We start from the raw sequence: 144,179 nt of genomic DNA, 5'->3' as shown, positions 1-144,179 counted from the left end.
CAATGCCTCCGCGGCCGCCGCGCTCGCCGCGAGCGCACCACGCGCCGCCTCCACGTCCGCCATGGCAGCCGCAGCGCCGTGGACCTCCATAGACCGACACACAGCCCGGAGCTTCGCGCAGCCGCCGACGAGCACCGCCACCGCCGGCTCGCCTCCGGCATGGCGAACCACGCTCAAGCCAACCAAGCTCATGATACCAAATGTTGGGACAAACTCACCGGCGACCCAAACGCCGGACGAAGGTGGACGAAGGAGACACCACAATTTCTCCGGCGACGAACGCCCCGGCCGACGAACGCCCCGGCCGACGAACGGCCTGTATGTTGGGTTTATTTCTCACAACGACTCAAACACATATACATGGAGGCACACACGCACGCACGGAGCACAACCCCGGAAGACCTCTCACGTCGACCGGACACACATCACGGCTCCGACGGAGACTACATCTTCTAGGCCCCTCAAACTTGGCTCGGCACACTCCGTTGCTCGGCAACACACCGGAGCACGGCTACACACACCGACACACCTGAAGACTACATCTCTCCTCTGGCTACCCTCATGGCCGCAACTCCATCTGCTAGCACTGCTAGCTGCTTATATACACGGGCGCACACACCAGAGCCACCACGCACGCCCACTACCACATGACCCGGCCGCTAAGCAACTAACCTCTCCTTGATTCGCTCCAACGTCCAAGAATCAGGCCTATCATTCGGCCAACAACCATACGCAGCCACGATCTCACCTGGTGATCCGGCCTTCCCTCCAACGTGAGCAGCCCGCTCCTCCGCAAGACCTCGTGACCATCACATCCAGGCACACATGCACGTACGTGACCCTGGCTAACATGGCATGACCCACTTGTGGTTTAGTTCCTACCAATCTCCCCTTAAACCACGAACTTGCCGTTGCCGGAGTTGTTGCCATGGCCTGTCGTTGTCGTCATCTTGGCCGCCGCTACAGCCTCTCGCTCTTCCTCGGCGACACACGCCAAACACCTTCTCAGCCGGCGACACACGCCTGACATTCCGGGGACATATGTCGTCGCGCTTGAACGCGAGCCTTCTCGGACGCCGCTTCTTGGCGTCGCACCGCTCTGTTGCGGCCTCTGCCTCCCTGCAGCACCTCCATGCCGCCATGCCGCACGCAGTGCCTCCGCGGCCGCCGCGCTCGCCGCGAGCGCACCACGCGCCGCCTCCACGTCCGCCATGGCAGCCGCAGCGCCGTGGACCTCCATAGACCGACACACAGCCCGGAGCTTCGCGCAGCCGCCGACGAGCACCGCCACCGCCGGCTCGCCTCCGGCATGGCGAACCACGCTCAAGCCAACCAAGCTCATGATACCAAATGTTGGGACAAACTCACCGGCGACCCAAACGCCGGACGAAGGTGGACGAAGGAGACACCACAATTTTTCCGGCGACGAACGCCCCGGCCGACGAACGGCCTGGATGTTGGGTTTATTTCTCACAACGACTCAAACACATATACATGGAGGCACACACGCACGCACGCAGCACAACCCCGGAAGACCTCTCACGTCGACCGGACACACATCACGGCTCCGACGGAGACTACATCTTCTAGGCCCCTCAAACTTGGCTCGGCACACTCCGTTGCTCGGCAACACACCGGAGCACGGCTACACACACCGACACACCTGAAGACTACATCTCTCCTCTGGCTACCCTCATGGCCGCAACTCCATCTGCTAGCACTGCTAGCTGCTTATATACACGGGCGCACACACCAGAGCCACCACGCACGCCCACTACCACATGACCCGGCCGCTAAGCAACTAACCTCTCCTTGATTCGCTCCAACGTCCAAGGATCAGGCCTATCATTCGGCCAACAACCATACGCAGCCACGATCTCACCTGGTGATCCGGCCTTCCCTCCAACGTGAGCAGCCCGCTCCTCCGCAAGACCTCGTGACCATCACATCCAGGCACACATGCACGTACGTGACCCTGGCTAACATGGCATGACCCACTTGTGGTTTAGTTCCTACCAATCTCCCCTTAAACCACGAACTTGCCGTTGCCGGAGTTGTTGCCATGGCCTGTCGTTGTCGTCATCTTAGCTGCCGCTACAGCCTCTCGCTCTTCCTCGGCGACACACGCCAAACACCTTCTCAGTCGGCGACACACGCCTGACATTCCGGGGACATATGTCGTCGCGCTTGAACGCGAGCCTTCTCGGACGCCGCTTCTTGGCGTCGCACCGCTCTGTTGCGGCCTCTGCCGCCCTGCAGCACCTCCATGCCGCCATGCCGCACGCAGTGCCTCCGCGGCCGCCGCGCTCGCCGCGAGCGCACCACGCGCCGCCTCCACGTCCGCCATGGCAGCCGCAGCGCCGTGGACCTCCATAGACCGACACACAGCCCGAAGCTTCGCGCAGCCGCCGACGAGCACCGCCACCGCCGGCTCGCCTCCGGCATGGCGAACCACGCTCAAGCCAACCAAGCTCATGAAACCAAATGTTGGGACAAACTCACCGGCGACCCAAACGCCGGACGAAGGTGGACGAAGGAGACACCACAATTTTTCCGGCGACGAACGCCCCGACCGACGAACGGCCTGTATGTTGGGTTTATTTCTCACAACGACTCAAACACATATACATGGAGGCACACACGCACGCACGCAGCACAACCCCGGAAGACCTCTCACGTCGACCGGACACACATCACGGCTCCGACGGAGACTACATCTTCTAGGCCCCTCAAACTTGGCTCGGCACACTCCGTTGCTCGGCAACACACCGGAGCACGGCTACACACACCGACACACCTGAAGACTACATCTCTCCTCTGGCTACCCTCATGGCCGCAACTCCATCTGCTAGCACTGCTAGCTGCTTATATACACGGGCGCACACACCAGAGCCACCACGCACGCCCACTACCACATGACCCGGCCGCTAAGCAACTAACTTCTCCTTGATTCGCTCCAACGTCCAAGGATCAGGCCTATCATTCGGCCAACAACCATACGCAGCCACGATCTCACCTGGTGATCCGGCCTTCCCTCCAACGTGAGCAGCCCGCTCCTCCGCAAGACCTGGTGACCATCACATCCAGGCACACATGCACTTACGTGATCCTGGCTAACATGGCATGACCCACTCGTGGTTTAGTTCCTACCAATCTCCCCTTAAACCACGAACTTGCCGTTGCCGGAGTTGTTGCCCTGGCCTGTCGTTGTCGTCATCTTAGCTGCCGCTACAGCCTCTCGCTCTTCCTCGGCGACACACGCCAAACACCTTCTCAGCCGGCGACACACGCCTGACATTCCGGGGACATATGTCGTCGCGCTTGAACGCGAGCCTTCTCGGACGCCGCTTCTTGGCGTCGCACCGCTCTGTTGCGGCCTCTGCCGCCCTGCAGCACCTCCATGCCGCCATGCCGCACGCAGTGCCTCCGCGGCCGCCGAGCTCGCCGCGAGCGCACCACGAGCCGCCTCCACGTCCGCCATGGCAGCCGCAGCGCCGTGGACCTCCATAGACCGACACACAGCCCGAAGCTTCGCGCAGCCGCCGACGAGCACCGCGCCGACGAGCACCGCCACCGCCGGCTCGCCTCCGGCATGGCGAACCACGCTCAAGCCAACCAAGCTCATGAAACCAAATGTTGGGACAAACTCACCGGCGACCCAAACGCCGGACGAAGGTGGACGAAGGAGACACCACAATTTTTCCGGCGACGAACGCCCCGGCCGACGAACGGCCTGTATGTTGGGTTTATTTCTCACAACGACTCAAACACATATACATGGAGGCACACACGCACGCACGCAGCACAACCCCGGAAGACCTCTCACGTCGACCGGACACACATCACGGCTCCGACGGAGACTACATCTTCTAGGCCCCTCAAACTTGGCTCGGCACACTCCGTTGCTCGGCAACACACCGGAGCACGGCTACACACACCGACACACCTGAAGACTACATCTCTCCTCTGGCTACCCTCATGGCCGCAACTCCATCTGCTAGCACTGCTAGCTGCTTATATACACGGGCGCACACACCAGAGCCACCACGCACGCCCACTACCACATGACCCGGCCGCTAAGCAACTAACCTCTCCTTGAATCGCTCTAACGTCCAAAGATCAGGCCTATCATTCGGCCAACAACCATACGCAGCCACGATCTCACCTGGTGATCCGGCCTTCCCTCCAACGTGAGCAGCCCGCTCCTCCGCAAGACCTGGTGACCATCACATCCAGGCACACATGCACGTACGTGACCCTGGCTAACATGGCATGACCCACTGGTGGTTTAGTTCCTACCAATCTCCCCTTAAACCATGAACTTGCCGTTGCCGGAGTTGTTGCCATGGCCTGTCGTTGTCGTCATCTTGGCCGCCGCTACAGCCTCTCGCTCTTCCTCGGCGACACACGCCAAACACCTTCTCAGCCGGCGACACACGCCTGACGTTCCAGGGACATATGTCGTCGCGCTTGAACGCGAGCCTTCTCGGACGCCGCTTCTTGGCGTCGCACCGCTCTGTTGCGGCCTCTGCCGCCACGCCGCAAGCAGTGCCTCCGCGGCCGCCGCGCTCGCCGCGAGCGCACCACGCGCCGCCTCCACGTCCGCCATTGCAACCGCAGCGCCGTGGACCTCCATAGACCGACACACAGCCCGGAGCTTCGCGCAGCCGCCGACGAACACCGCCACCGCCGGCTCGCCTCCGGCATGGCGAACCACGCTTAAGCCAACCAAGCTCATGATACCAAATGTTGGGACAAACTCACCGGCGACCCAAACGCCGGACGAAGGTGGACGAAGGAGACACCACAATTTTTCCGGCGACGAACGCCCCGGCCGACGAACGGCCTATATGTTGGCTTTATTTCTCACAACGACTCAAACACATATACATGGAGGCACACACGCACGCACGCAGCACAACCCCGGAAGACCTCTCACGTCGACCGGACACACATCACGGCTCCGACGGAGACTACATCTTCTAGGCCCCTCAAACTTGGCTCGGCACACTCCGTTGCTCGGCAACACACCGGAGCACGGCTACACACACCGACACACGTGAAGACTAGATATCTCCTCTGGCTACCCTCATGGCCGCAACTCCATCTGCTAGCACTGCTAGCTGCTTATATACACGGGCGCACACACCAGAGCCACCACGCACGCCCACTACCACATGACCCGGCCGCTAAGCAACTAACCTCTCCTTGATTCGCTCCAACGTCCAAGGATCAGGCCTATCATTCGGCCAACAACCATACGCAGCCACGATCTCACCTGGTGATCCGGCCTTCCCTCCAACGTGAGCAGCCCGCTCCTCCGCAAGACCTGGTGACCATCACATCCAGGCACACATGCACGTACGTGACCCTGGCTAACATGGCATGACCCACTCGTGGTTTAGTTCCTACCATATCACACTCACCTTGACATCCTAAGGCATGGCTATATATATAAGACATCTACATAGGTTAAGTAGTGGTTAAATGGTCTAAGGATGGAGACTCGGGAGGCGACTACCGCGACGCGGGAGACGACTCCAGAGGAGATCGCCGTCCTGGCGGGGGGGGGGGGGGGAACCCGGGTTATGCATCTGAAGGTGAAAGCCAGGAGATCTTGCCTCGCGGGACTACTGCTAGAGGCCCGGGAGATTGCTGCTCCGCCGGCGGCGGCTCTGTTCAGATCGGGGAGGGGTCTAGAACATGTGCTGCTCACCGCCGGTGGGAGGTTGTTTTCCTCACTCTGTCATCGGAGTTTCAGGGAGATCGACAGGGATTCATCATTCTCCACCTCTCATCTTTGTGGATCACCATTAGAGATGCACAAGGAGATATTTTGGCGGGTCGATATCTGCAAAATGCTGAATACCCCGCGGCAGGTCAGATTCTTGAGATTGATGGCTTCCGTTTCTTAGTGCAGGAGCAGTCGGGCATAGGAAATTTACGCAAGGAATCGGTAAGTGAGCTATCGTCCCCTGTCCGGTTCGGTGGTCGATTTTGGGTTCTTGCCGAGCAGGATGATACGCTAGATGATGAGCATGATGATGGGAGGCCGGAGGTGCAAACGTCGGAAGCCCCATCCCCATCCACCCCTCCACCGTTGACGGAGCTGCTCCAGGAACGCAAGGTGCGGCAAGATCCAGTTCTTGCGAGGAAGAAGATGGAGATTGCACCCCGAAAGCCATGGATCGGGCCTATTCCTAAGGTAACTCGCCAGCCCATTTTGTTATCAGATTTTTTCAAACCAGACTGTTGGATCAAGCGCACAAAGAGTAAACGGAAGGCGACGCCATTAGGGTCGACGTTAATCGCGGCTTCCGCGCGTGATTCCAGGGAGGCTTTTTTAAATTCTGTAGTCGCGACGGGTGGGCCTGGTGTGTTTCCGAGTTACACAGTTTCACAAGGGATAAAGGCTGGGTGTATGGCCCAGCTCCCTGTGCAGCCTGAATCAGAGTTGGACTCCAACTCGCCTGGGTGTATGGCCCAGGATATAAACGACAGGGCTGCTACGATCGAGACCGTGAGTTATCTTGCCGGAGCCTCCTCGACGAAACACCTCCCACGTCAACCTTCATGTTCGCGGCCGCCAGAGCCTAGGGTTCGACGGCTAGCGGTTGGTTTCCCACGGCTTGGACCGGGGAGGGCGCGCAGGGTACCGCCTCATACTGGCTCTGCTCTCAGCATGGCGGGACGGGGAGCCAAGCAGCCGGCGTTGCAGCGCCAGTCGGGGCAGCAGTTGGGGCAGGGGATTCCGCCTGTAGATAAGGCTACGGCGACCGCCCCAGCACCAGCGGGCAAGTCCCACGCCCCTCACGCTGGCAAACCGCTCCCTGCTGCTGCCGGGCAAGCGAAAGATAACGCTCAGGATAACCGCACTCAACATCGCGGCCGCTGGGGCGATGATGGATACTCCGGGTATGGCGATGGGCAGAATCGTGGAGGATCGTCATCTAGAGGTGGTCGTGGGTATGCTTGGAATAACAATGGTGCTGCTGGTAATGGTTTTCATGCACCTCCGGGACAGTTTGTTCCGGGGCCTTCTGGTCCTCCGAAGAGAGGAGGTTATCGGCAGCATTGGTTTGGCAGAGGAGGCGGGAGGAAGCCTAGACCTCCTGTTCTAACTCCGGAGCAGCCAGCCGATTCTACTATGGTGGCTATGACGGAACCAGTTCAGGAAGTGACTGAGTCGTCTCTTCCTGACCAGAGCCTGGTGAGCGCCAAGGGTGACAGAGCAGAGAGACCATCTAAGTGGGCACGTAAGAAGGAGAAAATGGTGTGCTACCGTTGCAGTGAGGCAGGGCATTTTGTCTCTGAGTGCAAGGCTGAGCTATGCGTGTATTGCTTGAAGCCTACACATGGCGCTGATAAGTGTCCTCTTACGACTGGGTCTTTACCAGTCGTTACGATCTATGGTGTTTCAAGTCAAGATTTGATGTTTTTTGAGTCACCGGCTGCTACGGCATCTTTTCATGCTCCTGATGCTGGCTACACAGGTACGGTCACGGTGACTCGGGGGTGCTGACTGTGGAACAGATAGTGCAGCAACTTAAGGAGCTAGTGTCCTCAACTTTCAGATGGGATCCGGTATTGATAGCGGATAATGTTTTCAAGGTCGTTTTCCCTACCAAGGAAGATTTAGCCCGTCTGCTTAAGTTTAGGATGTGCAGGGTTGCTAGCACTAGTATTGTGCTTGAGTTCGACGCCTGGAAATGCGAAGAACCTAAGGGGAGACCCTTACCCCAGATTTGGGTGCATTTTGCAGGAGCTCCATCCAGAGCGATCAATGATTTTCTGGTTACATGAAGTTTGGGCTCGCTTATCGGGAAGACTGAGGAGGTAGACATGGTTTATACTAGAGCCAAAGGTGTTGCGAGAATGTTGGTTAGTGTTCTTGATATTGATCTTGTTCCAGATGAGGTTATTTGGACCTTTGAGGGGTTGAGGTATACTCTCCAGCTGGAAATTGAGAGTCCTACACTTTTTGATGTTAATGACACTGATAAGGATACACACATGACTGATGGTGATGATGCGAGTGGTTCCAAAGATAATGCAGAGGGGCCAAACGACACAGGTATTAATGGATACCCTAAGCAGACGACTGCTTCGCAGCAAAAGCAGCCCAGCCTTGGCGCTGGTAATGGCTCAAGCAACTTTGCTACGCACCAGGATTTGCGGTTTGGTGCTTTTGAACCGACTTCCGCGCCGACAATTTTGGGATCTCGGGCGACGTCTATTCAGTCTAGTTTGTCAAGAATTTTGGGAAAGTCTCCCAGGAGCAACAAAGGAAGTGAGCAGTCTATATCCGTGTTGAAACCGTTGTCATTGGAGGAGTTTTTGAGGGGAGCTAAGTCTGAGTCTAAGATGCTCAATCCTGTGCATGGTACGCCTGAGCTCTCTACTGCCATACCCGTTTCTTGTATGGAAGGAGGGAGTGCAGTGGGTCTAAGCTCCCCTAACTGCCAGCCGCCGGATGCCATCCCGCCGCACATGCAGATGCATGACGGTGCTGCTTTGCCCTTGCATGCGCATGCAACTACTACTTCCATGATTGATCATGCTGAAGCTACTGTAATGATTGGCAGCGATCCTGGTACACCAATGTCTGACAATCTGCGTGAGGATGACGCAGCGGCAGCGACAGAAAGTGTCGGGAAGTCGATCCTCTGCGCCGCGACCATATGCGCCGTTGACCAGAAGGACAATTGCGATGTTGCTGTCACGGCTGAACCAGTTTTTATACACAAGGTGGATACGGAGGCTGCTCCTATTGTTGCTTCACCCCAGTCTGTAGCATTCTCGGTTGATGAGGTCATTGCTTTCGGAGGTGTGCCCAACCCGATGGGTCCGGATAGACGTGCTAGTCTACGGGTACAATCCCAGCCTGACGCGGACGACCTGCAGATTGGACGGGCTATGCGTGCTGCTAAAATGAAGGAGATGCAGAATTCAACAGGTATGAATTTTAATATAGAGCATTCTATTCTTCATTTTACTCCGCAAGAGATTTTAGATAATGCTACGGCAGTGGGGGTGACGTTGGGTGAGTCTAGCAAACAAGTTTCAAAATCTATCAATGATCTATTGGACTTAGAAGTTGATAGGGCTTTGGATATTATACGTAATTTAGCAGCGACTAAGCCCATGAATGATAAGGAGATATCGGATATGGGTAGTCTGAATTTACTATGTGAAAATTTAGTCCCACCTGACGATATTGAGCAGTCACAAGTAGCTCGGGAGGAGGATCAACTTCCTAATGATCATCTTAATGATAGTGCCAAAGATACTCATGGTTATATGGACCAGGAGTATGCTTTGGACAAGCCAAAGCGCACCTCGAAACGAAGAGTATATACAGTATCCGCTATTCGTCGGAGTGCTCGATTCAGGACTGCTAAAAAAATTTATGATGAAATATGAAAGGGCTGTTTTGGAATAGCAGAGGTCTGAGAGACTTGGCTAAAATTAGGTTCCTTGCAGAAACAACGATACATCATAGTCTTGACTTCATCGCGTTGATGGAGACGGGGCGGGAGAACTTCACATCACAATTTCTTAATTCACTTTGTGGAGGTGTCGATTTTGAATGGCATTGCTTACTCCCAAGAGGAAGGTCCGGAGGGATCTTACTTGGTGTCCGATGCAATACCATTCAAGTACGAGAAGTAATCTTAGGCGACTTCTCGGTAAAATTTCGAATTAGAAATAAGGACGACGGGTTCCAATGGGCCCTAGTTGCAGTATACGGTGCCGCTCAAAGTGAGCAGAAGCCAGCCTTTCTGGCTGATCTGGTTAGAATTTGTGATGACAATCTACCAATAGTGGTAGGTGGGGATTTCAATATTATCAGACGAGCTGATGAGAAAAGCAACGATAATTTTGATAGCAGATGGCCCTTCATGTTCAATACAATAATAGAAAGCCTAAACCTCCGGGAAATTGATCTCTGAGGTAGGAAATATACTTGGGCTAACGCTTTACATAATCAGACTTTTGAAAAATTGGACAGGGTACTTACTAGTGTTGACTGGGAGCAGAAGTTCCCGTTAGTCACAGTTTGTGCTATGCAGAGGGCTATATCTGACCACACTCCTTTGCTGCTAGACTCTGGTAATGCCATTCATAAAGGAAAAAAAGATGCTTTCTCCTTTGAATCAAGTTGGTTCACGCGTGAGGGCTTTATAGACATCGTTGCTAGAGAATGGAGCAAGTGTACAGAGGGGACATCTAGTGTGGACATATGGCAGAACAAAATCCGACACCTTAGACAATTCTTGAGAGGTTGGGCTAAGAATGTGTCAGGAAACTATAGAGATGAGCAAGATCGACTCCTCCATTTCATAGATGACCTGGATCGTAAGGCTGAGACCGGCATGTTGGATGAACATGAACGGTCCTCAAAGTTTGAGGCAGAACAAAGAGTACGCGTCCTCCTTCGAGAGGAGGAAATGAAATGGGCTGTCAGAGCCAAGGTTAGGGAAATTGTCCACGGGGATAACAACACAAAGTTTTTCCACTTGATTGCAAATGGCAAACATAGGAAAAAGAAAATCATACAGCTTGAGCAAGACGAGGGTACCATAATAGGTCATGAGAATCTTAAACTGTATATCTCAAACTATTACAAACGTTTGTTCGGGGCTCCAGAACATAGCTTTGTGTCTATGGACGAGCATCATACTGCGGACATTCCTCAAGTCGGACAAGCCGACAATGAGAGTCTATCCGCTCCATTCCTAGAGAAAGAGGTGTTAAAGGCGATTGAGGGTATGAAAAATGGTAAAGCTCCTGGGCCTGACGGGTTCCCAGCCGAGTTTTATAAGAAATGTTGGCATATTATTAAAGCCGATCTTATGTCTATGTTCCATGATTTGTTCTCTGGGCATCTACCACTTTTTCATCTGAATTTCGGTACGATTACATTACTACCGAAGAAAGAGGGTGCATCCAGAATTGAACAATTTCGTCCTATTTGTCTGTTTAATGTCAGTTTTAAAATCTTCACAAAGGTGGGAACTGACAGGCTAACTAAGATGGCACATTCGGTCGTGCAATCTTCGCAGACGGCGTTTATGCCTGGTAGGAATATTCTTGAAGGGGTTGTCGTACTACACGAGATCCTTCATGAATTGCACTCCAAGAAACTCAATGGAGTTTTATTTAAAGTCGATTTCGAAAAGGCATATGACAAGGTCAAATGGTCTTTCCTGCAACAAACTCTACGTATGAAAGGGTTTGGCGAAATTTGGCGCAAACATGTAGATTGTTTTATAAAAAAAGGTAGTGTCGGTATTAAAGTAAATGATGACGTGGGTCATTTCTTTCAGACACTTAAGGGACTTAGGCAAGGAGATCCCATGTCACCTATTTTATTTAACATTGTTGCGGATATGTTGGCGCTAATGATCAGGAGGGCAAATGACAAAGAATTGGTAGGGGGACTAGTACCTCATTTAGTTGATGGGGGTGTCTCGATCTTACAATATGCGGACGACACGATTCTTTTCATGGAACATGATCTCAAAAAAGCCAGAAATTTGAAACTCATATTATGTTTATTTGAACAGCTATCTGGGTTGAAGATTAATTTTCATAAAAGTGAGCTTTTCTGCTTTGGGGATGCACAAGCTGAACAACTCACATATTGTCAACTTTTTGGGTGTGAGGGTGGTACGTTACCGTTCACTTACTTAGGAATCCCCATTCATCACCGCAAGTTGACGATTAAGGAGTGGAGATGTATAGAGGATCGTTTTGAGAAAATACTAAGCTGCTGGAAGGGCAATCTATTATCCTACGGAGGACGATTGGTTCTTGTCAACTCGGTGTTGACAAGTATGCCAATGTTTCTTCTATCCTTTTTCCAAGTGCCTGTTGGGGTGCGGAAAAGGTTGGATTTCTATAGATCTCGATTCTTCTGGCAAAGCGATGAGGTCAAAACTAAGTATAGACTGGCTAGATGGGACATTATTTGTAGACCCAAGGATCAGGGAGGTTTGGGGATTGAAAATCTCGAGGTTAAGAACAAATGTTTGCTTAGCAAGTGGCTATTCAGACTGTCTGTCGAATCTCAAGGTATGTGGGTACAAATTCTAAAGAATAAGTATCTACAGCATAAGTTCTTAGCCCAGGTCAATGTGCGACCGGGCGATTCACCCTTTTGGAAAGGTCTCATGAGGACAAAGGCTGCTTTCTTTAACAGGACTAGATTCATCATTGGTAATTGTGAAAATACTAGATTCTGGGAAGATACTTGGTTAGGAGCGCAACCTTTGGCTCTCCAGTATCCGCTTCTCTATAATATTGCACAGCGAAAACAGACAACCGTTGCGGCAGTGTTACGATAGACTCCCCTAAACATTCAATTCGTAGAGCCTTGATCGGTGATAGATGGGTTAGATGGTTACATCTCGTCAGAAGGCTAATGGATATTTCCCTGTCGGATTCTCCTGACAGTATCCGTTGGAGGTTGACCACCAATGGTACTTTCTCAGTGAAATCGATGTATGACCATATTATTGATACATCACCTATTCCAAAATCCATGAATATATGGAAGGTCAAGGTTCCCCTTAAGATAAAAATCTTTATGTGGTTTGTTCACAAAGGAGTTGTTTTAACTAAGGATAACTTGGCTAAAAGACAATGGAAGGGAAATAAAAGATGTAGCTTCTGTCAGACACTTGAGACGATTAAACACCTCTTTCTGGACTGCCCGATGGCTAAACTATTACGGCGTTCAATCCAAATTACTTTTAATATTACACCGCCTACTAGCATTCACATCTTATTTGGGACGTGGCTGGATGGGGTTAATGTACTTTACGCCAAACTAATTCGAGTTGGAACTTGTGCTATTCTGTGGGCTATATGGAACTGCAGAAATGATCTGGTTTTTAACAGAATGAATTATATTAACTTTTTGCAGATTATCTTCAGGGCTACCGCCTTGATCCGCATGTGGTCCTTACTCACTCCTGCGGCAACCAGGGAGCCCTTGGTTACTGGGTGTGTCCGATGGGAGATGGTAGCTCAGGTTATCTTCAACCGATATGGATGGCGGCATGCTAATAGGATTGGACCATAGTACTTGTTTGCTGATGGATATCGTCGGTAGAGGCGTTGATCGCCGTGTAACTCCTTTTCTTGTTTTCTTCTTTCTTTATCTTCTTGGACTGCTTTGTATTTCACTCAGACTACCTCTTTCTATTAATAATATGGCTGCATGCATCATTCGATGCAGAGGCCGGGGCGATGCCTCCTTTTCGAAAAAAAATCTACATATCCCTAGTCTTCGTTAGCTCTCTCTAGAAAGACAAAAAGTGGTCTGGACATGGTATATGTGTGGAGTAAACTGCAGAATGATGTGATATAGCTAGGCTATACATGAAGGTTGGTTACTCTAGACCATTCTACATGCATGTTTAGTTTCCAATCTTGTGCCGGTAATGAAGGAATCACCACCGGAATCAGGTTAGTTGCCGACGGCCTAAGATATGCCTACGCCCCCGTCAGCATACATACCCCTATGCCGACGCCCTACGGTAAACCGTCGGCGTACAATAGCCGACGGCGTAGATCCCTATTTGCCTATGGCAACCGTCGGCGTAGAAAGGCCGTCGGCATAGATTGATCTATGCCTACGGTGGCCGTCGGCATAGCCGCCCCGTCGGCACATATGCGAGCCCGAGCACCAGCCCGTTTACATTCATTTGATGCCGTCCAAACATATGTCGTCGGCGTAGCTATTAGTCAGGACGCACCAGAAGTAGCCACATGGCAGATATACGGTTGGGTGCCTTCCGACGACGGCGCCGTCATCTGCCGTCATGTGAGTAAAGTTGCCGACGGCTATGCGGCGGCCGTCGGCATAGGCGCCTATGCCGACGACATTTCTATGCCGATGAATCCGGTTGGATAAGCCGACGTTCGCGATCCCGGCGGGATTATGCCGACGGTGGCCATCGGCATACCCCTACGCCGACGAGATATGGATCTTCGCCGACGGCCTTCTACCGTCGGCATAGCCTTTCATTCATGTAGTGAATGGAGATAAGTTCCTGAATGAGTGACTACTTGAATGAAAATTGTCTCATCGTCAAATGGTGGTGGATGATTATGTTGTCCTCCCCTGGTACCTTGTAGTTCGATCTTCTGAAAGCTAAATATTGCTAAATATTTCCCCTCTAGCAGCCCCATGTTTGCTTCGTCAGCCCGAGTGCTTTCAGTTCTGTAAAGAGAAAATCAAAGTTAGAGATGTGTTCTGTGCTTTATATATATAACTGGGCAGAAGCCGTTTTTGGTAAGTTAGAGATGTGTTTCGTGAGCATCTCAAATTCGTAGTTGGGAACGGTGGTTCTACCCGTTTTTGGTTGGCCTGGTGATCTGGTGATACTACCCTTGGCTCCTCCTTTCATGTTTATATTTTAAATGTTCCAACCCTCAGATCTCAATCTCTGAGCTCTCTCGGAATAATTGGGATTTGGGTCTCCGGAGGACTCTTTCTCCTGAAAAGTTAGGAGACTGGCACCGTCTCGCCGCGTTGTTCCCTACCCTCTTAGAGGAGGGGGACCCCTTTATGCTAGGATCTTTTCTGGTTCCCCTACTTCTGAGTTCACGAAGATTTGGGCGGCCAAGATCCCCTCAATGTTAAAATCTTCCTTTGGCGGGCCTTGAGGGGCCGGTTGCCCTCGGCTGACCAGATTCGAAACCGGAATTGCACTAGTTCAGCTTATTGCAACCTTTGTTCTGCTTGAGCCTTCGCCACCGTCACGCCTTCCTTTGCTACTTGGGGCCTCCCAATCTACGTGCGAGTACATGAGTTGGTCACTACCTCCTCCTTTGCCTTTCTGAAAGCCACGAGCATTCTCTTCCCATGTCCGCAAGCGTCTGATCGCCGCCGCTATGGTCATGTCGTCGATATCGTAAAGCTGCTCGAGCGTGACGATGATGTACATAAATTTATCAGTCACCAAACTGAAAACTTTCTCCACAATCTCGATCTCATCGAGCTTGGCACCAAGCGCGCGGCTCTCTCCCACCAAAGTAGTAAGACGCATGGCATAGTCGTTCACCGATTCACACTACAACAAAACATACTTTAAGTAACACAATCATGTAACACGTAGAAAAGTATGTTACAAGTAAAATTACAGTAACACATCTTTTGTGTGGACCAAAGACAGTAACACCTAATATATGTGTTGACAACAATATGTTACATGATATTGACAGAGTAACATATAAATATGTGTTGATGAAAGGTGTTGCAAAATTTAGCGTTAGTAACACATAACCATGTGTTTATTCATAGTGTTATGACCTCTATTATATGGGGAAATAGAAAAATGAAAATGAAATGCGTATGTAGATCACCAATACGTTGACACATAGGACCCATATGTCAACATGATATTTGTAAACATAAGTTATTGTTGTAAATATGGTTTCCATTCTTTGGTTAATATGGTATGGAAAAACAATACACTTTGGTTGGTCTACGACACAATTTCGGTATGGTTGTAGTGAATATCATATTAACCATATATTTTGTGAGCAATTTTTAGGATGATTTGATGACCATACGTGCCAAATGCACAAACTTTAAAATGGTCATATAGAATCAAGTATTTTACGTCCATACTCATGAAGGAGGGGAAGACCACCAACAAACAAGACCTTAACTTTTGAACTGTGTCAATCAAAAACTAATCTACGGTCTAGTACACCAGAGTTCTACTAGCATGAAACCTAGAATAGAAAGTTGTTCGTGTGCTAGTAATGTTTTTGTTAAGAACAACCCACTCTCACTGGTATATCACAAGAATTGACCCCCACTCTCACTGGTACATCACATAAACTGTCCAAAGCAGTAGCAGTAACAAAAGTCACTCAAACGGCAACAACATTACTGCAAGAGCGGCAAAAATCAAACAAGCAGTAGATTCACAACATACATCACCTATGTGACTAGGCGGCAAGGTGGTTGGCTCCCAGCTACAAGCAACACAAGTCACGCACACACAACGACTATCCCCACTAGTGCAGAAGACGCTAGCGATGGCGATCTAAGAACCACATTGCCACTAATATGAAGACACTGTTAACCAAATACAGATGGTGCACGTCATCGGTATTTTTGTTACCGGTGGCGTGGCATGTTCACTCACGCCAGCACTAACCAAAATAGCAATGGCATGAGTCCAGATCCACCACCGCGTGTAGATTTTGTTGTTTGATGTTGTCGTTGCTACAACCTCGTGTGGATGTCGTCGCCATCGTTGTTGCCGCCACAGCCCCATGTCGATTGCACCATCCTTGTGGCGGCCTCAACCCTATGTTGATGTCGTAGTCCTCGACACCACCGCAGCAACTTACTTCCAATGGATGACGTCGCACCAATTGATTGCAAGCAAGCAATATTATCTAGAAAGAAAGCAAGCAAGCCAAAACAATTCAACAGAGATGCTTAGTTAACAATTCAATCGGAGATATATTTGTATGACTAGCTGCACTGCATCACACAGATGAACTATACCAAACATACAACAAATCTGAATTATTTCATTGGTTATTTCAAGAACACTTTTATTAAGGAAATTCATGGAAGTAGCAACAATGAAGTACTGGTCTATAGAGATCATATATAGTTGAAACTGCTAACTATAGCATTAGCCTTTCTTTTGCACAACCAAGATTGGAACACATCAGAAATTAATTTAGAAATGTACTTATAAGACCATGAAGATAAACACTCAATACTATCATAAACTGGAATACTTCAGTACTTGTCGGTCTATTTATAGTAGTACCACTGCCACAAACCGACTACAGAGTAGGCAACCAATTCACATCCATATGACATTGTACTACATTCATATTCGGAGGAGTAATCGTCTATACGCAGATATGCATGTCTCTTTCCTACGATTCAGAGGAGTACATATTTGCTAATTCAACATATCAAAACAAGGGGAACGTTGCATATGCTACTATTTGGAGTACTGATCCAGCAACTACGACTGATGGTAATGAGGAGTTAGTAAGGTAGGGAAGTTCATGATTATAACACAATTGGTTATGCATTTACTTCAGGTTGCATGTTAAATACTTCTGTGACACATTCTAAAATCATATTTGTGTGCATTTAATGACATATCTGTAAGGTTCATTTTTCTTTTACAGATTCGAAAGAAGGATAATTCAGTTGTAGTTGAATTCTCTGGTTGGATCCAGAAGCAAATAAGATTGAAGATTTTAGTTATCAATAGCCCTAGTTTACATTGATAGATTTAAAAATGTAATATCATTCATAATATATTTTTCTTTGGTTGATTTCATGGAAATGTTATTGTGTAATATTCTCCATAGACAAGTTTTTCTATAGTCAAATTGATACGAATGATATGTTGTTGCACCCATAATATTGCTATTTATTTATTGCAATCTATGTTTATCATATATTCTTGTCTATTCGTAATACGATATTTCCAATTTGTGTATGTGACTTGCTACAGTTTCTTAGTCAATTTAATGATGCCAAGCATCATAATAAAATTATTAACTATTTGAGCAATTGTAACAATTTACCGAATAAATGTATATTCCATAAAATGGGTCTGGAATTTTGTGGTTAGTAATTTCAGAAAATATGTTAATTATACTGACATACTAATATAGTAGTGTTGTTACTATAGTTATAAAATATGTTACTATGGTAGTTGACAATTCTAGATTATAGTGTTACGCTATTTGGATATTATGTTACTACTTGTGTTACGAAGTTAAAAGAATGAGTTACTAGTGGTGTTACAATAGTTACAGAAACATGTTACCATCAATGTTCTGCGTCTACGAAATATGTTACTATGCGTGTTACTGTAGTTATAAAAATGTGTTACCAGCGTAATTTGTAACACATAACATGCATGTTACTGGAGCGGTAACATAATTTCTAGCATATGGGAACAATTATTATATGTGACAGTGGACACCACTTAGTAATACGGTCTAATGGAACACATTTCAAAACATGCTACTATTTAGTCTAGTAACACTCTTTTGCGCCTATAGTAACATAACACCGTGTTACCAGAGCTCTGTTCTGTTGTAGTGTCAGTTTCCTCCATCTACAACTTGTGAAATTGGCACTTCAGCACTTGTACCCGAGCCTTCATGACGCGATCTTCTCCGAACCACATCTCTTTGAGTGTGTTCCAAGCCTCTCTTTGTTGGAATTATGCCCTAGAGGCAATAATAAATATAGTTATTATTATAATTCCTGTATCAAGATAATTGTTTATTATCCATGCTATAATTGTATTGAATGAAGACTCATTTACATGTGTGGATACATAGACAAAACACTGTCCCTAGCAAGCCTCTAGTTGGCTAGCCAGTTGATCAAAGATAGTCAGTGTCTTCTGATTATGAACAAGGTGTTGTTGCTTGATAACTGGATCACGTCATTAGGAGAATCACGTGATGGACTAGACCCAAACTAATAGACGTAGCATGTTGATTGTGTCATTTTGTTGCTACTGTTTTCTGCGTGTCAAGTATTTGTTCCTATGACCATGAGATCATATAACTCACTAACACCGGAGGAATACTTTGTGTGTATCAAACGTCGCAACGTAACTAGGTGACTATAAAGATGCTCTACAGGTATCTCCGAAGGTGTTCGTTGAGTTAGTATGGATCAAGACTGGGATTTGTCACTCCATGTGACGGAGAGGTATCTCGGAGCCCACTCGGTAATACAACATCACACACAAGCCTTGCAAGCAATGTAACATAGTGTAAGTTGCGGGATCTTGTATTACGGAACGAGTAAAGAGACTTGCCGGTAAACGAGATTGAAATAGGTATGCGGATACTCACGATCGAATCTCGGGCAAGTAACATACCGAAGGACAAAGGGAATGACATACGGGATTATATGAATCCTTGACACTGAGGTTCAAACGATAAGATCTTCGTAGAATATGTAGGATCCAATATGGGCATCCAGGTCCCGCTATTGGATATTGACCGAGGAGTCTCTCGGGTCATGTCTACATAGTTCTCGAACCTGCAGGGTCTGCACACTTAAGGTTCGACGTTGTTTTATGCGTATTTGAGTTATATGGTTGGTTACCGAATGTTGTTCGGAGTCCCGGATGAGATCACGGACGTCACGAGGGTTTCCGGAATGGTCCGGAAACGAAGATTGATATATAGGATGACCTCATTTGATTACCAGAAGGTTTTCGGAGTTACCGGGAATGTACCGGGAATGACGAATGGGTTCGCCGGGGGGGGGCAACCCACCCCGGGGAAGCCCATAGGCCTTGGGGGTGGCACACCAGCCCTTAGTGGGCTGGTGGGACAGCCCAAGAAGGCCCTATGCGCCATAAGAAGAAAATCAAAGAGAAAAGAAAAGAAAAAAGGAGGAGGTGGGAAAGGGAAGAAGGACTCCACCCACCAAACCAAGTTGGACTCGGTTTGGGGGGGGAGACCTTCCCCCCTTGGCTCGGCCGACCCCCTTGGGGCTCCTTGAGCCCCAAGGCAAGGCTCCCCCTCTTCCCCCTATATATACGGAGGTTTTAGGGCTGATTAGAGACGACTTTTCCACGACAGCCCGACCACATACCTCCACGGTTTTTCCTCTAGATCGCGTTTCTGCGGAGCTCGGGCGAAGCCCTGCTGAGACAAGATCATCACCAACCTCCGGAGCGCCGTCACGCTGCCGGAGAACTCTTCTACCTCTCCGTCTCTCTTGCTGGATCAAGAAGGCCGAGATCATCGTCGAGCTGTACGTGTGCTGAACGCGGAGGTGCCGTCCGTTCGGCACTAGATCGTGGGACTGATCGCGGGACGGTTCGCGGGGCGGATCGAGGGACGTGAGGACGTTCCACTACATCAACCGCGTTCACTAACGCTTCTGCTGTACGGTCTACAAGGGTACGTAGATCACACATCCCCTCTCGTAGATGGACATCACCATGATAGGTCTTCGTGCGCGTAGGAATTTTTTCGTTTCCCATGCGACGTTCCCCTACAGTGGCATCATGAGCTAGGTTCATGCGTAGAAGTCTTCTCGAGTAGAACACAAAAGTTTTTGTGGGCGGTGATGTGCGTTTTGCTGCCCTCCTTAGTCTTTTCTTGATTCTGCGGTATTGTTGGATTGAAGCGGCTTGGACCGACATTACTCGTGCGCTTACGAGAGACTGGTTTCATCGCTACGAGTAACCCCGTTGCTCAAAGATGACTGGCAAGTGTCGGTTTCCCCAACTTTAGTTGAATCGGATTTGACCGAGGAGGTCCTTGGATGAGGTTAAATAGCAACTCATATATCTCCGTTGTGGTGTTTGCGTAAGTAAGATGCGATCCTACTAGATACCCATGGTCACCACGTAAAACATGCAACAACAAAATTAGAGGACGTCTAACTTGTTTTTGCAGGGTATGCTTGTGATGTGATATGGCAAACGATGTGATTTGATATATTGGATGTATGAGATGATCATGTTGTAATAGATAATATCGACTTGCACGTCGATGGTACGGCAACCGGCAGGAGCCATAGGGTTGTCTTTATACTAATGTTTGTGCTTGCAGATGCGTTTACTATTTTGCTAGGATGTAGCTTTAGTAGTAATAGCATGAGTAGCACGACAACCCCGATGGTGACACGTTGATGGAGATCATGGTGTGGCGCCGGTGACAAGAAGATCGTGCCGGTGCTTTGGTGATGAAGATCAAGGAGCACGTGATGATGGCCATATCATGTCACTTATGAATTGCATGTGATGTTAATCCTTTTATGCACCTTATTTTGCTTAGAACGACGGTAGCATTATGAGGTGATCTCTCACTAAAATTTCAAGACAAAATTGTGTTCTCCCCGACTGTGCACCGTTGCTACAGTTCGTCGTTTCGAGACACCACGTGATGATCGGGTGTGATAAACTCAACGTTCACATACAACGGGTGCAAAACAGTTGCGCACACGGAACACTCGGGTTAAGCTTGACGAGCCTAGCATGTGCTGACATGGCCTCGGAACACATGAGACCGAAAGGTCGATCATGAATCATATAGATGATATGATTAGCATGGGGATTCTTACCACTGAAACTATGCTCAACTCACGTGATGATCGGACTTGAGCTAGTGGAAGTGGATCATGAACCACTCAAATGACTAGAGAGACGTACTTTTTGAGTGGGAGTTTAGCGAGTAATTTGATTAAGTTAAACTCTAATTATCTTGAACATAGTCTAAGTCCACTTTGAATATATTTGTGTTGTAGATCATGGCTCACGCGACAGTCACCCTGAATTTTAATACGTTCTAGAGAAAGCTAAGTTGAAAGATGATGGAAGCAACTTTGTAGACTGGGCTCGTAATCTTAAGCTAATCTTACAAGCTGGGAAGAAGGATTATGTCCTTAATGCTACGCTAGGAGATGAACCACCCGCTACGGCTGATCAGGATGTTAAGAACGCTTGGTTAACACGTAAGGAGGACTACTTAGTAGTTCAATGTGCAGTCTTGTATGGCTTAGAACCGGGACTTCAACGTCGCGTTGAGCGTCATGGAGCATTTGAGATGTTCCAGGAATTGAAGTTTATCTTTCAGAAGAACGTCCGGATCGATAGGTATGAGACCTCCGATAAATTCTATGCTTGCAAGATGGAGGAGAACTCGTCTGTCAGCGAACATGTGCTCAAAATGTCTGGGTACTCAAACCGTCTAGGTGAGCTGGGGATTGAACTCCCGCAAGAGGCTATCACTGACAGAATCCTTCAATCACTGCCGCCAAGCTATAAAGGCTTTGTGTTGAACTACAACATGCAAGGGATGAACAAGTCTCCCGGCGAGTTGTTTGCGATGCTGAAAGTCGCAGAGTCTGAACTCCGTAAAGAGCATCAAGTGTTGATGGTGAATAAGACCACTAGTTTCAAGAGAAACGGCAAAGGCAAAAAGGGTAATTCAAAGAAGAGCGGCAAGCCTGTTGCCAATCCGACGAAGAAACCCAAAGCTGGACCTAAGCCTGAAACAGAGTGTTACTATTGCAAGGGTATGGGTCACTCGAAGCGCAATTGCCCCAAGTATCTGGCAGATAAGAAGGCGGCCAAAAAAAATCAGGTATATTTTATATACATGTTATTGATGTGTACTTAACCGACTCTCGTAGTAGTGCCTGGGTATACGATACCGGTTCTGTTGCTCATATTTGCAACTCGAAACAGGAACTGCGGAATAGACGAAGGCTGACGAAAGATGAAGTGACGATGCGCGTAGGAAATGGTTCCAAGGTTGATGCAATCGCCGTCGGCACAGTTTCACTTCAGTTACCATCAGGATTAGTTATGAACTTGAATCATTGTTATTTAGTGCCTGCGTTGAGCATGAACATTATATCTGGATCTTGTTTATTGCGAGACGGTTACTCTTTTAAGTCAGAGAATAATGGTTGTTCTATTTCTATGAGTAACATCTTTTATGGTCATGCACCCAATGTGAGAGGATTGTTCATATTGAATCTTGATAGCGATACACACATACATAACATTGAGATCAAAAGAGTTAGAGTTAACAATGATAGCGCCATATTTTTGTGGCACTGCCGCTTAGGTCATATTGGTGTAAAGCGCATGAAGAAACTCCATGCCGATGGACTTTTGGAGTCACTTGACTTTGATTCACTTGACACGTGCGAACCATGCCTGATGGGCAAGATGACTAAAATTCCGTTCTCCGGAACAATGGAGCATGCAAGTGACTTGTTGGAAATCATATATACCGATGTGTGTGGTCCGATGAGCCTAGAGGCACGCGGCGGATATCGTTATTTTCTCACCTTCACTGACGATTTGAGTAGATATGGTTATGTCTACTTAATAAAGCACAAGTCTGAAACATTTGAAAAGTTCAAGCAATTTCAGAGTGAAGTTGAAAATCATCGTAACAAGAAGATCAAGTTCCCACGGTCTGATCGTGGGGGTGAATATCTGAGTTTCGAGTTTGGTGCTCACTTAAGACAATGTGGAATTGTTTCACAGTTGACACCGCCTGGAACACCACAGCGTAATGGTGTGTCCGAACGTCGTAATCGTACTTTATTAGAGATGGTGCGATCTATGATGTCTCTTACCGATTTGTCGTTATCGTTTTGGGGTTATGCATTAGAAACAGCTGCATTCAATTTAAATAGGGCACCATCAAAATCCGTTGAGACGACACCATACGAACTGTGGTATGGCAAAAGGCCAAAGTTGTCGTTTCTTAAAGTTTGGGGATGTGATGCTTATGTCAAAAAGCTTCAGCCTGAAAAGCTGGAACCCAAAGCGGAAAAGTGCGTCTTCATAGGTTACCCAAAAGAGACAGTTGGGTACACCTTCTATCTCAAATCCGAGGGCAAAGTGTTTGTTGCTAAAAACGGAGCTTTTCTCGAGAAGGAGTTTCTCTCGAGAGAATTGAGTGGGAGGAAGATAGAACTTGACGAGGTTGTCAAACCTCTCATCCCTCTGGATGGTGGCGCAGGGCAAGGGGAAACCTCTGTCGTTGCGACGCCGGTTGAGGAGGAAGTTAATGATGATGATCATGAAACTCCGGTTCAAGTTTCTGTCGAACCACGCAGGTCGACGAGACCACGTGCTGCTCCAGAGTGGTACGGTAATCCCGTCTTATCAATCATGTTGTTGGACAACAATGAACCTGCAAATTATGAAGAAGCAATGGTGGGCCCAGATTCCAACAAATGGCTAGAAGCCATGAAGTCCGAGATAGGATCCATGTATGAGAACAAAGTGTGGACTTTGAAAGTACTGCCTGAGGGCCGCAAGGCTATTCAGAACAAATGGATCTTTAAGAGGAAGACGGACGCTGACGACAATGTGACCGTTTATAAAGCTCGACTTGTGGCAAAGGGTTTTTCACAAGTTCAAGGAGTTGACTACGATGAGACATTCTCACCCGTAGCGATGCTTAAGTCCGTCAGAATCATGTTAGCAATAGCTGCATTTTTCGATTATGAAATCTGGCAGATGGATGTCAAAACGGCGTTCCTTAACGGTTTCCTTAAGGAAGAATTGTATCTGATGCAACCCGAAGGTTTTGTCGATCCTAAGAATGCTAACAAGGTGTGCAAGCTCCAGCGATCCATTTATGGACTGGTGCAAGCATCTCGGAGTTGGAACAAACGCTTTGATGAGGTGATCAAAGCATTTGGGTTTATACAAGTGGTTGGAGAATCTTGTATTTACAAGAAAGTGAGTGGGAGCTCTGTGGCGTTTCTAATATTATATGTCGATGACATATTGTTGATTGGAAACAACGTAGAGTTTTTGGAGAGCATAAAGGATTACTTGAATAAAAGTTTCTCTATGAAGGACCTAGGAGAAGCTGCTTACATTCTAGGCATTAAGATCTATAGGAATGGATCAAAACGCCTGATAGGACTTTCACAAAGCACATACCTTGATAAAGTTTTGAAGAGGTTCAAAATGGAACAGTCAAGAAGGGGTTCTTGCCAGTTTTACAAGGTACGAGATTGAGTAAGACTCAGTGCCCAGCAACTGATGAGGATAGAGAGCATATGCGCTCCGTCCCCTATGCTTCAGCCATAGGCTCTATCATGTATGCAATGTTGTGCACTAGACCGGACGTTAGCTGGCCATAAGTATGGCAGGTAGGTTCCAGAGTAATCCAGGAGTGGATCACTGGAGGGCGGTCAAGAATATCCTGAAGTACCTGAAAAGGACTAAGGAGATGTTTCTCGTGTATGGAGGTGACGAAGAGCTCGCCGTAAAAGGTTACGTCGATGCAAGCTTTGACACAGATCCGGACGACTCTAAGTCGCAAACCGGATATGTATTTATTCTTAATGGGGGTGCGGTAAGCTGGTGCAGTTCCAAGCAAAGCGTCGTAGCAGATTCTACATGTGAAGCGGAGTACATGGCTGCCTCGGAGGTGGCGAAGGAGGGTGTCTGGATGAAGCAGTTCATGACGGATCTTGGAGTGGTGCCAAGCGCACTGAATCCAATAACCTTGTTCTGTGACAACACGGGTGCCATTGCCTTAGCAAAGGAACCACGGTTTCACAAGAAGTCCAGACACATCAAATGACGCTTCAACCTCATCCGCGACTACGTCGAAGGGGAGGACGTAAATATATGCAAAGTGCACACGAATCTGAATGTAGCAGTCCCGCTGACTAAACCTCTTCCACGGGCAAAGCATGATCAACATCAGAACTGTATGGGTGTTAGATTTATTACAATGTAATTCGCATGATGATGTGAGGGCTAGATTATTGACTCTAGTGCAAGTGGGAGACTGTTGGAATTATGCCCTAGAGGCAATAATAAATATAGTTATTATTATAATTCCTGTATCAAGATAATCGTTTATTATCCATGCTATAATTGTATTGAATGAAGACTCATTTACATGTGTGGATACATAGACAAAACACTGTCCCTAGCAAGCCTCTAGTTGGCTAGCCAGTTGATCAAAGATAGTCAGTGTCTTCTGATTATGAACAAGGTGTTGTTGCTTGATCAAAGATCGAATCTCGGGCAAGTAACATACCGAAGGACAAAGGGAATGACATACGGGATTATATGAATCCTTGGCACTGAGGTTCAAACGATAAGATCTTCGTAGAATATGTAGGATCCAATATGGGCATCCAGGTCCCGCTATTGGATATTGACCGAGGAGTCTCTCGGGTCATGTCTACATAGTTCTCGAACCCGCAGGGTCTGCACACTTAAGGTTCGACGTTGTTTTATGCGTATTTGAGTTATATGGTTGGTTACCGAATGTTGTTTGGAGTCCCGGATGAGATCACGGACGTCACGAGGGTTTCCGGAATGGTCCGGAAACGAAGATTGATATATAGGATGACCTCATTTGATTACCGGAAGGTTTTCGGAGTTACCGGGAATGTACCGGGAATGACGAATGGGTTCCTGGAGTTCACCGGGGGGCAACCCACCCCGGGGAAGCCCATAGGCCTTGGGGGTGGCACACCAGCCCTTAGTGGGCTGGTGGGGCAGCCCAAGAAGGCCCTATGCGCCATAAGAAGAAAATCAAAGAGAAAAAAAAAGGAGGAGGTGGGAAAGGGAAGAAGGACTCCACCCACCAAACCAAGTTGGACTCGGTTTGGGGGGGAGACCTTCCCCCCTTGGCTCGGCCGACCCCCTTGGGGCTCCTTGAGCCCCAAGGCAAGGCTCCCCCTCTTCGCCCTATATATACGGAGGTTTTAGGGCTGATTTGGGACGACTTTTCCACGGCAGCCCGACCACATACCTCCACGGTTTTTCCTCTAGATCGTGTTTCTGCGGAGCTCGGGCGGAGCCTTGCTGAGACAAGATCATCACCAACCTCCGGAGCGCCGTCACGCTGCCGGAGAACTCTTCTACCTCTCCGTCTCTCTTGCTGGATCAAGAAGGCCGAGATCGTCGTCGAGCTGTACGTGTGCTGAACGCGGAGGTGCCGTCCGTTCGGCACTAGATCGTGGGACTGATCGCGGGACGGTTCGCGGGGCGGATCGAGGGACGTGAGGACGTTCCACTACATCAACCACCTTCACTAACGCTTCTGATGTATGGTCTACAAGGGTACGTAGATCACATATCCCCTCTCGTAGATGGACATCACCATGATAGGTCTTCGTGCGCGTAGGAAAATTTTTGTTTCCCATGCGACGTTCCCCTACACTCTTGCCATCTCGAACTTCGCCAATGTCATTAGCACGGAATCCAGGACGGACTGTGCTATGGCGGCCATGGAAGCTTCGTCGTGCTGCTCGTCGACGCCGTCGTCCGTGACGGCCTCCCACACTCGAAGAGATCGGAGAATAATCTTCATCTTCACCGCCCACACACCGTAGTTGGTGTCGGTGAGCATCGGATACTGGATGGGGATGTTGCGATGCGCCTGGACGTTGGTGCCGCTCGTTCCCCCACCACTGGTTGCTGACTTGCCGTCCTTCTTCACCTTGCCACCGTTTTTGTTCGCCTTGGAACTGCCTTTGCCGGACTTGATCGACTCAGCGTCGCTGTCCGTCATCGTAGATCGTAGATCGTCAAGGCTCTAGATAATTGTTGGCTTTTGGACCCTCAAAATCCTCCCGAAGCTTCACATACGTGCAACGAGGCAGCTAGATGGATCCTATAGCTAGCTTGCGGTGATACGTCCTTGCTTCGGCTGACTACGAACGAGTCGATCGACTCGACGGAACCTTTGCGTAACAAAACAAACAAACAAAGTGAAACTGTTATTTGATGGTGCGTATAGCTTGCACCGTTTTCATATTTTGGTTTGGTATATAAAGAGATACAACATCGTCGCGTCCAACGTGTTGCCGAGTCGACAACCAATACGACGCGACACAGGCTCGTTTGCAACTCGTACAAGACACTGGTTTAGACTTAAACTCGGACACGCACGTAGCGTTGTCTAGGACACTTTGATCTAGCTACCTAATATTACTATAGACTACAACTAGGTTAATTACTACATAACGTAGCAGAGTTGCCAGTCTTGCAAAATGTTGTGCAAGCATTTGGTATGATGACAAACCATAAAACTGTAAGTAGGCAATGGGAAAGGGTAGCCATTAACTTGTGAATTATCCGCTCTCCAGATTGGCGACACACAACCATCAGCGTTGGGGTCTGGAATTAAGAAAAGCTTTTCGACGTTAGTATCTAAGAGGACAGTAGCTCGAACCACCGACAACACTTGATCTATCTTGAGTATCAAGAGTCAATACAGATTTACAGTAAGTAAACATTACCTTGTCATTTTTGTTTTCCTCCAATATTTCACATGATTTGAAGCTGGATAAAGATATAAACAGATTATAGTATGCATATCCTACCCACCTAATTTTGTATCCCAAGGAAGAAGCCCCAGAAGGTATATATAAGACTACCATACATCTCTTGTTATGAAAACGAAGTGCACTACAGAATCATGTGATAGGTGTGAGCAAGTCATGCATCTAGGAAACATTTATCACGTGATTTGTATTGTACCAGTCCACTACACTAGAGAATCATGCATGTGACCATTTAACATGCATGTTTTTAGTCATCGATCTCTTTCCTTTTAAGAAGTAGATATGAACAGGGTGAATAGAAACAATGCGTTTCGTTCGAAGAGAATGCGACAAATGTTCCCAAAATATCTTTTTAGCATTATGCACCCCCAAATACACATGTTTTACCCTTGCCCCCCCCCCCCCCCCACACACACACACACACAACATTTTCTACCTTGGTCCGCCAGTAGCGGGCAGACATGCATTTTGTGAAAGCAAGAGTGAACATCACTAGATTAGAATCATGCCCCTATATACAAATCTCTCCAACATTCAGCACATCAGTATGATACGAGAGGTGGAATACCGAAGGTTCGGCCTTCCTAAACACATATCTATCTATGTTATTCTGATCCTCTCTTTCTTTTTTAATTCTCTGTTACATCAACGTGTTTGCTTTTTCCAAGTGAATGATACTAGCTAACATACCACTATTATGGCTGGGCCAGAACAACCCCGAGCTCGCCGACCTCCCTTGCTATGATGCACTATCTCCGCCACCACCTGATCCACCCCAAATCTCTGCAATGTCTACAAGTGCTCCAGGCAGCCAGTGCACCGACCCGCACATGCAATGCTTGGTTTGTTTAATTTCATTGAGCGTATCTCTATCACTCGATCTATCCGTTTCTTACAATAAGTCTTTTTAAAGGTTTTACTACAAACTACATACGAATGCATATAGACATATTATAGAATATACATTTGTTCATAGATAAGATTACTATGATTCCCAATCTTGCCCAACAATATGAGTTTTCAATCTGATTTCAAATTTCCATGCTTTCATCCAAATTTAGATCCGTTATGTAACACCTCGGACACACCCGTCGGCGGTCATTACTCCTGACGGGATCTCCAAATTTAGATCCGTTATGTAACACTCCGGACACACCTGACGACGGTCGTTACTCCTGGCGGGATCTAGACTGACCCCACATATCAATAATAGTCTTTTATGCATGCTTTGTCCTCACTCATACGCACCCGGGATCAACTTTCCGGCCGGTCACCCCATCCGGGAATTACTCCAAGCCAAGCACGCTTAACCCGGAAGTTGTGTTCGAATGGGCTCCCGGAAAAGAAGAATTCCTTATTGATATAGGTAGTCTATCATCCCTAATAAGCCAGACTATCACATACACCACCACTTAGAGGAACTAACGTCCTCGTCGGGCCATATGAGCGTTCCCTCTTGGCACAAACGTCTGTGCATTCAGTCCAGTACATGTGTCATGCCATGTGCCACGACGTGTCACAAATGTCATGAACAACATGACCGCACAGCTGTCCGCAAACATGCATGTAACCGCGAGGGTCGGCTCTGATACCAACTTGTAACGCTTCGGACACACCCACCAACGATCGTTACTCCTTGCGGGATCTAGACTGGCCCCACATATCAATACTAGTCTTTTCTGCGCACTTTGTACTCACTCATGCGCACCCGGGATCAACTTCCCGGTCGGTCACCCATCCTACAACTACTCCAAGCCGAACACGCTTAACCTGAAAGTTCTATTCGAATGGGCTTATTGATATGAGTAGTCTATCATCCCTAATAAACCAGACTATCACACGTTCCCAACTATTATGTTGGTGCTTCTTAGTTCTGTAACATCTAAATTGCTATACAAATGCCTCTGAAACCTATATATTTTTCTTCCAAATGCAAAAAACAATTCAATATTTTGATCAGTCAAAAACATCCACCCCGTTGGTGTCCCAACATTTATAGTGTTGCTTCAACATTCATTTTTTGTGCTTTAATTTCAACCCACGTGTATAGCATATCTTTTATGCGGAAATACACTTTGTTTCCTGGTTGTATATATGCATCCTGTATGAAGAGTTTTTCAATAATCAATTAAAAAAACAAAATAATTTCAAAGTATTTTTAGATTAAACTTGACTTTATTTTGCCTCAGTATATAAATTTTCAAGAAAAAAAGCCAACATTGACTTCTGGGAAAAAAAGATAAAATTTATTTTGTATTATAGGTCACTATTCGCATTATTTTAACTGAGAATTTGTCTTTTCAAAAAAGAAATCAAAGTGTAATTTTCTTTTTGTGGAATTTTTCTCACGAGTGCAATGGGATGTTAAGTTTATTTCATATTTTCAGATTTTTTTTCTTTTTGTTGCATTGCTATTTTTTTACGTATAAGTTGTATATACACCCAGGTTTCAAAAGTTCTCGTCCATCTTCTGTGTATCTTGTACATATCATATTTAAATCGAACCGGTAAGGGTAACTTCAAACATGACACTACATCTACTTCTAAGGTCTCTTCGGTCTAGGTAGAATCCTCCCATGGACGGAGCCCGTGGCTCATGTGCTGCCTGGTGGCCATGGCCCATGTGAGTAGCATGGTGGTAATGGTCATGTGGGCAGCCTGGTGGCCAGGGTGTGACATACGATGGCAGTGGCCAGGGTGAAAACTTCTTCTGTCTTCGGGCAGACCGGCGGCGACAATATTTTGTTCCCTTCTTGAAGGCGTCATCATGGTTTTAATTGTCTGTCGCGTTGCTCCTAGGGAAACATTGATCCCTGGATCCTGGCGGTGACGGCACTATGGTGTTGTAACCTTTCTGGAGGCACCTCTTTGAGGTTCGTCGCGTGCGCCTGAGTCTTTTCGTACTGGTGTTTCATGATTGAGGACCCTGGTAGATTATCGTGCTAGGGGAGATGTTGCTGTGCTCAGCTCCTATGTATGGTGCTTTGTGATGTCGTGCATTTGTATGTTAATGTGCGTGTGTTGTGATGTCGTGCATTTGTATCAGGCTGTTATTGATCATTGCTTTAGATATAAAACAGGATGAAAGCATGTTTTGAGACTTTGCTAGATTTATGAGTATCAATATTCGATCGCTGGCGATAGCTGTCGTGGGTATAAGTCTGACAGTAGAAGTATGGGGTACGAAAGAATGGGCAGAGCCTTAGCTACGGCGAGGATGTATGAGTTCAGGCCCCTCTACGGTGGAGGTAAAAGCCCTACGTCTCAGTGCTCTTGGGAGCTTAGCGTCGAGTGGATTATAGGATTACAGCAAGTGCCAACCCTTGCACCAGTGGGGAAGGGTGGCTTATATAGAGTGCGATGCCCTTCATAATGGCCCGGTGGACAAGGGTGGAATAGTGGCGAATAAATGCCTAGGTTACAGGTAACGTAAGCCTTAAATGCTAATAATGGTGTATGAAAACGTATGACCGTTGCCCTCCTGGGAGGTTACGATGTACATAGTGGATTCTAGTCGGTACGTTAAATATGCTCCGAGTGGATCGTCGCCGATTGGATGATGGGGGCGTCCTTAGTTCAGTCGGAACTGTCTAAGGGCCTTGTCTTCTATGAAGGGTAGTCCTTGGGCAGGACCTATAGGGCAGACCTATAACCCTACCCTGGGACTATAACCCCATCATTAGTCCCCGAATGGACCGGGGTTGGAACGATGAAGTGATGTCTGGAGTATGGAACCGACCGGTATGGAGGTGACTTTAGCGTTGTTTGCCTCGGTCCATTTTATCCTTTCAACCAGTGATCCGAGTGAATATACCAGTGAAACGAACCATCAGGGACCGAGTGATTCCGCGGAATCCTTCGACGTGACTGGTCAAACTGACAGCGCCGGATTTTCCGGGATCCTCAAATTTCGGTTGCCGCGCGCTCAGCGGGGATGACGACATCGCCATCGAGTAGGTTTTGCCTCCTCGATTACCGCGTTGTTATCTTCTCCACTAATCTTGCAGCGGCTGGTTTGGGGGATAAGATCTTGGGTCCACCTGTTAGTGACCCAGTCGGAAGCCTATTTAAGCCTCCCCGGCGGGATTTCCTGTTGCGCTGCTCATCCTTCTCTCATTAATCTCGCTCCTCCCGCAGCTCTCTGCACACCTCAATCCACCTCCTTCCCCTCCTCCTCTGCGGAACCGTCGCCCTCGCCATGACGAAGGGGCAGACCAGCAAGCTCGAGTCGCAGAAGAAGAAGAAGGGGGCGGCCCCTACTCAGCGGCGGCAGCGGGCGCTGCCGGCGGGTTGGATCCAAGGGGATTTCCTCCCCTCCTCGGTGACGGAGAACGACGTGCTAGAGCTCGTGGAGCATGGCATGGTCGTCAACAAATCCTGGAGGCTGCCGGAAGGCGAGACGGAGCAGGCGCCGAAGGAGGGGGAGCGCGTTCTGCTGCTCAGCCATGTGGCTAGAGGTTTCTCCTTGCCTCCCAATCCCTTCTTCCGAGGTATCATGAATTACTTCGGGGCGCAGCTCCATCACTTTCCTCCGAACGCAATAGCTCACCTTTCTGCATGCGTCACCCTCTGCGAGTGCTTCATTGGATGTCCTCCCCACTGGGGGCTCTTTAAGTATGTCTTCTCCGCTAGATCCCAAACTGTTAAAAAGCTTAGCCAGTCGAATGATAAGACGCACATCCTCCAGCTCTGCGGGGGTTTAGGCTTCCAGAAGAAATCAAAGAGTAGCTATCCCCCTCTCCAGCTATCCGAGTCAGTTAGGAACTGGCAATCGTCCTGGTTCTATTGCTAGGAAATTGCTTGTCCGAATGCTTCGAGTGGGCTGCCTCCTTTCAGTTTAGACTGTCCGGGCCCTCCCAGGAAGCCTGCGCTCTCTAAGGGAGAAAGAACCCAGATCCAGCCTTTGGTCGACGCGCTGATAGCCGTCCTCCGGAGGGGAGTCACCGGCATGGACCTGCTGGAGACTTTTCTGGGTCGGCGCGTCCAGCCGCTGCAGGCTCGAGACCATGCCATGTGGCATTACGCGGGGCCTTCGGATTCCACTCGGTCTCATCCAGAGGACGTGAGCGGGGAGACTGTGAGTGCGTGGGTCCGCAGCATCACAGGCGCGTGTGATAACCCCGTGGGAACCCGGCGGGTGAAGCCCTTCCGCGCCGAAAATCCTCCACCGAATGAGGTGAGTACATGTTGTCGAGTGCTTTTAACCTTCTCAGCTTTATTGCTTTTCTTGTCTCACTGACTGACGTTACCGACTATGTTTTGTGCAGGAGTGGACAAACTGGCATTCTGCGGTCTCGAACGGGAATCCGGCCGAGGAAGAGGAGGGCATCCAGGAGGGCAGCGCGGATAGCGCCGAGTACGTCTCCGACAGTGGGGAGATGGAGGAGGAGACGGAAGAGGAGGGGGAGGAGAGTGGAGAGGAGAGCTCGCCACCCTCACCACCAGAGCACCGAACCAAGCACCGTCATGACCCCGCTGCTCCGCCGGCTCCTCCTTCGGCCCCGAGTGCTCCACCAGCTCCTCCCGTGGCTCCGAGTGCTCGGAGCGTGAAGAGAACCACGGGTGCTTCTGCCGAGCCCGCGAACCAGCCGTCCAAGGTGGCCAAACCTAGTGGGCCTAAACCTCGGAAAGCCTTGCCTCGGATGAGGATCGTTGTTCCGGTCGCCTCAGCGTAAGTATCTTTACTCTTTCATCTTCCTTCAGTATCCGATTGAACTCCTCTTTTTGGGAACTCATGTTTATCCTACGAGTGGATTTCACTCAACAGAGTTGCTACCTCGGCCACCTCTCTACCGCGCCAGGACGATGATCCCATGGACACGGATAACGCCGCCACGTCCCAGCAAGGTATGTTGTCACGACTCCGAGAGCTGTATTACTGTTTCGCGAGTGATGTCTTTGATCTTGACCTTTTTCTATAATTTTATTTTGTTCAGTCGGGCTCCCTTCGGAGGTGATCCGTCTGGAATACGGCGAGCAAAGGAGGTCGGAGCCAGCTTTGGCGCCTGTCCCTGGGGTTATCTCATCTGCTGCCAATCCCACCATGAACGTGCCACCTACTGAGACGGTGGCCCTCACGGCGGAACCAACTGGAGCAGAGCTCGGGATGCCCAGGGAGTCTTCTGCCATGCCGGGTCCGTCGGCTGTTCAATATGAAGCTCGACGCCTCCCCGGAGACCAGGTAGGAGCCGCCAAGGACGCCATGGTGCAGGTGGAGCTGATGGTGGGCGACGCCAAGGGAGCGTATGACTCCATCGCATCTCTGTACAAGAAGAGCTTGGAGCTTCGGGACGATATCTGAGTAAGTGCGCTAGTAAGTGTTTACATTCCTCTTGGTACCCACTGGGGGTTTCAGCGATATACTCGGATACAGTAGGATGATTTTGCAGTGGGTTCACTCTGAGTGAACCCAGTGGGTGTAGTCCCCGAGACTTCTGCCGAGTGCTTGCACCGGCAGTTGTCTTTATATGTATTTTCCGTAATCTAAAAAGATGAAAGCTGATCTCCCTGAATGGTACCAGTGGGGGCACTCTGAGTGCACCAACTGGGGTGTAGTCCCCGAGAGTAGTGTTACTCGGGTCGAGTAATAGTAATCTCATAGTGTTGTTGGTTTGCTACGGAGCTCAATAGGGCCGACCTGTTCGAGCTTCATACCAGTGGGGTCACTCTCAGTGAACCCACTAGGTGTAGTCCCCGAGACCGCTGTCAATTGCTTGCATCGGCAGGGGTCTGAAGAATTTTGAGCTTTGATTGTTTTGCCATATCTGTGGAGACTTTTTCCTTGTTGAATGTGGCTGATCATCCCTTTGTGTCTCTTTGACAGAAGACTTGTCAAATGGGATCGGCTTATAATGCTCTGAAGGCTGAGAAGACCCAACTTGCTGCGGACTTGGAGGTAGCTGTGAATGACCTGGCTGGCATGAAGAAGGCTCTCGCTGAACGAGAAAAATCTTTGCAGGAGTCTCGGGAGACCAACAAGGCATTGCTAGCCGAAGTAGAAAAAATGAAGAGGGAGAGATCCGAATGGATGGGCCAGCTGAAGGTGATGAACACTCGGTGCATAGCGCAGGAGAACTACGTCGGTGACTGGGCGAGGAAGATGGTCGCACTGCTTGGTGGAAAGTTGTTGCCAAGTGCTTATTGACTTTGGAGTTCACTCCGCGCTGATTTTCTTCTAGTCTTTTCTTTGCAGACTTCTGTCGGGACGTTGAGGCTGAAACAGCCGAAATTGAACGGTCGCTTGTTCTGAATGTTCCACTCGGCGATGAAGCTAACAGGGACATGTTCCGAGTGCATTCTCGCCTTAACAGGGTGGGCCCTTTCATTGGTCGCCTGAGAAGAGTTGTCAGCCGAACCGACAAGGAGCTGTGGCCTGAAGATGACTCCCGGAACGAGATAGAGGGGTTGATGACGCGACTGGAGGACGTCCCAAGCAGAGTGCAGGCATGGAAGAAGTCTGCCGCTCGGTGTGGTGCGGACGTGACGCTGTGTCTGGTCCGAGTGCACTGCAAGGAAGCCCGCGAAGACAAGCTGAAGACGTTGCAGGTCGCCAACACCAAGAAGCTTCGATTCGAAGATTTCATGGAGACCTTCCTCGACACAGCCACTCGCATTACAGACGGAATCGACCTCGACACCTTTGTGCAGCCTGCCAGTCCCGGGGACGCTTGAAAAAACTTTATGGTGAACGCAGATTTACCTCGGTATGCCGAGTGGAACCTGTATTAAACTTTGGCCACTGCTGTTGGCCGTTACATTCGTGGTTCGGTGTGGATAAACTTGATTCACACCAAGCCGACTGATCGCAGATCCAACTTGAATTCGAATCGGATCTTTTGCTCTTCTTTCGCTGAGTTTTTTTTTGACATGATTTTGGCTCGTGGTTTTTGTTTGGCATCTCTTGGTGAAGCCAATGGCAAACATGCGGAGCATGTAGTTGTTAGTTGTCTTCACATCCACATGAGCCTCAATGAGGGTCTGCTAAGCCTCCGAGTGTATCTTGAGTGCCCACTCGAAGGAAGCTTTTTACTTAGGCGACTCTGGTTTGCAGCTAAGTCTCCGAGTGTGACTTTTGGTGCACACTCGGAGCGATTTTTTACTTAGGCGACTCTGGTCGTGGCTAAATCCCCGAGTGTGACTGTTAGTGCGCACTCGGAGCGAGTTGTTACTCATGTAGTTGTCAATTCTCTTCACATCCACATGAGCCTTAATGAGGGTCTGCTAAGCCTCCGAGTGTATCTCGAGTATACACTCGGAGGAAGCTTTTTACTTAGGCGACTCTGGTTCGCAGCTAAGTCTCCGAGTGTGACTTTTGGTGCACACTCGGAGCGAGTTTTTACTTAGGCGACTCCCGGTCGCGGCTAAGTCCCCGAGTGTCACTGTTAGTGCGCACTCGGAGCGAGTTGTTACTCATGTAGTTGTCAGTTGTCTTCACATCCACATGAGCCTCAATGAGGATCTGCTAAGCCTCCGAGTGTATCTCAAGTATACACTCAGAGGAAGCTTTTTACTTAGGCGACTCTGAGTCGCAACTAAGTTCCCGAGTGTGACTTTTCGTGCACACTCGCAGTGAGTTTGTACTTAGACGACTTTGGGTCGCAGCTAAGTCCCCGAGTGTGACTTTTAGTGCACACTCGGAGCGAGTTCGTACTTAGGCGACTCTGGGTCGCAGCTAAGTCTCCGAGTGTGACTTTTAGTGCACACTCGGAGCGAGTTTATACTTAGGCGACTTTGGGTCGCAGCTAAGTACCCGAGTGTGACTTTTAGTGCACACTCGGAGCGAGTTTTTACTTAGGCGACTCTGGGTCGCAGCTAAGTCTCCGAGTGTGACTTTTAGTGCACACTCGGAGCGAGTTTTTACTTAGGCGACTCTGGGTCGCAGCTAAGTCCCCGAGTGTGACTTTTAGTGCACACTCGGAGCAAGTTTTTACTTAGGCGACTCTGGGTCACAGCTAAGTCCCCGAGTGTGACTTTTAGTGCACACTCGGAGCGAGTTTTTACTTAGGCGACTCTAGGTCGCAGCTAAGTCCCCGAGTGTGACTTTTAGTGCACACTCGGAGCGAGTTTGTACTTAGGCGATTCTGGGTCGCACTAAATCCCCGAGTGTGACTTTCAGTGCACACTCGGAGCGAGTTTTTACTTAGGCGACTCTGGGTCACAGCTAAGTCCCCGAGTGTGACTTTTAGTGCACACTCGGAGCGAGTTTGTACTTAGGCGATTCTGGGTCGCAGCTAAGTCCCCGAGTGTGACTTTTAGTGCACAGTCAGAGTTAGTTTTTTAGACCGGAGTCTGCAAACGCGGAAGAATTTTGAATCGGCAGGAAATCAATCTGCTTTGTATTACTTCAATGATACTTGTTCTTTACATTGTCTCCGTCGGCGGTTATGTGTAGAAGCGCTTCAGTAGATCTCCATTCCATGCTCGCGGTTCGTCCATTTCCCCGTCGAGGATGTAGAGTCGATATGCTCCGTTGTTCAGCACCTTAGAGATGATGAACGGTCCTTCCCAGGCGGGAGCCAACTTGTGTGGTCTCTACTGATCTACTCGGAGCACCAGGTCGCCTGCTCGGAATGTGCGGCTCCTGACGTGCCGCGTGTGGAATCGCCGCAGATCTTGTTGATAAATTGTTGAACGGATCAGTGCCATCTCGCGCTCTTCTTCTAGAATATCCACTCCGTCTTGCCTGGCTTGCTCTGCTTCGGCTTCGGAGAAGAGTTCAACTCGTGGAGAGTTGTGAAGCAAGTCACTCGGAAGGACTGCCTCTGCTCCATAAACGAGGAAAAATGGGGATCGCCCTGTCGATCTATTCGGAGTTGTGCGGAGGCCCCACAGCACCGAAGGCAGCTCGGTGACCCATGCGCCGGTGGCATGTCCAACTTCTCGCAGGAGTCGAGGCTTCAACCCTTGAAGAATAAGTCAATTCGCCCGCTCTGCTTGCCCGTTTGTTTGGGGGTGCGCCACGGATGCGAAATCCACTCGGATACCTTGGCCTGTGCAAAAACCCTTGAACATGTCCGAGTCAAAGTTCGTGCCATTGTCGGTGATTATGTTGTGCGGAACCCCGTATCTGGCGATGATGTCTCTGATAAATTTGATGGCCGTAAGGGCATCAAGCTTCTTGATGGGCTTGGCTTCAATCCACTTGGTAAACTTGTCGACTTCTACCAGCAGATGAGTGAATCCTCCTTGGCCTGTTCTGAATGGTCTGACTGTATCTAATCCCCACACGGCGAATGGCCAAGCAAGAGGAATTGTCTTCAGCGCAGACGTTGGCTTGTGGGACTTGTTTGAATAGAACTGACAACCTTCGCAACGGTCGACCATATCTTTTGCCATTTCATTCGCCTGCAACCAGAAGAAACCAGCTCTGAATGCTTTGGCGACGATTGCCCTTGAGGAGGCATGATGGCCGCAGGTTCCCGAGTGGATTTCTTCCAAGATTAACTACCCCTCCCCAGGAGAGATACACCGCTGAAGGACGCCTGAAACACTTTCCCTGTACAACTGGTCGTCAATGACGGTGAAGGACTTCGACCTGCGAACGATCTGCCTAGCTTGGACTTCGTCTTCTGGTAACTCTTGCCTCAGGATCTACGCAATGAACGACACAGTCCATTCGGGAATGACAGCTAGAATCTCCATGATCAAATCAACCACAGCGGGGACTTCGAATTCAGTCTGATCTGTTGAGCTCTTCGGTTGTACTGGTTCCTCTGTAAAAGGGTCTTCTTTTACTGAGGGAAGGTGTAGGTGCTCGAGGCAGACATCACTCGAGATCAGTCTCCGAGTGGATCCAAGTTTTGCCAATTCATCTGTTGCTTGGTTTTTCAGTCGGGGAACATGGTGAAGTTCCAGACCTTCGAACTTCTTCTAGAGCTTCCTTACTGTGTTGCAGTATGCAGTCATGGTGGGGTTCCTTACATCCCATTCCTTCATTACTTGATGAACCACCAGATCTGAGTCGCCATAGACCATCAGGCGACGGATGCCGAGTGTGATGGCCATGCGCAACCCGTAAAGGAAAGCTTCGTACTCTGCTTCGTTGTTGGAAGAATCAAAATGTATCTACAACACATACTTGAGTTTATCACCTTTTGGGGATATGATCACTACGTCGGCGCCAGAGCCATTCAACATCTTGGACCCATCAAAGAACATGGTCCAATGAGCCGAGTAGATGCGAGTCGGTTGCTGTTGTTCTACCCATTCTGCTATGAAGTCAGCTAGAGCTTGAGACTTTATAGCTTTCTTGGCTTCGAACGTGATGTCGCAGTATAGCATCTCCATTGCCCACTTTGCCACTCGGCCTGATGCGTCCCGATTGTGGAGAATTTCCGACAACGGAGCATCAGATATGACAGACACCGAGTGGTCTTGGAAATAATGAGCCACCTTCTTTGCATTCATGTAGATCCCACAAATAAGCTTCTGATAATGGGGATACCTCTGCTTGGAAGGAGTCAGAACTTCGGAAACATAATATACTGGCCGTTGAACCTTGTACGATTTGCCTTCTTCTTCGCGTTCGACTGTCAGAACGGTGCTGGCGACTTGATTTGTAGCCGCGATGTACAGAAGAAGGGGTTCTTTACTGAGCGGGGCAGTAAGAACCGGCTGGGTGGAAAGCAGGGTTTTGAGGTCGTCGAATGTGATTTGGGCTTCGTCTGTCCACTCGAAGGTATCTGACTTCTTCATGAGTCGGTACAGAGGTAACGCCTTCTCGCCGAGTCGAGCGATAAACCTGCTCAAAGCCGCTAGGCAACCTGTGAGCCTTTGAACATCATGTATTCTTACCGGCCGCTCCATTCGGACAATGGTCCCGATCTTTTCGGGGTTGACATCGATCCCTCGTTTGGAAACGAAGAAACCGAGTAACTTCCCGCTGGGAACGCCGAATGAACACTTGGCTGGGTTGAGTTTGATATCGTACCTACGTAGGTTGGCGAATGTTTCTGCCAAGTCAATCAGCAGGTCGGAACCTTTGCGTGACTTGACTATGATATCGTCCATATATGCCTCCACATTTCGACCGATCTGGTCTAGGAGGCATTTTTGGATCATGCGCATAAAAGTTGCTCCTGCATTCTTCAAACTGAATGGCATAGTGATGTAACAGAAACACCCAAATGGGGTGATGAAGGCTGTTTTTAATTCATCCGGACCATACAGACGGATCTGATGATAGCCCGAATAGGCATCAAGGAAGGATAAACGCTCGCAGCCCACGCTCGAATCAACAATTTGATCAATGCGGGGGAGCGGGAAGTGATCTTTCGGACAGACCTTATTGAGATGCTTGAAATCGATGCACATACGGAAAGACTTGTCCTTCTTGGGCACCATGACAACATTAGCGAGCCACTCGGAGTGGTGTACCTCGCGAATGAAGTTGGCTGCCAAAAGTTTAGCCACCTCCTCTCCGATTGCCTTTATCTTGTGCGCGGCGGAACGACGCAGGCGTTCTCGGACGGGCCGAGCAGCAGGATCCACATGCAGTCGGTGCTCAGCCAACTCCCTGGGTACACCTGGCATGTCAGCAGGCTTCCATGCAAAAATGTCCCAGTTCTCACGGAGGAATTGGATGAGCTCGGCTTCCTATTTTGGATCAAGGGTGGTGGAGATGTTTGTCGGGGCAGCGGCGTCGTCCGTCGGGTGGATGCTGACTTTCTTCGTGTCTCCCGCTGACTGGAATAAGGACTCGGAAGCTGGCTTCTTTGAACGCAGCAGGTCAGCGGGGTCGGCGGTCTTCTTGTACTCATCCAGCTCGAGAATGGCCATCTGCTGATCAGCAATCCTCGACCCCTGCTGCAGACACTCCTCGGCCCGCTGCCGATTGCCTGTGACCGTAATCATACCTTTGGGACCTGGCATCTTGAGCTTTAAATAGATGTAACATGGACGGGCCATGAAACCCGCATATGCCGGACGGCCCAGAATTGCATGGTATGCACACTGGAAGTCCACCACCTGGAATGTCAGCTTCTCCTTACGGAAGTTCTTGTAAGAGCCGAAGACGACATCCAACACAATCTGGCCGAGTGATTTGGCCTTTCTTCCTCGGACGACTCCATGGAACTGCATACTGCTCTCGCTAAGTTTGGACATCGGAATGCCCATTCCCTTGAGAGTGTCGGCGTACATGATGTTCAAGCCGTTGTCGCCGTCCATGAGGACTTTGCGCAGCCTGACTCCTTCCACCACCGGGTCGACGACCAGAGCTTGCCTCCCTGGGGTGGGTACGTGTGCTCGATGGTCCGACTGATCAAAGGTGATCGCGGTCTGTGACCACTTGAGGAATGTGGGAGTGGATGGGGTTGCAATGTTTATCTCCATGTTAACCAGCTTCAGTCGACTTTTGCTTTCCACATCAGTAAAAATCATCAATGTTGCATGGACTTGGGGGGGAAGGGATCCTCCTTATCCTCATCATCCTGTTCGGTGTCCTTCTCACTCGGCTGTCCATCACCGAATCCTTGGATCAGGAGGCGACACTGCCGAGTGGTATGCTTCGGCAATATGACATTGCCTTCTTCATCTGTCTTCGTGTGGATTGGACACGGTTGATCTAGGATGAAGTTTCCTGAGTGCCTCTTCTTGGGGGTGTACTGTGCCTTCCCCTTTCCTTTGAACTTGGCATTTGTAACGGCTGCTGCCTCTGCCTGTGGAGTGGATTGAGCTTTCTACTTCTGCTTCCGATTGATGTTCCCATCTCCATCGGCGACTGACTTATGCTTGCCGCTACGTATGCGGTCCTCCTCTTCGCCATTTGCATAGCGCGCGGCTATCTCCGTCATCTTGCTCATGGAGATGTCGCCTGTCCAACCGAACTTCAAGTACAGATCTCCATACCGCACGCCTACCTTGAAAGCGCAGACTGCTTGGTGCTCTGTGACGCTCTCCACCGTGTGGTAGAGGGTCGTCCAGCGCTGGATGAAATCGCGCAAGGGCTCGTTCTGCTTCTGGACACAGTGCTGGAGCTCTACGAGACCAGCAGGGCGCTTGCACGTACCCTCGAAGGTCCTGATGAAGACTCGGGACAGATCTGCCCAGCTGTAGATGCTTGACGGAGCTAACTGGTTTAGCCAAGCTCGCGCCGAACCGTCGAGCATCAGGGGGAGATGTTTCTGTTGGAATTATGCCCTAGAGGCAATAATAAATGTATAGTTATTATTATAATTCCTGTATCAAGATAATGGTTTATTATCCATGCTATAATTGTATTGAATGAAGACTCATTTACATGTGTGGATACATAGACGAAACACCGTCCCTAGCATGCCTCTAGTTGGCTAGCCAGTTGATCGATGATAGTCAGTGTCTTCTGATTATGAACAAGGTGTTGTTGCTTGATAACTGGATCACGTCATTGGGAGAATCACGTGATGGACTAGACCCAAACTAATAGACGTAGCATGTTGATCGTGTCATTTTGTTGCTACTGTTTTCTGCGTGTCAAGTATTTATTCCTATGACCATGAGATCATATAACTCACTGACACCGGAGGAATGCTTTGTGTGTATCAAACGTCACAACGTAACTGGGTGACTATAAAGATGCTCTACAGGTATCTCCGAAGGTGTTAGTTGAGTTAGTATGGATCAAGACTGGGATTTGTCACTCCGTGTGACGGAGAGGTATCTCGGGGCCCACTCGGTAATACAGCATCACACATAAGCCTTGCAAGAAAATGTAACTTAGTGTAAGTTGCGGGATCTTGTATTACGGAACGAGTAAAGAGACTTGCCGGTAAACGAGATTGAAATAGGTATGCGGATACTGACGATCGAATCTCGGGCAAGTAACATACCGAAGGACAAAGGGAATGACATACGGGATTATACGAATCCTTGGCACTGAGGTTCAAACGATAAGATCTTCGTAGAATATGTAGGATCCAATATGGGCATCCAGGTCCCGCTATTGGATATTGACCGAGGAGTCTCTCGGGTCATGTCTACATAGTTCTCGAACCCGCAGGGTCTGCACACTTAAGGTTCGAGGTTGTTTTATGCGTATTTGAGTTATATGGTTGGTTACCGAATGTTGTTCGGAGTCCCGGATGAGATCACGGACGTCACGAGGGTTTCCGGAATGGTCCGGAAACGAAGATTGATATATAGGATGACCTCATTTGATTACCGGAAGGTTTTCGGAGTTACCGGGAATGTACCGGGAATGACGAATGGGTTCCGGGAGTTCACCGGGGGGGGCCACACACCCCGGGGAAGCCCATAGGCTTGGGGGAGACACACCAGCCCTTAGTGGGCTGGTGGGATAGCCCCAAGTGGGCCTATGCGCCAAGAAAAAGAAATCAAAGGAAAAGGAAAAAAAAAGAGGGAGGAAGTGGGAAGGGAGGGGGACTCCTCCCACCTAACCAAGTCCAACTCGGTTTGGGGGGGGAGTCCTCCCCCCCTTGGCTCGGCCGACCCCTTGAGGGTCCCTTGGACCCCAAGGCAAGGTCCCCCTCCCTCCTCCTATATATATGGAGCTTTTAGGGCAGATTTGAGACGACTTTCTCACGGCTGCCCGACCACATACCTCCATAGTTTTTCCTCTAGATCGCGTTTCTGCGGAGCTCGGGCGGAGCCCTGCTAAGACAAGATCATCACCAACCTCCGGAGCGCTGTCACGCTGCCGGAGAACTCTTCTACCTCTCCGTCTCTCTTGCTGGATCAAGAAGACCGAGATCATCGTCGAGTTGTACGTGTGGTGAACGCGGAGGTGCCGTCCGTTCGGTACTAGATCGTGGGACTGATCGCGGGATTGTTCGCGGGGCGGATCGAGGGACGTGAGGACGTTCCACTACATCAACCGCGTTCTCTAATGCTTCTGCTGTACGATCTACAAGGGTACGTAGATCACTCATCCCCTCTCGTAGATGGACATCACCATGATAGGTCTTCGTGCGCGTAGGAAAATTTTTGTTTCCCATGCGACGTTCCCCAACAGTGGCATCATGAGCTAGGTTCATGCGTAGATGTCTTCTCGAGTAGAACACAAAAGTTTTTGTGGGCGGTGATGTGCGTTTTGCTGCCCTCCTTAGTCTTTTCTTGATTCCGCGGTATTGTTGGATTGAAGCGGCTTGGACCGACATTACTCGTACGCTTACGAGAGACTGGTTTGATCGTTACGAGTAACCCCCTTTGCTCAAAGATGACTGGCAAGTGACGGTTTCTCCAACTTTAGTTGAATCGGATTTGACCGAGGAGGTCCTTGAATGAGGTTAAATAGCAACTCATATATCTCTGTTGTGGTGTTTGCGTAAGTAAGATGCGATCCTACTAGATACCCTTGGTCACCACGTAAAACATGCAACAACAAAATTAGAGGACGTCTAACTTGTTTTTGCAGGGTATGATTGTGATGTGATATGGCCAATGATGTGATGTGATATATTGGATGTATGAGATGATCATGTTGTAATAGAAATATCGACTTGCACGTCGATGGTACGGCAACCGGCAGGAGCCATAGCGTTGTCTTTATACTAACGTTTGTGCTTGCAGATGCGTTTACTATTTTGCTAGGATGTAGCTTTAGTAGTAATAGCATAAGTAGCACGACAACCCCGATGGCAACACGTTGATGGATGATCATGGTGTGGCGCCGGTGACAAGAAGATCGTGCCGGTGCTTTGGTGATGGAGATCAAGAAGCACATGATGATGGCCATATCATGTCACTTATGAATTGCATGTGATGTTAATCCTTTTATGCACCTTATTTTGCTTAGAACGACGGTAGCATTATGAGGTGATCTCTCACTAAAATTTCAAGACGAAATTGTGTTCTCCCCGACTGTGCACTGTTGCTACAGTTCGTCGTTTCGAGACACCACGTGATGATCGGGTGTGATAGACTCAACGTTCACATACAACGGGTGCAAAACAGTTGCGCACGCGGAACACTCGGGTTAAGCTTGACGAGCCTAGCATGTGCAGACATGGCCTCGGAACACATGAGACCGAAAGGTCGATCATGAATCATATAGTTGATATGATTAGCATAGGGATGCTTACCACTGAAACTATACTCAACTCACGTGATGATCGGACTTGGGATAGTGTAAATGGATCATGAACCACTCAAATGACTAGAGAGATGTACTTTTTGAGTGGGAGTTTAGCATATAATTTGATTAAGTTGAACTCTAATTATCTTGAACATAGTCTAAGTCCACTTTGAATATATTTGTGTTGTAGATCATGGCTCACGCAAGTGTCATCCTGAATTTTAATACGCTCCTAGAGAAAGCTAAGTTGAAAGATGATGGAAGCAACTTTGTAGACTGGGCTCGTAATCTTAAGCTAATCTTACAAGCTGGGAAGAAGGATTATGTCCTTAATGCTGCGCTAGGAGATGAACCACCCGCTACGGCTGATCAAGATGTTAAGAACGCTTGGTTAGCGCGTAAGGAGGACTACTCAATAGTTCAATGTGCAGTCTCGTATGGCTTAGAACCGGGACTTCAACGTCGCTTTGAGCGTCATGGAGCATTTGAGATGTTCCAGGAGTTGAAGTTTATCTTTCAGAAGAACGCCCGGATCGAGAGGTATGAGACCTTCGATATATTCTATGCTTGCAAGATGGAGGAAAACTCGTCTGTCAGTGAACATGTGCTCAAAATGTCTGGGTACTCAAACCGTCTAGCTGAACTAGGGATTGAACTCCCGCAAGAAGCTATCACTGACAGAATCCTTCAATCACTGCCGCCAAGCTATAAAGGCTTTGTGTTGAACTACAACATGCAAGGGATGAACAAGTCTCCCGGCGAGTTGTTTGCGATGCTGAAAGTCGCAGAGTCTGAACTCCGTAAAGAACATCAAGTGTTGATGGTGAGCAAGACCACTAGTTTCAAGAGAAACGACAAAGGCAAGAAGGGCAATTCGAAGAAGAGCGGCAAGCCTGTTGCCAATCCTCCGAAGAAACCCAAGGCTGGACCTAAGCCTGAAACAGAGTGCTTCTATTGCAAGGGTATGGGTCACTGGAAGCGCAATTGCCCCAAGTATCTGGCAGATAAGAAGGCGGGCAAAGAAAAATCAGGTATATTTGATATACATGTTATTGATGTGTACTTAACTAGCTCTCGTAGTAGTGCCTGGGTATTTGATACTGGTTCTGTTGCTCATATTTGCAACTCGAAACAGGAACTGCGGAATAGGCGAAGGCTGGCGAAAGACGAAGTGACGATGCGCGTAGGAAATGGTTCCAAGGTTGATGCAATCGCCGTCGGCACAGTGTCACTTCAGCTACCATCAGGATTAGTGATGAACTTAAATCATTGTTACTTACTGCCTGCATTGAGCATGAACATTATATCTGGATCTTGTTTATTGCGAGACGGTTACTCTTTTAAGTCCGAGAATAATGGTTGTCTATTTCTATGAGTAACATCTTTTATGGTCATGCACCGAATGTGAGAGGATTGTTCATATTGAATCTTGATAGCGATACGCATATACATAACATTGAGACCAAAAGAGTTAGAGTAAACAATGATAGCGCCATATTTTTGTGGCACTGCCGTTTAGGTCATATTGGTGTAAAGCACATGAAGAAACTCCATGCTGATGGACTTTTGGAGTCACTTGACTTCGATTCACTTGACACGTGCGAACCATGCCTTATGGGCAAGATGACTAAAACTCCGTTCTCCGGAACAATGGAGCGTGCAAGTGACTTGTTGGAAATCATACATACCGATGTGTGTGGTCCAATGAGCGTAGAGGCACGCGGCGGATATCGTTATTTCCTCACCTTCACTGACGATTTAAGTAGATATGGTTATGTCTACTTGATGAAGCACAAGTCTGAAACATTTGAAAAGTTCAAGCAATTTCAGAGTGAAGTGGAAAATCATCGTAACAAGAAGATCAAGTTCCTACGGTCTGATCGTGGGGGTGAATATCTGAGTTTCGAGTTTGGTGCTCACTTAAGACAATGTGGAATTGTTTCGCAGTTAACACCGCGTGGAACACCACAGCGTAATGGTGTGTCCGAACGTCGTAATCGTACTTTGTTAGAGATGGTGTGATCTATGATGTCTCTTACTGATTTGCCGTTATCATTTTGGGGTTATGCATTAGAAACAGCTGCATTCACTTTAAATAGGGCACCATAAAAATCCGTTGAGACGACGGCATACGAACTGTGGTATGGCAAAAGACCAAAGTTGTCGTTTCTTAAAGTTAGGGGATGTGATGCTTATGTCAAAAAGCTTCAGCCTGAAAAGCTGGAACCCAAAGCGGAAAAATGCGTCTTCATAGGTTACCCAAAAGAGACAGTTGGGTACACCTTCTATCTCAAATCCGAGGGCAAAGTGTTTGTTGCTAAAAACGGAACTTTTCTCGAGAAGGAGTTTCTCTCGAGAGAATTGAGTGGGAGGAAGATAGAACTTGACGAGGTTGTCGAACCTCTCATCCCTCTGGATGGTGGCGCAGGGCAAGGGGAAACCTCTGTCATTGCGACGCCGGTTGAGGAGGAAGTTAATGATGATGATCATGAAACTCCAGTTCAAGTTTTTGTGGAACCACGCAGGTCGACGAGATCACGCGTTGCTCCAGAGTGGTTCGGTAATCCCGTCTTATCAATCATGTTGTTAGACAACAATGAACCTGCAAATTATGAAGAAGCAATGGTGGGCCCAGATTCCAACAAATGGCTAGAAGCCATGAAATCCGAGATAGGATCCATATATGAGAACAAAGTGTGGACTTTGGAGATACTACCTGAGGGCCGCAAGGCTATTCAGAACAAATGGATCTTTAAGAAGAAGACGGACGCTGACGGTAATGTGACCGTTTATAAAGCTCGACTTGTGGCAAAGGGTTTTTCACAAGTTCCAGGAATTGACTACGATGAGACTTTCTCTCCCGTGGCAATGCTTAAGTCCGTCAGAATCATGTTAGCAATAGCTGCATTTTTCGATTATGAAATCTGGCCGATGGATGTCAAAACGGCGTTCCTTAACGGTTTCCTTAAGGAAGAGTTGTATATGATGCAACCCGAAGGTTTTGTCGATCCTAAAAATGCTGACAAAGTGTGCAAGCTCCAGCGATCCATATATGGACTGGTGCAAGCATCTCGGAGTTGGAACAAACGCTTTGATGAGGTGATCAAAGCATTTGGGTTTATACAAGTGGTTGGAGAATCTTGTATTTACACGAAAGTGAGTGGGAGCTCTGTGGCGTTTCTAATATTATATGTGGATGACATATTACTGATTGGAAACAACATAGAGCTTTTGGAGAGCATAAAAGGTTACTTGAATAAAAGTTTCTCTATGAAGGACCTAGGAGAAGCTGCTTACATTCTAGGCATTAAGATCTATAGGGATAGATCAAAACGCCTGATAGGACTTTCACAAAGCACATACCTTGATAAAGTTTTGAAAAGGTTCAAAATGGAACAGTCCAAGAAAGGGTTCTTGCCAGTTTTACAAGGTACGAGATTGAGTAAGACTCAGTGCCCAGCAACTGATGAAGATAGAGAGCATATGCGCTCCGTCCCCTATGCTTCAGCCATAGGTTCTATCATGTATGCGATGTTGTGCACTAGACCGGATGTTAGCCTGGCCATAAGTATGGCAGGTAGGTTCCAGAGGAATCCAGGAGTGGATCACTGGACAACGGTCAAGAATATCCTAAAGTACCTGAAAAGGACTAAGGAGATGTTTCTCGTGTATGGAGGTGACGAAGAGCTCGCCGTAAAAGGTTACGTCGATGCAAGCTTTGACACAGATCCGGACGACTCTAAGTCGCAAACCGGATACGTATTTATTCTTAATGGGGGTGCAGTAAGCTGGTGCAGTTCCAAGCAAAGCGTCGTAGCAGATTCTACATGTGAAGCAGAGTACATGGCTGCCTCGGAGGCGGCTAAGGAGGGTGTCTGGATGAAGAAGTTCATGACGGATCTTGGAGTGGTGCCAAGTGCACTAGATCCAATAACCCTGTTCTGTGACAACACTGGTGCCATTGCCTTAGCAAAGGAACCAAGGTTTCACAAGAAGACCAGACACATCAAACGATGCTTCAACCTCATCCGCGACTACGTCGAGGAGGAGGACGTAAATATATGCAAAGTGCACACGGATCTGAATGTAGCAGACCCGCTGACTAAACCTCTTCCACAGCCAAAACATGATCGACACCAGAACTGTATGGGTGTTAGATTTATTACAATGTAATTCACATGGTGATGTGAGGGCTGGATTATTGACTCTAGTGCAAGTGGGAGACTGTTAGAATTATGCCCTAGAGGCAATAATAAATGTATAGTTCATATTATAATTCCTGTATCAAGATAATAGTTTATTATCCATGCTATAATTGTATTGAATGAAGACTCATTTACATGTGTGGATACATAGACGAAACACCGTCCCTAGCATGCCTCTAGTTGGCTAGCCAGTTGATCGATGATAGTCAGAGTCTTCTGATTATGAACAAGGTGTTGTTGCTTGATAACTGGATCACGTCATTGGGAGAATCACGTGATGGACTAGACCCAAACTAATAGACGTAGCATGTTGATCGTGTCATTTTGTTGCTACTGTTTTCTGCGTGTCAAGTATTTATTCCTATGACCATGAGATCATATAACTCACTGACACCGGAGGAATGCTTTGTGTGTATCAAACGTCGCAACGTAACTGGGTGACTATAAAGATGCTCTACAGGTATCTCCGAAGGTGTTAGTTAAGTTAGTATGGATCAAGACTGGGATTTGTCACTCCGTGTGACGGAGAGGTATCTCGCGGCCCACTCGGTAATACAGCATCACACATAAGCCTTGCAAGCAAATGTAACTTAGTGTAAGTTGCGGGATCTTGTATTATGGAACGAGTAAAGAGACTTGCCGGTAAACGAGATTGAAATAGGTATGCGGATACTGACGATCGAATCTCGGGCAAGTAACATACCGAAGGACAAAGGGAATGACATACGGGATTACACGAATCCTTGGCACTGAGGTTCAAACGATAAGATCTTCGTAGAATATGTAGGATCCAATATGGGCATCCAGGTCCCGCTATTGGATATTGACCGAGGAGTCTCTCGGGTCATGTCTACATAGTTCTCGAACCCGCAGGGTCTGCACACTTAAGGTTCGACGTTGTTTTATGCGTATTTGAGTTATATGGTTGGTTACCGAATGTTGTTCGGAGTCCCGGATGAGATCACGGACGTCACGAGGGTTTCCAGAATGGTCCGGAAACGAAGATTGATATATAGGATGACCTCATTTGACTACCGGAAGGTTTTCGGAGTTACCGGGAATGACGAATGGGTTCCGGGAGTTCACCGGGGGGGCAACCCACCCCGGGGAAGCCCATAGGCTTGGGGGAGACACACCAGCCCTTAGTGGGCTGGTGGGACAGCCCCAAGTGGGCCTATGCGCCAAGAAAAAGAAATCAAAGGAAAAGGAAAAAAAAAGAGGGAGGAAGTGGGAAGGGAGGGGGACTCCTCCCACCAAACCAAGTCCAACTCGGTTTGGAGGGGGAGTCCTCCCCCCCTTGGCTCGGCCGACCCCTTGAGGGTCCCTTGGACCCCAAGGCAAGGTCCCCCTCCCTCCTCCTATATTTATGGAGCTTTTAGGGCAGATTTGAGACGACTTTCTCACGGCTGCCCGACCACATACCTCCATAGTTTTTCCTCTAGATCGCGTTTCTACGGAGCTCGGGCGGAGCCCTGCTGAGACAAGATCATCACCAACCTTCGGAGCGCCGTCACGCTGCCGGAGAACTCTTCTACCTCTCCGTCTCTCTTGCTGGATCAAGAAGACCGAGATCATCGTCGAGTTGTACGTGTGGTGAACGCGGAGGTGCCGTCCGTTCGGTACTAGATCGTGGGACTGATCGCGGGATTGTTCGCGGGGCGGATCGAGGGACGTGAGGACGTTCCACTACATCAACCGCGTTCTCTAACGCTTCTGCTGTTCGATCTACAAGGGTACGTAGATCACTCATCCCCTCTCGTAGATGGACATCACCATGATAGGTCTTCGTGCGCGTAGGAAAATTTTTGTTTCCCATGCGACGTTCCCCAACAGTTTCATGGCGACATGGTCATCTCCGCCACCGATCTGGAATGCCACTCTGTAGTCGTCCAACCAAGTTTCCGGTTTGGACTCTCCTGTGGACTTGCTGATTCCTGTCGCCAATCGGAAGTTGGGAGGGATGTCAGCTGAGCGGATGGCCCGACTGAAGCACTCGGGGCGAGAGACAACGGTCCTGCTTCCACTCGGACGGTCTCTATCGTGACCATCACGGTGTGCTCGACTTCTGTCGACCTTCTTCTAGGCTATGTACCCTCTTGCATCAGGCCTTCGATCATGCGCGTCACCGCCCGAACGACGATCATCGTGATGCCGAGGCCCATAAGGCCCACCCCGCGGAGGGGTACGCGAACGGCGACGATCTTCTGGATGAGACCGAATGGGAAGCGGATTCCGACTCGGGTCCCTGGAGCGGCTGCCCCCTCTGCGTCGCTGATGAGAGTCAGGATTGAAAACCGACCGATGCGTGTTCGCGTGAACAGAACTGTTGTGGATCCTGTTATGCGACTGGGAGACCGCCGAATTTTGCTGTTGCGTCGTATGCAACAGGGCACGAATCTGCTCGATTCCTCTACCAGCCTCTGAATCAGTCGACTGGAGAATCGGCTATCCTGGCAGCCGCAGCCAACTTGAGGATGGGCGTGCGGAACACCTCGACGTTGCTCTGGCGAGTGCGTCGACTGGAAGAACGATGGTGTTGACGACGAGCGCCGGATGATTCTCCGACCTCATGCTCGTTCCGACCAGTCCGGAGGGGACTTTCACGGGAATCGGCCATGAGAACTTCGGCTGCAGGCCCGCGACCCGGATACTCAGAAGGTAGCTCAGTCAGAACTGACTCCAAGCACTGGGATGGCGGCGGGACCACAACCGATTCGAGCACCGCCACTTGAGATGACGCGCTCTGTCACGCCTGGGCGTGTCGCACCCAATGCTGGAGCCGCGGACGACGGGATCACTTGTTGCGGCGCGTGACGGGGGCGAAGATCGACACCGGGGTCGATGGCTGGAGAAGAAGAACACCGCGGGAACTGGCACGGAAGTGCGTAGCCCCGCGACTGGGAAGCGCCTCGACGTCGAGGGGCGCATCCCGAAGCCATGCCGAATCGTCGGCGATCAAGGAGAGGGCACCGAAGAGGATCTGATGACCCATGCACAGATCTCCACCGGACGACATGACGAAAGTATGAAATCGCAAACTCGCCGGAAGTCGCTTAAACGCCTGCCCCAAGGTGGGCGCCAACTGTCGTGGGTATAAGTCTGACAGTAGAAGTATGGGGTACAAAAGGATGGGCAGAGCCTTAGCTACGACGAGGATGTATGAGTTCAGGCCCCTCTACGGTAGAGGTAAAAGCCCTACGTCTCAGTGCTCTTGGGAGCTTAGCGTCGAGTGGATTATAGGATTACAGCAAGTGCCAACCCTTGCACCAGTGGGGAAGGGCGGCTTATATAGAGTGCGCTGCCCTTCATAATGGCCCGGTGAACAAGGGTGGAATAGTGGCGAATAAATACCTACGTTACAGGTAACGTAAGCCTTAAATGCTAATAATGGTGTATGAAAACGTATGACCGTTGCCCTCCTGAGAGGTTACGATGTACAGAGTGAATTCCAGTCGATACGTTAAATATGCTCCGAGTGAATCGTCGCCGACTGGATGATGGGGGCGTCCTTAGTTCAGTCGGAACTGTCTAAGGGCCTTGTCTTCTATGAAGGGTAGTCCTTGGGTAGGACCTATAGGGCAGGCCTATGACCCTATCCTGAAACTATAACCCCATCAATAGCTTTCATTATATATCTAAAACAACCTGTATCCACCTCTCGTTTCGGCAAATCACTGGCGAAACCTTTCATCATAGTATCACGATAACAATATTCTCTTTCTATAATCTACCTTCCTTGAATTACTCCTACGAAGTTAATCTTTGATGTCAAAATTAATAAGCTCGATCGTCGACCACACCCTTGCAAAAATTAAAACTTCCACATAATACATACGTCTGTTCTCCGTTGGGTCCATCATCGTTTGTGACTGGTGTAGGTACGTATGGTTGCATGGCCGGGCCCTAAGAAAGTAAGAATAGACGGAGGGAGTGGAGCATTTCGCTGAGCTGAACCGGCTTGCAGCCTGTCAAACTTTAGGCCGGCAGATCAAAGCTCCACACACATACATCACACACACAAAAAAAACAATTAACAACAAGAGAAACACGCCATATTGGTGAGAAGACAACAAGCAGTACCACAAGAAGAGAGAATGGCGTGCCGTAGGAAGGAGGCGTCGCCGGTGATGGCAGCGGGCCAGGTGCTATTGGTGGTGGCGTTGGCGGCGGTGCTGCTGCTGGCGCACCGTGCAGACGCCCTCCGCAGCACGATCACCTACGGCGCGTTGGGGGCGGACGAGGTGGGGGGGCACAACGGGCTGACCCACGAGGAAGACCAGGCCAACAAGTACAATGACGGCTGCGCGGCCACCAAAGAATGCAGGGGCTAGCTAATCCATTAATCACCTTCCTGTTGTTGTGACTTCATTTTTCCTTTTGTTTTGAAAGGAGCTAGATTACCATGTTGTTGTTGTTTATTGATTGGGTAGTGGTAACTGGTAACATGTGCATGCATGGCCAATCTTATTCCCGAGTTCATTGATTGATTAATTTGGTCCAAATATAGCTCGCTAGCTAATTAAGAGATAGACATGCATGGTTCTTTAATTCTTAGCATAATTATGTATTTATGTATGTATAAATTCTTTTCAAGAAACTTTGTGTAAATTAGTTTAATTGTAGTGAACCAACCTGGTTGGATGCTTAGGAGGACAGTGGTATTCTATGTCCACCAGAGTTAAAGTCCCACACTTGGTATTGGTGCTCGCATATTTCTGAATTTATTCTGGAGCAGACGTTCTCATCGACTACAAAAGTTTTGTTGGCAACTTCGTCAATCTGAAGATGGTGTACTGGCTCAGTCTCTCGCAGCTGCTCATAAGATAAGGTGTGCGTGTGTGTTTTTATAGGGATGAGTGCGTGATCGTTCATGTGAATGACCTCAATTGTACTTTAAATAAATGAATTTAATTGTACAATGTTAATAATGATACCCTCTATCAACGTTGTTGTTGTTGTTGAAGAAGAAATTCATGGAAGCATGGATACATGCATGGCCACCATTTTGCCCGATGCCTACTGTCCCGTGTAGGTGTTCTCCAATCTCGCTGTACTTGGTCATGCTGGCTACCTAGCGGGGCATCGAGTTGTTTGCGGAGCGGGAGGTGGCGGTCTAGATCGGGATAATTCCCTGGTTGATTCTGGTGGTGTGTTCATATTCTTCTTCCAGACGTCATTCGATTCTGCCCTACCTCTTTCCATCACACTGCTTCTCGGGTGAAAACCCTATCTATGGTGTGTGACGACGACACTCAAAGGGTCTTGTCCTTTCTGAAGGGGTCGCCGTGAAAGTTTGTGATGGTAGACACCAATTGGATTCGTTGGCTGGTGCAGGTGGTGTGCCCCGCTTCCTCCAGGGGGCATCTGTTTTGGAAAAACGCTAGATCTGGATCTCACGAATCGGATTACAACAAAGAGTATGATGATATTTTCCCTCCCGAGGGCATTGTACTGGAGCAGAGGTTCGCTGGAGGGGCCATCCGGTGGAGTGGTGTTGCATTTAGCACATTCAAGATGACGGGTCTCAGTGGCGTGGAGCAGTAGAGTCTTGTCATTGGCTGTGGTTTGATTGACGCGCGTAAGCTGGTAGCGTTCTTTGGCGTAATGGTGTCGTCGATGGTATATGGGCTTGATAAGGTCTGCGCAATTATCCCTCCTGGAGATGGGACGACGAAAGATGTAGGCCGCGAATCCTATAGTATGCGCATGTTGTGCGTGTTGTGGGACACATAGACCGGTTCTTGCTTTCAGCTTGGCAGGAGAGTGGCTTCTTGAGGCCACTGGATTATATAGTGTCCGTTGATGCGGTCCGGACACATCTTTATACTTGTAGGTAGGTGTAGCGATTTTATTCACCTTGAAGGTTGCTTTGAGTTGATCTTTGTATATATTTTTAGACCATTGAAAAACTTATTAAAGATGGTTGCATTTTCATTAAGAGGCCTGGAGTAATCCTCCTTTTCAAAAAAAACTCATTGACAATATGAGGCAATCACCACTGACGTAACACCTTGATCATGAGCTACACTACAGGAACAACGAATTTGCCGTCAGTACTGCTCTTTGTCGCCTTCTTTTTTACCGACGGCAAAGAGCTCACTTTGTCGTTTGTCAAAAAAAACACAGACGGCAAAAACCTCACTTTGCTGTTTGTAAAAAAATACAAACGGTGATGAAGTCCTTGTCATATGTATTTTTTACAGGCGTAAAAACGAGTCACAGTCGGTAGAAAGAAAGAACGCCGCACGGATCGGTGACGTTGCAATATCTTAGACACACCAGGAACCATCCCCCACCCATGACACACGACACACCCACTATGCACGCCCTCAACGGCCCGCCCCCACCCACCTGTCCTTCTCCCTCCTATCTCTCCTTCTCCTTCTTGCTCCTCTCTCCGTCTCCCTCTGGTGCACATTTCCCTCTAGCCGACCCTGTCCATCGTAGTCTTCATAAAGGGCCCTGATGCCATCGTGGATTCGTCGTCCCTTCAAGAACCGTTCTGGAGAGGGTGAGTGATCCTCTCTGCCACCGGCGCCAACCGTGTAGCACAAACTTTAGCAAAGATCCATGAAAGGACGTTAATTACCTTGATCGGCAAAATTGTGTTATATCCGTTGCCTACCTTATTTTGGGGATCAGCGGGGTGATGACATACCGGTAGATATCTTCATGGATTACATCTTGTCTTTCCTTCCAAATTTCCCATAAGTTCCTCACCATCTTCCCATAGTCGCCTTTGAAACTGATCCTAGCTCAACCAACCAAATCCTCGCACAAGGTTGAACAAATTCTTTGATTTTATCATAGAGCTCCTCATCTACCAAAACAAACAAACATTCGAGCTCCTCATAAGGTCTTCTTTCACAAGGTGTGGCTACTCTATGCAAGCAGCCATCGGCAGTTGCTTTGGCTTCTTTTTTTTTGAATGAAAGGGGTTTCCCCCATTTTATTAAATGAAGCAACAAAGTCTCACATAATCCTCATCAACCACCGCAAACAACTCTAAACAAAAAAAATAAAAGACTTAGCTAAAGGCCATCAACTAGATTGTTTGCACCCGTAGGCTGAGAAAGGGTAATAACACCACTGACATAAATTCCTAAAAGGTTTTTTATTACACACCATAGGAAGGAAACGAGGAAAACATCAGACAATGATGAGCTACGCTTCTACCCCCATGGACTCCCAGTTTCACCTCCACGCGATCTGAAGCAGCTCCCCACGTCTCCTGTCGAACAATCTGATACATTTCTGCAGGAGTACTGCCTGAGCATCGACGCATAATATTTTCTAGTGATTTAAATATATGTACATCTTGGCAAGAATGTATTTTACACTTCTCCAAGATTGGCCCTGAAAACAAAATTCATTCCTTAGTTTCCAAATGCTCCACAAGGCGTCAGCAATCGTCATGTTTAAAACAACATTTTTCTTAGGATCATGCCACAACAATATAATTTCTTCAAAACCCAAGATTTCTTGGATGTCAAACACGTCAGAGATAAACTCCGAGAGCTGTTTAGCAACAACACAATCAAAGAACAAATATTGCACTAATTCCTCACACCTAGAGAATAGGCAAGTAGGATCTTCCACATGTCTACGTTTTTCAAGGTTATCTCTAGTTAGCACTTTGTTATAAACACATAACCATAAGAAAAAATATATTTTTTGTGGACAGATCACCTTCCAAAGACTGTTACCAATGGTAGACACCCCCAATCCAAAATTAATTTGCTCATAGAAAGATTTAACAAAATAAATGCCATTCGACTCCAGTTTCCAGATAGGAGTATCAGAATCCCTTGAGAGAGGAATTTGTTTCACCACCTCAGCCAGCTGATCTCAAAGTGCTAAACCTGCCTGATCCACACATCTTTGGAAAGTCAATCTAAGGGCAACCCCATTCCAAACTTGAGCCACTATACAGTCTTTCTAATTAGAAATGTCAAACAAACTCCAGAACTGAACTTCAAGGGAACAATCCCCAGCAAAACATCATGCCAGAAGATAATCGATTCCCCATTTCCTAGTTTCCATCTATAAAAGATTTATTCTCCACACAGAGCCCAGATGATACTCTTTCGAAAGGTTGAGCCACTCCCACCACAGTTCCAAAAAATATTTGGAGAGTTCACATTATATTTGTGACTGATAATCTTTTTCCAATCTTTAACAAAATCGTCTGCAAAGCGCTTCCCCCGTGAAGCCAACAATTCCATGTTAAATTCCTTTAAGTTGTGGATCCCCAAACCACCAAATTCTTTCTTCCTAGCAATCTGCCCCCACCAGGACAAGTGGTATTTATGTTGGTCTCCCATGTTTCCCCAAAAGAAATGAGCCATCTGAGAACTGATAGCATTAATCGCCCATTTAGGGAACTTAATCATAGACATGAGGTACGCAGGAATACTGACAATGCAAGCGCACAGCAGGATAATTTTCACTTTGTAAGTTAGGAATCTCCCCATCCAGCCAGAAATTAATAATCCTATCTATAATTGGCTGAATATCTTCTCATCTAAGATTATCATAGTGCAGAGGTACACCTAAATATCTTATAGGAAAAGCACCTAATTTACAGCAAAAGATCTATGCAAAATCCTTAGCCAGTTCCTCTTCTGCATTAATGGTAATAAGGTCACTTTTGTGGAAGTTGATTTTCAAACCAGAAATATTTTCAAAACAGGCCAACAACCATTTGAAGCGCCTAGCTTTATCCGTTGAACTTTCCAGGAAGAGTATAGTATCATCTCCATATTGCAAACTCACCACTCCTCCTGGGATGATATGAGGTTGAAGCCCCGCAATCAACCCCTGACTAGAAGCTTTTTGAAGCATTTCGGAAAAAACATCACCAATCAAATTAAAAAGCATGGGGGAGGATGGGTCCCCCTGTTTAAGTCCTTTACCCCCACAACAAAATGAGGACCTATTGAATTATTAATTTTCCCACTAAACGTGATGTTCACCAAAATGCTTTTAATCCAACAAATTCATCTAACACCAAACCCTCACGAGTGAAGCATTTCAAAAAGAAATTCCCAACCTACCCTATCATAAGCTTTCTCATAATCAAGCTTATGAACTAAACCCTGGGATCCATATTCTTTAACCTCATCAATGACCTCATGGGCCATAACCACACTCTCTAAAATATATCTCCCTTTAATAAACGTTGTTTGGTTAGAAGAAATCAACCTATGGGCAATAGGGGCAACTCTATTGGTCATAGCTTTGGATAAAAAAATTATCGCACAATTGCTCAGACTGATCGGTCTGAATTTTTTTCATGTCCTTGGCATTAGCTTCCTTAGGAATTAGCACAGTTAAAGAAAATTTTAAACTATGCAACTCCAACTTACCCACCAAAAAGTCTCTAACCAAAGTCATAAAATCCCTCTTAATCACATGCCAAAAAGTCCGATAGAACAGGAAAGATAGCTCATCAGGGCCAGGTGCTCAAAATGGCCTCTTTGATCTCCTCTTCGGTGAAGAATATTTGAAGGATATCATTTTCCTCCTTTGTAACTAGTTCCTCCTCCTTCCAGAAGGAAGTGCCCAGGGTAATATTATGTTTGCGTTCAAAACCAAAAAGATTTTTATAAAAGGAAGTGGCAATTTCTAACATCCCCTGAGTAGACTGAACTGGACCATTATCTCCATTTCATTCATAAAGGTTGTTTTTCTTGTGCCTGTGGTTTTCCAGCGCATGACAATAAGCATTATTTTTTATCCCAATCTGTAATCTTACGATCTCGGGATCTCTGCCACACGGCAGTTTCCTCTTGTTTCCAGATTAGTGCAAGCTCAATTTTGATCTCGTTCAGCCTAGATCTATCCTCTACATTTAGTTGATTTCTTTCCGTGAAAACATCTAGGATATCAAACTCCAACATGAGGTCCCTTTTCTTTTTCTTCAAACACGCCTCCAGATTAATGCTCCATCCTTTAATTTTCTTACCAAGGTGACTAGTCTTGTTCATTCATATATCCATAGCCTCCTGGAACTGAAGTATTACAAATCTTGATCAGAAGGTCTTTAAAGTCAGGTTGGTCAAGCCATCATTTTTCAAAACGAAACATCTTTGAGGAGGTAACCCTCCGCGCCCAGGTGTCAACAATTAAAGGGGTATGGTCACTGCCCATTTGCTTTGGTTTTTCTCTTTCACGAATATATCTTTCCTCAATTTCTTACCAAAGGAACCGCCAATGTCGAAATTATAACATCAACCTATCAATCACACTCGTAACATCAACATGCAAATATAAATTGGTTCAAACGCATTGACTCACACATCGAGGCGATACAAATGTATAGAGTTCACACCAGGCATCTGAATAACAGGATATACACAATATTATACCACACACCCAAAATGAAAGTTGGCATAGTAGCTTGACAAAAAGAAGACACCGTAAATCATCGAACACTGATTCATTGACTTAATTACATTTATACATACACTCGTTCGTGTCGTCATTGCTTCCTGGTCGGGGTAGTGACCCGACAAACTCACATATACAACCCGACCAGGGCCATTGCCAAAGCACCCTTGGTCCCAATTGTTCATCGCCAATAAAAGACACCTAGGTTCATAGCGCGGCATAATTCAACCGTCACGCTGGAACCGATACTTGGACGGGGGTCGTCAGGAACACTGCCATGCTTATTAGGCATGATCTTCCTATTTTCCCTTCTGTGTCAATGTCATATACATTAGTCATCTTATTTTTTCGTTCATCAACCCGATTAACTCGATATTTTTTTCCAAAAAGCGTGAAATGCAAAGTAGTTTTTTTCCTGGGGAAGAAGAAAAACTCTATGTCTAGCCGTCTACCTTGTCACCTGTTCCTGCCTCTACCTTTTCTTTGGCCTCCTCCGCCGTTTGGCGCCATTGCTGATATAGTGATACAGGCCGGAGCCTAAGAATAACGGATGGTGTGTGCCATTTTGCTAAGCTAAATCACCATGCAACCGGTGAAGTTGAGCAATTAACGGAAAGGAGACCGCCCGGCTGGGAAGACATAAGGAGGAGACGCCGTCGGCGAGCTGTCTAGAATGGCGTACCACAAGAAGGAGACCTCACCGGCGGCAGGCCAGGTGCTGCTGGTGGCGGTGGCGGCGGCGGTGCTGTTATTGGCGCAGGATGCGGGCCGCGCCGACGCCAGGTTGATCTTGTACGACGCGATGAGGGCAGACGAGGTGCCGGAGCGCACCGAGCTGACAAGGCCGGGCGCGGTGGCCAACCATTACAGCCGCGGCTGCGAGATCTCCCAGAGATGCAGGGGCTAAGACCTAATCCGGCCAAGCCAAATAACCAATCTGTACTCGTTGCATTCCTAGATTACCTTGTTTTCCTACCTTTTTATTGGACGAGAGATAATGCCCGCGCGGTTGCAATTATTTAATGAGATTTAGTTGTGTAAAACATGATCTTTTAGATTTACAATATGAGAACTGGAACTAAATTCGTATGAAGTGTTGCATAGGTATATAGTATTTGTTGAATATGAGTCGCACCGAGAATTAGGGTTAGTGAATACCAACTATTTAGCTTGAATACATGATTAGAAAGAGATTAGTTACCTTGTCGATTCTGATTGATTTGGTTGTCTCATGGACATCGATTAATTTCGTCCAATTAGATAGCCAGGAGCTGGTCATGCAAGCATGGTTTGTTGATTATTCCTAGCCTGGCATGTGTATGACATTTGTAAAGTGAGCATGTGGTTCGACATGCGGATCGGAGTTCAATTAATAGAATTGACACGCGATTAATCAGAAAAAAAAATGGCAGGTGATGTAGAGGGGGTTTTCTTTCATTTATCGAGCATCAAGCTTTGCATGTGATGAAACCATCCATGAAGAAATATCTTTATATCCATTTAAACAATTATGGATATCATGTTTATCTTGGTACTCATATTAAATGGTCGTATGCATTTTTAGTTGATGCAGAGGCCGGAAAGCGAAAATCTCTCACATTTTAAGACGAATCGATCGAAACAAAACACACACACACACACCACGAATACCCTCGTGTCATCTCCCCTGGGCGATGCGAGTGGACCAAAAAACCAGCACCGCCAGCCATCCCTCGGCCGTTCTCCTACTGTCGCTGCCATCGGTGAGGTCCATGGTGGCGACGGGTCTGCTCACCAAGGAGCTAGGATGGGCGGATCTGCAGCTGGATCCCCCTAATGCGGCAGGGGCACCTCTTACGATGCTCCCGTGGGTACCAGGCAGGGTAGCAAACCTAGCATGTGTGGCGTCAGCCAACGGTCCATGGACGACAATGGGCTTCCCTGGGTGCATGGGTGGTGGTGCAACACTCCATGGATAACATGGCGGATGGCTTGATTTGTTGGGAGATGGGTCCCGGTGCTCGTGGATGTGGCGTCCAGTCCAGATCCGCCGTAGCGTGATCTAGGCCAACCGGCAGCATGTGAAGGGACCGGTGAGGGACGGAGGATATCTGCCAGAGTACCGGCAGCGGCATAAGTCTTCATGGAGAGGCTCGGTGCAGTTCCAGCCAGCCACGAGATCAGGACGACACGGATACTGGTGAAAATCACGCTAGACTGCGGTCTTGGAGGACGATGGTGGCATGTGTGACATTGTTCCCTTCTCAAGGCATCGTTGTTACAGGTCATGTCAACTCTATCGAGATGTTACGGGAGAAACCCTAGTTCTAGGACTACCAAATCGGACGATGACGGTGCTTTCGGTATCATTCTCCCTCCTGGGGGCATCGTTTTGGAGCAAGTGATGGTTGGAGGGGACAATAGGAGGAGCGGTGTTAAATTTACCGCAAGCCGACGACAGATCTCGATGACATGATGCTGCGGAGTTTTAGTGACGGGCGCGTGTGGATCGATATGTGCAAGATGATGTCGTTGTCTAGCGTCATCGTGCGGTCGACGATAGGCCTCAAAAGCTCGATGCATGGGCTTTGAGAGTGTCGGGCCAGTGTGTGGCCCAGACCCAGTAATGCGCCTTGGTTGGGGCCTCCGGCTTTAGATGTTAAGCTTTGGTGTGATATCTGTTTGGTATTCAGCTCGGACAATCGACACCCCTTCATCGAGTGGATAGAAGTAGCAACAGACATTGTCAAGATATTTGCTTCAAACTACCTGTTGTATTCCCTTGTAAAGTCTTTGTGAATAATTAACAAAATGGCTGCATAGGTCGTCCGTATGCAGAGTCTAGGGGTCATCCTCTTTTCCTACACAAAATGTATGACATATTTGTTTGTTTACTCATTTTGTATGTATGAACGGAGCCCATATGTTGACATCAAATTTTGACACGCACAAAAACATTATTAAGATCAATTTAAATAAAGAAGTCATCTACATAAAAGAATTCCGTAGTGTTGACATGAACGTCTTTGGAGTTTGGCACATCACTGTCCGGTCTCATCTCGAAAGTTCAAACTGTGCTTAAAGTGCTAAGATTCCATATTCATAGTATTGTTTGTCCGATTAAGCCATCAAGATGACTTTATATGAAAAAGTGTTCTGGATGGATTGTCTTCTTCTCGCCGAAATGATCGAATTTGATATAAAAATCATGTCAATCCAATATCGCATGCAAAAGTTAGAGCCGTAGTGCGGCCCTACCACAAGGCGAAATGTGTGTGATGGGTTGCCGGAGGGGTGAGACAACTGTCTCATGGGTCGCGCGAGCTGTTCGGCCCTCAACATGGCCTTTAATGGAAAAACTTACAACACACAAAAAAATCGTATCGTCGAGCCGATCGATTTTGATATATAAATCATCTCAATAAAAGATCGTACGCAGATTCTTTGGCCCGCACAAGGAGCAAGACAGGAGTTTACGTCAGATTCGGGTTGAATCCGAGTTAAACTAGAATTAGGACTCTAGGACGTGATTTGGTGTAATTTTCTTGTAAGGAAAGCCTAGATGAATCATTTGCTTATATGGGAAGTCCAGCCGCCTCTTATATATATCGGAGGTGATGGCCGATTAAAACAACACACACTCGCAAAAACACATCTATTACTTTTTCATCTACGTTTTTGGCTCTCCCTGGATTTTGTTTCCTCGTTCTTCGTTGTTCTTCACACTGGAGAGCTGCGAATCCCGAGGCTCTAGGGACGAGCGAATCGACCTAGGTCAGCCCATTGCCTCCGCATTGCCTAACAGGGTCCCTCCCGAGTGTGCGGGGTTTCGGGTCCTCAAAAGCTTTCGCAGGTCGTCTTGTGAATCGTGCTTCTGGTGAGACTCCTTTGACGTAAGCTACGGTGCATCACCTCCGACGTTAAGGATATACGTGACGTGTTCGTGTGCGAACTACCATACTTCATAAAAGTCTGAGTAAATGGTCTTGCCCAATGTTAACAATACTGTTGATGGATAGTGATGCCCCGGTAGAGAAAGTCATCATGCTACATGAGAGCATGGATGGAAGGAGGGATGCCTGCATGGCCGCTCGTGTGTACATCATGGATTTCTTCTTCCTCTTCTCCTTATCTTATCTGTATTGATCGAGACCACGCACCAGGACACACCTAGCTGAAGTAGACGCCATAGCTTCTTCCACACAGGCAAAGCTACAACTCCAAGTGGTAACGGGAATCGTCATCTCCTTTTGTCGTTACCACTTACCATGTGGAGCGTGCTAGCATCTACTCCCTCCGTCCCTAAATATAAGTCTTTTAAGCGATTTCATTAAGGGACTACATACAAAACAAAATGAGTGAATCTACGCTCTAAAGTATGTCTATATACATCCGTATATAGTCCTCTAGTGAAATCTCTAAAAAGACTTAGATTATGAAATGGAGGGAGTACTACAAATTATCCTAAACTACCACTTACCATGATCGACAAATATAAACTGACACAAAAAGAAGTTTGATTTGCCCCGAACGTTCGGTCGACGTCCCAAAAAAAAAAAGAACTAACTATTTTTTTTAATCGATCGAGCCATACATTCTTAATTGTAAAGACAATTCAGTTGTATATATAATCAATAAAGGCCCCTTAACCGCCAGGAAAAAAATGATAATATTTCAAAAGCTGCTTTAGTAGCTAGGCTAGATTCTAGCAGCATCAACGTTAAGGCGATAGGTGCCATGGTAGTGGTTGGACCGGCAGTGATCAACGTCTCCCTGATCACGACTGATCGATTGATTGGGCGCCGTGACATACGTGCACACCGGCCAGCCATCAACAGCACAAGAGTACAGTAGTCCTGCACAATGATTTCCTCATCTTCATTTTGATTGGAATGCACAGGACTAGTCGAGGTCCAACATTATACCATTAACTTCCTCCCAAATTACTTGTGTAGATTTGTTTAGATGGGAATGCATCTGACGCTAAAACAAGTAATTCCGGACGAAAAAAAGTATGTTTATATGTAAACGCTAGTACCTAGTTTTAATATGAATCATGAATCCAGGAATGAAACATGGGCAACTACTGATTATAACCAATCAATCTATGCTCTGTTTTTCAGAAGGGAAGGTTGGAATTTGAGAAGCGTTATAGCTGAAAAGGAGGCCGTTGCTTTGCAAGAAAAATGCAAACCCTTTCAGTATATATAAAAATATCACATCTCCTCTTGAAATGACCTTTGCAAGTTCATCCTGAGTTTCACATGATAAAATAACGTTCCCCATGGAAAATTCAGTAAACATCTCATTTTTAATCAGGCAGGACAACAAACAAACATGATCATATAAACTACTGCAAGTAGTTGCAAGAACAGAACAGAGAGGTAAGTGTCAGAACGATGAAAAAAGAAAGAAAATGACTTGCGCAGCCACAATCACGCCATGGAAAACCAAGTAAACATCTCTTTATTAATCAGGCGGCTACATACGAGCGATTAATTACGCAGGGCAACAAAGAAACATCATCACATACTACAGTGGTTGCTGCACCAGCAAGAACAGAGGCAAGAGTCAGCCAAAAACAAAAGTAAAGAAAGAAACGAGAAGCAGAAGAAAAAGAAGGAGAGCAGCTTAATTGCAGCTGGCCGGGGGATCGATCGGACTAGTCCGTGGTGATGTGCACGCCGATGACGATGACGAAGAGAGCGATGAGGGCGAAGTAGATGATGGCGTGGACGAGGATGGCCATGGCGCTGGTGTGCATGTTGCCGAACTCCACGAAGTGGTGCTTCCCGGGGAGCTGCAGCAGCAGCCCCGGGGACAGCAGCACGAACAGCACCACCGCGATCACCACCGGCCCCCAGTCCGACATCCTCCCTCACCCTCTTCCTTCCTCTTCTCCGACTCCGGCGACCACGTTCCCTCTCCGGCTAGCCGGCTTCTCGAGGCAGAGGGAGGAAAGCAATGGAGCAGAGAGCAGGAGCAGGGGCAGGAGGATGGAGTGATTGTGGAGGGAAAGGTGTGAGGGCTCCCTTTCATCGCCATTCCCACTCGGTTGGTGACGTCTCGCTTTCCTACGACCACAACGCCCGTTTTTCTAGTCACACCTTTTGCACTTGTGGAAAGGAAAAGAAATGATACTTTCTACGAACACCTCTTGCACTTGCGCTTCAGAAAACTAAAAAAGGTTTATTTGTTTTTCTAAATTATTGTGTCATGTTAGAAGCCCCTTGAGTAGCAAGCACATAACCACCATATTTGTGGCGCGATTACGAGAAAACCATCACTTTACAAAACGTTACAATTGAAATTTGACAGTGGAAAAAAATGTTGGTAATTGCTAAGCGCTTTGTTTGTGCCAGTAAATTAACCGGGCTCATCTGTCAGGTTGAGTTGGAAAAAAACTGCCACATAGGCAAATTGACCGGTTCTCCTTCTTCTTCCTCCTCCTCCTCGACCTGATCGGTGGGCCCAGTCAATTAGTGACATCAGCAAAGCACTTAGTATTTACCGTCTGTATTCGATGCCACTGTCAAATTTGTTATGTGGTGTAAAATGCAACATTAATTTTGTAAAGTCCTTGTTTTCTGATGATGGTGCTATAAATTATCATAATTAGATAGTCGAGTAGGTGATTGGATTTCAACAACAACAACAAGAGCAAGGAGAGCCACTTCATAAAAGAAAACATTTTTAAATTCTACTTACCTGCGTAACTCCATGCATGCATGGGATTTTCTACTAATTCTTAACTATGATTAGCTAACTATATATATATAGCTAAGGTGATTTGAACACAACAACAACAGCATCAAGGAGAAGAAAAACGCCAGTTTTGCTTGTTTTTTAATGAGCTTATTGGTAACAGACAGACAGGTGGGCAGGTGGGCAGTGAGTGTGAGAGTGAGGTCTGTCTGGCCGCACACCTCTCACTATCGTCCTCACCGAGAGAGTGAGTGCTGAGGTCAACTAGCAATGCTCATTGCGTGACCAGCTAGCTCCTCCCAACTGACAATGACTTGTCCTGAACTTTGGTTCATCGGATCGATGTCCCACTGACTTGTTCTGAATTTGCTGGTAATTCTAATTTGACTGGCCGGATTAACCTAGCTAGCATGTTCTACTCGAATCTAGAAACGAATCCGGTGGAATCGACACGGGAGGATGTAATTGCGATCAACCTTCAGGAAGCTACATGAAGAAGATGATGATGGTGATGGTGATGCTGATGCTGATGTCTCCGGTTTGCTGGCCGTGCCTGAAACTTCGCTTTCCATCGAGCAAGAACAAGTGGTAGTGGGCAAAAGAATGATAAGGAGAAGAAGAGATTGTGTGTGTGGAGGATACGCAACACCTAAAGCCACACACACAGAAACAAATGCTACTGGCTAGTAGGCAGTAGCTCGTCCATGACACTGACAATTCAATTGATTTGCTGCAACCATTTCGATGGACACAGTGGGTATACATATATATATATGCATGGATGAATTATATCGTAATGATAAGAAAAAAAGAAGAGCAATGGTAAGAGGAACGAAGCGAGGATATCAGTTGTATATAGGCAGTATGGCTTTAAGTCGATCTAAAAGTCACACAATTCAGCCATACCCAGTCCCGAATTCATCTATTCTCTTTCTTTCCTGTCGATACCTTGCTTAGACTTTTTCTGCACGGATAAAATCGACAAGGATAAGAAGATGATACTAATGAATTTACCAAGCAAAAGCAATTGTATATATATATATCGCTCTCTTCTTCGCCTTTTTGTTCCTGAGTGCGTGATCCGTTCAGTTAGGCCGATCAACATTTTTTTCTTCATTATATGTTAACTCCATGGATGTGGCCATTTAATTCTAAATTGTGATTGAGTAGTAGCGTAGGTGATTTCAACAACGACGGCAACAACAACAGAGAGAACAACAACTTCAGAAAGGAGAACCTTTTTAAAATTTCACTTGTTTACCACCATGCATGGGACTTTATATTCTCCTTTTAAGTAAAGGAGGATTATGATTTCAGCAGCTCGTTAACCGCAAGGAGGAGAAGAATGATTTCACTTGTTTTTTAATGATCTCGTTGATAACAGAAAGGAGACAGTGAGCGTGACTGTGTGAGAGCGAGGTTTCTCTGGCTGGACACCTCCCACTAACTCTTTCCTCCGTGAGACTCATTGCGTGATTAGCTCATCCCAACTAGCCACCGCGCTCCTGTCTCCCTAGCTGCTTCCTTTTCTGACAAAGACTTGTTCTGAATTATTAATACTGATTCATCCCGAGGATGGATCCATTACGTTGACTAATTCTTTTTTTTTTTTGCGAGAACGTTGACTAATTCATGTACACAGAAAAAACTACGTACGTACATGATTTGAAAAAATTAGATGGTCAAATCCTGAATCAGTCCAGCATATTCTGCATGAATTTAGCATGGCATGACATCGTCCCGTGGGAAAAACCTTCAATGACGGTGGTGTTTGGGTATCGTTACCTTTCTGGAGGCGTTCCTTTCGGAGAACCTTGCTCGTGGTTCGTGTGTTGTCCAGGACTGTGGTGGTGGCGCAGCTATTTTATTGTGTGTCGTTGATTGTGTCAGCTCTCTTTGTTGCATTTCTTCCTTTTAACCTTCTTGGTTGTCTGCAGTCTTAAGGTCTTGACTAACTCTTGGTATTCTGTCGTTGTAGGTGTTAGGTGTAATTAGTATCATCTTGATATTAATATATCATCCTTTAAAAAAAATGGCATCTGGGGGATTAACAGGAGCTGTAATTGTAGCTAACCCTCACGAAGCTACATGAAGGTGGATATAATCGTGTTTTCTGGGCCGAAAACTTTGCTTTCCATCAATCAAAAAAAGTGGTAGAGGAAAAAAAAACAGAAGAGAAAACAATATGTGTAGAGGATACACAACACCTAAAGCCACATGGTAGCTAGCTGGTCCATGACATTGACAATTCAATTGACTTGCTACAACCATTTCAAAGGACGCAGTGAATATACATATACATGGATGGATAATAGCATCAACGATAAGAAAGGAAAAAAACAACAATGATTGTTAGAAACATGAAAGATAGTGCATGCATGGAAATTGAAGAACAATGTATGTAGAGGATATGCAACACCTAACTAAAGTCAGAGACACACAAACAGTTTTATGACAGCTAGATGGTCCATGCAATTGCCAATTCAATTGATTTGCTACAACCATTCGAATGACACAGTGGACACTGGACACACACAAATATATGCATGAATAATTTTGCCAAAGACAAGAAGGAAAAAATCCATGGATGATTGTTTCCAAGCACAATCAACCGAATACATTACATACCGGTATGTTCTTGTTTTGTTCATGCATGCATGTTGCATGGGCCAAGTGTATCAGAAGTATGGCTTTCGTTTGCTGCATGATGGCGACAGGTTCTCCAGGCCGGTCTATGAATTTCACAATTACATGGATCGCATTGCATTGCAGACAGTAGAACTAATATGAAACTCTTTATTTCCTTTCGTTTCTTTGTTTATCCTTTCCCTACATGGATCGGATCGACAAGGATAAGGAAATAAATACACTCTGATAAAGGTACCAAGTAAAACATGTTGTGTATATGTGGCTCTCTTCCTAAATGAGCCCTTCAAATGCGTTTTTTAACACAATACAGACATGCTGTTCATATAGACACACATATACTCATCTTTATAAACATAGACCCATGTCTCTACCGTTATGAGCACCTTCACGAGACTGGACTATCGTATTATGTTGAATGCTAAAATAAATCTAGGATAATGCGAGCACCAGAACTTAAATCCTGATGGACTGGAAATACCGTTGTACTCCTAACCATCGAACCACATGTTGGTTCGCTCCATCCAATTGTGTTGACATCCCTTTTGTTGATGCATTTTTTTTTTTTTTGCTTTGAAGCAGGAGGTTGAAATGCCCGACCTTTGCATCATTGCCGTGCATATAGCCTTTCCTTTCAGTTAGGTTAGGCTTATATACGGACTTCAGAACTCAATCCAATGGAATGCCTTCTTTCCTGCCGACTCCTTGCCTGACCTTTCTTAAGAAGATGGAATCGATGAAACAACTTCCATTGCCATGGATCGAGTCACACTCTGACTATGCATTGGCACTGATCGCCTGATGACAAGGAGGGAAACGATGACGAACAATCTGCATGCGCAACGACTGGAACGACTCGTCCTTCCAGCACTGGCGATGGCAACCTCGCGGAAGCTGCCAACTCCCTAAGTGGGTAGCCGTCACCATTTCCAGTTGAGATGTCACACTAGCTAGAGAACAACATGTCTTGTGCAAATAATGTCACCTCTACATGCCCAAATACATTTAGGTTCAATATAGGTTTAATGTGACAGATATGCTCGAGAGGAGCCGAAACGATCCTATCGTGTTCACCGGCGACTCCATCGATTGTAACGGGTGTGCAAGCTCGTCGCTGCAGTGTCGGGTGGCATGAATGGTTCAAGGGTATACGAGCGGTCCGGCAAGCCTCTAAGCCAGCATAAGGGTTACCATCCGTGGAGTACCAGAAAATCAACCTTACATCTATTCTCCTTTTTGTTGCTGCATGATTTCAAGTGCATGTATTTGCCTTGTGTTGTTGCTTGATATGTATGCACATATATTCTCCGCATTATATTGTTACCTATGCACATATCTTTTAATGCCTAATTTTTGTTAGCACCCTTAGATTCCTTAAGTTGAGCCATTCTTTTGAATTAGTCAATGACAATTAATATAATGCTTTTCATAATATAATTAATTGTGTATGCAAAAAAGAATAAATTAATTATATATTGTTTGGCTGCATTTGAAAGCTAACTGCTGCTGCTCTGCTTGTAGGATGGATGGTCAAAAGTTGCTTCTAACGTATACATAGCGTTTTGGCTTTGTTTTCTTTTTCCATTTCCACATCTATCACTATACATATGTCAATAGGGACATAACAAGAAAAACTAATCAAAAAGCATGTAAAACTTCGGGTCTCTACATAAAAGCGGCACAACAAAGAGATAAACAACAGATAGAGTAATTCTTCGCTAGCTGCAACAAACGAAGTAATTATTGGTCGCCATACAATTTCTTATCTACTTGTATCAGCTTGATACACTAATAAAATAAAAAAAATAAAAGGCCATTGCATGCAGTAATGTTGTCATTAAATCCACAATAGCAGCATACAAGGTAATGTTTGCATTAAATCCCAACTGTATAAATTTCACGTGATTCCACCATGTAACATGTTGAGTTAGCAGTGATCACGAGCATAGATAAACTAATTAGCAAGCAGCAAGAACCAAACAGACAGAAATGGCAAAAGAAACTATAGCAGGGTGAAGCAGAGTACTCTACTAATCATGACGAGGATCCAAACTCGATGCGGACGCCAACGACAACGAGGAAGAAGGCATCGAGGGCGAAGAAGATGATGGTGTGGATGAGGATGGAAACGACGCTCGTGTGGAATTTTCCGCACTCGATCGTCCGCGATTTGCCAGGGATCTGGAAGAGGAGCCCCGGGGACAGAAGGATGAAGAGCATGAAGGAGATGAGCACAGGACTCCAGTCCTGCATCTTCTTCTTCTTCTGGTGATGATGATGATGACTACTCAAGCCAGCTACAGCTGTGGCTCTAGAGGTAGATAGAAGATGGCCTTTTATTTATGTATCGATGGCTTTCCATCCTTTTCATGAATTATCATTTATTTATGTACTGCCTGGACAGCAAGGTAAATGAGTGGTTTCTAGAAAGTTTAGTTTCTAAAAGAACTTGTCGTTTCCGCAAAATGCAGAACAAGACTAGCTTCTTTATTTTGTGGAAGAGGGCAGACCAAATCAATCAGAGTGATGTCTGTTTGAGATCTTTTCTGCAAAAAATCAATTAACGAACATATTTTCTGGAAAGAAAAATTCCTCAAGGATATGGACAGAAATGACAAATGAATTTCCTGCTCTCTAAAGCCTAAACCAATAATAAAACCTTACATGGACCACATTGAAAGCAATGGCATATACTCCTACCGTGTCAAAATATAAGACGTTTTTAAGTTCAGTTTGTACACAAAAACGTCTATATTATGATACATAGGTAGTACTATTTAGACAGGTCATAGTGGCGAGTAATTTAGACTAGTAACATAACTTAGAACAGTAACATACATATGTTATCAGTCTATATTGTTGTCTTTATAACAGATAGTAACATATATATGATGCCATGCAAACCTTCCTTTATTTAGATGTAGACTCATTTTGTTTTGGGGTGCGTTATGTTACCACAAACACCTATTTTATTATCAACTACTTGTCACGTAAGCAAATTTGTCTTGGCATGCGTTACGTTACTAGCTACTACCTCTCTCCTGGTTTCCTAGTCCCCAACGTATTTTGTTTCAAAGTTAGATCACATATTTGACTAGCAAAATGTTAGTGCACGCCATTGATAATTATATTGTTCGATTCATATTTGAACGTAGTTTTTGATAATATTATTTTTGCTACGTATAACATATATTTTATTTGTTGAAAACGAGATCAAAATATGACCCAAAATACGAGGGTCTAGTAAACCAGAATGGAGGTAGCAAGTTATGTTACGCAATCCCGGGTCCGCTAACACCAGCGTTTCCGACCCACATGGAGAGCAACACAGACTTATGACAGGCCTTGGGCCCTCTCCCCCTAAAAGACTAGCCTGTTAGGAGCGGACACCCTCACCCTTATAACTCGTGTTATGTCTCTTCCCACAACCGATGTGGGACTAAACCCAACAATCTCCCCCCTCACACATCGGTCACCCATGGGCCCGCTAACACCAGCGTTCCAGCCCACCTACCATGACCGACCACCCGTGAGTTCATCGAGATTTATTCCGGGCACCTGGGCTCTGATACCACTTGTTACGCAATCCCGGGTCCGCTAACACCAACGTTTCCGACCCACGTCCGTCAATGGGCCCCCACCGGAGAGCAACACCGACTTATGACAGACCTTGGGCCCTCTCCCCCCAAAAGACTAGCCTGTTAGAAGGGGACACCCTCGCCCTTATAAGTCGTGTTATGTCTCCTCCCACAACCGATGTGGGACTAAACCCAACAAGTTACTCCCACTACGACCAGTCTTAGAACTTGTTGTGACTCAGTTCAAGAAGATCAAAATTCAGAAGGCTCGCCATTAAAGAGTTGGTTTGTGGTTAGGCCTTCTCCTTAGAGCATCTCCAACAGTCGCACAAAAATTTCTCGGCCAATATAAGTTATAGCGCCACTGTAGCATTTTTAATGCGATGGGACCAACATTACTATAGCAGAAGTCTAAAAACGCGAGCCTAAAAAAGCATGCAGGTAAATTGTGAAGCGTGCGCAACGCGGCGTCCAAAATATGTTGCACGATAGCACTTTTCAGCACATGTCCAAAACTTTTCAGCGCACACATCATTTTACACCATCGGTTGGAGCTGTTCGGTGCAAAAAAAATGAATTTTTAGCGCGCTAGCTCTTTTTGAGCGTCTGTTGGAGATGCTCTTACGTTAATAAGATCTATCTCAGTCTAACTTTCACACCATTTTGTTACCTTAATAAAAAAAATGTCATCCTATATATTAATGTTATCATTAAATCCATAATAGCAGCATACAAGGTAATGTTGGCACTAAATCTCAACTTGATAAATTTCACATGATTCCACCATGTAACGTAGGCTAGTATTTCACTATGTAACATATGTGAGTCAGCAGTGAGTGAGTACAGACAAACTAAATAACAAGCAGCAAGAAACAAAAATACAGAAATAGCAAAAGAAACAGCTAGAGCAGGGTGAAGCAGAGTACTCTACTACTCATGACGAGGAGCAAAGCTCCATGCGGACACCACAAAAGAAAGGTGAAGCAGAGTTGGTTTGTGCTACATACAAAGCACAATGATAATGCATAATATTGTGCTTAGGAATGAACATCTCCACATGTACATGCATGGTAACACAGGTGGCAATGCTATTAAGCTAATAAAAACTTAGTTTGTCTTTTATTTCCGTGTTTGACCTTGTGCCAGTCTGGTCCACACATGATCATTTTATTTTTCACCGCAACATGGATCGGACCATTGACTAAACAAGGTTGTCCATCTATTGGGTACTAGAGAGCTCTTGTCTTCTTAGTAGCCGCTCATACCCGTAGCGACGTCGCTGGATGGTGATATGGTGGTGTAGCAGTATGGTGGGACGTGCACATCGCACATTTCCGACAAGGTCTGAATCACCCATGTCCCTATTGCCTCAATCCAACCCTGATCCAGTTGTTGCTGAGGTTGGATGTAACCCTGGTCCTGTTGTTGTTGTTGCTGCTGCTGCTGAGGTTGGGAGGATGTACCTTGTATCAATTGTTGGTGTTGTTGCAAAATAATAGCGTGCACGACACCATGGATGGCATGGCACCGTGACTACTTGGGGATTTGTTTCAGCTGCTGACAACATTGCTGCCACATCACCATGCAGCTTTTGCTCTGTTGCGCCACTTGTGACCGGAGGAACGACATAGCAGCAAATGGGTGGCACTGTTGTAGGAGGACATCCCTACATTGGTTCAATTGTTCTTGCGGAATTGATTGTTCTTGTGGCTGTGGAATTGGCTGATGCTCTGGAAATGATGGTTGTTGAGGCTGGGGAAAAGGTCTTTGTCGTTGTTCTGGCTTCCATTCTTGCTCCGAAGTGTTACGAGATGGATTATGGGGTTCTGATACGTCTCAAACGTATCTATAATTTTTAATGATTTCACGCTGTTATCTTGTCAACTTTGGATGTTTTACATACCTTTTATATCTTTTTTGGGACTAACTTATTAATTCAGTGTCAAGTGTCAGTTCTTGTTTTTTCTGTGTTTTTGACTCTTTTTAGATCTGATTTTGGAACGGAGTCCAAACGGAATAAAATCCCCGAAATAAATTTTTCCAGAACAGAAGAAGATCGGGGGACTTGAGGGCCAAGGCAGGGGGCCCACAGGGAGCCCACAAGCCCTGTTGCCGCGACCAGGGGGGCTGCGGCAACCAGGCTTGTGGCCTCCCTGGTGCTCCCCTGCCTTATCTCTTTGGCCTATAAATTCCCTAAAAGCGCAGAAAAAATCAGGGCATCCACGAAAACACTTTTCCGCCGCCGCAAGCTTCCGTTTCTGTGAGATCTCATCTGGAGACCCTTCCTGGTGCCCTGTCGGAGGGAACTTTGGAGTTGGAGGGCTTCTACATCAACATCATCGCCTCTCCAATGACTCGTGAGTAGTCCACTTCAGACCTACGGGTCCGTAGTTAGTAGCTATATGGCTTCTTCTCTCCCTTCGATCTTCAATACAAAGTTCTCCATGATCTTCGTGGAGATCTATCCGATGTAATCCTCTTTGGCGGTGTGTTTGTTGAGATCCGATGAATTGTGGATTTGTGATCAGATTATCTATGAATTATATTTGAGTCTTTGTTGATTTCTTATATGCATGATTTGATATCCTTGTAAGTCTCTCCGAGTCTTGGGTTTTGTTTGGTCAACTAGATCTATGATTCTTGCAATGGGAGAAGTGCTTGGTTTTGGGTTCATACCGTGCGGTGACCTTTTCCAGTGACAGAAGGGGCAGCAAGGCACACATCGTGTTGTTGCCATCAAGGGTAACAAGATGGGCTTTCATCATAAATTTGAGATTGTCCATCTACATCATGTCATCTTGCTTAAGGCGTTACTCTGTTCTTTTGAACTTAATACACTAGATGCATGCTGGATAGCGGTCGACGTGTGGAGTAATAGTAGTAGATGTAGAAAGTATCGGTCTACTTGTTTTGGACGTGGTGCCTATAGATATGATCATTGCCTTAGATAACGTCATGACTTTGCGCGGTTCTATTAATTGCTCGACAGTAATTCGTTCACCCACCGTCTACTTGCTTTCATGAGAGAAGCCACTAGTGAACACTACGCCCCCCGGGTCTATTCACAACTATCGTCTCCACTTTCACTTTTACTTTGCTTTGTTTACTTTTTGCTTTCAGTTCTCACTTTTGCAAACAATCTATAAGGGATTGACAACCCCTTCATAGCGTTGGGTCCAAGCTCTTTGTGTTTGTGCAGGTACTTGTGACTTGTCGCGATCCTTCTATTGGATCGATACCTTGGTTCTCAAACTGAGGAAAATACTTACCGCCGCTGTGCTACATCACCCTTTCCTCTTCAAGGGAACAGCAACGCAAGGCTCCAAGGCCGCGGGGAAATCCTTTGCATATTTGTCAAGGAAGTCCCTATAGGCGTAGCCCATAGCAGAAGGATTCCTGGCGCCGTTGCCAGGGAAGGTCTGTTGACGCAGTAGCAGGTTCAACGGAGGCGGTCCCCGCGACAACAATGAGGGCAAGGACCAAGAATGTTTTCATGGTTGATTTGTGTTAGATAATGTTTGTTCATCAATTGAGTGAATGGTGAATGATGGAGGAGGGTCTTGATGGTGTAGGCCTATTTATAATTGGCGTGGCATCGTCGATTTTGTATCTTTGCATTTCCTTTTCTTAAAAGTGCATGGATGCTTCTCGAACCCTATCATTTGGTACGTTGTGTTAGGTGGTACTACTTACAAGTGTATTCTTGGATTGGCCATCAAGGTTCTTTGTTGTTGCACGTATCATTCCCCCACCAGCAATGCTTGATGATTGACATGACTCAACGTATTCACTTTACATGTCAAACATCGATCCGGTTGCATCATTCTGAACCAGATTAGCTTTCTTGCATCAAACGGAATTTGTAATCTTATATGGCCTGTAAACAAATATAAGACGCTTGCAAAAGTAGACGATGACATGATTCATCAAATTCACTTTACATGTCAAGGATTGTAATGTCGTACATGATTAGTATAAGGCTTTACACATAAGTTCCTAAAATGACTTATATATGTTTACACAAGGAGTACATGTGGAGGTTTGTTCAAGTTTCCGTCAGTTTGTCAAACTAAGTATATTCTTGTGCATATCATTAAGACTTCAGACAATCAAGTATATTCTTGTGCATATTCTTGTGCATGTGACTTGTCTGAATTTGTTCAAAATTGTTCATGACAATATTGGAACTGGGGATTGCTATGAATGATACAGAGCATTTACGAACATGTGCATATATATAACATTTTGCAATTCTTGAGGGAAAATTTAGTAAACCTTGGCAAATATAAGTATGAATAGATAGAAATCCACACATTTCATCAATCCGCAAGAAACTTTACGATACATTATCTATCATGAACAAAGCTACAAAACAAGTTAAGGTGTTCACCATGTCGTGCCCTCGTTGTTTCCCTATGTTAGTTAAGCATTAATGTCGCCACGACAACAATGCTTAACAAACAGGTTAAGGTGGTCACCTACACATTAATCATGTCCTCTGTTAGTTAAGCATTGGTTTCTTCTTTAAGTTTGTTGTAATTGTTGTAATAGTGTGCACATGCGTTGGCCTTACCCTGAACGCTATTGTCTCTTTGAATTGTTGGGAATAACATTCTAGTGTTCATCATGATAGTGTCACTAAGGGAAGTTTGCTGACAAAAATTGAGTATCAGTATTAGAAGCATGAGGAGGCAAAGATGCCAAATCTGTCGTCACCATCGATGGTGGAGACAGCCAATGCAGTGAAGAAAAGACCGAGGAGGGGCGGTGGGTGGAGTTAGAGGAGGCCGAGAAGAAGTTCAAGACTATCAAGGTCGACGGAGGAGGCGGGTCAAGCTACTTGTTGCCGCTGGCCGTGCAGATTATTGCGCCGGCTCAGCGACCACACCTCCATGCCACATGCCTCTACCTGACTCGGCAACAACTACGTGATTTGGGCTATGAAGATGCGAGCGGCCATGCAATCGGCGCACATGTGAGAAGTAACACAGAGCTCGTCCGTCAAAACCAAAATTTCCTTAAGGAGATATGGACAGGAAAAAAATATCACTCGCTTTCATAATCAACAGTAAAATTACATGAACCACATAGAAGGTCAAAATCGAGAAGGATTACCATTAATGAGTTGGTTTGTTATTAGTCTGCACTCCTTAGTTACCTTAATAGAGATTGAGCTCAATCGAACATGCACAAACATTCAGTTAATTTTTAGGTTACCTTGCTACATACAGAGCTACTAGTGCATAATATTGATTTTCGGATGAACCACTCAACATCTGCATGACCAAAACTCTAATGGATATTCTATATATGTAGAAATGAATATATAGCTCATCTTTATTCATTTCCCGCCGTTACATGGATCGGACCATCGACTAAACAATGGTGGTCCATCTATCGAGTAATAGATTTCTTGTCTTCTCATTCTCCACTCATGCTAGTAGAGTAATGTTACTGTGGTGATGTGATGGTGGAGCAGTATGGTGCGACGTGGAGGTCGCACATTGTCGGTAGGGTCTGAAGCACCCATGTCCTTATTGTGTCGACCCAACCCTGATCCAACTGATGTTGTTGAGGTTGCATGGAACGTTGAGGTTGGGCCAAAGTACCTTCTCCCAATTGTTGTTGATGTTGTTGCAAAATAATGGTGTGCACAACACTGTGGATGGCATGGCATTGTGATTGATTGGGGATATGTGACAGTTGCTGACAGCACTGTTGCCTTAGCACCTGGCATCTTCTTTGTTTCACCATCTGTGTATGTAGAAATGACACAGGTGCCACTGGAATACACCGTTGTAGGACATCCCTACATGGGATCAATTGTTGTTGTACAAATGGTTGTTGTTCCTGAACTAGTTGTTCATGCTGTTGTGGAAATGGTTGTTGCTGATGGGGATTTGGATGTTGTTCTGGTTGTGGATATGCTGGTTGCTGCAGTTGTGGATATGGTGGTTTTTGTGAAAATTGTTGTTGCTCAAATGGTAATTGTTGTGCTGGAAATGGTTGTTGTTTCAGAGTTGATTGCTCCTCTCGAAATAGTTGTTGTTGTGGTTGTGGAAAGGGTTGTTCTGGTTGCCGTGAAAATGATTTTTGTGGGTGCAACTTGGGAAGTTTCACATCGGTGGTTACTATGGCGATGGTAGCCACGGCGGCAAGAAAGGCAAGCGCGAGGAAGATCTTCATAGTTGTTTCGTGTTGGATATTGTTTGATTGCCTTTGATGTTTGTTCTCTAACGAGAATGGTAGATGATGAAGGAGCTTGATGGTGAATGCCTATTTATAGCTGCCACGACGTTGTTTGTCTTCATCTTTGCATTTACTTTTTCTTAGGAAGTTCATTGATACTTCTCAACTCATCATTTGGTATGTTGTGTTTGGTGGCACTACTTACAAGTGTGTTCTTGGATTGCTTATGAAAGCTCTTTGTTGTTGCGCATATCACTCCACTGTCACCAAAGCTTTATAAATTGAGATGACTCATCCTGTTCACTTTACATGTCAAACATCAACCTAGATTGCATCAGTATTTCTGAAACTGGGTATGTAATGTTCTACAATTTGTTACACATAAACTAGATTAGCATGCCCTGCACCGAACTAAGTTTGTAATCTTGTGTGGCCGGTAAAAATACATAAGACTAGTATAATGTGACCTGCAAAAGTATAGCATGACATGTTCATCACATCACCTTTACATGTCAAGGACTGTATTGATGAAGCTTTTCTTTTCTGATCAGAGCTTTACAATACACATGTGACAGTTTGTTCAAGATTATGTTGGTTTGCCAAAAAAAATTTGTATTGTTGTGTTGATCATTCAGATAAACAGCAGGTTTTCTTAATAAATTCACGGAAAGGGTTGTTCTGGTTGCCGTGAAAATGATTTTTGTGGGTGCAACTTGGGAAGTTTCACATCGTTGGTTACTATGGCGATGGTAGCCACGGCGGCAAGAAAGGCAAGCGCGAGGAAGATCTTCATAGTTGTTTCGTGTTGGATATTGTTTGATTGCCTTTGATGTTTGTTCTCTAACGAGAATGGTAGATGATGAAGGAGCTTGATGGTAAATGCCTATTTATAGCTGCCACGACGTTGTTTGTTTTCATCTTTGCATTTACTTTTTCTTAGGAAGTTCATTGATACTTCTCAACTCATCATTTGGTATGTTTTGTTTGGTGGCACTACTTACAAGTGTGTTCTTGGATTGCTTATGAAAGCTCTTTGTTGTTGCGCATATCACTCCACTGTCACCAAAGCTTTATAAATTGAGATGACTCATCCTGTTCACTTTACATGTCAAACATCAACCTAGATTGCATCAGTGTTTCTGAAACTGGGTATGTAATGTTCTACAATTTGTTACACATAAACTAGATTAGCATGCCCTGCACCGAACTAAGTTTGTAATCTTGTGTGGCCGGTAAAAATACATAAGACTAGTATAATGTGACCTGCAAAAGTATAGCATGACATGTTCATCACATCACCTTTACATGTCAAGGACTGTATTGATGAAGCTTTTCTTTTCTGATCAGAGCTTTACAATACACATGTGACAGTTTGTTCAAGATTATGTTGGTTTGCCAAAAAAAATTTGTATTGTTGTGTTGATCATTCAGATAAACAGCAGGTTTTCTTAATAAATTCACGGAAAGGGTTGTTCTGGTTGCCGTGAAAATGATTTTTGTGGGTGCAACTTGGGAAGTTTCACATCGGTGGTTACTATGGCGATGGTAGCCACGGCGGCAAGAAAGGCAAGCGCGAGGAAGATCTTCATAGTTGTTTCGTGTTGGATATTGTTTGATTGCCTTTGATGTTTGTTCTCTAACGAGAATGGTAGATGATGAAGGAGCTTGATGGTAAATGCCTATTTATAGCTGCCACGACGTTGTTTGTTTTCATCTTTGCATTTACTTTTTCTTAGGAAGTTCATTGATACTTCTCAACTCATCATTTGGTATGTTTTGTTTGGTGGCACTACTTACAAGTGTGTTCTTGGATTGCTTATGAAAGCTCTTTGTTGTTGCGCATATCACTCCACTGTCACCAAAGCTTTATAAATTGAGATGACTCATCCTGTTCACTTTACATGTCAAACATCAACCTAGATTGCATCAGTGTTTCTGAAACTGGGTATGTAATGTTCTACAATTTGTTACACATAAACTAGATTAGCATGCCCTGCACCGAACTAAGTTTGTAATCTTGTGTGGCCGGTAAAAATACATAAGACTAGTATAATGTGACCTGCAAAAGTATAGCATGACATGTTCATCACATCACCTTTACATGTCAAGGACTGTATTGATGAAGCTTTTCTTTTCTGATCAGAGCTTTACAATACACATGTGACAGTTTGTTCAAGATTATGTTGGTTTGCCAAACAAAATTTGTATTGTTGTGTTGATCATTCAGATAAACAGCAGGTTTTCTTAATAAATTCACGGAAAGGGTTGTTCTGGTTGCCCTGAAAATGATTTTTGTGGGTGCAACTTGGGAAGTTTCACATCGGTGGTTACTATGGCGATGGTAGCCACGGCGGCAAGAAAGGCAAGCGCGAGGAAGATCTTCATAGTTGTTTCGTGTTGGATATTGTTTGATTGCCTTTGATGTTTGTTCTCTAACGAGAATGGTAGATGATGAAGGAGCTTGATGGTGAATGCCTATTTATAGCTGCCACGACGTTGTTTGTTTTCATCTTTGCATTTACTTTTTCTTAGGAAGTTCATTGATACTTCTCAACTCATCATTTGGTATGTTGTGTTTGGTGGCACTACTTACAAGTGTGTTCTTGGATTGCTTATGAAAGCTCTTTGTTGTTGCGCATATCACTCCACTGTCACCAAAGCTTTATAAATTGAGATGACTCATCCTGTTCACTTTACATGTCAAACATCAACCTAGATTGCATCAGTGTTTCTGAAACTGGGTATGTAATGTTCTACAATTTGTTACACATAAACTAGATTAGCATGCCCTGCACCGAACTAAGTTTGTAATCTTGTGTGGCCGATAAAAATACATAAGACTAGTATAATGTGACCTGCAAAAGTATAGCATGACATGTTCATCACATCACCTTTACATGTCAAGGACTGTATTGATGAAGCTTTTCTTTTCTGATCAGAGCTTTACAATACACATGTGACAGTTTGTTCAAGATTATGTTGGTTTGCCAAAAAAAATTTGTATTGTTGTGTTGATCATTCAGATAAACAGCAGGTTTTCTTAATAAATTCACGGAAAGGGTTGTTCTGGTTGCCGTGAAAATGATTTTTGTGGGTGCAACTTGGGAAGTTTCACATCGGTGGTTACTATGGCGATGGTAGCCACGACGGCAAGAAAGGAAAGCACGAGGAAGATCTTCATAGTTGTTTCGTGTTGGATATTGTTTGATTGCCTTTGATGTTTGTTCTCTAACGAGAATGGTAGATGATGAAGGAGCTTGATGGTCAATGCCTATTTATAGCTGCCACGACGTTGTTTGTTTTCATCTTTGCATTTACTTTTTCTTAGGAAGTTCATTGATACTTCTCAACTCATCATTTGGTATGTTGTGTTTGGTGGCAATACTTACAAGTGTGTTCTTGGATTGCTTATGAAAGCTCTTTGTTGTTGCGCATATCACTCCACTGTCACCAAAGCTTTATAAATTGAGATGACTCATCCTGTTCACTTTACATGTCAAACATCAACCTAGATTGCATCAGTGTTTCTGAAACTGGGTATGTAATGTTCTACAATTTGTTACACATAAACTAGATTAGCATGCCCTGCACCGAACTAAGTTTGTAATCTTGTGTGGCCGGTAAAAATACATAAGACTAGTATAATGTGACCTGCAAAAGTATAGCATGACATGTTCATCACATCACCTTTACATGTCAAGGACTGTATTGATGAAGCTTTTCTTTTCTGATCAGAGCTTTACAATACACATGTGACAGTTTGTTCAAGATTATGTTGGTTTGCCAAACAAAATTTGTATTGTTGTGTTGATCATTCAGATAAACAGCAGGTTTTCTTAATAAATTCACGGAAAGGGTTGTTCTGGTTGCCCTGAAAATGATTTTTGTGGGTGCAACTTGGGAAGTTTCACATCGGTGGTTACTATGGCGATGGTAGCCACGGCGGCAAGAAAGGCAAGCGCGAGGAAGATCTTCATAGTTGTTTCGTGTTGGATATTGTTTGATTGCCTTTGATGTTTGTTCTCTAACGAGAATGGTAGATGATGAAGGAGCTTGATGGTGAATGCCTATTTATAGCTGCCACGACGTTGTTTGTTTTCATCTTTGCATTTACTTTTTCTTAGGAAGTTCATTGATACTTCTCAACTCATCATTTGGTATGTTGTGTTTGGTGGCACTACTTACAAGTGTGTTCTTGGATTGCTTATGAAAGCTCTTTGTTGTTGCGCATATCACTCCACTGTCACCAAAGCTTTATAAATTGAGATGACTCATCCTGTTCACTTTACATGTCAAACATCAACCTAGATTGCATCAGTGTTTCTGAAACTGGGTATGTAATGTTCTACAATTTGTTACACATAAACTAGATTAGCATGCCCTGCACCGAACTAAGTTTGTAATCTTGTGTGGCCGATAAAAATACATAAGACTAGTATAATGTGACCTGCAAAAGTATAGCATGACATGTTCATCACATCACCTTTACATGTCAAGGACTGTATTGATGAAGCTTTTCTTTTCTGATCAGAGCTTTACAATACACATGTGACAGTTTGTTCAAGATTATGTTGGTTTGCCAAAAAAAATTTGTATTGTTGTGTTGATCATTCAGATAAACAGCAGGTTTTCTTAATAAATTCACGGAAAGGGTTGTTCTGGTTGCCGTGAAAATGATTTTTGTGGGTGCAACTTGGGAAGTTTCACATCGGTGGTTACTATGGCGATGGTAGCCACGACGGCAAGAAAGGAAAGCACGAGGAAGATCTTCATAGTTGTTTCGTGTTGGATATTGTTTGATTGCCTTTGATGTTTGTTCTCTAACGAGAATGGTAGATGATGAAGGAGCTTGATGGTCAATGCCTATTTATAGCTGCCACGACGTTGTTTGTTTTCATCTTTGCATTTACTTTTTCTTAGGAAGTTCATTGATACTTCTCAACTCATCATTTGGTATGTTGTGTTTGGTGGCAATACTTACAAGTGTGTTCTTGGATTGCTTATGAAAGCTCTTTGTTGTTGCGCATATCACTCCACTGTCACCAAAGCTTTATAAATTGAGATGACTCATCCTGTTCACTTTACATGTCAAACATCAACCTAGATTGCATCAGTGTTTCTGAAACTGGGTATGTAATGTTCTACAATTTGTTACACATAAACTAGATTAGCATGCCCTGCACCGAACTAAGTTTGTAATCTTGTGTGGCCGGTAAAAATACATAAGACTAGTATAATGTGACCTGCAAAAGTATAGCATGACATGTTCATCACATCACCTTTACATGTCAAGGACTGTATTGATGAAGCTTTTCTTTTCTGATCAGAGCTTTACAATACACATGTGACAGTTTGTTCAAGATTATGTTGGTTTGCCAAACAAAATTTGTATTGTTGTGTTGATCATTCAGATAAACAGCAGGTTTTCTTAATAAATTCACGGAAAGGGTTGTTCTGGTTGCCCTGAAAATGATTTTTGTGGGTGCAACTTGGGAAGTTTCACATCGGTGGTTACTATGGCGATGGTAGCCACGGCGGCAAGAAAGGCAAGCGCGAGGAAGATCTTCATAGTTGTTTCGTGTTGGATATTGTTTGATTGCCTTTGATGTTTGTTCTCTAACGAGAATGGTAGATGATGAAGGAGCTTGATGGTGAATGCCTATTTATAGCTGCCACGACGTTGTTTGTTTTCATCTTTGCATTTACTTTTTCTTAGGAAGTTCATTGATACTTCTCAACTCATCATTTGGTATGTTGTGTTTGGTGGCACTACTTACAAGTGTGTTCTTGGATTGCTTATGAAAGCTCTTTGTTGTTGCGCATATCACTCCACTGTCACCAAAGCTTTATAAATTGAGATGACTCATCCTGTTCACTTTACATGTCAAACATCAACCTAGAACCTAGATTGGATCAGTGTTTTCTGAAACTGGGTATGTAATGTTCTACAATTTGTTACACATAAACTATATTAGCATGCCCTGCACCGAACTAAGTTTGTAATCTTGTGTGGCCGGTAAAAATACATAAGACTAGTATAATGTGACCTGCAAAAGTATAGCATGACATGTTCATCACATTACCTTTACATGTCAAGGATTGTATTGATGAAGCTTTTCTTTTCTGATCAGAGCTTTACAATACACATGTGACAGTTTGTTCAAGATTATGTTGGTTTGCCAAACAAAATTTGTATTGTTGTGTTGATCATTCAGATAATCAGCAGGTTTTCTTAATAAATTTGCTCATGACAAATGTTGGAATGATACAGATCCTGTACATGACATGTGTATCAACATGATCTGCTTGCAGTTCCTGAGGGGAATTTAGCAGGTAAGAATGAATATATCGATATCCAGGTGTTTCACCAATCCAGGAGAAAGTTCACAAGGCAGTATCCATCATGAACAAAGCTACAAAACAGGTCAAGGAAAACAATCGCATTTTATTCCGGGCAAAAAGTAGTTGAATGTCGTATGCCTCAGATATGAAATCTTGGCTTCAACTCAGCACGGTCTCTAACTACTAGGGGAAAGACCTGTAACAAGTCCAGAGCAAAATCCAGATGCGGGGATGCAAGATGATAGCCATCTAGATGAAACTCAGACCACTGGAAGCTCCCCGCACTCACTAATGACCACCTTCTTCTTCGGGCGGTCACCTCTGTCAGTCTCAGATGACTCTATCATCCTTACGATGTCCATGCCTTCAAGAACCTGGCCAAAGACAACGTGTCTCCCGTCCAGCCACGGAGTCTGCAAGCAAGGTATCAGAAATCTCAATCTGAGATTTACATGAACTTCAAACTCGACGAAGCGGGAGCGGAAAAAGGGTACTAGCTATTTTTCCCATTGACTGACTGATAGCAGGAAGTACACAATTAATTACCTTGACTGTGCAGATGAAGAATTGGCTGCCGTTGGTGTTCGGTCCAGCATTAGCCATGCTGAGCACTCCAGGTCCAGTATGAACCACTATGAACATTAAATAATACGTAATCAATTAGCATATAATCTGAAGCAAAGGTTGCATGATACAGGCTAGTTGAGTGCAACACATACATTGGAAGTTCTCATCCTTGAAGGTACGGCCATATATGCTTTTCCCTCCAGTACCCTGAAATTGTCAGTTTCTAGTTATTATGCAATTGTTGGAAGCTGTTTGTTTCAGTTTAGGCAATCTGAAGTCTCAAAGTACTTCAGCCAACCATACATAAGTAGAGTGAGCATCAAAATGCAGATGAAACACAAAATCATGTATGCCTCGGTATGGAAAAGGATGGGGCGATGGCAATCACCTTGAATTCTTACCACGAGGCAACTGACCACAAAACAGAGTATGGTGCGCTTGTGCAAGTGATTAATGACAATCGAACATGGATAAGATGCAGGGTCAAAATGCAGCACGGTAAGAAATTGAATGCCGGTACACGAGCAAAGCTATTAGTATATGGATCTAAACTTCCTCTCCCTCTCCGCCCCTGATCCGTAAGAGAATGCTTAACAGCACAGAGTACTCAAATAGCTAAGCCACAGTTCAGAAGGAAAAAAGGAGAATTAACTAGTACAATTATCGACAAACTGAAACAGGCACATTCGTGAAAAATAGAAATAAGCACATGAATCTGTTTAAATCTTGTGAGCAAAGGTATTTGCATGGTAACAAGTGATAATCTTTAGCTTTATCTTAATGCCATCTGCAATACAGCATATGGAACACATGCAACAAACAAGAATAGACAAAGGTAGGAAACACATACGTTGCCCTTGTCAAAGTCTCCTCCCTGAATCATGAAGTCCTTGATGACACGGTGGAAACTTGATCCCTTGTATCCAAACCCTTTCTCCCCTGGCAGAAAACGGATAAATTGGTCATACACCTTCCTCATCAGAGCAATTGCTTAAAGATGGAATAACAAAACAAGGCTCCAGCAGCCCCTCATACCAGTGCAAAGTGCACGGAAGTTCTCGACGGTTTGCGGAACGTCATCCCCATACAGCCCGATGACAATCCTCCCGACATTCTTCCCAACAGGGTTGCCAATGTTTATGTCAAAGTACACCTTGTTTGTAACTTTGGACTGAAGCTCAGGTGCCTGCAATGCATTATGAAAGAACAGCTTCAAACACCATGAAATGTATGACATCTAATAAGGTAAAAAACACGGACCAATGCAACAACCAAAGCGCCATATTGTTTAAACCATGCAGTGGCACATTTGTTCCCTTAGACCACCGGCAACTAATACTAACTTGACATAATGAACTAAACAGTAACAGATGCCGTACCAGTGTATGGCACCCTGCAGCTAACACTGGCATAACCCAACGCTCATAATAAGCAAGTGATGATAAAACCTCAAGTTGCAAGTTTGTTCAGACACACAGAAAAATAAAATCAGTAGTGACCTGATTTCTCTCATGAATATTACAGATACCAGCTCCCAACTACTCCCTCCATCCCATAATATAAGATACATGGAGGGAGAACATGTCAAGATTGCAATTCAGCTTCCTGGCTGAACCAGGAGACATAAAGAGATACACAAACTTTACAGCAGCACATTTGTAACACTAACTGTACCTATAGTGAACTAACGCTGCGTCTAACGCTCACGTGCCACCTTAGTCGTGTATGGTACCCTGCATCTAACGCTGGCAGAACCCATTTTTCACCTGATGGTTATCACAAGCAAGTGATGGTAAAACCTCAACTGGCAAATTTGTTCACAAACACACACAAAAAACAAATCAGCAAATGACCTCATTTTTCTCATGAAAATTACAGCTATGAAATAACATACAGAATGGCGTGGATGTTCACAGCCAATGGCGAACTACATGTCTATTAGATTGGAACTCGGCTTCCTGACTGAACCAGGAGCAGTGCCAGATACGCAGGCTTTACACAGGTAGCGGCGACAGTACCCAGATAGAAACAGCAGCACATTTGATTCCTCAGGCCGCTGGTAACCAACACTATTACACTAACTGAACCTAATGGACTAACATAAACACATGGCATACCCATCGTGCAGACAACCTTGTGTTCAGTATCACAAGAAAGTAACTGACGGTAAACCTGAACCTGCATTTCTTCGCACAAAAATTCAGCGAGTGGCCTGATTTCTCTCATGAATATTACAGCTGCCAGCTAGCATACCGAATCGCATGGTTCGGTAATTGGTATGCAAGATTCTCAAAGATTGCAGCCCCTGTGCGCAGATAGATAAATACGGAGTAAATAATAAATAAATGCTGAATCTTTACATAGGGTTCGGCGCTGGCGGAGGCAACGAAGCGCGCGCGGGTCTGCAGGGAGACGGAGAGGGCCGGGGACGCGACGCGGCCGACGCCGCGGAGGGAGAGGGCCGACGAGGGGGCCTTTGCGGCGAGGAGCGCCCTCTGCGCCGCCGCCGCCGGGCGAGCGACGGCCTGCAAGAAAGAACAGCGCAAGATTCAGAAGGAGGGCTCGGGGCCGAGGAGGCTGAGAGGAGGAGGGGGGAGGGGAGGAGGGAGCTCACGAGCGTGGCGAAGGAGGAGGTCGCGGCCGCCATTGGAGGGCGAGGAGGAAGGTCTTGGGATGGGATTCGGTGGAGGGGACGGAGGAAGCCGGAGACCCTCTGCAGATAACCAAAAGGATGAGCTTTTTTATTCCCCTGATTCGGTGCTGCCCCTGGAACTTTCGAGTTGAGCCCTCGTGGTTTGTTAAATTTGCACATCGAAGTCCCTGTCTTAAACCAAGGGGTGTGATTGAGATGCTGTGGTTAAAGTCTTGTAAACTTACAAATACGAACAACGCAATGTGTGGGCCTCATTAGAAACAACTCATAAGCATTGCCGTCAAAGTTAAATTCCAATACATCTTACAACTTACTTTAGTAGCACTTCAACTGAATCCAAGTTTCACATTGATCAATTAAGTTATGATCATATCACTTTAAAAAAAGAATACATAGAATATCTAGTTTTCATCCTGGCTTTTTTGGACATCGGCCTGCTCCCAGGTTTTTATCAATCCCATTTCTCCTCTCTCGTGTCGTCCGTGCCACGTCGCAATGTGAACGGACACCGCAAATTGTCTTCTTTACGCACACGGCATGACGTACTGTAAGACCATTGCGAGCGACAATGATGCCTGTAAATCCGCATCTACCAACTCGTAAGATTTTGGTTCCTCCCATGATCTTGTTTAGTGACATTTGCCAATGTATTGCTTGAGCAGTTATTTGTAGCTGTTGTGGTTCTGTAGGGAGGAGAAGAAGGCCATTGCATGCCCATCGTGCACAGGAAGAAGTAGCCAAACTGCATAGTGGTCGACGAGGTCGCCGCTGATGTTAACTGTGTCATCGTCCTGACACCTGGAAACAATGGAGGGGCCGCCACTGACGTTAACTAGGTAGGTATGGTGGCTATTTTGAAGAAGATATAATAAGTCTTATGTGTGATAGAGTGTATCATATCACGGGGCTTGGATGCACCTGCGAAGTTTGCACCGACTCTCGAGGTGAGAAAGGGCAATGCACAGTACCGCTAGCAAATTGTGGAAAGGTAAGAGTGTGTATATCATGGATTCACATTAGTCAAAAAGAACTCACATACTTATTGCAGGATTTTATTATCTCTTTAAAGCAAAGCACTACTCGCATGCTCCTAGGGAGAAGGTTGAGAAGAGTCACTAGTAGAAAACAGGGCTTTGGTCCTGGCATGATAAGAGCATTAGTCACGGTCTACTTACGAACCGGGACTAATGCGTGCATCAGTCCCGGTTCGAGCGGCCAGGACGCTGGTCGGATCTCGGCGGGCATCAGTCCCGATTCTTCTAGGACCTTTAGTCCCGGTTCGTGCCACAAACTGAGGCTAAAGGGCCTGGCTCCTGGCGCAACCCCTTTATTATCGGTTCATGTCTGGAACCGGGACTAAATGTCTATCTTCAGTCCCGGTTCTAGACACCAATCGGGGCTAAAAGATTGCCTATATGTATGCTCGTCTGCCCTCTCACTCCTCTCATTTTTGTCCGGCCATCGTGTGGAGGTGTGTGCTACTCTAGTTCTCACCTCCTATGCACATAAGGTGTTTGATGAAATGTCCGAGCAACACTTAGCTTTCTTTCCTCTCCAAGCTTCATTTCCCCTAAGATTTGTCTAGGTTTGGCGGTGCACCAACTATCCAAGTATTCTAAATGCTCATTAGTCCCGGTTATCTGCAGTTTAGCTCATTTTGCTCATTTCAAATGCTCTAGAAGTAGTGTGGTTTGCGGGTTTTAGTGGAGGAGAGGGTGTGAGTTTATTTGATTTAGATGCACAATTTGATCTGTATGTTGTTTATATATATACTTAATCATATATAATGCACGTAGATGAACCGACAATGGATGTATGGTGACTGACGCACCTCCGACTACATTGACGGCCATCACTGCTGGAATTGAGAAATTTGTCGTTTGCCTTGCCTTTGTCGTCTGCTGACGCATGGCAAAGGTACTCTTTGCCGTCAGTTGGCACAATGCTGACGACAAAGAGGTGGCTGCTGGCAAAGGTTTTATTTGCCGCCAGCCACCTCTTTGCAGTCTGCTGGCGGACGGCAAAGGGTGGGCAGACGGCAAAGCCCCCCCCCCAAACGGCCAAAACCCCACCCCACCCACCCCACCCCTTTGCCGTCCGTTGATACGTCTCCGTCATATCTACTTTTCCGAACTCTTTTGCCCTTGTTTTGGACTCTAATTTGCATGATTTGAATGGAACTAACCCGGACTAACGCTATTTTCAGCAGAATTGCCATGGTGTTGCTTTTGCGCAGAAATAAAAGTTCTCGGAATGACCTGAAAATTTACGGAGAATATTTCTGGGATTTATGAAAAATACTGGCGCAAGAATCAGCGGAGGGAGTGGAGTCGTGAGCCCACAAGCCCACCACACGCGGGCCCCCTGGCCGCGCCTGGCAGGCTTGTGGGGCCCACAAAGCTCCACCGCCTCTCAATCCAGCTCTATATAGTCTGTTTCGTCCGGAAAAAAATCAGGGAGAAGAGTTCATCCCGTTTTACGATACGGAGGCGCCGCCACCTCCCGTTCTTCATCTGGAGGGCAGATCTGGAGTCCGTTCTGGGCTCCGGATAGTGGAGCAGTTAGGTGGGACATTCACGTTGCAGATGATTTTATCTCTTCCATTTCAGCAAGTTGTTGCGGCTAGATGATGCCTTGAACCTGGACAAGCACACATTGGCCCACCCGCTGGAGGTGAGGTTCTTGTTGCATGATATGCACGCCTTGTTGTTGGTCTTGCTACATGAAGATGGAATGCACAATGATATGAACTATTTTGCATTTGAATTTTTGAGGGATCTATGCCAATTGCAGGCAACACTGCTGCTACATCACCTGCTAATTGCTCTGTTGCAAGATATTGGACAGGAGGTATGATACCAATGTCACATGCTGCACTATCGCATGATAAACTCCTTGCACGAGTTGAGCCATTGTTGTTGTAGATATAACTTAATAGATTTTCATTGCCATGTAAATGGTTTTTGTGATTGATCGGGGAATTGCTTTTGTGGGGACCGAGAGAATGGTTGTTAGGGTTGCTCAAAACATTGTTGTTACAGGGGCAACAAAAACGGTTGTAGCGGGTGCTGGGGAAATGATGGTAGTGGCTCAGGAATTTATTGCACTGGGCCTAAGAGAATAATTGCTCGAGGAATGGTGGTACAGGATGGGTAAACGGTTGTAGTGGTTGGTTGGGGAATGATTGCGAGGTTTGGGAAAATTGTTATGGTTGCTGGAGGAATGTTTGTTGTGGTTGCTGCGGAATGTTTGTTGGGGTTGGGGAACTTATCATTATGTTTGGTGGACGAATGGTTGTGGATGTTGGGGGTATGTTTGTTTTGTCTGTTGTACTTGAATGCTAGGCTTGACTTGCATGTTAAAATTAGCGGGGGTAGTCGTCATGGCAAGCATTGTACGGATGATTAAGATCTTCATGGTGGATTTGTGTTAACTAAACCTTGCTTTGTTTTGGTGCTTGGGCTTAACTTATGTGAAGGATGTATGATGGTATGTAATCTACATATTGTAGGTCTCTTTATAAATGACATACGACAGTTTCTTTTCATTGTTTCTTTCCTTTTTCAAAGTGCATTGGTGCTTATCGAAGAGATCATTTCGTGGGTTCGTGTTTGGTTGCACTACATACAAAGATAATTTTGGACTGAACATCAAAGTTTCTTTTTTGTTGTAGATAAGATCTATGTATCATAGGAGCTTGATATTGGGACTCACTCATCTTATTTACTTTTCATGTCAAAGAGTTATATAGATTGCATTCCTTCTAAAACTATTTTTGTGAGACTGTACAAGTTGTTAGGGATAAACTAGATGTTTCTAGCTTTCGTGGATTTTTATTTAATTTTTTGTGTGTTACTAAGATATTAAAGACTATAAATATAGCTTGCATGGAACTAAACTTTGTAATCTTATGTGTGTTGTTAAGATACATGAGACAAGCAACATGAAGTTCATTCCAGACATATCATGGAATATGATGGTTAGATAAACAAGAAGATATTGTTGGAAATATGCCCTAGAGGCAATAATAAATAGTCATTATTATATTTGCTTGTTCGAGATAATCGTTTCTTATCCATGCTAGAATTGCATTGAATGGAAAATCAGATACATGTGTGGATACATAGACAACACCCTGTCCCTAGTAAGCCTCTAGTTGACTAGCTCGTTGATCAAAGATGGTCAAGGTTTCCTGGCCTTACACAAATGTTGTCACTTGATAACGGGATCACATAATCCGAAGAATGATGTGATGGACAAGACCCAAACTATGAACGTAGCATGTCATCGTGTCATTTTATTGCTTCCGTTTTCTGCATCTCGTGTATATATTCCTATGAACGTGAGATCATGTAACTCACTGACGCCGGAGGAATACCTTGTGTATATCAAACGTCGCAACATAACTAGGTGACTATAAAGGTGCTCTACAGGTATCTCCGAAGGTGTCCTTGAGTTAGCATGGCTCAAGACTGGGATTTGTCACTCCGTATGACGGAGAGCTATCTCTGGGCCCACTTGGTAATACAACATCATATCAAGCCTTGCAAGCATTATGACCAAAGAGTTGGCCACGGGATTTTTTATTATGGAACTAATAAAGAGACTTGCTAGTAACGAGATTCAAATAGGTATAGAGATACCGACGATCGAATCTCGGGGAAGTAACATACCGAAGGACAAAGAGAATGTTATACGGGATTAACCGAATCCTTGACATAGAGGTTCAACCGATTAAAGATCTTTGTAGAATATGTAAGATCCAATATGGATATCCAGGTCCCCCTATTGGATATTGACCAGAGATTGTCTCGGTCATGTCTACATAGTTCTCGAACCCGTAGGGTCTGTACACTTAAGGTTCGGTGATGTTTCAGTATAGTTGATTTACTGGTGCTGGTAATGTAATGTTGTTCGGAGTCTCGGATGAGATCCCGAACGTCATGAGGGTTTCCGGAATGGTCCGTAGACGAAGATTGATATATAGAAAGTATCCATTTGGCTTCCAGAATTATTCCGGGCATTACCGGTAGAATACCGGGAGTAACGAATGGGTTTCGGAGTTCCACCGGGAAGGGCCACCCACCCGGGAGTGGACCAAATAGGCTCAAGGGTGACGCACCAGCCCTGGTGGGCTGGGGGCCAGCCCAAGAGGGCCTATTTGGCCGAAGTGGAGAAGGAAAGAGAGGTGGGGCCAAAACGAATTGGAGAGGAATTCTCCTCCTCCAAACCGTATTGGAGGAGGACTCCTCCCTCCTCCTTGCGCTGGCCGAACCATAGGGCAAGTCCCTAGAGCGCCACCCTCCCTTCCCTCCTATATATAGTGGAGGGTAGAGAGGCTTTTTGCACCTCAACCCCTCTCTCCCTCCACCACCTCGTGATATCCCGTAGCTAGTACGGTACGGTACGACGTAGCCCCGCCAGAGTAGCTCCACCATCATCACCGTCACGTCATCGTGCTTTCGGAGAATTCATCTACCTCTTCGCCCCCTCTTACTAGATCAAGATGGCGGAGATCGTCGTCGAGCTGTACGTGTGTTGAATACGGAGGTGTCGTCCATTTGGCGCTAGACCGGGATGGACTTCGTGGGACAGATTGTGATTTGATTGCCAAGACGTTCGACTACATCAACCGCGTTTCTTAATGCTTACCGCGTAGTGTTCTACAAGGGTATGTGGATCCGATCTCTCCTCTCACAGATGGTCATTAACATGGATAGATCTTATGTGTGCATAGAATTTTTTTTGTTTCGTATACAAACGTTCCCCAACAGATATGACTCGTAAAGCCTCCCTTTTATGCAACGGTTTCCAATCTTGTAGAAGTAATTAATACCTGGATCATATGTTGTTATATTTCACCCCGTTGTGCAATGTAAGTGTAGTCCTATTTATTCAAGATTTGGTGAATACTCAATTTGTACAACTTAGTTTTCTATCATCTATTTTAAATTGTCCATTGTCTTTGTGAATTTTTTAACTTTAACCGTGTAAGAACAAGTAGGATAGTAATTTTGGTTAGATCAAAACTATTATATCATTCTTCTGAGTTATTCCACTGCTAAAAGGAATTCCTCCGATCAAGTCGACCTAATGCTACGTACAATTTTTTTCCGACGTGATATGCACACAACCATGAGAAGAGCTCAATCATGATAGTCCTTGGCATGGTTGATGCTTGCTGTCCGGACTCAATATTTTTTCTTGTTTGCATCATGCTTTATCTCTTATACCATGTGGCAACTTTAACACTACTAGGGAAAACCCTACCAGTAGCGTGGGACGTTTAGCTACCAATAGTGCTGGTCGGCGCGCTACTGCTATGGCGCTATAGCTAATGTTTAGCAGTAGCACGCTTCATGACCCGCACTACTCATAAAGTCACAAATCTGTAGAGCTGCCAGCCCATATGCGCTAGTAAACGATTTTTTGGTTTTAGAAATATTCAGAAAATATCAAAAATGATTAAAACTTCTAAAATTCATAGTAAATTAACCATAACTGAGATGGAATAGATTTATATATGGAAACTGATTAGAAAAATCCAATCTATCCATTGGTTCTACTATCATGCATGTTAGAGCAAGTTATACATTGTGATCCCGTCAAAAAAATTAAAAGGTATTTGAAATACATGTGTGGAGTATGAGTTTGAACCCTAGGTTCAAACCAACTTCATTTAAACCTAATGCTAGTTGCATTAGCTCATCGAACTCATATTGCTATGTGATTAATTGATGTACAATGTTACACTGAATTAATTGGTGCATGGGATAGGAAGGAAAATGTGTTGTTTAAGGAAGAAAAAGGGCTACGCGGGGTGCAGTCCGCATGTGCGCCACCTTTAGTCCCGGTTTGTGTCTCAAACCGGGACTAAAGTCCTCTGCCTATATATAGCACAGCCCCCTCTCCCCTCTTCCTTGCATTTTTCTTGGATGGAAGAGTGTGGGTGTGTGCTAGCTCTCCATTTTTTTCATGCACTAGAGGTGTTTGTTGAAATGTGTGTTAGAGCGATGCCGCTTCAGTTCACCGGACACAACTACGATATGAGATGCCTGAGCCACGCTTAAACCTCTTCCTCTTTATTTCTACTTATTCTAAAAGGTTAACAACTGTATTTCCTCGTTTAGACCATGCGGTACTAATTTTTAGGATCGTGATTGTATTTGATATACTGTCGTATAACGCAGATGAGCCATCCATGGATGTACGGTGATCGACGCACAACCGCTTACAGAGAAGGCGTGCATTCTTTTCGAGATGCAGCCGATGCGAACAAGCATGGTGGTGGCTTTATGTTTTGTCCATGTGTTGAATGTCGGAATGAGAAGGATTACACTTCCTCAAGAGTCATTCAGAGCCACCTGCTTCGGTCCGGTTTTATGTCGGGCTATAATGTTTGGACCAAGCATAGACAAAGAGGGGTTATGATGGAAGACGACGATGAAGAAGAAGAGAACGATGATGACAACTACCGATCTATGTTCCCTGAGTATGATGATACCGCAATGGAAGACAATGAAGAAGAAGATCAGGATGAAGAACGGGAACCAGATGAGCCCGCTGATGATCTTGGCCGGGTCATTTCTGATGCACGGCGAGGTTGCGACACAGAAAAGGAGAGGTTGCAGTTCGAGCAGATGTTACAGGACCACAACAAATTATTGTACCCAACTTGTGAAGATGGCCAGAAGAAGCTGGGTAGCACACTGGAATTGCTGAAGTGGAAGGCAGAGACCGGTGTGACTGACTCGTCATTCAAAAAGTTGCTGGTACTGATGAAGAAGATGCTTCCAAGAAAGAACGAATTGCCCACCAGCACGTACGAAGCAAAGAAGCTTGTCTTCCCTCTAGGATTAGACGTGCAGAAGATACAGGCATGCCCTAATGACTGCATCCTCTACCGCGGTGAGAAGTACGAGAATATGGATAAATGCTCGGTATGCACTGCATTGCGGTATAAGATCAGAAAAGATGACCTTGGTGATATTGAGGGCGAGCCACCCAGGAAGAGGGTTCCTGCCAAGGTGATGTGGTATACTCCTATAATACCACGGTTGAAACGTCTGTTCAGAAATAAAGATCATGCGAAGTTGTTGCGATGGCACATGGAAGATCGTATGAAAGACGATAAGTTGAGGCACACCGCTGATGGTCGGCAGTGGAGAAAAATCGAGAGAGAGTTCCTGAGATTTGCAGCTGACGCAAGGAACTTATGGTTAGGTCTGAGTACAGATGGCATGGATCCTTTTGGGGTGCAGAGTTGCAGTCACAGCACCTGGCCCGTTACTCTATGTATCTACAACCTTCCTCCTTGGTTGTGCATGAAGCGGAAGTTCATTATGATGCCAGTGCTTATCCAAGGTCCAAAGCAACCCGGCAACGATATTGATGTGTACCTAAGGCCATTAGTTGATGAACTTTTACAGCTGTGGGCCGAACCAGGTGTACGTGTGTGGGACGAGCATAAACAAGAGGAATTTGACCTTCGAGCGTTGCTTTTCATAACCATCAATGATTGGCCTGCTCTTAGTAACATTTCAGGACAGTCAAACAAGGGATACAATGCATGCACGCACTGTTTGGATCAGACAGAAAGTATATATCTGGACAAATGTAGGAAGAATGTGAACCCATACAATCGTCGTTTTCTTCTGCCCAAGCATCCCTTAAAGAAAAAAGGCAAGCATTTCAATGGCAAGGTAGAACCCCGGGGGAAGCCTGTCATCCGTACTGGTGCTGAAGTATTTGATATGGTCAAAGATTTAAAAGGAATCTTTGGAAAGGGTCCTGGCAGCCAACCTGTTCCTAACGGCCCTGATAAGCGCGTACCCATGTGGAAGAAGAAATCTATATTTTGGGAGCTACCCTACTGGGAAGTCCATGAGGTCCGCTCGGCAATCGACGTGATGCACCTGACGAAGAATCTCTGCGTGAATATTCTAGGCTTCCTGGGCTTGTATGGGAAGTCAAAAGATACACTGGAAGCACGGGAGGACCAGGAAAGTCATAAAGGAAGAGATGGCATGCATCCAGGACAGTTTCAAGGGCGTGCAAGCTACGCTCTTACTACGGAAGAGAAGGAAATCTTCTTTGAAGTCCTTTTCAGTACCAAGGTCCCGACTGGCTTCTCGTCGAATATAAAGGGAATCGTAAATATGAAAGACAAAAAATTCCAAAACCTAAAGTCTCATGACTTCCACGTGCTTATGACGCAATTGCTTCCGGTTGCATTGAGGGGAATTCTACCGGAAAATGTTCGCCTGGCAATTGTGAAGGTATGTGCATTCCTCAATGCAATTTCTCAGAAGGTAATCGATCGAGAAAGTCTATCAGGGTTACAGATTGATGTGGTCCAATGTCTGGTCAGCTTTGAGTTGTTGTTCCCGCCATCCTTCTTCAATATAATGACACACCTCCTAGTTCACCTAGTCGAAGATATTAGAATTCTCGGTCATGTGTTTCTACACAATATGTTCCCCTTCGAGAGGTTCATGCGAGTCTTAAAGAAATATGTTCGTAACCCTTCCAGACCTTAAGCCGATTGGTGTTCCTGAATCTCGGTATGAGGGTAGGCTGACAGGAAAAGGCACACTAGGAAGGAAAGCAAAAGTATGTATGGACGGGCATTCTTTCTCTCAAGCACACTACAAAATTCTACACAATTCCACCGTGGTGGCTCCGTATATCGTGACACACAAGAATATTCTACGCTCCGAAAACCCGGGGAAGGCTGACTCTTGGATTAAAGGGGAACACGAGAAGACTTTCGGCAGTTGGTTGCAGACACATCTCATGAATGACGACACCGTTGGAGATCAGCTGTACTGTTTGGCCAGGCCACCATCTTTGACTATATGTACTTTCCAAGGGTATGAGATAAATGGGAATACATTTTACACGGTTGCCCGAGATAAAAAGAGCACCAACCAAAATAGTGGTGTCCGCTTTGATGCAACAGACGAGAATGGGCACTGTTTGGAAACATATTACGGGTACATAGAGGAGATATGGGAACTTGACTATGGACCTACTTTTAAGATCCCTTTGTTTCTGTGCAAATGGGTGAAGCTGACAGGAGGCGGGGTAGTTGTAGACCAAAAGTACGGCATGACAACAGTGGATCTCAACAATCTTGCGTACATGGACGAACCATTTTTCCTAGCCAATAATGTCGCTTAGGTTTTCTATGTGAAGGACATGTCTACAAAAACGAGAAAAAGAAATCAGCAAAAAAAGATATCGTCCGATGAGCCAAAATGCCACATAGTTCTTTCAGGGAAAAGAAACATCGCGGGAGTAGATGACAAGATAGACATGTCAGAAGATTATAATAAGTTTCATGAAATTCCGCCCTTCAAAGTGAAAATTGACCCAAGCATCCTACTCAATAATGAAGATTCCCCATGGCTACGACCCAGAAGAAAACAGAAATAATAGATAGGAATATTGGTGCAATAATGTAATAATGTATTAAACCTTTTATGTAATGCATGTATGGAATGTACATAGTTCAAATAAGAGATGAGTTTCAAACACTTTTCATTTTCAAACACTTTTCATTTTCATAGTTTTGTCAAATTCTCAAATATGCAAAAAGAATTTTAATAAACCTTTGTAAGAGATGAGTTCTCGTTCGAAACGCTGATACTTCGAGAGAGATTGTCCGTTTTGTACACGAAGTGCATCCAGTTTTCGTCGTAGCCCTCTCAACTTTTTAACACATGCTATGTGGGTGAAATGATGATAGCATTCCAACTTTCAACATTTTCAGAGTTCATTTGTAGTGCTTTTCAATTTCAGGGTCAACTAGCTCAAAAAAAATGTAAATGCACGAAGAATACCAAATGAAGTCAGAAATTGTTGAAATTTTGTGATGTGCCTTTGAATGGTGCATTTTGAACACACAAAAAGTATGGAGTTTAAATAAGTTCAAAACATGAAATCCCTTTGTAAGAGATGAGTTCTCGTTCGAAACCGTGATACTTCGAGAGAGTGTCCGTTTTGTCACGAAATGCATCCAGTTTTTGTCATAGCCCTCTCAACTTTTTAACACATGCTATGTGGGTGAAATGATGATAGCATGCCAACTTTCAACATTTTCAGAGTTCATTTGTAGTGCTTTTCAATTTCAGGGTCAACTAGCTCAAAAAAAATAAGTAAATGCACGAAGAATAGCGAATGAAGTCAGAAATTGTTGAAATTTTGTGATGTGCCTTTGAATGGTGCATTTTGAACACACAAAAAGTATGGAGTTCAAATAAGTTCAAAAAAATGAAATCCCTTTGTAAGAGATGAGTTCTCGTTCGAAACGCTCATACTTCGAGAGAGATTGTCCGTTTTGTACACGAAGTGCATCCAGTTTTTGTCGTAGCCCTTTCAACTTTTTAACACATGCTATGTGGGTGAAATGATGATAGCATGCCAACTTTCAACATTTTCAAAGTTCATTTGTAGTGCTTTTCAATTTCAGGGTCAACTAGCTCAAAAAAAAAGTAAATGCACGAAGAATACCAAATGAAGTCAGAAATTGTTGAAATTTTGTGATGTGCCTTTGAATGGTGCATTTTGAACACACAAAAAGTATGGAGTTTAAATAAGTTCAAAAAAAGAAATCCCTTTGTAAGAGATGAGTTCTCGTTCGAAACCCTGATACTTCGAGAGAGATTGTCCGTTTTGTACACGAAGTGCATCCAGTTTTTGTCGTAGCCCTCTCAACTTTTTAACACATGCTATGTGGGTGAAATGATGATAGCATGCCAACTTTCAACATTTTCAGAGTTCATTTGTAGTGCTTTTCAATTTCAAACACTTTTCAATTGAAAATTACAAAATAGTTAATAGTTTGGATAGTCAAAATAATTAATTTTGAAAATAGAAAATAGTTTTGCGTTATTTATTCAATTTCAAACACTTTTCATTATCATAGTTTTGTCAAATTCTCAAATATGCAAAAAGAATTTTAATAAACATAGTTTTTAATTGAAAATAACAAAATAGTTAATAGTTTGGATAGTCAAAATAATTACTTTTGAAAATAGAAAATAGTTTTGAATTATTTATTCAATTTCAAACACTTTTCATTATGATAGTTTTGTCAAATTCTCAAATATGCAAAAAGAATTTTAATAAACATAGTTTTTAATTGAAAATAACAAAATAGTTAATAGTTTGGATAGTCAAAATAATTACTTTTGAAAATAGAAAATAGTTTTGAATTATTTATTCAATTTCAAACACTTTTCATTATCATAGTTTTGTTAAATTCTCAAATATGCAAAAAGAATTTTAATAAACATAGTTTTTAATTGAAAATAACAAAATAGTTAATTTTGAAAATAGAAAAAAAATTGAAACTATATGAGAATTTGTAAAGAAACTTAAACCTAAATTCAAAGTGAGCTCACTTTGAATTCAGGTTTAAGTTCTCCATAATTTCAAATATAGTTTCAATTTTTAAATTTACAATCAGTTTAGGCCCGTAAGCCTGCTTTAGACAGGAGCTCGATGGAGTAGCTGCGACGGGGCTTATAAACAAGTGTTAGTCCCCCTCGCTGGGCGAGGTGGGACTAAACTTATCGTGCAGCCGAGGAGGGGTTTTATTCCCGGGTGGAGCCACGACCCGGGACTAAAGCCCCTCGCGTGCCGCGTGCCGAGGAGGGGCTTTAGTCCCGGTGCGTGGCTCCAACCGGGACTAAAGACCCCCTTTAGTCCCGGTTGGAGCTCCGCACCGGGACTAAAGGCCCCTGCTTCCCGCCTTCTGGTCTGCCGAAAAAGGGCCTTTAGTCCCGGGTCATGGCTCCACCCGGGACTAAAGGGGGTCTTTAGTCCCGGTTCGAGCCCCGAACCGGGACTAAAGATCCACCTATATAAGCGGGAGTTAGAAAAATTCCAACCCAAATTGTTCGTTTCTCTTCTTCTTCCTCTCGTTCTCCTGCCCGGCGCGGCACACCGACGACCTCGACGACGCCGTCAGGCTGCCCGCCGTCCTCCTCGCCGCCGCCTGGCGTCCTCCTCGCCGTCGATGTCGTCCTCCTCGCCGCCGTTGTCCTCCTCGCCGTGCGCCGCCGTCCTCCTCGCCGCGCGTTGCCGTCCTCCTCGCCGCGCGCCGTCAACACCTTCGGCCGGTAAGCCCCCCGCCCCTCCTCCCCAACACTCCGGCCAGTAGAAGAAAAGAAGAAAAAGGAGAAGAAAAGAAGAAAAAGGAGAAGAAAAGAAGAAAAAGGAGAAGCACAGAAGAAAAAGGAGAAGAAAGGAAGAAAAAGGAGAAGAAAGGAAGAAAAAGGAGAAAAAAGGAAGAAAAAGGAGAAGAAAAGAAGAAAAAGGAGAAGAAAAGAAGAAAAAGGGAAGGAGAACAAAAGAAGAAAAAGGAGAAGAAAGGAAGAAAAAGGGAAGAAAGGAAGAAAACAGAGAAGAAAGGAAGAAAAAGGAGAAGAAAAGAAGAAAAATGAGAAGAAAGGAAGAAAAAGGAGAAGAAAAGAAGAAAAAGGAGAAGAAAAGAAGAAAAAGGGAAGAAAAGAAGAAAAAGAAAAAGATTTTTTTTGTCATTTAATTCCTATTGTTATTAGGTTTGTGCTAGATTATTAGGGTTAGTAATATTTAGAATTAGGTTAGGGTTACAAGAAGAAGAAATATGAACAAAAATAAGAAAATAAGATTAGGAAAAAGGAAGATAAGAAGAGGAGGAGAAGAAAAGAAGAAAAAGGAGAATAATAAGAGGAGGCGAGGAGAAGAAGAGGAAAAATAGAAGAAGAGGAGAAGTAGAAGAAGAGAAAAAATTAGAGGAGGAGGAGAAGAGAAGTAGAAGAAGAGAAGAGGAGAAGTAGTAGAAGAAGAGGAGAAGTAGAAGTAGAAGAAGAAGTAGAAGAAGAGGAAAAATTAGGTTAGGGTTACAAGAAGAAGAAATATTTTTTTTGTCATTTAATTTTGCTATTGTATAGTGTATATGCTTAAGTGTTAATAGTGTTTCTTAGATTATTGCTTAATTTTGCTATTGTATATGCTTAAGTGTTAATAGTTTAATTTTGCTATTGTATATGCTTAAGTGTTAATAGTTTATTTTTAGCAAGAAATTTAATAGAACTAGTTTATTTTTTTAGTTCATTTTACGATGCCTATCCCGCATCCTCGTCGTCGACTCGGCGAAGGACACCTGCTTGATGAGAGGGGCCCTGTCCGGGACTAGGCTCCGCCCGGCTGGTATTGGGACGTGCTACCTTCCGGGGGGCGTAGGTTGGTGAGGAGCCAGCCCGTTGTTGACCCGATCCTTGTTTGGTGGCGGTCGCGTGGGCCAGTGACGGTGCCGATGCTTCCGGACACCGCGGAGGTGGTACGTCACCGTGTCAGGGAGGAGGATGAGCACGTCCGTCGCTACATGGTTGCGTTGGAGGGCAGGTTCAAGCATACCTGGCAGGTTCTTCGGGGATCTCACTGGAGCTATGATCCTGTGATGGTTCCTTCTCTTTGGGTGTCCACCGCCCGCGACGATACCCGTCGGGCGCTACGGTTCTAGATGTATCAGTGATGCTATATGTATGATAGTATTCGAGGAGTATTAGTGATAATATTCGATGATGTACGGACAAAAGAGATGATGTATTTGCTTATAATATAATGCATGCTAATTTGAATACTACTTTATTTTACGATTTGATTTTGCTTGTTGAATTCTCAAATTGGAAAAGTACTCCTACTTTGAATACTATGCAGAAATCTAGGAGTCCGGGTGGAGCCATGACCCGTGACTAAAGTTGTTTTGGAACGGAGTTCCTGATAGAATAATTCTTTTTTGGTACAAAGGTTAAGAGAATCCGTTAGACATATTTTAGAGTTTAGGTTCTAGCCAAGACCCGGGACTAAAGGTCCTCTTATATAAAACGACACTTCGAAGTTTCCAACCCCTCTTATATAGTTTGTTAGTTTATTAGTTAATCAAATGTCCGTTTTTTGCAGAACTATGGATCCACATATCAGGAACCTCGAAGAGGAAGAACTTCTCGAAGATATAATCAAAGACGGCCCCGACGTTGAACCAGCTGAATCTACATCGTCATATCTAAACCCCTCCGGATATGGAATGGAGGTCGAGCGACACGAAGATGAAGCCGATGGGGCAGGAGATAGGTCCAATGACGGAGAAGGTGATAGCTCCACTGATGGAGAAGCCGGTGAAGAAATAATAAAGTCCGGCGAGGTATACATATGAAGTTCGACAATCACTTGTAATATGTGCAAAATATTGGAGATAGCTCTATATTGTATACATATACATTCATTTGACGAATGTTTCTCCCTCTTAGGCCTCCGCATCGAGCAAAGCTACAAAACGAGGCCCGACTAGAAAGTTGGATGCACGGACGCATTACACCTTTGAGGTGATATTGCCTACGGGCGAACCCAAGCTTCCTAAGAATGCTGCTGACACATTCAAGAAGCAATGCAGAGTTCTCGTTAGGGATCACGTCCCGATCAGCGTTCGGGAGTGGAACAAGCGCAAAGGGGTAGCCGATAGTGACTATGTCGCCGAAAGGTACAAAGATAATCTTTGGAATGATCTCATGTCACATTTCAACCTGCCAAAATGTGAGAATGAAGACGCCGCAGACAAACTGAGGGCCAAAGTCAAGCTGTGAACTCTAAAGAAGATGGCTGAACTGTTCCGTAGCTGGAAGAAGAAGCTATGAAAAAACTATCTGAAGACAAAGAAAGTGCCAGTATTCGAGGGGTATCTAGCCAAGCAGGCGAATCACTGGAAGGCATTTCAAGAGCACAAGGAGTCAGAAGATGCCCAGGCATTATCAGAAAAGAACAAGATAAATGCCGACAAGAAGAAATATCACCACAAGCTGGGGCCAGGGGCTATGAGACTGCCATCCCAAAGTGGGATAAGAAAGAGCAAGATCTGCTAGCTAAAGGCATCGTACCTGAACCACTCCGTGATGAGTGGGAATTGAGAGCAAAAAATTGGTTCCTTGCGCATGGTGGTTCGTACGACGAAGAAACAGGGGACCTCATCTGCAGTGACGGTCTTAGGATACCCAGGGAGAATTGGAAAAAGATAGTGAAAGAAATTAACGAGGGAAAAAGAAAGTTCACTGCAGATAGAGAGAAAGATTTGCTCACACTGGCCCTCGGCAATGACGAACATGGAGTACAAACGCGAGGCTTCGGTCCTTCTTACCCGTGGTGGCTTGGGTTTGCCAGAGACCAAGACACTTACAGAAGCCGAGCGAGAGCAAAGAAGCGGCAACACGATGAGGAGAATGAGAAGTTCAACCAGTTGCTTGCCAGGATTAACGAGCAACAGAAGCAGATTGATGAGCTTACAGGAGTAGCGCGCCAGGAAGATCCTGCACTTGATATTACCAGCGCCCCATCTAAGCGGAAAAGCAGCGTGGCTGAATCTCAGGCCCCGCGCGACGATGCATGAAGAATGATAGAGGGCGGTCCCGGCTACCCCGTGGATGGAATCAAGGCGTCAACATCATGTGAACTCCATCAGAAATTCAAGAACATATCCATGAAGGTGGCCGTCGGACAAGCTTTACCTTCTGGCCCTGATGCACGCTGGCATGGCCGTGAGATTCCAGGTGGCTTTGCTAAAGTCGGGGTGGATGAAATCATGGCGGGGTTTCATGATATGGAGCTCGACATAGCTGGACCCGAAGATGAGAGGACACTTGGAGAAGTACTGGGTGGAGTCATCCTATGGGACAAGAACTACATCAAACTTCCAGGCTCGGCCCCAAGGACAACACCGCCTCCGAGTCGTCGCAGGTCACCTACACCTCCATCACATCCAAGGCCTCCACATGACGTCGGCCAGCACAACACGAGTCCATCTCGATCACCGCCGCCGGACTTGGGTCGTCCGTCTCCGCCGCCGCCCGCTCTGGATACTAAGCGGAAGCGTGCGAGCAAGAACTCTCCGTCGACGATTTCTAAGCGACGGAGCCCCCCAAAGCGCAAACTGTCGCCCCTCCCAAAGGTACCTCATGCTAATCTTCCTATCAGACCTTATGATCGTACCCCCGAGGAAAACGCCAGGATAGCAAAGGAACATCATGATGCGCAGATGAAAAAGAAGAAACCCGAGCCCCGCCCGAAATACACCGAGAAGCAAATAGCATTTGCAAAATACTTCACGAACCTTCCATCACAATATGACTTACACCATAAGCCTGATGACTATACACGCACATTGTAGAAGGAAGTGAAAAAGAGCAGATCACGTGCAATTGCAAGTGGGAGCAAATAAAGTTCAACTACAAGCAAGAAAAAAATCAGACGTTCCTCAGCTTGGACAACAGGCCAAACAGTCGATCCCACCTCTCAGGGTGTTGCCCGAGAATATCCCCCCTCCGGTGCAGGGGCAAGATTTGGAATTAGCAAAGAAGTGGGCGGATGAATGGGGTATCCCGGTTGAAGACATTCTGGCTTCCCAAGACGACAGGTTACCCAAGGCTGTGGTAGCCCCTAAGCCACAGTTTTTCATGGGAGCGCCTTTGGTCAGCAAAGATGATCTCCCAACAAATATGCGTTACTCGCATACATGGTACTTAAGTGAATCAAAGAATGGGAGAACGATGATTGTGGTGAGTGTCCCACGGGAGTACTACGGCCGCCCCGAAGAAATCCATATCGACTTTGATGAACTCTTCCAGATGTACAATGCCGACGCCCTCGACAAATCGCTTATGAGTTGCTATTGTGTGTAAGTTTTTCAATTCGTTGTCTACATATAACTTGTTTAGTTATTTCAATTCATTGTCTATATATAACTTGTACTCTATTATGCAGAATGAAGATTCTGGATTGTAAAAGTAGGAACATCCTAAATATTGGGTTTATTGACCCAGATAAAATACATATAGCGATGCTAACTGATAAACCCAGGGAGACGGACGAAAACCTTCTAGGGTTTCTAACAGATCAAAATTTCTGTGACCACATACTGTTTCCATACAACTTCAGGTGAGGGTCTTTACTGTGTTGTGTCCATTCACTTATAAGTGTAATTGATAAGTTACTGATATATATATATATATATATATATATATATATATATATATACATGTGCAGCTTCCATTGGATTCTGTTGGACTTTCAAATTGATAAGGGAAGAGTTGATGCCTTCGACCCATTATCGAGACCCTTGGAACAGTTCCAAAGCCTGGAGGACATGCTCCAAGGGTAATTTCAATCATTCTTGCGCTCTATCGGTCTCTTTCGATGATTTTCTGATATATCAATTAATGAAAAACTTAGCAAATCATTATCCTTGTCGGGCAGGGTTTGGAAGCGGTTCAAGTGCGTGACTCCGAGTATCGAGCCTGAGAAGCTGACGTTTAGAGCGGCTCAGGTAAGTAGTAGTATGATACACTTCTATTTTCAATACATTTATGATGCTAGATTATTATTTTGATTATATATATTCTATTCTCGTAAAGTGCGACCAGCAGCCACGGGGGACGCATCTATGCGGATACTATGTTTGCGAGACCATTCGCACGTTTACCTCTGAGCACAAGGATCACAGATTCGACGTAAGCAATGAACATTCACACCTCTATTTTTACCCGTCATTCTTTGTTATCATGATTGATATTCATATTCATCTCCTCTTCTTATATAGTACACGACCATGAGGGAGAAGGTCCTACCAGAGCAACGCGCGATTGCTGTTGCAGAGGAGCTTGCGACCTTTCTGAGGACGAAAGCTATAGATGACAAAGGACGATTTAGTGTAGCTAGGGGCCATTACTGATGTTCGTCCATGTAATCGAATAGACGGGCTCTAGTCCCGATAATTCAGATCTCCATATAATTGTATATATATGCTCGCTTGTAAGATAAGTTAATCTTATATATATATGCATAATTATTTCTATTTAGAATTATATGAAAACTAATTCCCGAACACCAAACGAGGCATCACGTTAATCTCCCGAACACCTAAACCCTAAAATCCTAAAACCCAAAAATAAACAAAATCTGAAACTCTTTAGTCCCGGTCCGTGTAAAGAACCGGGACTAAAGGGCCTGCCCGTGAGGGCGTTCCGAGGCGCCCACGTGGAGCACCTTTAGTCCCGGCTTGGAACAGGGCCGGGACTAAAGGTTAGGCCTTTAGTCCCGCCCCTTTAGTCCCGGTTGGTGAACCGGGACTAAAGCCCCTTACGGGCCGGGGCTATAGGCCCTGTCCCCAGTAGTGATAGTGGAGCAGTTAGGTGGCACATTCACGTTGCACATGGTCGGAAGGGTATGCAACACTAAGGATGTTATCACTTCCAGTTGAGTAAGTTGTTGTGGTTGGATGACGCCTTGACCTGGACAAGCACACATTGACGTACCTGTTTTAGCTGAGGTTTTAGCTGCACGATCTGCATGCCTTGTTGTTGCTCTTGCTATATGAATATGTCATGCACAATGTTGTTAACTTCTGTGCATTTGAATTGTTCGGGGATTTGCGCCCATTGTAGGAAACACTGTTGCTACAACACCTGCCAATTGTTCTTTTGCAATATCTTTGACCGAAGGTATGATACCAATGTGGTAGGGCTGCACGGTTGTATGAGAAACTCCTTGCATGGGTTGAGATGTTGTTGTAGAGATAGCTGAATAGATTATTGTTGGCATGGAAATGATTGTTGTGGTTGATCGGGAAATTGTTGTTGTGGTGGCGAGGGAAAGGTTGTTGGGGTTACTTAGGATGTTGTTGTTGTGAGGGCTGTGGAAATGGTTGTAGCGATTGTTGGGGGAATGATTGTGGGGGCTGGGGAAATGATTGTTGTGGAACAGTTGTACGTGACTGAGAAACGGTTCAAGTGGTTATTGGGGGAATGGTTGTGAGGGTTGGGGAAATATGTATTGTGGTTGATGGAGGCATGGTTGTTGGGACTAGGGTAATGGTTGTGGTGGTTGCTGAGGGAATGGTGTTTGGGGTCGGGGAAATTGTCGTTGTGGTTGGTGGACGAATGGTATTTGATGCTCGGGGTATGGTTGTTGTGTCTGTTGTACTTGAGTGCTTGGGTGGACTTGCATGTCAGAGGTGGCGCTGGTAGTTTCCACAACAAGGATTGTACGGATGATTAAGATCTGTGGATTTGTGTTAACTAAACCTTGCTTGGTTTTGGTGCTTGGGCACCAAGTTGTGTGAATGATAGATGATTGTATGTGATCTACATATTCTACGCCTCTTTACATACGCCATATGATGCTTTCCTTTTCAATGCTTGTTTCCTTTTTCAAATTGCATAGGTACTTATCGAACTGATCATTTCGTGGTCATGCGTTTGATGGAACTACCGCAATAATAACCAAGTTAATATTTATTTTTTGATGGATGGTTTAAAACAAGGCATTTCCTATGATACAAAAATCTCTCTTCATACTTATATACACTGAAACACTTTGAACTATTATTTTGTCTAAAATTCACATTGAGTTAATTGATGCATGAGAAAGGTGTGAGAATGTGTCATTTAGGGCAGAAAAGAACCATAGATGGCTTAGGGTGCAACACCCAATAAGTTTGAAACATATTGGAACTAAGAAGAAGAAGAATTAGAAGGCGAAGAAGAGCAATTTAACAAAACATATTATTTTTTAACACGCAACAAAATTTGCATCAGGATCCTAAAGGGACAGACACACACGATTCATGTTGAACTAATAGTTTGTATGGCCCGGGCACACCACAGGTGTAATTATATATTAATGCATAAGACTGTGATTACGGTTTGGGATGAAAATATACATACAAATTTAAAAAAACAAGAAATATAATATTCATGAGAATTTTATTTTTCTTTTATTTCCATGATTGGAAAAGCCATTTTCTAGTCACGACACTTCATTCATCATCATTACATTTATTGGTATATCGGCTAACGAATGATGATCCATCTATTAATTATTATAGCATTCCAGCGTTGACTAAGCTGAAAAATGGTGCTCTCATAGTGGAGCAGTTAGGTGGGACATTAAAGTTGCACATGGCCGGAACGGACTGCAACACCAACGATCTGATTGCTTCCATTTGAGCTAGTTGTTGCGGTTGGACGATGTCCCGACCCTGGACGAGCACACATTGACCCACCTCTTGCGGCTGAGGTTGTTGTTGCACGATCTGCACGCCTTGTCTTTGGCCTTGCTGCATGAAGATGGCATGCACAATGCTATCAATTGTTGTGCATTTGTATTGTTCAGGGATCTGTGCCAATTGCAGGCAACACTGTTCCTGCATCACCTGACAATTGCTCTGCTGCACGATCTTTGACCAGAGGTACGATACCAATGACACAGGCCTACACTGTTGCAAGAGAAACTCCTTGCATGGATTCAATTGTTGTTGGAGATATAGTTGAATAGATGGTTGTTGCCAAGGAAATGGTTGTTGTGGTTGATTAGGGAATTGTTCCTGAGGGGGGCGAGGGAATGGTTGTTGGGGTTGCTCAGGATATTGTTGTTGCGGGGGCTGAGGAAAAGGTTGTAACAGTGGCTGAGGGTATGATTGTGGGGGTTGGGGGAATGATTCTTGTGGTGGCTGAGGAAAAGGTTGTAACGGTGGTTGAGGGTATGATTGTGGGGGTTGGGGGAATGATTCTTGTGGTGGTTGAGGGAGTGGTTGCTCGGGGAATGGCAGGAAGGGGCGGGGAAACGGTTGTAGTGGTTGCCGGGGGAATGGTTGTGACGGTTGGGGAAATTGGTGTTGTGGTTGCTGCAGGCATGGCTGTTGAGATTGAGGAAATGGCTGTTGTGGTTGCTGAGGGAATGATTGTTGTGGCTGGGGAAATTGCTGTTGTGAATGATGGATGAATGGTTGTTGAGACTCGGGATGTGTTTGTTGTTGTGTCGGTTGTACTTGGACACTAGGGTTGACTTGCATCTCAGAGGTGGCGAAGGAAGTCGCCATGGCAAGGATTATAAGGATGATTAAGATCTTCATGGTGGATTTCTGTTAAATAAACCTTTCTTAGTTCTCGTGCTTGTGCTCTAGTAATGTAAAGGATGGATGATGGTGTGTGATCCACAAAATGTAGGCCTCTTTATATAGATGCCATAGCATGGTTCCTTTTCATAGTTTCTTTCCTCTTTTAATGTGCATTCGTGCTTATCGAACTGAGTATTTGGAATGTTTGTGATTGGTAGCACTACATACAAAGGTAATTTTGGACACATCATCAAAGTTGCTTTCGGTTGTACATAAATTCAGAGTGCACTATGAGGTTGATAATAGGTGTTGACTCATCTTATTCACTTTACATCTCAAAGAGGTATCTATATTCCAATCCTTCTAAAACTAACTTTGTCATGTTCTCAAAGTTGTTAGGGATAAACTGGATCTTCCTAGGTTGAGTGGAACTATTTTTTTTAATCTTGTGTGTGTTGTTGAGATAGACCATACTAGAAACATAGCTTGCGTGGAACTAAATTTGGTAAACTTATGTGTGTTGTTAAGATAGTTCACACATGTAACGTGAAGTTCATTCCCGGCATACTCTTTGTAAACTAACTTTTAGTGTTGTAACATATGATTCTTAAAAGAACAAGAAGATACGACTCGTAAAATTCCCTTTTTATATAAATTTATCGGTACATGCATAAATTATTATATTCACCGCATTGTGTAATGTATCTTTTAGTGTAGTGATATCCATTCAACATTTTATGAATACTCAATTTTTTACTCTTTTTTTTCCAAACATTATTCTAAAGTGTGCACTGTTTTGTCTCATTTTTAGCCTTTCATGAGTACAATAGTAAGTTTTCTTAGAGCAGAACAATTATATCGGTCTCAGGAATGTTCTCGTAGACCGGTTTCTTATATTTTTGGAGTCTATAGCAAACTCAATATTCACGTTGTGTTCTCAAAATGAGATAAGCAAATATAATAGTGGACGTTTAAAAAAAATAATATCTGAGTAATTCCACCAATAAAAGGAATTCCTACATTAAAGGAATTCCTATATTTACGTGAATTTTTTTGTGTCATGCACACAACCATAGGACAAGCGTGATCATGATATTGCTTGGTATATTTAATGCTTGCTGTTGCGACTCGAGTTTTTTTTCTTGCAGAGATCATGCTTTAGGTTTTACCATGTGGAAAATTTAACTTTGATTTCATCTCTTGCGTGATCCCTGAAGAATTTCTTTTAAGAATTATTCCGCACCACCAAACTCCAAATTCCAGCACTCCAAGAATAACCGAGTTAATATTTAATTTTTGATGGAGGGTTAAGAACCATGCATCTCCTTTTATGTTAGAATCTTTCTTATTAGTCCGAGACATTGAAACGTTTTGAATTATTGAATTATTTACAATTTCACACTGAATTAATTGATGCATGGGAGAGTCAGGAAAGAAGCAAAGATGACTTAGTGTGCAACTCTCAATAAGGTGAAAATACATTGTACCCCATAAGATGATGAAGAAGAAGAAGGGTGATTCAACTATACAAATTATTTTTCAAAATGCCACTTGATGTGCATGAGGACCCTGAAGGTATATGTCACATAATGATTGATCTTGAAGTAATAGTTTGTATGTCACATGCACAACACACGGATAATTATATATTAATGCGCAAGAGATTGATTGCGGTTTGGTATGAAAATATACATACACATTGAACGGGAGAAACTGTCATTAATGTAGCACTCACATTAACTTCTTTTTTTTAACTTTTATTCCCATGATTGGACAAGCCCTCGTCGAGTTACATGACACTTTATTCATCATCATTACATCAATTGGTGCATCAGTTATGGAACGATGATCCATCTACTTATTACTATGGCTTATATATTTTCATTGTGCCCCAACGCCGGTGACTATGCTGACAAATGGTGCATTGATAGTGGAGCAGTTAGATGGAACATTAGTGTTGCACATGGTTTGAACGGTGTGCAACCACTAGTGGAAAATGGGCCTTTGGCCGGGACCCTTTAGTCCCGGCCTGCCTCTGGGCCGGGACTAAAGGCCCGGCCACGTCACCCCAATTCTCAATTCCTCCCTCGAGGCTTTAGTCCCGGCCGGTAAGTATCTGAAAAGCTTCGGCTGATACCGCGACGCCGAGTACCCATAATTCTTCCCGCGTAGCCGGTTAGTGCGAAAAGGTCTCCGACCAACCCAGATCAAATACCCAAATCCATTAGCATTTTAATTAGGCCATCAACACAGTCTCATGGGAATCCACCCGTCTTACAACTAATCACCCATAATCCCAGTAACATGGTCGAGTAACTATGTGGTCGTAACATCGGGGGGGAATCCGAGGTATCACCCTCATTGGATTCCGAACGATGTACCCGTCAAGGTGGGCTTAGAGGAATCACCCTTGGGGGTCCCACACTTGAGGGGTTGCACGACAGAGGCGTCATCGGGAATGGTGAAAGAGGAATCACCCTCGATAACCACGACCGACTAGCTATACTACAGAGATATCATCAGGAGTACTTAGCGAGGTGTCACCCTCGGTACCCGATAGTATCTCTGTAGCGTCGTACAACGAAGGGGGTGAATGTGTTGTGTCGGGTCTGGCTCGTCGATCAGAGATCGAGATTTGAGAACAAGCGGGGCAACTGAACTACGGGGTCAGAGGGGATGACTGCTCCACCTATACTATGCATACTAAAGGTGCAGGACTGAAAGTAGCAGTTCATCAAAAATAGGCTATGCATCAGATATAGGAGCTAACTATAACAGTAGCAAAATACTAATGCAAGCAGTAGGAAGAAAGATATAGGCGATATAGGAATGATCAAGGGGAGTTTGCTTGCCTTGCTGCTCTGTGGCAAAGGACTGATCGGCAGGGTCGTAGATGTACCCGACAGCAGCGTCAGTCTCGGGGTCTACCGGTAAGAAGAGGGGGAAGAAACAATAAATAATAGCACCGATGCAACACAAACCATGACATGGCAAGATGCAGGCTAGACATGAGCTAACGCAGCAACATCCGTCATAGACGGGTCGGAAGAATATCTGACGATATTTTCCGGGTCTCGGGCTACTACCGGTTATACTCGAAACGATGGAAACGTTCCAAGTTTGCTATGCTAGGGACGCGTGATAGACGAACGGGCCGTGTATCCTGGTTCGTCTAGTTTTGCTGATCAACTTTCATGTTGAAATTATTTCGATCTGACTTACGGATTATTTAATATTAATTTTCAAAGTTTTATTAATTATTTAGGAATTAAAAACAGATTTAGCTATTTTAATAAAATTCCAATATGACATCATCGCGATGTCATGCTGACATCAACATTTGACTGGTCAACTGACCAGCGGGTTCCGAACGTCATAGGCACAAGTTTTATTTAAGATAAAATATTAATTAATTAGATTAATTTAGTGGGGGACCCACGTGTCATACCCTAATTATTCTAATTAATTAATTTAACTAATATATCTATTTATTTATTTATTTAATAAAAACATTATTTTTATTTTTATTTTAACTATCGCGTGGGGCCTCCCTGTCATAGACAGCGGGTGCGTTGGCCCCACCGGTAAGTGACCTAAGGCCATTTACTCATTTCATTAATCACAAATACATAACCATACAAATGTCGTATTTCTCCACATGCCTATATATGCAAATACATACATAAATACAGGTATCAAATACATACATACATACATACATACGGAATACAACATTTGTTTTTTTTTGTCTCAAAACTCTCAACACTCATCTCTCTCTGTGTTAACAGACAGAGAACAACTCTCTGCTCCAATTCAACATAGAAGAACATAAACTTCAATCCCTCCTACCGGTGTCTACCGTCGACGGATCGGGGTCCCGTTTGCCGGAACGGAACCGGGGCGGCGAGGAGAACGACATGGTGGGAGGAGCCCGAGGAGGGGCTCACTGACGTTGACGGGAGGGGCCGGTGAAGCCGGAGTTCGCGGGAAGCGGCGGTGACGGCGAGGAGGAGGACGAGGCGGTGACGGTGACGGTGACGGCGCGGTTCCGGCGAGGAAGAGGTGTAGGGGAGGCCCGGTAGGGGAGGGGCTCGCCGGTGTGGTGAAGGGGCCGAGGGGGGCCGGTCTCCCTGCCCGGTCCCTCCTGGACTGAGCGGGAGGAAGGGGGGCGCGACGGGGGGAGGCCCCTGGCCTGGGTCGGCCGGCCAGGGAGGATCCTGGGAGGGCCTCGGTCGCCGGAGGTGTTGGACGGGTCCTCGGTGAGGAGAGGCAGGGGGGCCGCCGGCGGGGAGTGAGGGGTGGAGAGGAGGGCCGATGGAGGGAGGCCGTGGGGGGGCTCGCCGGCGGGAGGAGGCTCGCCGGCGGGAGGAGGCAGGAGAGGGGCGCCGGCCGAGGTGGGGCGAGGTGGAGGAGGGGGGCGACAGGAGGAGAGAGGAGGGCCACGGGTGAGAGGGAGATGCGAGGGGTGGGGAGAGTCGTGGGGGAGGGAGTCACGGGAGGTAGAGAGGTTCTCTCGTGGGGGGGGGGTTGTCAGTGGGAGGGAACCGACAGGCAGGGGAGGGATCGGTGGGGGTGGGGCCTCCAGCGATGGGAAAGGTGGGTGGCGGCGCTGGGGGAAGAGGGAGGGAGCGAGGCGTGGCGTGGGGGGGCCTCGCCCTAGGGTTTGAGGGGAGGGTGGCGCGGGTGGGCTGGCCAGTTGGGCCTTTTGGCCCAGCTCGGCCACGGGGGTGGGGGTTGCTTTTTTCCTTTTCCTTTTTTTTGTTTCTTACATTATTTATTTTACTATTCGATTTTTCTATTTAAATACTTTTTCTTTATACTTCCTTTTATCACTATGATTTTCTTAATACTTTCTTTTTTACATATATATTCTTTTGATATTTAACATGAATTTATAAAATACTTTTATTTTGTTTTCAAATTTTGGATCCGGACAAACTGGAATCAACGCGGGTCTGAGATGGGAATTCGATGACGTGGCATCATTAGCGGTTGATCACTGTAGCTTAATTACAATAGTTACTATAGCAAAAGTCGAGGATGTCACACCTAAAGTCTCATGACTGCCACGTGCTTATGACGCAATTGCTTCCGGTTGCATTGAGGGGAATTCTATCGGAAAATGTGCATTCCTCAATGCAATTTCTCAGAAGGTAATCGATCGAGAAAGTCTATCAGGGTTACAGATTGATGTGGTCCAATGTCTGGTCAGCTTTGAGTTGTTGTTCCCGCCATCCTTCTTCAATATAATGACACACCTCCTAGTTCACCTAGTCGAAGAGATTAGAATTCTCGGTCCTGTGTTTCTACACAATATGTTCCCCTTCGAGAGGTTCATGGGAGTCTTAAAGAAATATGTTCGTAACCGTGCTAGGCCAGAAGGAAGCATCTCCAAGGGCTATGGAACAGAGGAGGTCATTGAGTTTTGTGTGGACTTTCTTCCCGACCTTAAGCCGATTGGTGTTCCTGAATCTCGGTATGAGGGCAGGCTGACAGGAAAAGGCACACTAGGAAGGAAATCAAAAGTATGTATGGACGGGCATTCTTTCTCTCAAGCACACTACACAGTTCTACACAATTCCACCGTGGTGGCTCCGTATATCGTGAGACACAAGAATATTCTACGCTCCGAAAACCCGTAGAAGGCTGACTCTTGGATTAAAGGGGAACACGAGAAGACTTTCGGCAGTTGGTTGCAGACACATCTCATGAATGACGACATCGTTGGAGATCAGCTGTACTGTTTGGCCAGGCCACCATCTTCGACTATATGTACTTTCCAAGGGTATGAGATAAATGGGAATACATTTTACACGGTTGCCCAAGATAAAAAGAGCACCAACCAAAATAGTGGTGTCCGCTTTGATGCAACAGACGAGAATGGACACCGTTTGAAAACATATTACGGGTACATAGAGGAGATATGGGAACTTGACTATGGACCTACTTTTAATATTCCTTTGTTTCTGTGCAAATGGGTGAAGCTGACAGGAGGCGGGGTAGTTGTAGACCAAAAGTACGACATGACAACAGTGGATCTCAACAATCTTGCATACATGGATGAACCATTTGTCCTAGCCAATGATGTCGCTCAGGTTTTCTATGTGAAGGACATGTCTACAAAAAGGAGAAAAAGAAATCAACAAAAGAAGATATCGTCCGATGAGCCAAAACGACACATAGTTCTTTCAGGGAAAAGAAACATCATGGGAGTAGATGACAAGACAGACATGTCAGAAGATTATAATAAGTTTCATGAAATTCCGCTCTTCAAAGTGAAAACTGACCCAAGCATCCTACTGAATGATGAAGATTCTCCATGGCTACGACCCAGAAGAAAATAGAAATAATAGATAGGAATATTGGTGCAATAATGTAATAATATATTAAACCTTTTATGTAATGCTTGTATGGAATGTACTAAATTTCAAACACTTTTCATTTTTATAGTTTTGTCAAATTCTCAAATACGCAAAAAGAATTTTAATGAACCTTTGTAAGAGATGAGTTCTCGTTCGAAACCCTGATACTTCGAGAGAGATTGTCCATTTTGTACACGAAGTGCATCCAGTTTTTGTCGTAGCCCTCTCAACTTTTTAACACATGCTATGTGGGTGAAATGATGATAGCATGCCAACTTTCAACATTTTCAGAGTTCATTTGTAGTGCTTTTCAATTTCAGGGTCAACTAGCTAAAAAAAAAGTAAATGCACGAAGAACAGTAGTGATCAAATTAATACAAGTTCATCATCACATTAAAGCCAAAGAACAGTAGTGATCAAATGTTATTATTGCAAAAAATAAATACATAAAGTTCTCTCATAAAACAACATACAACTATGTAAAACATTTAAATAAAACAAAAAATGCGATCAAAATCGCAACTAAGGTAACAATTGACCTAACAACATAATGATACCAATCCTCTTTATCAATGGCATATTTTCTAATATTCCTAATCTTCAAGCGCATTTCATCCATCTTCAAGCGCATTGCATCCATCTTCAACCGCATCACATCGATCTTCATCTTGCGATCAACGATGACATCGGTGACATGCAACTCCAGTTCCATATTCTTATCCTCAATTATTTTCAATTTTTTCTCTAAGTATTTGTTTTCTTTTTCAACCAAATTTAACTTATCGACAAGAATTTCTATGTGGGTTGGAATTTCCGGTTCACATACCTCCTAGATTAAAAAATATATGTCACGTTGGTCGTCATAATTGTCATAAACACTAAATAAAACAAATAGTTATAAAAGATAATATATACCACATCCGAATCATAGACAGGGCGAGGGCCGACGGAGGCGGATACCAAAACCATCGCACTATATAATAACAAAAAATAATGAAAGTGAGTAATTTATACAAGTATGTATCTAAATCATACAAGTAAGATTTTTTTTTCTTTTAAAAAGAAGATAAGAACAAGAGGCTCACCACGGTGGTGCTCGCGACGAGATCGGCGCGGGGCGATCGACAATGGTGAGGACGGGCACGGGACGACATCCTACCCATGTGCAGACTCTAAGAAGTTAATTTGAGCATTTGAAATGAGCTACACTAGCAGTGATAAATGAAAGGATGAAGTAGCTAACCATTTAAAACACTTGTGCAGTTGGTGCACGGCCAAACCTAGACAAATATTAAGGAAAATGGAGCTTGGAGGTCGAGCTTGGAGAGGAGAAAACTTAAGTAGAGTGGCTCAGGCATTTCATCGAACACGTCATGTGCATGAACTAGAGTGGCAAGAGCATGGCATGGTCACACTTCAACAACCAAAAAACAGGGGAGAGGGTGGGCAGGGGCGAGGGTTTATATAGGCAACACTTTAGTCCCGGCTTTTGTCTAAAACCGGGACTAATAGCCTAACCTTTAGTCCCGGTTCTTGCCACAAACCGGGACTAATGCTCCGCGGCACGCCCCTGCTTCCCGCCTTTTGGTCTGCCGAAAAAGGGACTTTAGTCCCGGGTCGTGGCTCCACCCGGGACTAAAGGGGGTCTTTAGTCCCGGATCGAGCCCCGAACCGGGACTAAAGATCCACCTATATAAGCGGGAGTTAGAAAATTTCCAACCCAAATCGCATTTCCTTCTCTCCTTTTTCCTCGTTCTCCTGCCCGGCACGACACAACGACGAACTCGATGACGCTGTCAGGCTGTCCGCCGTCCTGCTCGCCGCCGCCTGCCATCCTCCTCGCCGTTGCCGTCGTCCTCTTCGCCGTCGCCGTCCTCCTCGCCACGCGCCGCCCTCCTCGCCGCGCGCCGTCGACACCTCCGGCCAGTAAGCCCCCCGCCCCCTCCTCCCCAACACTCCGGCTAGTAGAAGAAAAGAAGAAAAAGGAGAAGAAAAGAAGAAAAAGGAGAAGAAATGAAGAAAAAGGAGAAGAAAAGGAGAAAAAGGAGAAGAAAGGAAGAAAAAGGAGAAGAAAGGAAGAAGAAGGAGAAGAAAGGAAGAAAAAGGGAAGGAGAAGAAAAGAAGAAAAAGGAGAAGAAAAGAAGAAAAAGGAGAAGAAAAGAAGAAAAAGGGAAGAAAGGAAGAAAAATGAGAAGAAAGGAAGAAAAAGGAGAAGAAAGGAAGAAAAAGGGAAGAAAAGAAGAAAAAGATTTTTTTTGTCATTTAATTCCTATTGTTATTAGGTTTGTGGTAGATTATTAGGGTTAGTAATATGTAGAATTAGGAAAAAGGAAAATAAGAAGAGGAGGAGAAGAAAAGAAGAAAAAGGAGAATAAGAAGAGGAGGAGAGGAGAAGAAGAGGAAAAATAGAAGAAGAGGAGAAGTAGAAGAAGAGAAAAAATTAGAAGAGGAGGAGAGGAGAAGTAGAAGAAGAGAAGAGGAGAAGTAGTAGAAGAAGAGGAGAAGTAGAAGTAGAAGAAGAAGTAGATGAAGAGGAGAAATAGAAGAAGAGGAAAAATTAGTTTAGGGTTACAAGAAGAAGAAATATTTTTTTTTGTCATTTAATTTTGCTATTGTATAGTGTATATGCTTAAGTGTTAATAGTGTTTCTTAGATTATTGCTTAATTTTGCTATTGTATATGCTTAAGTGTTAATAGTTTAATTTTGCTATTGTATATGCTTAAGTGTTAATAGTTTATTTTTAGCAAGAAAATTAATAGAACTAGTTTAATTCTGCTATTGTATATGCTTAAGTGTCCGGGACTGGGCTCCGCCCGGCTAGTATTTTAGAGTTTAGGTTCTAGCCAAGACCCGGGACTAAAGGTCCTCCTATATAAAACAACACTTCGAAGTTTCCAACCCCTCTTATATAGTTTGTTAGTTTATTAGTTAATCAAATGTCCTTTTTTGCAGAACTATGGATCCACATATCAGGAACCTCGAAGAGGAAGAACTTCTCGAAGATATAATCAAAGACGGCCCCGATGTTGAACCAGCTGAATCTCCGTCGTCATGTCTAAACCCCTCCGGATATGGAATGGAGGTCGAGCGACACGAAGATGAAGCCGATGGGGCAGGAGATAGGTCCAATGACGGAGAAGGTGATAGCTCCACTGATGGAGAAGCCGGTGAAGAAATAATAAAGGCCGGCGAGGTATACATATGAAGTTCGACAATCACTTGTAATATGTGAAAAATATTGGAGATAGCTCTATATTGTATACATATACATTCATTTGACGAATGTTTCTCCCTCTTAGGCCTCCACATCGAGCAAAGCTAGGAAACGAGGCCCGACTAGAAAGTTGGATGCACGGATGCATTACACCTTTGAGGTGATATTGCCTACGGGCGAACCCAAGCTTCCTAAGAATGCTGCTAACACATTCAAGAAGCAATGCGGAGTTCTCGTTAGGGATCACGTCCCGATCAGCGTTCGGGAGTGGAACCAGCGCAAAGGGGCAGCCGATAGTGACTATGTCGCCGAAAGGTACAAAGATAATCTTTGGAATGATCTCATGTCACATTTCAACCTGACAGAATGTGAGAATGAAGACGTCGCAGACAAACTGAGGGCCAAAGTCAAGCAGTGGACTCTAAAGAAGATGGCCGAACTGTTCCGTAGCTGGAAGAAGAAGCTATGGAAAAACTATCTGAAGACAAAGAAAGTACTAGTATTCGAGGGGTATCTAGCCAAGCAGGCGAATCACTGGAAGGCATTTCAAGAGTACGAGGAGTCAGAAGATGCCCAAGCATTATCAGAAAAGAACAAGATAAATGCCGACAAGAAGAAATATCACCACAAGATGGGGCCAGGGGGCTATGAGACTGCCATCCCAAAGTGGGATAAGAAAGAGCAAGATCTGCTAGATAAAGGCATCGTACCTGAACCACTCCATGATGAGTGGGAATTGAGAGCAATAAATTGGTTCCTTGCGCATGGTGGTTCGTACGACGAAAAAACAGGGGACCTCATCTGCAGTGACGGTCTTAGGATACCCAGGGAGAATTGGAAAAGGATAGTGAAAGAAATTAAGGAGGGAAAAAGAAAGTTCACTGCAGATAGAGAGAAATATTTGCTCACACTGGTCCTCGACAATGACGAACATGAAGGACGAACGCGAGGCTTCGGTCCTTCTTACCCGTGGTGGCTTGGGTTTGCCAGAGACCAAGACACTTACAGAAGCCGAGAGAGAGCAAAGAAGCGGCAGCAGGATGAGGAGAATGAGAAGTTCAACCAGTTGCTTGCCAGGATTAACGAGCAACAGAAGAAGATTGATGAGCTTAGAGGAGTAGCGCGCCACGAAGATCCTGCACTTGATATTACCGGCGCCCCATCTAAGCGGAAAAGCAGCGTGGCTGAATCTGAGGCCCCGCCCGACGTTGCACGAAGAATGATAGAGGGCGGTTCCAGCTACCCCGTGGATGGAATCAAGGAGTCAATATCATGTGAACTCCATCAGAAATTCAAGAACATATCCATGAAGGTGGCCGTCGGACAAGCTTTACCTTCTGGCCCTGATGCACGCTGGCATGGTCGTGAGATTCCAGCTGGCTTTGCTAAACTCGGGATGGATGAAATCATGGCGAGGTTTCATGATATGGAGCTCGACATAGCTGGACCCGAAGATGAGAGGACACTCGGAGAAGTACTGGGTGGAGTCATCCTATGGGACAAGAACTACATCTAGCTTCCAGGCTCGGCCCCAAGGACAACACCGCCTCCGAGTCGTCGCAGGTCACCTACACCTCCATTACCTCCAAGCCCTCCACATGACGTCGGCCAGCACAACCCGAGTCCATCTCGATCACCGCCGCCGGACTTGGGTCGTCTGTCTCCGCCGCCGCCCGCTCCGGATACTAAGCGGGAGCGTGCCACGAAGAACGCTGCGCCGACGATTTCTAAGCGACGAAGCCCCCCAAAGCGCAAACAGTCGCCCCTCCCAAAGGTACCTCATGCTAATCTTCCTATCAGACCTTATGATCGTACCCCCGAGGAAAACGCCAGGATAGCAAAGGAACATCATGATGCGCAGATGAAAAAGAAGGAACCCGAGCCCCGCCCGGAATACACCGAGAAGCAAATAGCATTTGCAAAATACTTCACGACCCTTCCATCACAGTATGACTTACACCATAAGCCTGATGACTATACACGCACATTGCAGAAGGAAGTGAAAAAGAGCAGATCACTTGCAAGTGCAAGTGGGAGCAAATCAAGTTCAACTACAAGCAAGAAAAAATCAGACGTTCCTTAGCTTGGACAACAGGCCAAACAGTCGATCCCACCCCTCAAGGTGTTAACCGAGAATGTTCCCCCTCCGGTGCAGGGGCAAGATTTTGAATAGCAAAGAAGTGGGCGGCTGAATGGGGTGTCTCGGTTGAAGATGTTCTGGCTTCCCAAGACGACAGGTTACCCAAGGCTGTGGTAGCCCCTAAGCCACAGTTTGTCATGGGAGAGCCTTTGGTCAGCAAAGATGATCTCCCAACAAATATGCGTTACTTGCATACATGGTACTTAAGTGAATCAAAGAATGAGAGAACGATGATCGTGGTGAGTGTCCCACGGGAGTACTACGGCCGCCCCGAAGAAATCCATATCGACTTTGATGAACTCTTCCAGATGTACAATGGCGACGCCCTCGACAAATCGCTTATGAGTTGCTATTGTTTGTAAGTTTTTCAATTCGTTGTCTACATATAACTTGTTTAGTTATTTCAGTTCATTGTCTATATATAACTTGTAGTCTATTATGCAGAATGAAGATTCTGGATTGTAAAAGTAAGAACATCCTAAATATTGGGTTTATTGACCCAGATAAAATACATATAGCGACGCTAACTGATAAACCCAAGGAGACGGAGGAAAACCTTCTAAGGTTTCTAACAAATCAAAATTTCTGTGACCACATACTGTTTCCATACAACTTCAGGTGAGGGTCTTTACTCTGTTGTGTCCATTCACTTATAAGTGTAATTGATAAGTTACTGACACACACACACACACACACACACACACACACACACACACACACACACACATATATATATATATATATATATATATATACATACATGTGCAGCTTTCGTTGGATTCTGTTGGACATTCAAATTGATAAGGGAAGAGTTGATGCCTTCGACCCATTATCGAGACCCTTGGAACAGTTCCAAAGCCTGCAGGACATGCTCCAAGGGTAATTTCAATCATTCTTGCGCTCTATCGGTCTCTTTCGATGATTTTCTGATATATCAATTAATGAAGAACTTAGCAAATCATTATCCTTGTCGGGCAGGGTTTGGAAGCGGTTCAAGTGCGTGACTCCGAGTATCGAGCCTGAGAAGCTGACCTTTAGAGCGGCTCAGGTAAGTAGTAGTATGATATACTTCTATTTTCAATACATTTATGATGCTAGATTATTATTTTGATTATATATATTCTATTCTCGTAAACTGCGACCAGCAGCCACGGGGAACGCATCTATGCGGATACTATGTTTGGGAGACCATTCGTACGTTTACCTCTGAGCACAAGGATCACAAATTCGACGTAAGCAATGAACATTCACACCTTTATTTTTACCCGTCATTCTTTGTTATCATGATTGATATTCATATTCATCTCCTCTTCTTATATAGTACAGGGCCATGAGGACGAAGGTCCTACCAGAGCAACGCGCGATTGCTGTTGCAGAGGAGCTTGCGACCTTTCTGAGGACGGAAGCTATAGATGACAAATGACGATTTAGTGTAGCTAGGGGCCATTACTGATGTTCGTCCATGTAATCGAATAGACGGGCTCTAGTCCCGATAATTCAGATCTCCATATAATTGTATATATATGCTCGCTTCTGAGATAAGTTAATCTTATATATATATGCATAATTATTTCTATTTAAATTATATGAAAACTAATTCCCGAATACCAAACGAGGCATCACGTTAATCTCCCGAACACCTAAACCCTAAAACCCTAAAACCCTAAAATAATTTCATTCAAAAAAAACCCAAAAATAATAAAATCTGAAACTCTTTAGTCCCGGTCCGTGTAACGAACCGGGAGTAAAGGTCCTGCCCGTGGGGCGCTACGAGGCGCCCACGTGGAGCACCTTTAGTCCCGGCTTGTAACAGGGCCGAGACTAAAGGTTAGGCCTTTAGTCCCGCCCCTTTAGTCCCGGTTGGTGCACCGGGACTAAAGCCCCGTACGGGCCGGGGCTAAAGGCCCCGTCCCCACTAGTGAACATTAACGATGCATTGATAGTGGAGCAGTTAGATGGAACATTAGTGTTGCACATGGTTTGAACGGTGTGCAACATTAACGATCTGATTGCTTCCATTCGAGCTAGTTGTTGTGTCTGCACGATGCCCTGACCATGGACGAGCACACATTGACACACGTGTTGTGGCTGAGGTTGTTGTTGCACGATGTGCATGCCTTGTATTTGGCCTTGCTGCATGAAGATGACATGCAAAATGATATCGATTCTTGTGCATTTGAATTGTTCACGGATTTGTGGTAATTGCACGCAACACTGTTGCCACATCACCAAGCAATTGCTATGCTGCAAGGTCTTTGACCAAATGTATGGTACCAGTGACACAGGGCTGCACTGTTGCAAGAGAAACTAGTTGCAAGGGTTTAGCTTGTAACGCCCAAAATGTTGTACTCTCTTAATTATGGCTCAAGGCTTTGATAGGCATATAAGTGCATCTTATCGTTTCACAAGAATATACATCATCACACGCATATTTAAAAGAGGAGATAAGTATAAGGACTTGTTTTACACTCGCCAAAAGATAAATAACATCATTCAAATACAATCATCCATACAAGCACCATCCTGAAGAAAAGGGTCCAACTATGGACAAAAAATCAAACGGAAAGAGGTGACATCTATCCTGCTAAAACCGGGCTCCTTACCATGGCATCACTCCTGCTTGTCTGTATATCGCACGTACATGCAAACACATTCCTCGTCATTCTCCCACTACAGTCTGGTGGCGTAATCTGGCTCGATCTCATTTCTACCACTACCTGTTGTGTTGTAGTAATATGTGAGTCACGTGGACTCTGCAATCTCATCACCCAAGGTACTGAATTTAATGATGCTAATAGGTAAGGTAAGGTTTATTGATGAGGTTGCAACAAGCACTAAGCATGTTTAAGTGGCTATCTTACGGCTAGAAGAATAAGATGTGTATCTAAGAATAAACGAGCGAGGACTAGTTATGATCAGGAACTGATCCCGAACACCTACTTATGGTTGAAACAAAATCCCACGGTGTTCTCTTCCCGAACTCCCTCGAAAAGAGACGACCACGGTTACACACATGGTTGGTGTCTTCTATTTGAGTTTACTTCAAGTTTTCTATAACCGGATGCTAAACAATTTCAAGTTTGCGACATAACCATGGGCACGACTTTCCAAAAGATTTAACCATGAGGGGTGCTCCAACTCATACATTACACACTAGACACAAGCTGTGGTGGAAAACCTGAACCTCGAGATATCCCAATGTATCCTCAGAATCCCGGTGCATAAGACATTTGTTTAAGGTAAAACAAATCCAGTAAGACCGCATGACAGGGCAGATCCCGATAGGAGTCGGACGTATTTCTTTCTCAGGGCACTACCGGATAAGCTAGTGTACACGCCTAGATTTGAGCCGCACGTATCACTTTCCTTGTTGTCGCCCCACACATCGCTCTGTTTGGACCTACACTCAAGAAGAGCACTGATTGGTTTGTTGATTAAATTATCCATGGGGTCGCTAATCCCTATGAAATTTCAATTACTAATTAGCAAATGTACTACTAATGTTGGGCCTTACTGAAAGAGTTTTTCCCAAATGAAATTATCGATGTGGTGCTCATAACAACCCCAACCATGTTAGCGGCGCTCAATATGAAACATAATATCGGCAAATGGAAACTAAGACGACAAAGGTGGAACAATACACAAATAAAAAGGTCAAGCCTTCCATCTTTCACTAACTATATATCTGCATTAATTTAAGGGATTCCTATTTTCGCCCCCTTGATTCCTTAATTCTCCTCAGTTTTGCACCGCCTGTGTTGCCGTGCTCACTTTCCCCCTCCTCCACTCTCCCATGCCTACCAAGAGACCAAACGGGGTGTTGCTACCACAGTCCCATTGCTGACACATGGGAGCACCATGTAAGGCAGACATTCGCATCGCCGGTGCTTACGTGTGGGACCACCATGTAAGGCGCACGTATTCACATCGCCGTTGCTGACTGATACTTGTGATATGTGTTGGATTTTTCATGAAGAGAAATGGGTGATGCAACACAGTATAGACAAGTATTTTCCTTATTGAGAACAAAGGTTATCGGACATATAAGAGTAATATGCAACCCCGTCTTTAGCGACTGCACACAAAGAAACAAACACTTGCATCCAACACCGACAAGAGGGTTGTCAAACCCTTTGGACTCGTTATTTGCAAGCAAGTAAAGTGTGTAGATGATAGTTGATAATTGCAAAATTAACGAAAAGTAAATGAAGGCTGCGAGGTAATTGTATAGTTTGTAAATATATTAGTGAATAGACCAGGGGCATAGTTTTCTCTAGTGGCGTCTCTCATAAACTAAGCATACGGTGGGTAAACAAATTATTGTCGGGTAATTGATACAATAGCACAGAGCTATGTGATATTCATGGAAAAGTCCATGTGTATATATGCATCATATCCATAGGCAAATAGGCCAACTCCCGCTACACACCTCCCACCGAAGAAAGATTAATTTAGTTGGCCAAACTAAATAAATAGATTGGAGAGATTTACGACGCCATCATAATCATGCAAATAAGAATTGAATATAGAATTTAGAGAAGACTCAAATCTTTAGCATGAATAATCTGAACATAAACCTAGAATTCATCAGATCTCAATAAATGCACTTCACAAAGATAGAGATAGATAGAGTTAGCCATCTAGGTACTAAATACGGACCCGTAGGTCAGTGGTGAACTACTGAGACATCACCATGGGTGCAACGAGCATGATGTAGAGGCCCTCCATGATCGATCCCTGATACGTCTCGGTCGTATATATAAGTTTTGATTTTCTCATGCCAATATTCTACAATATTCATATACTTTTGGTAAAATTTTATAATATTTTGGGGACTAACTTACTTACCCAGTGTCCACTGTCAGTTCCTCTTTTTTGTCTTTTTTATGTTTTGCAGAGAATCCATATCAAACAGAATCCAAATGCGATAAAAATTTACAGAGATTTTGTTTGGTATATATGTGAATTTTGGGAGTCGGAATCAACGTCACACGATGCCCAAGGGAGGAACAACCGAACAGGGCATGACACAAGGGGCCCTAATGGCTTGTTTCCACCTGTGCGATATTTTTGCGATAAAAATCCCCTTAATAATTTATGCCCAATCGGAGTTACCGATCTCCGAATATTTAAGAAATGGTGAAGGGCTAGAAAACAGGTCCGAAAAAGGAGAGAAACAAAGAGAGTTATCCTATCCCAAAGGGGTTGCTGCCCTCCAGGTGCTATGGCTGCCATGGACCAGAGGAGAAACCCTCCTCCCACCTAGGGAGGAGGCCACGAAACAAGAAGGAGGAGGGGGCCACTACTTCGAGAAAGCCTAGTAGTAGCGCTTGATTTACCCATATGAGTAGCTCTGGTGGCAGCGTTACTGCTAAGACGCTACAACTAAGTTATAGCAGTAGCGCTTTTCCAACCAGCGCTACTGGTAAGTATAGTTAGTAGTAGCACTATATGGAACATTGCTACTACTAACTATGTGTAGCGTTGCACTGTAACAAGCGCTGCTGATAACCCAGCACTGCAGCTAGACGCTGATACGTCTCAAACGATCTATAATTTTTGATGGTTTCATGCTGTTATCTTGTCATCTTTGGATGTTTTATGTACGTTTTATATCTTTTTTGGGACTAACTTATTAATTCAGTGCTAAGTGCCAGTTCCTGTTTTTCACTGTTTTAGGATCTTTTCAGATCTGATTTTGGAACGGAGTCCTAACGAAATAAAATCCCTGAAATAATTTTTTCCCTAACGGAAGAAGATCAGGGGGCTTGATGGCTAAGCTAGGAGAGCTACAGGGGCCCACAAGCCCTGTAGCCGCCACCAGGGGGGCGGCGGCTAGCAGGCTTGTGGCCTCCCTGACGCCCCCTGACCTAGCTCCTTCGCCTATATATTCCCTAAAACACAGAAAAAAATCAGGGAATCCATGAAAACACTTTTCCGCAGCCGCAAGCTTCCGTTTCCGCGAGATCTCATCTGCAGACTCTTCCCGGTGCCCTGCCGGAGGGAACTTTGGAGTTGGAGGGCTTCTACGTCAACATCATCGCCCCTCCAATGACTCGTGAGTAGTTCACGTCAGAACTACGGGTCCGTAGTTAGTATCTAGATGGCTTCTTCTCTCTCTCTTGGATCTTCAATACAAAGTTCTCCATGATCTTCATGGAGATCTATCCGATGTAATCCTCTTTGGTGGTGTGTTTGTCGAGATCCGATGAATTGTGGATTTGTGATCAGATTATCTATGATATATATTTGAGTCTTTGTTGATTTCTTATATGCATGATTTTATATCCTTGTAAGTCTCTCCGAGTCTTGGGTTTTGTTTGGCCAACTAGATCTATGATTCTTGCAATGGGAGAAGTGCTTGGTTTTGGGTTCTTACTGTGTGGTGACCTTTCCCAGTGACAGTAGGGGCAGCAAGGCACACATAATGTAGTTGCCATCAAGGGTTACAAGGTGGGCTTTGTCGTAGATATGAGATTGTCCATCTACATCATGTCATCTTGCTTAAGGCGTTACTCTGTTCTTTTGGACTTAATACACTAGATGCATGCTGGATAGCGGTCGACGTGTGGAGTAATAATAGTAGATGCAGAAAGTATCGGTCTACTTCTTTTGGACGTGATGCCTATAGATATAATCATTGCCATAGATGACGTTATGACTTTGCGCGGTTCTATCAATTGCTCGACATTAATTTTTTCACCCACCGTCTACTTGCTTTTATGAGAGAAGCCACTAGTAAACACTACGGCCCCCGGGTCTATTCACACCTATCGTTTCCACTTTCGCTTTTACTTTTCTTTGTTACTTTGTTGCTTTCAGTTCTCACTTGGCGAACAATCTATAAGGGATTGACAACCCCTTCATAGCGTTGGGAGCAAGCTTTTTGTGTTTGTGCAAGCACTTGTGATACTCCTTCACTGGATCGATACCTTGGTTCTCAAAACTGAGGGAAATACTTACCACCGCTGCGCTACATCACCCTTTCCGCTTCGAGTGAACACCAATGCAAGGCTCCAAGGACACGGGGTAAATCCTTTGCATATTTGCCTAGGAAGTCCCTTAAGGTGTAGCCGTAGTAGAAGGATTCCTGGTGCCATTGCTGAGGAGTATCAAGACAAGAATAGTCTCCCGTCAGCACGTGTTTCTGGCACCGTTGGAAGGTCTTTTGTTGCAGCAGCAGAAGAATTTCTGGCACCGTTGCCGGGGAAGGAGAGATCTATCCAAATAGGTCTCACAAACTCATCTCTTGCATTTACTTTTTTGCCAGTTGCCTCTCGTTTTCCTCTCCCCCACTTCACATTTGCCGTTTTCATTTGCCTTTCTCATTTGCCGTTTTCATTTGCCTTTCTCCTTTGCCTTTTTCGTTTGCCTTTTTCATTTGACTTTTCGTTCACCCTTTTCTTTCGCTTGCCTTTCCTTTGCTTGTGTGCCATGTGCCTTCATTATGCTTGCATCTTCTCTTGCTAAAAATCTAGTGATATGGATCCTCACCCACTTGCTAATATCTTTAAGAGATCCAATTATGTTGATCCAATTGCTAGTAAGTTGAGGGCACTTGACTATTTTTATGGAGTTTTGCTTGAGTTGCGTGAATCTGAAAATTGTGAGGAAGAAATTTATGAAGTGATTCACGAGGGCTCCTTGGATGAAAAGCATGATTGCAATGGTTTCACTATAAATTCTATTAGTGACAATCATGCTAAAAATATGCAAAACCCTAAGCTTGGGGATGCTAGTTTTGCTATGTCCACTACTTGTTGCAATAATCATGATTGGGGTGATGATCTTTCTTATGATCTTGAAAATTTGTTCAAACCTCATGATGAATATGATATTTGCAACAATATTGGAAGTGGGATTGGAGAAGTCATGACTTTAGTTGATGATAATCCCACTATTTTTGAAGAGCGTCAACTTTGCACGCATGTGGATCATGAAAAGAATATCCTATGGGATAGCTATATTGTTGAATTCGAATATGATTCCACATCTAATTATTATGAGAGACGAAAATATTGTGGTAGAAACTTTCATGTTACCAAATTACCTCTCGTTATGTGGAGATTGCTATTGTCTCTTTCTTCTTCCTTGCATTTGGCAACTATTGGTTGTCTTGACAATCTGTTTTCCTATAAAATGCCTATGCATCGGAAGTATGTTAGACTTAGATGTGATTTTCACATGCTTTATGATGCTCTTGTTGTGCTTCAATTCTTGTCTTTTGTGTGAGCATCATTGATTTATCAATGCCTAGCTAAGGGCGTTAAACAATAGCGCTTGTTGGGAGGCAACCCAACGAATCTATCCTTTTTTTTTTTCTGTTTTGTGTTTTCCACACTTTCATAATTTTGTTATGATTGTGTTTTTTGTGTTTATTTTGCGTTTGTGCCAAGTAAAACCGTTATGATTATTCTTGGGGATGATCGTTTGGTCATGCTGGAAAAGACAGAAACTTTCTGCTCACGAAAATAATTTTCATTTTTGTTCTGTAAGAGATTTTGAGTGGATTCTTCTTGCTGCTGATTGCTACGCAAATTCTTCAGACTGTCGTAATGTTTCAGAATTTTTGAAGTACCAGAAGTATACGAAATATACAGATTGCTACAGACTGGTCTGCTGTTAACAGATTCTGTTTTTGTTGTGTTGGTTGCTTATTTTGATGAAACTATGGATAGTATAGGGGGGTATTAGCCATGGAAGATTGAAAATACAGTAACCCAACATCAGCATAAGTAGAATTTAAGTTTGCTACAGTACCTAAGGAAGTGGTGGTTTGCTTTCTCATACTAATGTTATCACGAGTTTCTGTTTAAGTTTCGTGTTGTGAAGTTCTCAAGTTTTGGGTGGAGTTCTTATGGACAAAGAGATAAAGAGTGGCAAGAGCTCAAGCTTGGGGATGCCCAAGGAAACCCAAGAGATTCAAGGATGCCATAAAAGCCTAAGCTTGGGGATTCCCCGGGAAGGCATCCCCTCTCTCGTCTTCAATCCATCGGTAACGTTACTTGGGGCTATATTTTTATTCACCACATGTTATGTGTTTTGCTTGGAGCGTCTTGTATCATAGGAGTCTTTTATTTTTGTTGTGTCACAATCATCCTTGCTGCCCACCTAGAGAGAGACATGCACTCACCGTGATTTTGTCAAGCTTCACTTATATCCTTTGGTAGACAATTCAGCTCACATGTGCTTCACTTATATCTTTTGAGCTAGTTGATTTTGCTTTATGTGCTTCACTTATATCTTCAAGAGCACAGCGGTGCGTGACTTGGTAGTTGATCTATGCTTTGAAAGTAGTCTCAAAAGGGGTAGTTATCCAAAGGGATACGAAAACTTCCACCTTCATGTGCATTGAATAGTTAGAGAAGTTTGATTCATCTCAATTAGTTTTGAGTTGTGGTTGTGGTAATATTGAAGTTATGCTAGTAAGGTGTTGAGGATCTAGAAATACTTGTGTTGAAGTTAGTGATTCCTGTAGCATGCACGTATGGTGAACCGCTATGTGATGAAGTCTGAGCATGATTAGTCTATTGATTGTCATCCTTTGTGTGGCGGTCGGGTCGCGCGATGGTTTATACCTACCAACCCTTCCCCTAGGAGTATGCGTTGAATGCTTTGTTTCGATTACGAATAAAACTTTTGCAACAAGTATATGAGTTCTTCATGACTAATGATGAGTCCATGGTTTAGATGCACTTTCACCTTCCACCATCACTATCTTCTTAGTGCCGTGCAACTTTCGCCGGTGCACAAAACCCACCATTAGCCTCCCTCAAACAGCCACCATACCTACCTACCATGGCTTTTTCAAAGTCATTCCGAGATATATTGCCTTGCAACTACCACCATGACATGTACCACCACTTCTACATTGTCATTGCATGCTCGTAAGATAGCTAGCATGATGTTTCCATTAATGTCTATGCCATGCTAGATCATTGTCACAGTACACTACCGAAGGCACTCCATATAGAGTCATATTTGCTCTAAGTTTTGAGTTGTAAGTGTGATGATCATCATTGATGGAGCATTGTCCCATGTGAGGAAATAAAAGAGGCCAAAGATGCCCACCAAAATAAAAATAAAATAAAATAAAAAAGAGGCCAAAGAGCCCACCAAAAAAAAGAATGAGAGAAAAACAGAGAAGGGACAATGCTACTATCCTTCCACACTTGTGCTTATTAAGCACCATGATCTTCATGATTGAGAGTCTCTCGTTTTGTCACCACCATATAGCTAGTGGGAAATTTTCATTACATCACTTGGCTTGTATATTACAATGAAAGGCTTCCTCAAAATTGCCTTAGGTCTTCGTGAGCAAGCAAGTTGGATGCACACCCACTAGTTTTCTTTAAGAGCTTTTACATACTTTTAGCTCTAGTGCATCATTTGTATGGCAATCTCTACTCATTGACATTGTTATCTATTGATGAGCATCTCCACAGCTCATTGAAATGCCTAGTTAATGTGACCATCTTCTCCTTGTTTGTCTTGCAACCTTCACCACACTCCACACCACTTATAGTGCTAAAACCATGGCTCACGCTCATGTATTGCGTGAGTGTTGAAAAGGTTTGAGAAAGTAAAGGTGTGAAAACAATTACTTGGCCAATACCGGGGTTGTGCAATGATTTAAATTTGTTGTGCAATGATGATAGAGCATAACCAGACTATATGCTTTTGTAGGGATAACTTTCTTTTGGCCTTGTTATTTTGAAAGTTCATGATTACCTTGCTAGTTTGCTTGAAGTTTATTGTTTCCATGTCAATAGCAAACTATTGTTTTGAATCTAATGGATCTGAACATTCACGTCACATAAGAGGAGTTACAAAGGACATCTATGCTAGGTAGCATGAAAGCATCAAAAATTCGTTCTTTATCACTTCCCTACTCGAGGACGAGCAGGAGTTAAGCTTGGGGATGCTTGATACGTCTCAAACGTATCTATAATTTTTGATGGTTTCATGCTGTTATCTTGTCATCTTTGGATGTTTTATGTACCTTTTATATCTTTTTTGGGACTAACTTATTAATTCAGTGCCAAGTGCGAGTTCCTGTTTTTCTGTGTTTTTGGCTCTTTTCAGATCTGATTTTGGAACGGAGTCCAAACGGAATAAAATCCCCCAAATTAATTTTTCCCGAACGGAAGAAGATTAGGGGGCTTGAGGGCCAACCAAGGAGAGCTACAGGGGGCCCACAAGCCCTGTAGCCGCCACCAGGGGGGCGGCGGCTAGCAGGCTTGTGGCCTCCGTGGCGCCCCCTAACCTAGCTCCTTCGCCTATATATTCCCTAAAATACAGAAAAAATCAGGGAATCCATGAAAACACTTCTCCACCGCCGCAAGCTTCCGTTTCCGCGAGATCTCATCTGGAGACCCTTCCCGGTGCCCTGCCGGAGGGGACTTTGGAGTTGGAGGGCTTCTACATCAACATCATCGCCCCTCCAATGACTCGTGAGTAGTTCATTTCAGACCTACGGGTCCGTAGTTAGTAGCTAGATGGCTTCTTCTCTCTCTTGGATCTTCAATACAAAGTTCTCCATGATCTTCATGGAGATCTATCCGATGTAATCCTCTTTGGCGGTGTGTTTGTCGAGATCCGATGAATTGTGGATTTGTGATCAGATTATCTACGATATATATTTGAGTCTTTGCTGATTTCTTATATGCATGATTTGATATCCTTGTAAGTCTCTCCGAGTCTTGGGTTTTGTTTGGCCAACTAGATCTATGATTCTTGCAATGGGAGAAGTGCTTGGTTTTGGGTTCTTACCGTTTGGTGACCTTTCCCAGTGACAGTAGGGGCAGCAAGGCACCCATCGTGTAGTTGCCATCAAGGGTAACAAGGTGGGCTTTGTCGTAGATATGAGATTGTCCATCTACATCATGTCATCTTGCTTAAGGCGTTACTCTGTTCTTTTGGACTTAATACACTAGATGCATGCTGGATAGTGGTCGACGTGTGGAGTAATAGTAGTAGATGCAGAAAGTATCGGTCTACTTGTTTTGTACATGATGCCTATGGATATAATAATTGCCATAGATGACGTCACGACTTTGCGCGGTTCTATCAATTGCTCGACAGTAATTTGTTCACCCACCGTCTACTTGCTTTCATGAGAGAAGCCAGTAGTAAACACTACGCCCCCGGGTCTATTCCCACCTATCATTTCCACTTTCGCTTTTACTTTGCTTTGTTACTTTGTTGCTTTCAGTTCTCACTTGGCGAACAATCTATAAGGGATTGACAACCCCTTCATAGCATTGGGAGCAAGCTTTTTGTGTTTGTGCAGACACTTGTGATACTCCTTCACTGGATCGATACATTGGCTCTCAAAACTGAGAGAAATACTTACCACCGCTGCGATACATCACCCTTTCCACTTCGAGGGAACACCAACGCAAGGCTCCAAGGCCACGGGGGAAATCCTTTGCATATTTGCCTAGGAAGTCCCTTAAGTCGTAGCCGTAGCACAAGGATTCCTGGTGCCGTTGCTGAGGAGTATCAAGACAAGAACAGTCTCCCGTCAGCACGTGTTTCTGGCGCCGTTGGAAGGTCTTTTGTTGCAGTAGAAGACGCCCACCATCGCTACTGCTAAAATTTGTGCTTTATTCTACAAATTCCTGCTTTCACATATTTATTCCTCCTCTACGTATTTGTGCTATAGTTGTGCATGCTCTATACAGTAGTTTCATCATATCATATTAAACGTACATTATTCTCATCATATCATACACATGCAGTAGTCTCGTCATACCATCATCATCATCATCACCATTATCCAACAAAAATATCATCACATCTCAAAAATAGAAATACATAAGTTATGGCACACCCAAAAGTTTCATCATACCTATCTAAAGCATGATGTAGAAGAGAAGAGATATGAGTATGAGCAAGAGCGCGACTATGTAGTAGTTCTTGAGGAACCAGTTTCGCTCCCTCTATTATTGTAGCATCCCCCAAGTAACTCTTTTCTGCTTCGGCTCTACTGTCGAACCCTCTGTGGCTAGCGCCCGGGTACCTCTCCACCTGGGCTCGAGCGTCTGGCGAGTGGTCTGTCAGGACCGTGATCCTAGGCCACTAGATTCTGCCTTGTAACACATCGCATCACTTTGCGGTCTCACGCACGGTTATTCCCACAGATGCCACCTTTCCTTGGCCGGGACCATTTGTGTCTTTTGACTCACGTATACATTTGTCGCCAGCAATCCAATGTCAAAGAACCTGGATCGACATAACTAGTCATAAACCCAAGTGGCAGTACCGTACAGGGACATGCATACATGACCCAGCAAGCAGGTGTCGGTCATCAGCGAGTGTAGACGAGTCGTAGCAAGATACCAGGACTCCATTACATCGCGTGACATTTCTCTGTAGGGACATACACAACAGCTAAGAAGGACACATGCCGGTCAACCTAACTGTTCGGAGCAGTAGCAAGCTACCATGGCTTAGCAGAAACACAAAGGGGCATTTGCGTGTAAGGAGTGCTAATAAAGGCACATGACTAGGTGGTCGAACCCCATACATATCAAGTACATCACACGTACGCATGACATACCCGATATGCATAGATACAACGATGTCATCACAACATAACCATAAACATACGACCTTTATTTAGAAGGCTCGGAAGAGCCTTGCACATAATATCATACAGATAAGGGTCTCAAGACCCATCATCAAAAGTCATTCAAACAAGTTTTACAAACCAGCGAAAGCGTAAAGCTGTCTGAGTACAGACAAATGGAAAGTTAAAAGGCACATGGCCTGAATATCTACAGACCCAACCTAGGGCCAGATCGTAGCTGGGACACCAGCTACTCGTCGTCGTCAACGACTATGCAGAACCCTCCATTAGGGTCATTAACATCCTCTGCAACAATTTATTAAGAAAACGTGAATACCAAGGTACTCAGCAAGTCTTTAGAACAAATCTATCTACTCATGCACATGTATCAATAAGGGGTTGTGAGGTTTCATGGAGAAGGCCAGCTTTGACTCTTGGCTAGCCTAGACTACAATTTTAAATAATTTTAAACAACTATGATATCTCGTACACAAGTCCACTAACTCCACAACAATACACCATCATGAAATGTGATTTTGATCTGAATGTTTTACACATGGATGATTCATATACAAATTTCCTGGATTTTTCTAATTGTTCAGAATTATAAGAGACAGGTAAGTATGATTACACTACAGATCTTCACAGACGGTTCTGTTTTTGACAGTTTGTGTTTCACATGCATAGTTTGATTGTTTTAGTGTTCCTATAGCTTATATTTAGTGATAGAAATTATGGGAATAGTATAATATAGTGGGTATCATGTGGGAAAAATTATGAATCTTGTCTTGATAGTACCTAAGTGAATGATCAGTATTTATTATACTAACCCATCTCACGAAGTTCCGTTAAGTGTTGTGTGACTGAAGTTTTCAAGTTTTGGGTGAGACACCGATATGAGCAGAATAATGAGTGACAAGAACCTAAGCTTGGGTATTCCCAAGGCACCCCAAGGTAATATCCAAGGAAGACTCAAGTGCCTAAGCTTGGGGATGCCCCGGAAGGCATCGCCTCTTTCGTCTTCAACATTATTAGTATATCTTACTTGGAGCTATATTTTTATCCATCACATAATATGAGTTTTTCATGGAACGTTATTTTATTTTATTGTTCTTTTTTAGGTGTTATTTATAATCTTGTTTTTCAATAAAAATTTCCAAGAATTGCATTAGGGTGCTTGCATTGCATGCTTTGATTGGTCCTGTGTAAAAACAGAAACTGGTGTTGTAGTGTTTGAATTTTCATATTTTACTGGAACGTGGAAAGTTTCTCAAACTTTTACACTGTGTTTTAAAATAAATATTATAGAGTGTACTTAATTTTCATAATTGTTTGAGTTACATAAGTATACTGTTTTCATAAATTGCTACATACTCTTCTGTTTGGATAGATTGCTGTCGTAGTTTTGGTATCTACTTATCCAATAGTTTCCATAGCCTATATTGGTAGATATAAATTGTGGAAATGATAATAAACAGTAGATGGTATTTGGAAATTATTATGCAACTTGTATTGGAAGTACATAAGAGTTGATTTATTATTATGTGCACTAACCTATCTCACGAGTTCTTTTCAAGTTTTGTGTGGATGAAGTTTTTGAGAATAGGTGAAACCGGGATTCGATATGATTGAACAAGATACAAAACCTCATGCTTGGGGATGCCCAAGGCACCCCAAGTAGATATTTCAAGTACTCTGAAGCATCTAAGCTTGGGGATTCTACGCATCCCACCTCTCTTCGTCAACTATCGGTTAGCCTATGTTGAGACTAAATTTTTATTCATTCACATGATGCGTCCTCTTCTTGGAGTGCTATTTTTCTTTTGCTTGCTGTTTAAATAAAATACTCATATCTGAAAATCTTTATTAAGAGAGAGATTGACTACTCATTGTTTGACTACTTAATTGTTTGACTACTTAATTGTTTGACTACTCATTGATCTCCACTTATATGTTTTGGAGTAGTTTTGTCATTTACTTTCGTGCTTCACTTATATCCTATGAGTTAATGGTTGAATGAAATGAATATCATAAATCTGAAAGTATATATGATTTATATGCTTATACCATTGGTAGTAATGACTTTACATGTAAGAAATGTAGGTGGTCAAATTTATTAAAAGATAACAAACACCGCATTGGTCACTTGAACAATTCATGAAAGAATATGAAGGAAGAGGGATTCCACATATAAATATACTATCTTGGACATCTTCTATGATTGTGAGCCCCATTAATTATTTTCAAACTTGAGCAAATTAGTTGAAGTTGGACAAGGAAGATAACTTAATGAGTTATGTTTGGGTATATTTGCATAGAAGTTATATTGTTATGGATCCTCCAACATGTGGTGTTTGTTTAGAAACTTTTGCTAGCCAACACTTCGTACTAAGTGGAGATACTACTTGTGCATACGAACACCCTTAAACCCAAATTTGTTCCATATGAGTCCATCATACCTACCTATATGCGGTATTTACCTGCCGTTACATGTAAATTTGCATGTGCGCAACTATATACCTTCAAATAATATTCTGTGGAATGTTGATTCATTTCTGTCCCGACAAATTTCAGGCGCTCAATATATCCTCTTTTTAGAAAAGGTCATGCCAAATTTTTTGCATGAGTTGTGCTAGAAAGTAGGAAATATTGAGTGTCCGTGATGTGGCAAAACATAGGCCATTCACTGATTTTGGTTACAATTTTCACATTCTCATTATCATTTTCCACTAGGATGAGTAATGATTATAGGGTTGAATTTCAGTCTGTCAAAGCTCCTTGTGATGGAGGAATACCGACTATTGCCGTTGTGGTCGTTTCGTCTTCTTTTCTTCTTGCGGTATATACCTCAGTATATATAGGTGGTAGAGGGGGGGTGCCCCAAGGGGGTCGGCCGAGCCAAGGGGGGGAGTCCTCCCCTTCCAAACCGAATCCAACTAGGTTTGGAAGGAGGAGTCCTTCCCCTTTTTCCCACCTCCCCTTTTTTTTATTTTCTCTTTGATTTTCTTCCTATGGCGCAAAGGGCCTTCTTGGGCTGTCCCACCATCCCACTAAGGGCTGGTGCGCCACCCCCAAGGCCTATGGGCTTCCCCGGTGTGGGTTGCCCTCCCGGTGAACACCCGGAACCCATTCGTCATTCCCGGTACATTCCCGGTAACTCCGAAAACCTTCCGGTAATCAAATGAGGTCATCCTATATATCAATCTTCGTTTCCGGACCATTCCGGAAACCATCGTGACGTCCGTGATCTCATCCGGGACTCCGAACAACATTCGGTAACCAACCATATAACTCAAATATGCATAAAACCACGTCGAACCTTAAGTGTGCAGACCCTGCGGGTTCGAGAACTATGTAGACATGACCTGAGTGACTCCTCGGTCAATATCCAATAGCGGGACCTGGATACCCATATTGGATCCTACATATTCTACGAAGATCTTATCGTTTGAACCTCAGTGCCAAGGATTCATATAATCCCGTATGTCATTCCCTTCGTCCTTCGGTATGTTACTTGCCCGAGATTCGATGGTCAGTATCCGCATACCTATTTCAATCTCGTTTGCCGGCAAGTCGCTTTACTCGTTCCGTAATACAAGATCCCGCAACTTACACTAAGTCACATTGCTTGCAAGGCTTGTGTGTGATGTTGTATTACCGAGTGGGCCCCGAGATACCTCTCCGTCACACGGAGTGACAACTCCCAGTCTCGATCCATACTAACTCAACGAACACCTTCGGAGATACCTGTAGAGCATCTTTATAGTCACCCAGTTACATTGCGACGTTTGATACACACAAAGTATTCCTCCGGTGTCAGTGAATTATATGATCTCATAGTCATAGGAACAAATACTTGACACGCAGAAAACAGTAGCAACAAAATGACACGATCAATACGCTACGTCTATTAGTTTGGGTCTAGTCCATCACGTGATTCTCCTAATGACGTGATCCAGTGATCAAGCAACAACACCTTGTTCATAATCAGAAGACCCTGACTATCTTTGATCAACTGGCTAGCCAACTAGAGGCTTGCTAGGGACAGTGTTTTGTCTATGTATCCACACATGTATATAAGTCTTCATTCAATACAATTATAGCATGGATAATAAATGATTATCATGAACAAAGAAATATAATAATACTAATTTATTATTGCCTCTAGGGCATATTTCCAACAGTCTCCCACTTGCACTAGAGTCAATAATCTAGTTCATATCACCATGTGATTCCAACGAATCCAACACCCATATAGTTATGGGGTCTGATCACGTCTTGGTCGTGAGAGAGGTTTTAGTCAACGGTTCTGAAACTTTCAGATCCGTGTGTTCTTTATAAATCTTTAGGTCATCTTATAGATGCTGCTACTATGCGCTATTCGGAAATACTCCAAATATCTACTCTACTATACGAATCCGTTTCACTACTCATAGTTATTCGGATTAGTGTCAAAGCTTGCATCGACGCAACCCTTTACGACGAACTCTTTAACCACCTCCATAATCGAGAAAAATTCCTTAGTACATCAGTTACTATAGATAAATTTTGACCGTTGCTAGTGATTCAATCATGGATCACTCTCTGTACCTCTCAACAGACTTTGAGTCAAGGCACACATCAGGTGCGGTACCCAGCATGGCATACTTCAGATTCTACGGCCAAGGCATAGAAGACGACCTTCGTCTATTCTCTTTATTCTGCCGGGGTCGGGTTTTGAGTCTTACTCAAATTCACACCTTACAACGCAACCAAGAACTCCTTGTTTGCTGATCTATTTTGAACACCTTCAAAAACTTGTCAAGGCATGCATCTTGTTGAAACTTCTATTAAGCGCTTTCGATCTATCTCCATAGATCTTTGATGCTCAACGTTCAAGTAGCGCAATCCAGGTATTCCTTTGAGAAACTCCTTTCAAACAACCTTGTATGCTTTACAGAAATTCTACATTACTTCTGATCCACAATATGTCAACCACATATTCTTATCAGAAATTCTATAGTGCTCCCACTCACTTCTTTGGAAATACAAGTTTCTCATAAACCTTGTACAAACCCAAAATCTTTGATCACCTCATCAAAGTGTATATTCCAACTCCGAGATGCTTGCACCAGTCCATTGAAGGATCGCTGGAACTTGCATACTTGTTAATATCTTTAGGATCGACAAAACCTTCTGGTTGTATCCCATACAATGTTTGCTCAAGGAAACCGCCGAGGAAACAATGTTTTGACATCCTATGTGCAATATTTCATAAATAATGCAGCAACTACTAACATAATTATAATAGACTTTCAGCATCGCTACGAGTGAGAAAGTCTCATCATAGTCAACTGTTTGATCTTGTCGGAAACATCTTTGCGACAAGTCGAGCTTTTCTTAATAGTGACTTATCACCATCATCGTCTGTCTTCCTTTCAAAGATCCATCTTTACTCAATAGTCCTATGACCATCAAGTATTTCTTCCAAAGTCTACACTTTGTTTTCATACATGGATCCTCTCTCGGATTTCATGGCTTCCAGCCATTTGTCGGAATCCGGGCCCACCATTGCTTTCTCCATAACTCGTAGGTTCACTGTTTCTCAACAACATGACCTCCAAGACAGGGTTACCGTACCACTCTGCAGTAGTAGGCGACCTTGTCAACCTACGAGGCTTGTAGTAACTTGATCCGATGCTCGATGATCACCATCATCAGCTTTCACTTCAATTGGTGTAGGCGCCACAGGAACAACTTCCTGCGCCCTGCTACACACTGGTTGAAGTGATGGTTCAATAACCTCATCAAGTTCTATCACCCTCCCACTCAATTCTTTCGAGAGAAACCTTTCCTCGAGAAAGGATCCGTTTCTAGAAATAAACACTTTGCTTTCGGATCTGAGATAGGAAATGTACCCAACTGTTTTGGATATCCTGTGAAGATGTATTTATCCGCTTTGGGTTCGAGCTTATCAGACTGAAACTTTTTCACATAAGTGTCGAAGCCCCAAACATTCAAGAAACGACAGTTTAGATTTCTCTAAACCTCAGTCTATACTGTGTCATCTCAACGGAAATACGCGGTGCCCTATTTAAAGTGAATGCGTTTGTCTCTAATGCATAACCCATAAACGATAGTGGTAATTCGATAAGAGATATCATAGCATGCACCATACCAAATAGTGCGTGGCTATGACGTTCAGACACATCGTCACACTATGATGCTCCAGGTGGCATGAACTGCGAAACAATTTCCACATTGTCTTAACTGCGTACCAAAACTCGTAACTCAGATATTCATTTCTACGATCATATGGTAGACAGTTTATCCTCTTGTTACGACGAACTTCACTCCGAAACGGAATTGAACTTTTCAATATTTCAGACTTGTGATTCATTAAGTAAATACTCTTGTATCTACTCAAATCGTCATTGAAGTAAGAACATAATGATATCCACTGCGTGCCTTAGCACCCATTGGACTGCATACATCAAAATGTATCACTTCCAACAAGTTACTATCTTGTTTCATCTCAATGAAAACAAGGCCTTGCTCATGTGGTATGATTTGCATGTCACTAGTGATTCAAAATCAAGTGAGTATAAAGATCCATCAACATGGAGCCTCTTCATGTAATTTATACCAACATGACTCAGGCGGCAGTGCTACAAGTAAGTAGTACTATCATCATTACCTCGTATCTTTTGGCACCAATATCATGAACATGTGTAACACTACGATCGAGATTCAATAAACCATTGGAGGTGATTATTCAAGCAAATAGAGTAACCATTATTCTATTTAAATGAATAATTGTATTGCAATAAACACGATCCAATCATGTTCATGCTTAACGCAAGCACCAAATAACAATTATTTAGGTTTAACACCAATCCCGATGGTAGAGGGAGCGTGCGATGTTTGATCATATCAACCTTGGAAACACTTCCAACACGTATCCTCACCTCGCCTTTAGCTAGTCTCCGTTTATGCCATAGCTTTCATTTCGTGTTACTAATCACTTAGCAACCGAACCGGTATCCAATACCCTCATGCTACTAGGAGTACTAGTAAAGTACACATCAACATCATGTATATCAAATATACTTCTTTCGACTTTTGCCAGCCTTCTTATCTACCAAGTATCTAGAGTTGCTCCGCCTCAGTGACTGTTCCCCTCATTACAGAAGCACTTAGTCTCGGGTTTGGGTTCAATCTTGGGTCTCTTCATTAGTGCAGCAACTGTTTTGCCGTTTCACGAAGTATCCCTTCTAGCCCTTGCCTTTCTTGAAACTTAGTGGTTTTACTAACCATCAACTATTGATGCTCCTTCTTGATTTCTACTTTTGCAGTGTCAAACATCGTGAATCGCTCAAGGATCATTGTATCTATCATTGATATGTTATAGTTCATCACGAAGCTCTCACAGCTTGGTGGCAGTGACTTTGGAGAACCATCACTATCTCATCTCGAAGATTAACTCCCACTTGATTCAAGCGATTGTCGTACTCAGACAATCTGAGCACACGCTCAACGATTGAGCTTTTCTCCTTTACTTTGTGGACAAAGAATCTTGTTGGAGGTCTCATACCTCTTAACAAGGGCACAAGCATGAAATCACAATTTCATCTCTTTAGAACATCACTTATGTTCCGTGACGTTTCAAAACGTCTTCGGCACCTTGCTTCTAAGCCATTAAGTATTTTGCACTGAACTATCGTGTAGTCATCAGAAACGTGTATGTCGGATGTTCACAGCATCCACAGACGACGCTCGAGGTGCAGCACACCGAGTGGTGCATTAAGGACATAAGCCTTCTGTGCAGCAACGAGGACAATCCTTTGCAAAGTTTGCTACTATCAACTTTCAACTAAATTTTCTCTAGGAACATATAAAAATAGTAGAGCTATAGCGCAAGCTACATCGTAATTTGCAAAGACCATTAGACTATGTTCATGACAATTAGTTCAATTAATCATATTACTTAAGAACTCCCACTCAAAAAGTACATCTCTCTAGTCATTTGAGTGGTACATGATCCAAATCCACTATCTCAAGTCCGATCATCACGTGAGTCGAGAATAGTTTCAGTGGTAAGCATCTCTATGCTAATCATATCAACTATACGATTCATGCTCGACCTTTCGGTCTCATGTGTTCCGAGGCCATGTCTGCACATGCTAGGCTCGTCAAGCTTAACCCGAGTGTTCCGCGTGTGCAACTGTTTTGCACCCGTTGTATGTGAACGTTGAGTCTATCACACCCGATCATCACGTGGTGTCTCGAAACGAAGAACTGTCGCAACGGTGCACAGTCGGGGAGAACACAATTTCGTCTTGAAATTTTAGTGAGAGATCACCTCATAATTCTACCGTCGTTCTAAGCAAGATAAGGTGCATAAAGGATTAACATCACATGCAATTCATAAGTGACATGATATGGCCATCATCATGTGCTTCTTGATCTCCATCACCAAAGCACCGGCACGATCTTCTTGTCATCGGCGTCACACCATGATCTCCATCATCATGATCTCCATCAATGTGTCGCCATCGGGGTTGTCATGCTACTCATGTTATTACTACTAAAGCTACGTCCTAGCAATATAGTAAACGCATCTGCAAGCACAAACGTTAGTTTAAAGACAACCCTATGGCTCCTGCCGGTTGCCGTACCATCGACGTGCAAGTCGATATTAACTATTACAACATGATCATCTCATACATCCAATATATCACATCACATCATTGGCGATATCACATCACAAGCATACCCTGCAAAAACAAGTTAGACGTCCTCTAATTGTTGTTGCATGTTTTACGTGGTGACCATGGGTATCTAGTAGGATCGCATCTTACTTACGCA

The 144,179-nt window shown here is 44.8% G+C and overlaps 5 protein-coding genes and 4 pseudogenes across 5 annotated transcripts; all 9 read right to left on the bottom strand.

Annotated features, from left to right (window-relative positions):
* Positions 1-64,874: 64,874 nt before the first annotated feature.
* Positions 64,875-65,552, bottom strand: LOC123399751. The gene has a single exon (XM_045094463.1). The coding sequence runs from the start codon at positions 65,301-65,303 to the stop codon at positions 65,094-65,096; it is 210 nt and encodes a 69-aa protein (XP_044950398.1). The 5' UTR covers positions 65,304-65,552; the 3' UTR covers positions 64,875-65,093.
* Positions 65,553-70,603: 5,051 nt separating this feature from the next.
* Positions 70,604-71,207, bottom strand: LOC123398767. Its single transcript, XM_045093514.1, has one exon. It carries the CDS (start codon positions 71,033-71,035, stop codon positions 70,817-70,819), a length of 219 nt encoding a protein of 72 aa, XP_044949449.1. The 5' UTR covers positions 71,036-71,207; the 3' UTR covers positions 70,604-70,816.
* Positions 71,208-73,335: 2,128 nt separating this feature from the next.
* Positions 73,336-75,920, bottom strand: LOC123453114 (annotated as a pseudogene).
* Positions 75,921-77,613: 1,693 nt separating this feature from the next.
* LOC123453106 (gamma-gliadin B-like) lies at positions 77,614-81,730 on the bottom strand. Its single transcript, XM_045129871.1, has 2 exons — positions 81,677-81,730; positions 77,614-78,636 (listed from the first exon to the last, which is right to left on the bottom strand). The coding sequence occupies exons 1-2, from the start codon at positions 81,728-81,730 to the stop codon at positions 77,812-77,814; spliced, it is 879 nt and encodes a 292-aa protein (XP_044985806.1). The 3' UTR covers positions 77,614-77,811.
* A 3,244-nt stretch (positions 81,731-84,974) lies between these two features.
* LOC123397780 (photosynthetic NDH subunit of lumenal location 5, chloroplastic-like) lies at positions 84,975-88,177 on the bottom strand. The gene is made up of 7 exons (XM_045092619.1): positions 88,073-88,177; positions 87,819-87,983; positions 86,494-86,644; positions 86,309-86,397; positions 85,611-85,665; positions 85,438-85,523; positions 84,975-85,304 (listed from the first exon to the last, which is right to left on the bottom strand). Exons 1-7 carry the CDS (start codon positions 88,103-88,105, stop codon positions 85,152-85,154), a joined length of 732 nt encoding a protein of 243 aa, XP_044948554.1. The 5' UTR covers positions 88,106-88,177; the 3' UTR covers positions 84,975-85,151.
* A 596-nt stretch (positions 88,178-88,773) lies between these two features.
* Positions 88,774-91,528, bottom strand: LOC123453098 (annotated as a pseudogene).
* A 14,514-nt stretch (positions 91,529-106,042) lies between these two features.
* Positions 106,043-108,151, bottom strand: LOC123453087 (annotated as a pseudogene).
* A 741-nt stretch (positions 108,152-108,892) lies between these two features.
* On the bottom strand, positions 108,893-110,143 carry LOC123396758 (gamma-hordein-1-like). Its single transcript, XM_045091785.1, has one exon. It carries the CDS (start codon positions 110,055-110,057, stop codon positions 109,026-109,028), a length of 1,032 nt encoding a protein of 343 aa, XP_044947720.1. The 5' UTR covers positions 110,058-110,143; the 3' UTR covers positions 108,893-109,025.
* A 1,780-nt stretch (positions 110,144-111,923) lies between these two features.
* LOC123453078 lies at positions 111,924-124,422 on the bottom strand (annotated as a pseudogene).
* Between the last annotated feature and the right edge of the window lie 19,757 nt (positions 124,423-144,179).

This window comes from Hordeum vulgare, chromosome 1H (assembly GCF_904849725.1).
Source record: "Hordeum vulgare subsp. vulgare chromosome 1H, MorexV3_pseudomolecules_assembly, whole genome shotgun sequence".
Lineage (NCBI taxonomy): Eukaryota > Viridiplantae > Streptophyta > Magnoliopsida > Poales > Poaceae > Hordeum > Hordeum vulgare.
This window is presented reverse-complemented; position numbering and strand designations above follow the sequence as displayed.

Bases quoted from the DNA above. Each gene is read 5' to 3' on its own strand.
- LOC123397780 (XM_045092619.1), bottom strand. From the start codon at position 88,105: ATGGCGGCCGCGACCTCCTCCTTCGCCACGCTC. The intron at 87,984-88,072 runs GTGAGCTCCCTC...TCTTTCTTGCAG, and splicing joins CCTCCTCCTTCGCCACGCTC to GCCGTCGCTCGCCCGGCGGC. The intron at 86,398-86,493 runs GTATGAGGGGCT...GTTTTCTGCCAG, and splicing joins CTTCCGTGCACTTTGCACTG to GGGAGAAAGGGTTTGGATAC.
- LOC123396758 (XM_045091785.1), bottom strand. From the start codon at position 110,057: ATGAAGATCTTAATCATCCTTATAATCCTTGCCATGGCGACTTCCTTC.
- LOC123398767 (XM_045093514.1), bottom strand. From the start codon at position 71,035: ATGCAGGACTGGAGTCCTGTGCTCATCTCCTTCATGCTCTTCATCCTT.
- LOC123399751 (XM_045094463.1), bottom strand. From the start codon at position 65,303: ATGTCGGACTGGGGGCCGGTGGTGATCGCGGTGGTGCTGTTCGTGCTG.
- LOC123453106 (XM_045129871.1), bottom strand. From the start codon at position 81,730: ATGAAGATCTTCCTCGTGCTTTCCTTTCTTGCCGTCGTGGCTACCATC. The intron at 78,637-81,676 runs GTAACCACCGAT...AGCTATAAATAG, and splicing joins TCGTGGCTACCATCGCCATA to GCATTCACCATCAAGCTCCT.